The following is a 107,632-nucleotide window of genomic DNA, read 5'->3' on the forward strand; positions in this document are numbered from 1 at the left end:
CTTGTTTGTTTGCAAAACTATTTCTTTTTTGTAATTAAGAATGTAACCTAATGATGCGAAAAAATGGCGAAAACGTTCCTTTTAATATAAATCACTATATGTCAATAAAACAGGAAGTTTTTTTTGTATACTCTATTAGATAAGTCATTAAGATAGCGAATTTCCCAACAAAATTACTGATCAATTATCACAAGACTTATCGGACTCTTAAACTTCATATGGATTGTAAAATAAGTCTTTAACAATTGAGTGAGTTGGCTCAGACAGTAAGGTGTGAGACTCGCATTCAGAAGGTCCCAGGTTCAAACCCCATAGCCGGCCAATCTGACTGGGGTTTAAAGGTTCAGATTTTCACCTTTTCCGCTCTCTATCGAACAACCTTCAAGGAACTTCCTTTCCGGATGAAAATGCACTCAGAACATGGTTTGACGACTTCTTTAACTCAAAATCACGAGATTTCTACAGATGTGGAATAGAAAAACTACTCCAACGTTGGATGCTAAAGTGTGTATAAATAAGCCTAATAATACTAATAATAATAATAATAATAATAATAATAATAATAATAATAATAATAATAATAATAGTATTAGAAACGCCAAGTACTATAAGGAGTAAACCATTTTTAATAAATAAAATTTGTCTGGTATAATTATTTTACAATATAATTTAATTAATCTGAATTCTATTTGAAAATATGTCAATACCCTTAAATTATATTCACTCTGCATGAGAAAAAATATGAAGTAAATTCAATTTGGGAGAATTACTGATATTACACCAAATGTATTACACAGAAAAATTTAAATTTTGAGCCAGGCACCAATTTATGTTAGTTTTCATATTCATATTTTAAAAGGAGGACAAAATGTTATGTATAACTTACTATAAAATAAATTAGTAAAGACTACACCATAAAGTATAAACACTAGTTCAATATTGTTACCCCAAAATCAGGTACACCTCTTGTATTTTCATATACTTTATTAAGGAAAAGATAATAAATTAAATGTCTTAAAAACCATAATGTTGCCAGTTATAACTATTAAACATTTTTTTTCAAATAAAATTAAATAAATCTTCTGTTGATTCTTGCTGTATATGTCTCTTCATTTCAAGCTTCCATGATTGTCCATTCAATCACACATACTTCACTTCAACTAGAATAATAACTTATTGGATCTGTAAAGCACAGACGTAGGGTTTCCAATTGTCTAAAGACATAAAAAAAGAAATAATCTCTTATCATTACGTCTTCATTAGTTATTGGAACTCAGAACATTTCTAACATCATTCTGAATAGTTCTTCGATTCTCGCTTTTATTTTAATTACCATTATTAAAAAAACTAGCATATTTTTACATTAACCTTACTTTCAACAGTCAGTCATTGTTTCTAATTAAACCACAAAAAAGTCACAGACTGTTTACATTTATAATTTGCCAAATGTCCCTGCCTTGCAAGAAATATCCCAAGTTCTTACCTCTGCAAATTGGTAACCCTATTTAATACATGACAAAAGAAAGTGTACCATTCAACTGTCTCTTACATTTTAAAGTGTAGAACTGTATTTAGATTGAAACAAGAATATATCTAAATTCTGGTACAGGAAAATAGTCGAACAACTATTTAGCTTTCATCCACACAGTAACAAATCCCCTTTTCTAGACAAAATGACTCCATCTGGAACTCTTATTTTGCACTAACAAGAGATCTGTATGTACACTAAATGACTGCTAACAGAGGTTTTTGGGGATATTTCAGCATTATCACAAACAATTGAGAATAGAGCAGCAGCTACCATAAAAAAGATGGCAACAACTGCAACGAGTTTTTATTTAAGATTTCACGGCAATACTGGTTTAAATACCATACTTCAGTATTCTGTACATTATCTCATTTGAAAAATGTTATTTACATTATATTGATCTACATTCGCACACACACACACACATACACATGAGTGAGATCAGCTGCAAAAAAAAAAAGCGAGTCTATGCAGACATGATCCAACAGCAGAATAACGCACAAACACTCACAACATGGACAGAAGCACGCTGAAGTGCTGCCAACATCCACACCACACACAGTCCACCGTATCATCAGGCACAGAGACACCAATATTTGGTTGAAACTTAATCAACTACATTACCTATATATAACTTTCTGTAATTGAGAAGTCACTACTCAAAGAGTGATTTCAGAGTCACAATTTAACCCAAAAAGCACCTATTTCTTATTTAAGGCCGTGAAGGGCCATTATTAAGGACACATATTATTTTTTTCTTAGAACATGTTTTTTAATATATCAGTATAGATTTCTATGAAGGGACCTCTCTGTAATCTAAATATTTAACCATACTTTCACTTCACGTGATGACATTGAAAATATCAATATATTACAACTTTCAAGCCCAGAGTATCTATCTGGATTTCCTCTCACCATTTATTACTATCATATGGCACTGTGACATAACTTCTCAGTAATCAAAATTATGGATCTTGTCATCTTGAGAAGGTTAACAACGAACCTCTTCAGATGCATGTGTTCATCGTGATGGAAGTAAATGTTTTTCCTATAGTGGATATCACCCTTTTCATTAGATCAGATGCCAGGAATATAACATTAAACTGAAGTAGCCGACAGAATTAGTAAGCGAAGGTAAAAAATTAAGAATAAACAGGAAATCATGAGTTTTAACAACCTATGGGAGCTGAAGAAGGAAGAGACAACTCAAATAAAGAATTCAGTGTCTGGCTGTCTTGAAGATTTATTATGGAAAAACAAATTCATGCACAGGAACTAAAATTCTGTACTTAGAAAGCAGCGATCAGACCTTGTAATAGCCTACATTTAGTGGAGGGAAAGTCAGATCCACAGGGACACAGCAAATCCTACATACAAACAAGTGTATAAAAAGTAGGGAAGACAATACACAGAAGAATACGAACTGAAGACACCAGAGAGAGAGTCCAAAACTTACGACAAAGGATGTGACAGACAAAGAGAAGATGAAGAAGCTGGATTCTAGAATGAAAGAGTTAATGTACCTACGGAAGAGAAAAAAAAATTACATCCGAAGTTCGCAGGTTCAAAACTAGTGGAGGGAAATAGGCTTCTAAGAGACAATAAAATGCTCAGTACTAGATTCCTCTGGAATGTAAATAGAGCTGAGAGAGAGACACTGGCAGAGTTCACAACCCATAAAATAACCCTGACATGTAAGATTTATCGAAAAGATATTATTTTCATTATGAAATAACCTGCTTTGCAGATAGATGTCTCCACTGGTAGTCTCGACTGAGACTTCACATCTGCAAGATATGGTTTTGTGAAACTACAGACAAGGAAGTAGAAAATATGTGGGCGTATGTAACAAAAACCAATAGGCTGCAGTATATCCTGGAAGAAACAGCACATGAGCATAACATTACTTATAAAAGAGAAACAACGAAGGTAAAATGAGAATAAGTAACCAAAAATAAGCAAGGAAATTCGTCATTAAGTAAATAATAGAATATCGCAACAAATGAACAGAACAATTGCTGAGAATGAAAAATAGTAGGTTAAGTAAAACGATTTAGTGTTACAACACAAAAGAGATAAGTGACATGAGGACATGTCTGGGTAATTTATTAAATCACCTGTGAACCCAGAAAGATCAAATGTGCAACCTTGAAGTGCAGCAGCAGTAGTGGAAAAAGAAGAAGAAGAAGAAGAAGAAGAAGAAGAAGAAGAAGAAGAAGAAGAAGAAGGAGAAAGAGGGAATTCTTAGTCAGTGTTAAATGGATCTACGTAGCTTCAAAACAAACATTTACTTATTTCAAGCTATAGCAAAGAGAAATTTAACATTCAGGGCAACTTTTATGATACAACACAAAGACACATTCTCTCCTTCCCTATAATTTCTATAAGCACACGACCAAATTTAAATTTCCATCGTTACGTAAAAGTCCATCTTGAACAATTGATTTCCCTTCCTGCATAATAGAGCATATTTTCTAGAGGTTCAAATTATGACAATCATTGTGAATAAGTTTCTGCTTTGATGATGATTATTGTGCCTTGTAAAAGCAAAGAAAGCTTTCCCTCATTTCTTAATGTTGGAATAAGTACACAGATTCATAATTTCTTAATGATCCAGCCAAAGCTCTACCAGCTCTGCGACTGGAATTCTGAAAAACCAAACTAAAATGCCATTAACTTCAAAGATGAATTTTAAATATCCAAGAAGATTAGCAATTATGCTCGTCATATTTCCGTATATACAATGTAGAATGCCATGGTGCACCGAGTTCAAATCCTTGGAAGTAAAAGCAGAGTTCCTGGTCGACAAAGACAAGTTTAAGGCAGGTATTGTCGGGGTACTCCCATTTTCCCTATTCCACAATTGCCCCATAACTCTCAATCATGAGTAAGGACTGGAAATTTATGTACTGCACCATCTTCTATGAGGTCTGCAAGGCAAATAATTGCTACAGAGCAAGTAACCATGGGAACCCCGAGAGCTGATGCCAACAATGATTATCCAGGTGTGGCACCATGCAAGCACAAATAAATAATATCATATCAATGGAATTTAACAATACTGTACATAAGGAACAACATGGATTTCCATTTCTGCACAAATACCAACAGAGAATTGAGTTACCTATATACTGAAATTTGTTTCTGATAAGAAAGAAACATTTCATTACATACATATTCAGGTTTAGGGCCATGCTTTTACAAATGCAGTGACCACAAAGTTACTACAGAGCTTTTGTATGGTGTAGTTCTTAGACATGTGCGCCTTTTTTTGACTTATAGTAAAATGCTCGAAGCTTTTACTTCTCTTACACTAGGGCTAGTCAGAACAGACTACAATCACATCAGGAAACGAAACTAAACATCACCACAAGCTGTAACAGTAAGCTTAGCTGAAGTTATAGTGAACATTTTCTAGCCAAGACCTTTAATTGTTTAATTTTAAATTATTCATTCTACAGATATATTTGGCTTGAAAGGGACTTTTACCATTGTCATTAAATTATTTATTTATTTATTTTTTTTTTGGGTATTAGGACTTATTTATTTTTGTTGTTGGATTAGTGTATTAATTTAAGTAAAGTTAATAGAAGATTTTAACTTCTTTCTTATGCTTTCAAAACATATACTTTTCTCTAAAGCTTTTTAACTTAATTATTTAAGTTATTTCAAAGTTTTATTATTATTGGGTGTGCAATGTAATATAAGAAGTATGTTGCAATGTTAAAGTTTTTAATATATTTGATTTTTCTAATCCCTTTATGTTTATTAAGTAATTCTTGGTGAATAATTCAGTCGTTAATATTCCTTTTATGTTTTATGTTTATAATTTCTAAAAAAAAGCCTTGCCTGATAAGGAAAAGATACATTTCGGGGACCCAAATTTTAATTAATATTTTGCTCCAATCGAGTGTAAGAATCTATTGAGTTTTAACCAGTCAAAGCCAACTAACAACTGCGTCTTGTCGCACCTGATGCGCATTTTTTTTAAATATCTTGTCGCACCTGATGTTCATATGTTAAATATTTTCATTGTTTCCTTAACAATACAGTGGGCCATGATATTACGTGATGACCATGCTAGCAAATGTAAGTATTAAATATCTTAATTTATAATATAATCTCTTAATTGAGGGAAGTTAGAAGAAATAAATCTCTCGGTATTATGATGTTACATGTTATTCGCTCAATAGTCTTATGCATATATAATGAGACTTCTGGATAATTCACTCACACTCGTGAAATACGTGTGTACTGACAAGATGGCAACTCTTGTGTTATTACCTATTATAATATTTCGGATAGAAGTTAATGATGTAAAATTACTGGTAAGTATACCAAAGCCAAGTTATACAATGCTCAAAGGTTGTAGAGTTGTGACTGCTGCCTTTTAAGTTATTTCAGCTACCTTCCTGTACTTCTGTGAGACAGCCGTGATAGTTCAGTAAGCGGATGTGAGGCTGCCAATGAAGAGACCCATTTATTTTTTTATATAATTCTAAGTTCAGAATTATAAATGTAATTTATTTATGGACATGATTCTCCCATGTTTAAAACAACAGAGAATAAAAGAAATTCTTTGTCTTCATGAATGAAGTGATTTACTGTGAGAGATAATTTTCCTCCCAGAGGAAGCCAATGGCCTTCAACAGGACATGAACCTATGAGCCTCGGATACTACAGTTAGTAATTAACTAGCGACTTACTCATGTTAATTATGTAAGTCTGTGCGGCTTACAGCTGTTTCGGTGCTTCATCACACCATCCTCAGAGCCTACTAGATCTCGGCGTCATCTCGAACTTCTCTGCCTGTTATGTGGGTGCGTTTGATTGTTGAAAAGTGTTGAAAAGTGGAGTCAAATAGTGTGTGTGTGTACTGAAATTGATCTGTGTGTTGAGAATTTGATCAGGGTGTGTTTTAGTGTGTCTGTATATTTCGTATTGTTCTAGTGTGTTGAGTTTTTGGTTCTTGGGTTGTATGTGTAGGATTTCCATATCTGCATATGTTATTGTATGTATGGTTAGCATTGGTTATGTGATCGGCGTATGTAGATGTATTGTGTCCTCTGGTTATTGCTTTAATGTGTTCTTTGTAGCGTGTTTCGAATGATCTGCCTGTCTGTCCAATGTAGAATTTGTCGCAACTATTACATGTGAGTTTGTATACACCTGTGAGGTCGTATTTATTTGTTTGTGTTGTTTGTGTGTTGAGATGTCTTTGTAGTGTGTTTTCTGTTCTGTACGCTATGTTGTATTTCTGCTTTCTGAATGAAGATGCGATCTTATGTGTGCTTTTGTTTTCATATGTTAGTGTGATGTATTTCTTGTGTTCTTGTGTTTGTGCTGTGTTTTGCGTGTTTTTGTGTTTGTTAAGTTTTTGTTTTGTCTTCCTTATGATGTTGTCTATTATGTTTGGGTTGTAACCGTTTTCTTGTGTTATGTATTTGATTGTGTTCACTTCTTCATTGTAGTGTTGTTGGCTCATGGGTATGTTGAGTAATCTGTGTACCATTGTCCTGAATGCAGCATATTCGAGATGACACCGAGATCTAGTAGGCTCTGAGGATGGTCTGATGAAGCACCGAAACAGCTGTAAGCCGCACAGACTTACATAATTAACACGAGTAAGTCCGCTAGTTAATCAGTTACTTATATTCAAGTGTTAAAAGTAGTGTACGCAAGATTCAAAATGGATTACTACAGTTAGCATGACGGTAATGGCATGTCCACATTTTTTTACAATGTCATTATTCGTCCCCACTCTAAGAGCATGCTTTTTCTTAGCTGTTGCTAATGCTGAAGCATAGAACACTTGATTCATTGAAGACTATCCAGAGTGCACTGCAGTGGTAAGTCTACATTTTACTCATAATGAATGCCGATGGAGAATGTTGGGATCTCACAGTGGAACTCTGTGTTGCCTGGACCAAGGGTTTGACAAGTTGTAAATCTTTATCAGGGTGGATCAACCAAGATTTGAATCCAGACTCTCAGGTTGGATCAACCGGGATTTGAACTCATGACTCCCCAGTGCGCAACCACTCAGCCATCACGCCAGTTTCTAGTTCTTTATATCAATGATTATTTTTAAAGAAGGTGTTAACAAACAAATTTCAAGTATTCAGAGAATCTGTTTTGATCAGGAAGTAATTTTTCCTCCTCCTTTAATATAATTACAAAATTGCAGAAGTGTAGAATAGAATAACATAAATATAAACACGGAAAATACTAAATTTAAAAAACGTAAACATTATTCCCAGCAGCAGAAACATGCCAGTGCCTTTATTTCATCTAATGGAAGCTGCACTTAGCAATTTCTCTGCCTCAAAATCCATAATCACCACTGAGACTGAATCTTCAATCTAGACCAGCGGTGACCAAAGCAGGTGTCGTGATTACATCGTGTAATCACAGACATTCAAACGGGTACGAGGAGTTTCCTGTACATTGCTGTGTGTTTCACTCACGTACTGAAGGCAAGCAGTGGTGGTATCATGTCGCTCTACAAACTCTGTCTCTACAAGCAGTAAGAGGCAGTTTCATAAAGAATGAGAAAGAGATCTTTGTTGTTGTTCTGTTGGACAAAATGTAATACGTTTACTTTGCTCAACAGTTCAATTAGGAGTATATAGAAACATTAATTGCCACGCTGAATAATGTATTATTATTATTATTATTATTATTATTACCGACCACTAAGTATGTGTTTCTATAATTCTTCTGCACGTGCATGAATATTGATATTTTTAGATCTTCTCCCTAGAAGGATAAAATTATTAGGTTTCATCTCAATTTTAATCTTCTTAATCTTTAGATAAGGGTAACTATTTAAGTTATTAATTTAATAATAATATTGTAAAAAAACTGATTCAATATTATGTGCCAACAAACTGTTAAACACCAGGAATTGACATGTCTTAAATCATAGCCAGGAAGAGAAAGAAGACATAAATAAATGTAAGGAAGTCAGCTACCTAATGGGGTTTGAAATATCTCGTGCTGTAAAGCCTTTTAATAGAACAGAATTTTTCAAAAGAGTAATGATTAAAATAGTTTAAATAACTTGTCCACAATAAGTTTTTAATTTTGAAAAACTACGAATTTCTCGACCAAATATCGAGAGAAGAATTTAGAAAATTCCTGATTATATTCAAGAGAAAGGTTAAAAAAGAAGCAAGAAAAATCGTATATTATTCACTGGCTCTTGATGACAGCAAGACATTACTGATACACCAAAGACTGAGATATTTATCCGCGGGATTGATCAAGATGTTAGTACAGGAACCACCACTGGTTGTAGTTTTCATGCCAAGTACCTTTCCTCCGTCTGCTTACTTCATAGGCTGTCTGTCGCATGTAATCACTGCAGCTCGAGTTTTGGTCACCACTGATCTAGACACAACCACAGCAACCTCCAAACATAGTCGACATAAGTTAAAAAAAAAAACTTTAGAGCTTACTGCAAGTCACAGAATGGCAAACATGTCTAGCCAAACACATTTAAGAAACATCTTAAAGAACTTTATGGATACACCGCATAAGTAAATACAATAGAAGCCCGATATAACATGGCTTTTGGGAGACATAATTCACCCCACCCTGTACCTTAAACGCGTTATATCAAAGGGTGACCTGTAGAGTGACAAAATTCTGAATTTAAGCTTTTATGTCGTCTGTCTTCTAATTGTTCCTTCTGGGACGCACTTCCCACTGCCTTTTACACTGTTCTTCACACAATTATTTTGTGTTTGTGACTCACTAAAAAACTTTCTTTTCTGAGACATCACACGTGCACTGAACTCAAGACTCAATACTATGTGAATGTAGGGTTGCTAGTGACGGGAGCCTAAAAACAAGAAATCTATGTGAAGGAGTCTCCTGAGAGAATTACCAACATCAGTTGCAGCAGAGTTAACTCTTTATTTTGTACTTAGCTGCTTTAAACAGCTAGGAATTCCCTGTACTTCACAAACTGTTCGGAATCAAAATATTGAGAAATGTGGAATTCCAATTTTAGGATGCTAGGAATGGCATGGGGCTCCCTCTCAACTCGAGATAGATTTAGTGACAAATTGTAGAATACAGAATCGTTCTATGCAACTCAGAACGTTGCTAATAAACTAATAATGGTATTGTTCTCTCAGGGGACATATTCTTCACTGCATTATACCAGAATCTGCAGTATTTCATACTGTGCTATATCTGGCTTCTATTGTACTAAAATATAAAAAAAATACTGAACATCAGAATAATCAAAGACACTTCAAGAAGATAAATTGTTGCACAGAATTTGTAACTGAACACACAAAAAACACGAAATGAATGCAATTTCCCACACCACGACATGAGCAAGAATGCATAATTTCATAATTGGCATGTATTCTTACTACCAGTATGTAAGATTTACAAAACAAATGTCCTTATTTTTTAGAAAAATCAATATATGTTCAATACTAAGAGACCTGCATAGGAATTATTCTCCAAGTGAAAATTTATACTATATGTAGGGTGCGAATTAAGACTTCTGATGAGAGGGGAATAAAATCCTACACAAGAACACCATACATAAAATTACTGTTATCCTCATTCGATACGGCTCAACGCTTGGTCGCACCGAGTTGCTTGTCTTGCATCTTGATCATAATAATAATTATATCCATGAGCAGGCTTAAGATAAGATGTGTAATTCCTAAGTTATTGATTGTTGTCAGCTTGCCGGTGATGATAATACATCAATATTATTTTCTTTGTTTTAAAGTAGGATCTATCATCATCATCATCATCCATAGTGCTACAGCCCAAATCGGGCCTCGGCTTCCTTAAGAATTCTTCTCCATCGGTCTCGAAAGTAGGGTCTATACTCATATTACATTAATTATATTTTGTGAGGGGGGATAAAAGTTATCCCTGGTAGGGATGTTAATATGAATTTCTGAGAAAGGGGTAACTTTTCAAGAGGGGAGGAAATCCCCCCCTATCCCTCCCATTAATTTCCACCCTGACTATATGTTTCGACAGCAAACTCAGTCACGATACAACATAAAACAAACTTCTTAGAAACCATTTCATCAATTAATCTGGCCCTACACTCCAGAAAAATGCGCTAAACTTTGTCGTGATCAAGACTCCTGTAATCTGTGATCATAACTTGGTCATCATTGCTCTACTTGTCTGTATGAACCTTCAAAGTACGCTCTCAATTACTGGAACGGATTCATTTGGCACATTCGGATTTTCATTCTTTGCACTATTCAAATGAAGCATCACCCAGTTGGCCATATCGCTTCTGCCTGCACAACTGGATTCCATCCACAATTCTGGCCAGACAATTCTAAACAGATTTCCGTACGAGCCATGATGAAAATAAAGAATGTCATGATTAAGGAGCGGATTCTTACGTAATTAAATAGTTTTTTTGCGTGTGATAAAACACAATTAACAAAGTTAAACATTCCGAACATGAAGTTTCAAGTTTAAAACCCGAATTTTATTTCACATAAAAACACGTATTTTCACAAAAAAATCCGTAAATACATATTTTCAGGAAATGTATTATAAATACATAAATCTAGGAGATTTTTTACTTAAATAATCTTTTTACAAGAACTTTTAAATATTTTAAAACTAAATCAATTATATCTCTCAGAAGTAAGTTATCTTTTTAAGAATTCTTGGTTGCTTCGTGTTTCTAAGCGCTGTGTGGTGTATCCGTGATCCATTTTTGTAATAGTATCGCCTCAAGTTCTGAGAACTGCTAGGCAGCATATCAGTGTTATTATTAGAGAATAAATTAACATGGACAAGGAGGAGAGATCTTGCAACACATAATTAGGAATGTTTATTGTTGCTGAAGATGATTTCATTCCACGCTTTGTTTGTGAAACACAACAGATAAGAGCTCGGGTATGAACATTATATAATTTAAACAAATCTCTCGCCTCTCGCTCATGCCCATCAAGTAAGGCAATATATCTTGTTGTGATTCCTTGTTATCAGGCTTCGTCAATCGATATCCTTCAAGATATACTGAAAGATGGTAGTTTAAAAAACGATTTGGCTTTCCTATTAGCAAATTTAAGCTTTTTGTGTGACACCATAAAAAAAACTTGAAACATCCAAAAAGCTGTTGTCTGAAATAGGGAGGTGCATGCCGTGGAAATTAAACTAGACTCACTACCAGGTTCAGAAGTACAAGTACTAAGGGACAAATTCCAGAATGTGTTTGGGAAAAAATGTCCAAGTTGCTCAAGTATTGGAGGGTGTGCCAGTAGGTGAAATTGACGGTGTTTGTGACATTCCTCTTTTTAAATATGCACGTCTGACGTCCTGTGATGTGGAAAGATCGTTTCCACAGTACAAGTCGTTGTTCATAGATAATCGGCATGCATTTGTGATGGAGAATTTGGAGATGACCTCTGTTGTTCACTGCAATTCTCGGCCAACTACTAGCACTCAAGTGTGGTTGGTGAGTACCTAGTAACATTTTTTTTTTTCAAGCTAAGTAAGGTATTTTTGTCATATTTAAAACAAAATATTTTTTTAATTTTTAGCAATATTTTCGTACTTTTTAGCACATAAAAAATAAATATATTTAAATTTTTTAGCACATAAAAATCCGCTCCCTAGTCATGATAATTATGTTGATTGCAAGGTCTCCAATTGCGGTAATATTGAAGGTATAAATGAAGCTTATTTTGTTAGTCCAACAGTATGAAGAGCTTTACAATTTATCAAATTAAGATTGAAGTAATGTAATACGAAAAAAGAACATATTGGATGAGATTGGGGAAATACTGAATCTACCAGATATGTTCTTCATAGTTTATTTAAGTTACAGAGCTATTCATTTAATTTCCAGGTTCAGTTTAGAACACTACAATGAAATAATGCACTCCAAGTGCAATAGGATTATCAATTCGGAAATGTTCACATGTGAGCGATATCCAAACACGCCCAACAAATTCCTTCCAGCAAGTGAGTAGTCTACAAATTTCTGAAGTGCAATAATTCATCTTTATTGCATTATTTTATTACAAATTATATAATTTAACTGAATGATATATTATTATTCAGAATTCAGAATCTATCGTTATAACATTTTTATTTGACTGAATAGAGCACAACATTGAAGATGTTGGTGACATTTAAGAAATCTTGCAGTATTATTTATAAAATACACCTTTATTTCTACAATGAAAATGTAGTGTTTTATATTTTAAACTAACAAATTAAAAATGTCAACAAACATTTGTACATGTGCAGCTGTAAAATAATAATAATAATAATAATAATAATAATAATAATGTGAATAAAGACAAAGAACAACAACCTAGAATCAACTAATAAATACAGAGCAGCGTAGTTTAGCATTTTATTTAAAGACATTTCCAACTGTAGAGGTTATTCAGCATCAAAAGTAGGCAAGAAATGGCTGATAAATTTTGCCCGTAGCCTTCTATCAGAGTCAGAGTTCCTTTATATACGTAAATGTATGACACACAGCTTTGCTTTCCTCCCAGAGTAAGCCTGCCTGGCTGGACAAGGGAAGGGTCCATACACTTCAACATGCTTTGATCAGTGGCGGCTCCTGCATATTTCTTAAGAGGAGGAAATGACACTTTCTTGAATGAAACATGCTACAAATTAGCCAACATGCACACATGTAAGACCAAGTAGTGTTGGGGTTGGCCTTCCCTTCTGTATAGCAATAATCTGTTCTTGTAAACTGAGTTTCCTAAATTTTCCAAAATATATTATGTTTTCACTTCCATTCATTGTTGAATAATTGCACAAATTAACAATTACAAAGAAATTCACAACCTCGCAGCATTTTTAGAGCATACTACAGCATCACACGTGTTGGAAGAGACTAGCTACTAACACGTAACCGGAACCGTTTTACGGAAATGGAAATGGGAAATAACCTGAGGAAAGCGAGAACACTGCACCCACCCACGTGGTCTGTGTTGCCACATGTACATTTTACAAGTTCAGTATCACATGCTTTTGAAGAATGTCAGTTCTTGTAAAGTCATACTATCATTATTATTCAAAGCTGCCAATGGCCGATTAATTTTTTATGTTAAAATAATATAGTTTGGAGTACCTACTTTCAATTTCAAATATATTTGTACAAAACTGACAACTTGGCTGTTGCCCTGTCTAATATACAATGAATAGAAGTGAATTTCAGGGGCCAACTACGTAGAACTACTTCCTCTTTGTTTTACATTAACCCGACTTTAACTTTCAAATAGCCACGAAAGTTTCAAACCATGAATAGTAGCCTATATAAAGTGCAATGAATAATATTTTTGATTTATAATTAAAAAAAAGTTTACATGGTGTCTTTCATAGCGTTGCGTTAAAACTGTTTTTGTTGTGTCTCCTCCTAGATGTGTTATGGCGTGGTTGAATGCAGCATCGTTAGATGGCAGCGGTAGCGAGCTTGCTGCACGACCAGTCGTTTCTATTTCCCGCCCATCCATGTGCTGATTCAGAGGAGGATCTCCTCCCTCTCCGTTCATTTACTTGCTTTAAAACTCTGCTTCTTTCTCTGGCCGCTAGTGCGCTGTTGTCTGTGTGTGTTAACTGCAGTAGAGGAGGAATGGAGTGCCTTTCCTCCACACAGACAATCTCGCATCTTTCTCACAGTTTTCTACAGCACATGAGCGCGCGTCGTTTAAAACTCGATCAACCGAGTTTCTCTTATAGCTGTGAACTTAAAAAGATCGAATCTTCATCATTTCAAGACATAAGTTATATTCCATTTGGTATTTATTTTCAAAAGAATAAAACGTGAGGAGGACGTTCCTCCCTTCCCTCCTCCGAGGAACCGCCACTGGCTTTGATCCACTGTGCAGCCTAAATATGCGATGGTGTCCAAGCCCAACAGGTGGCCTGCGTGGTATTCATGAAACTGACACTGACACTGACAGGTGGGCCATCCCATCTCAGTCCCTGTCCGCACACGAGCAGTCTGGTAAGCCCCAGAGGTCCGGAGCCCCAAGCCCTGCCTGATCAGTAGGGAGCGGATGCCTATATAATTAAATATTTTTTTTTGCGTGTGATAAAACACAATTAACAAAGTTAAAAATTCCGAACATGAAGTTTCAAGTTTAAAACCCGAATTTTATTTCACATAAAAACACATATTTTCACAAAAAAATTATGTATATACATATTTTCAGGAAATCTATTATAAACAAATAAATCTTGGAGTTTTTTTACTTAAATAATTTTTTACAAGAACTTTTAAATATTTTAAAACTAAATCAATTATATCACTCAGAAGTACGTTATCTTTTTAAGAATTCTTGGTTGCTTCGTGTTTCTAAGCGCTGTGTGGTGTATCCGTGATACATTTTTATAATAGTATCGCCTCAAGTTCTGAGAACTGCTAGGCAGCATATCAGTGTTATTATTAGAGAATAAATTAACATGGACAAGGAGGAGAGATCTTGCAACACATAACAGTAGGAATGTTTATTGTTGCTGAAGATGATTTCATTCCACGCTTTGTTTGTGAAACACAACAGATAAGTGCTCGGGTATGAACATTATTTAATTTAAACAAATCTCTCGCCTCTCGCTCATACCTATCAACTAAGACAATAGGCCTACATCTTGTTGTGATTCCCTGTTATCGGGCCATAAGCATAAGCTGCGTATTGTAGATGTAGTGACGTCACTATAGGAAGCTTTTCTCCGACATTGTCAGTCAGTAGCTATACTAGAAACATTTACGTGAAGATGTGTGTCTATTATCCCCTTAAGATGCCTAAAATCAAATCGAGTTTAAGATCGCGTCTTCAGCAATATGTAGATGAATTTAAAAACGTTTTTACTACCGACGGAAAAGTGTTATTTTGCCAACCGTGTGGTAAATCAGTAAGTGCAAATCAGCGCTCTCAGATAACCCAACATTTGTTTTCACAGTATAACTCGTTGTTCAGAGATAATCGGCATGCATTTGTGATGGAGAATTTGGAGATGACCTTTGTCGTTCACGCAATTCTCGGCCAACTACTAGCAACAGATACTGAAGTGTGGTTGGTGAGTACCTAGTAACTTTTTTATTTTCAAGCTAAGTAAGGTATTTTTGTCATATTTTTAGCAAATATTTTCGTACTTTTTAGCACATAAAAAATAAATATATTTAAATTTTTTAGCACATAAAAATCCGCTCCCTACTGATCAGCATTGAAAACCCGTACTACCACAGCCTATTTTTGCTAGTGCAGATGATAGACGAAATGTGGGGAAAGTGGATGTGTTGGTAGAATGATACAGAAACGAGAGTACCCCGAGAAAAACCGTCTGCAACATCTGCTATATTCACCACAAATTCCATCACGACCTGGCCAGGGATCGAACCCGGTCCACCTGGATGGAAGACCGGCGCACTAGTGCTTCAGCCACAGACAGGGCTCACAGGAAGTCACAGCTTCATCGGGTTCGAATCCGATGACCAGCATGCTAACCACAATATCGCTGGTCACGATAATATACAGATCAGTGTGATCCAATAGGCCTGACACACTAATGAGGAAAACAAGACAGTGTGCTTAAAAATGCTGAAATTGCATCAAACAAACACTAAAAGAAAAGAAGCTGCAAAGATCTTGCAAAACAAGCACATAATGATTAAAATGCAAAGCATGTGTCACACCAGAAGTCACTGCGAAACTTTATGCCACAAAAAATTAGCAAAAAACATTGACGGTAGCTTGCTTCACGAAGGCAAGCATATATTTGAATTTAGAATACGTCTTGGGGCTAGGAGTTGATAAATGAAACAATGGTTAAATTCAGTGACTGCATTTATTTTTTGCCGAAGTTGAGTGCTCAGCATGCCATTTCGTTTAGTTTTGATCATATGTGCTGCCATTTTGATGGAGTGGATAAACAAATTATGATTGCTAAGCAACGTTTATTATTGTTGCCTAGCCATAGATATAGCTCTGATACATAGTTCGTGAATTTTGGATGCCCAAAATTCGCACACTGACGTAATTCTGGTTTATCTCACACCTGAGCACTTTGCACTTCTTGCGCATGTGCACTGCAGCCTGTTTATAACTTTGGACATCACCTATTACTATCGACTGATTAGTTACTGACTCATAGCTGTTATAAATTATCACTAATTTTGTAACACCCGACTCTGGAATGAGACAGATTTCAAAGACGTATTCTATGTAAAAAAAAAAAAGTATTTCTTATTAATGTGTATAACCGAACAAATTCCAAATGTGAAATAATATTAATCTGTATTAGTTAAGTTATATATTACATCATAAGCTATAGGATCCATAAAGATCATGATACGCTATACTTTTATGGAAGTAATGTTCCATCTAATAGATAAATAACAAAATTAATAATAATTTGCAAGAAAAAAATTTTCTATAATTATTACTGCTAAACTCTGACGCATTTTGCTGCCAAGAATGACAACTGAGACATAAATAATATTTAAAATTACAGAAATAACTGAAAAATAATTCCACAACTAATTCTATCATACACTCAGAGAGACCGTAGAAGACTGAAACGGCATCCAAAGAAATGACTCAGACCACAGCAGATGACTGGCATTTATAAGTTGAAGGGAGAGGGATGTTGATGATGATGATGATGATGATGATGATGATGACGACGACGATGACATTTGAATTGCAACCTGTCATTTTCATTTGGTCTCAGCAAAGCTAAAAATGACTGGCAAGTAGCAACTTACAGTCCTTCAAAATTCCATAGGTTCATTCCAACAACAGTCAGGAACCGTCCGTAACCATCGTGAGCATGCGCAGTACAAAATAAGCATTCCAACACAATCCGAACCAGAAACATGTACTGCAGTCGGGCGTTCCAACAAGCTTTTGACACGGGTTCGGAACGGTAAAAAATAGTCCGTGGATTGAGGCATGTACGGAAGAGTACGCAAGACGCGCATGAGCTCACCAACGTCTCCTGGATACTGAAGAAAGACATGATCGACTGTTCACATCAATGAGGTTAAAGATGAAAAGTGACAGTGCAGACGAATAATAAAACTAGAGATTTAATTTAAGTTTTCGCCAAAAAGAAAGGGAATGGGAATTATTTGGGTATTGAAACAGTTAATTACAATTTCAAAATGCAGCTTTGATTAAAAATATAATAAATAACGTACATACATTAATAATTAAAAAAAGAACTATTTTTAGATGAAAGTCCCCCAATACACGACGTTGAATTATTGGAATTCTTGCCTTCCACATTTTTTTTCATCTTTTTATAGAAAATGATCGAAATTCTATTTTCAGCAATTAGAATTAGCTGCGAAACGATAATAATTAAGCATCCCGTTCTTAGCAAAGATGATCACAGTTATAGCATCTCTGGATTTGGTACATAACGATCCGCGAAAGCGTTCCAACAGCGTCCAGTCCAGTTTCAATCCCATAGCAGCTGCTGAACTAGCGCAAGTGCATAAGATGGTACAGGAACCGTACATGAACTGATCCATGAACCGCTTGTTGCAACGAACCTCATATCAACATACAATAAGGGTCATTTCATAAATAATGCACACGCTGGCAGAACAGAAGTGGATGACGCAACACCAATGAAAATTACAATTACGTCAGTTGTAGTTGAAGAATTGAAGAAGAAGCATGTGTGTTCATTTCGTCCATAGCATACTCTTTGTTCAGGTAAGGAGAGCTAGAAATGAAGCCTACACGTGTCCCTGGTACTGTGACAATTGAGATCGAAGATCGAATCTTTATGTGGCAAAATCTCACAGAAATACACAGTGGAGCAGAGTTTGTGGTGAGCTTATACAGTTTCTCGTTGGCTACTCGTTTTCGTGTCAGCTTAGACGATGATGCAAGACCAGGAAGGCCGAAAACATCAACAAAGTGCGAAACTTGTGGAGGATGCTCTTCAAGAAGATCATCGAGTGACATGTGAGGAACTTTTAGAAGCTACGGGGATTTCACCGAATTCAGTATTCCGCATTTTGACAAAGAATTTGAAGAAGAGAAAAATTTCTGCATGATGAGTCCCTCACTGTCTGTCTGCTGAACAGAAGCAAAATGGTCGGACATTGCAAACTTGCTGACAGGACCATCACGAAAACGAGTAAGTCAACGAGAAACTGTATTACGGTCCACTGTAAGTTCACCACAAACTCCACTCAAAGCTCTGTGGAAATGTGGATTTCTGTGAAGTTTTAATCTTTGGTCTTCAATCGTCACAGTACCCGAGACACGTGTAGGCTCTATTTCCAGCTCTCTTTACTTAAACACAGAGTATGTCATGGACAAAACGAACATGTGTGCTTCTTCCTCAATCCTTCAACTGCAACTGACGTAATTTTCATTGGTGCAGGATTGCCAGATAAAGGAAACATAACCGTCATATCAATTTATGGAAAATGTCGTACTTCAACATAAAATTGTCGTACATTTCTCGTCTTACTATTTTTATAGATAGAATGTACAAACATATTTCAATACACTAAAAAAAGTGATTCATAGGCCTATTTATAATTACAGCAGCAAATTTTTGTTCAAATGAAGAAAATTACTAATTATTTTTCACATCCATAATGACATTTAACATTCAAACAAATCACCATTTCATTATCAACACTGTCAACTCCGTAAAGCATGCACGATGACGCTTGGTCAGAAACATCATTATACTGAAAGTCAGCAGAAACTTGTGTTTGGCCAGCGCGACGGAGATATTTAAACTAATATTAATCAATGCTTCAGCTGATAATTACATCAAATTAATCCACCTGCAGTTTACTCAAATCCAACACCGCTATAATATTCTTAGACTCCTTAATCCTACTGCGGTACTGTTTCATTGATAAAAGACTTCCATTGCAGAATATGTAAGGAAGATAGCAGATCTCTGAACTTGTATTACTTTGACATACCCGCGCAGTACAATGAAACCTAGAGCTGCAGATGACCAATTATGACTTGCATGGCAAGCGTAGCCACATGTGGATTTTCAAAACATCTTTTATACCTTTAAAGCATTTTTTTTTTCATATTAGTCAACAACATACTGAATGAAGAAAACTTCTCTAGAAAGGGACGAATTAACCTTTGATTTTATTTTAAATATAGATCAGTATTTCCAAAATAATTTTGTTCCTTCATTAAAATAGTCTTACAAAATAGCGTACGACATAGAGTTTGGTCGTACCTAGTAGCCTACAATTAGTCAAAATAGTCGTATGCGTACGACTATAGTCGTATGTATGGCAACCCTGCATTGGTGTTGTGTCATCTACTTTACAGGTCTACCAACCTGTACATTATTTATGAAATGACCCTCGTATGTGCTCAAGTAGTTTTACTCTTTCCTTACTCACGTATTTTCTTTGTTTACTTACGTCTCTCGAGACAACAGTGCATACTGCACTTAGTGTTACAATTCAAATACACTCTCAGATCAAATTCTGAGGAGAGTGCATTGTTCACTTAGATACGAATTTTGTTCTGCTCCTAACATCACGGTTGGATTACTAACAATAAGTGAAGCTGCAGTCATACTGGGAAAGAAGAAACGAAAGTGCAAAACAAAAGAGTATCAGTCAAATATTATGAGCTTACGAAAGCTCAATGTTTATTTCGTTTATATATTAAAATAAATTTATAAACTTGTCCACAACATGAATGTAGCATTGGTAAGACACCATGTTGCTGCCTTACTGAAGCCTCCCTATTTGAAATAGCAGAGGATGTAAACTTTACAAAAAAGATGAAGAAACATTCACTTAGTGTAAAACAGTAAAGTTTCAACTGTCCCACATAATAACTGAAGCTTGAGGTCGTGCCAACTTAAATGAACCCGAAATGTAACTATTAATTTTTATCCTCTGATAATTTCAAATTTTGGTATACATCTTCGTTCTTTTCCATTACCCACACCTTAAATACTGATTTAAATTTAATAGCAGTATTAGCAGTTATCAATTACTATTCCTTCTCATTTTTGCTTCCCTCCAATAATTCGAGAAGTCTACACCAGGCTGAAAATTTGATAATGCTAACGAAAAGAAAGTACACAATCAAACAGTAATTATTTAGGTAATAACGAAAAGTTTATGTTGCACAAAATGAAATTCACATTTCAGCAATTATGGCAACAGGAAATCTCGATCTTTCTCCCAGCTGCTTTTATCAATTTTCAAAACAATAAGCAGTAAGCAAACGTGTCTGAAAATAATGGTCTTTCACCACTATTTCAGCATCACGTGCAATAAGCAACACCAAGTTAAAAAAATTCGCTAGTATCTTAAATGGCTTGACATTCATACCCTTACAAGTGTGACCTTTGGGCCAGATTATGTACCAGTATGCATTCTCGCTTGACTAGGGTCATCTCAATATAAAAAAGTCATGATCACTCCAACAAGCAAATAAAGAATTATACCGTGCGTTTTTCTGAGCATAGAACACACAAATTTAAGACATTGCTATAAGAAACTTATGTACAAAAACAATGAAGAAATAACTCAATCAGTGGGACAAGTTTCGCATCAGACTTTGAAAATTTGTAAAACAAAAGAACATCAGGCTTTGACTTAGTAACCATAAATGATGTTCTCTTGTTTTACAAATTGTCAAAGCCTGCTAATTTCTAAACTTGACCCATTGAAGTTACTTTTTATACATAGGATTCTTGTGCTAATATTAAATCTCTATGTCATATACTCGCAAAAACACACGGTATATTATAGAATGTGATTCACACATTACATTACATACACTACAATCTAAATAAACAATTTTATCATAATCCTGAACAACAGCTCTTGTGTGGGTTATTGCCTTCAAATGAGGAGTACTGTAGATATTGATAAAATAAACATTTCAAAACTAATATATCTGTAATTTAACACATTCAATAATGGTTCACCGACTTTCGGAGAATTGAAAGAAATGTCCGTATTTACAATTTAATAAATAATAATATTAAACGCTTTAAATTATACTATTCTTCGAAAATGCCATATCAACTAGGCAAATATTCTTGCCATACATTTTTAAACTGTATTTTACAGCAAAATGTGAACAAATTATTAACCCAGATAGAACAAAATAGAACAAAACAGTTCATAAAAACAAATTAAAAACGTATTAATTTTTGTTACATCTCTACTGTTGATAAACATAGCATTTCATTATCGTACCATCACCAGGTCAAATTTTTAGGGCTATTTATAGTGTATTTACTAATCTCAAAATGGTTTTCTGCCGATATTAATATAGCAGCCATGTAAGAACCAATACACTGATGTAGGCTACCTTGTGGACAACGATGTACTTATTTTGTCAATGACTTAAAAAAGAAAACGATATGAAGTTTGAAAATTAAATTTGAACACAGTTGCTTCTTTCAATTCTGAAAAGTTGACTAAACAAATATAATCAGTGGTTCACTCAAAGTTTCGAGTCTTACATTTTCCATGTGTCAAAACACGAAGACATAATTTGTAGATACTTTAAAACTCGAAAGGGTATTCAATAAGTTACATTATGATCCTTCAAACAAGGGTCAATTACTGTTTAAATCAAAGAGATACAGATTTCTAGTTGTACACACAAATTTTTTCAAAGTGAAATTATAAATAGAAAAAAATACGCCTGTGACAATTTCCTGAACCATGTACTTCTAAAATAGTAATGACGTTGTATAGAGATATAACACCAATACTACAGTTTCAATGCTTCTAATATACTGTACCACTTATTTACTGTAATATAACGGTATACTCCAATCTTTTATTGAGTTACAAGATTCTGCTAAGTAATAATTTATATTATCCAGCCAACTTACTTTTGACGTGAAATTCAGGGATTGAGTTTCATGTTGTTGCAAATAATTAATTCTGTGCTTTCTTAAATATTTCTGAAGTGCGTGAGCCAGAAAATTGAAAGTAACATTGTATTATTAAAACTATCTTTCTCTCTATTTACGTCACCTGAAAAGCTAGCTTTTTGGTCAAAAAAAATTCTTTGGTTATTTTAAGGTAGTCATTTTCCACATCTCTTCAAGTATGTAAAGTTCACAAAAACGTCTGTTAATACATTGATGCATATGGGAAATGTAAGAGCAATCAACGTTCAGCTAGCCACTCAAAAGAAAATACTGTAAAACAAAAACAATATTCATTTAAATAAAATTGTAACTTTTAAAGCACTATGAAGAAATAAAATCTGTTTCACTCTATTTCATACTATTTTGAAACTAAAGTACAGGAAGTGAAGAAATGGAGAAGAATAAATTAACCAGATAATGATGCCTAGAAAACATAAATACATAATGTATCCAACTACATTATGAAAACTGTATACATCAACACAATAAAAGACTGTGCATAGATGAAGAAAATAAGACATACCGTAGCCTATATAAGTGATAAAAAAGAAATAATTTCAGAAAATGTGACGAACGAAATGTATTTGATACATGAAACAAATGAATACTGATTTAGACATTAGTTTGTGGGTATATTCAAAATTAAATCAAACTTCAGAAGAGATTAACATGAAATCTGACAAACCAATGCGTTTGGTACACGAAACAAATGAATACTGATTCAGACATTAGAACACTAATCGTTTGTGGGTATTTCATAACGAAGACAGACTTCAAAAGAGATTAATAATAGGATTATTAAGTATTTCACCGTGAGTATTAGGACCTACCTTCACCACACTGATTCAATAATATTGTTCTCAAGGCTCAATATTGCTCAAAATAGTCAAACCAGTTTGAATTATTTTCATCTTTTCAATCTACTGAGAATCATTATCATGAAGGAAGTTTCAAAAGTAAGGCACATCAGTATTGCCATATACAACAGTCATCTTGCAGATCTTCATTACAAATTGGCACGCATGTTTTGACGTTATGTGAAGCACTTTGCAAATTGAGCTTTGATTTGTCGGTCCATCCAACGTAGAAATGTACCGGTACGAATTAATCTTGTACTTAAATGCACAGCAAATGTCAGCAACAGAAATATGTGAAACCCCCCTGATACTGCCCGAAGAAACAAGGTAATTGCTGAAAACATATTTAAACATTTTCTCAGTACAGTAGAATCCCGATTATCCGTCATCCTATTAACTGATTGGTGGATTATCCGTCTGTCTTTCTCTCGCTTTTTTCTGCAGAAATATATGAAGTAGGCCTACTATACATTGTATTACCACGTTATTTTTTTAGAGAGTGTTATTACAAGCCTTTTCTCTACGGTAAATCCTGTTCGAATTGTGTCGTACTGTATAACTTCTATATAAAATGTCTTCTATGGGTGTCAAAAGAAATCTTCTTGTGCTAAGTAAGTTATCGAAAAAAGCGTAAATAATTCAGTGGTTTGGGGAAAGAAAAACAATGGCTCATCGTGCAAACAGAATATGAGTTTGAAGTGTATAAAGTATTTAAATATAAACACGAGACCTCCACTATTTATATATTTCCACAGCCAGCCATTACAGGGAGTTTTCTTGCTCCTTAAAAACTGGCCGTCCACTACGATACTTAAATTAGTGAACTTGTGATTCACTATCTAGCATGTTAAATACAAGACTATGGAGGAAATTATGTAATCTTTTATGGTACGGATTATCCAATTTTTTCGATTAACTGTTCGGCCCACCCCCTTCATTACCATGGATAATAGAGGTTCTACTGTATATTACAAATTTTCATATCTATGCTGCTATCCATGCTGCTGGCAAGTCCTCAAAACCCCATTAAATTAAAAGAATATGTCGGAAAAACGGTTTCTGCCTGCTGGAATACAGGATGCGTATTTGTCAAGCAAGTCAATTGTGGCTATACGGCACGAGTTTCGGCGGATATTTGACGATACTGGGCTCCTCAAAATCCATGCAAAATCCACAAACATCCACTTCACAGCCCTAAGGTTGTTGTGTGGTGTGCCATTGTAGTGCAAGGAATTATCGGCCTGTACTTTGAGGACAATAATGGTACTGCGGTGACAGACAACTCCGAACGTTACAACCACATGCTGACAACATTCTTCCTGCACGTCATAACTGGAACACTGAGACTCTATGGGTTCAACACAACGGAACCACAGCACGCACGGCACATCTTTCAATGAACACGCTGCGTGCTGCTTTCCCTGGAGACTTCTCTCCAGGTTCAGTGACAGTCAATGGCCCTCCATATCCCCGGACCTCACTGCACCACACTTCTTTTTGTGGCGGTACCTGAAGGCTAAGGTGTACACTCGTAGACTCCGATATCAACAGCCTCAAGAATGCAATTCTTGAGGAAATTGCTGGTGTTAGGCAGGGAGTAATGACCAGTGTACAAAGAAGATTACAACAATGGAACTTATTCACGCTAATATTGGGCATCTTAAGGATGTAATTAAAAAAAAAAAAGGTAATAATCTGTAAATCCAAGACTATAATGTGTCTAACAGTGTCCATGTTTTGTAATTTCTTTAAACAATAAATCAGTTATCGTATTTTGAAAATGGGAAATATTAATTGTCGGACCCTGTAGAAACAGGAACTATCAACTTGATAAGTATTATTATGACGAAATTTTCGAAGTGTTGAAGATAAATGAAAAAGAAAAATTTAACTATCAATCTGAATACAAATTTTTCACAGACAGGATTTTCAAACTGGTGTTCTATGAGGCAAATACTTGAATCTATTTGAATACCATGTTGAGGAATAAAGTGCAATAAGCTTCATTTGATATATTAAGTCCATTAAATAAGAGTTGCCTACTTATTTCGGGTTAAGTGCGCCTTACTTTTCAAACTTCCATCATAAGCACACAAAATGCAATATATTAATTTCCATTCTTCAATAATAAAACAAGAGGTGGACAAACTTACACACTTAAAGTCTGAATTAATTGTGACATAGGGGTTGTTAAAATAATACTTATAATACAGTTTGAAAACTTACACGAGAATTAGTAGTATTTACTGCAAAGTGGTCATTTAACAGTTCTTCAAAATTCTATACGAGATTTAACTATCTGGAAGTATCATCACGTACCTCTTATCATCAACATTCTTCTTGGAACAGTAGACATGCTGTATAGATCTCAAGAATAACTTAAAAATATTATAATCAAGGCTGCAAAGTGATGTACTGAGTCTATCAGAGTAAACATGGAATGATTTAAGAAAAAAATATGGAATGGAAGAATTTTTATATAAAAAAAAAGACTAAAACTGTTTTCATTCAACAAGTTTGTTAAATAATATCCCCCCCCCCGCTTTTTTTTAACACACTGAAGCACTGTATGTTTGAAAAACATCATTCACACACATCCGCACACATGCCTGACGCATGTGTACACATCTCCATATACACATAATGTGATTAACATTAATTAGTGCACAGTAACAAATAAATCCAACTCACAGAAGCTACTCAGAATCATGGATACTTTATAGGCTTCCCACGGAGAGAATTTTGGCAAAATCTCACTGTCCTGTATGTAGGCCTCAGGGAATAAGGTCTGGACATCCAAACTACTTCAAATCTATCTCGGGGCTATCTATACGGAAGGGTCTGATGAGCTGCCCGTGCTCCACAACGGGTGTCTGCTCCTCTTGAGTGTCGATACGGATGCGAATCTTGTTGTGATCTGGGAGAGAACGTGGCAAGGATCTAGGAACGTCGCCGTTCTGTGGCGAAGGTGTCGGAGTAGGAGAGGATGACGTGTAAGGTACATAAATCCTTACAACATCTGGACTGGGGGCATGAGGGGTTGCACGGGGGGTGGAATGGGCCGATGGGCCCCGCTGTATGCTGCCAGGATGGCCGACCCCCGAACCCCCCGAACTGGCGCCACCTGCACTTCCATCAGACGCATTGCTGTGGGTGTCCAAGCTGTTGTCCAGGGCCTGCGAACGCGTCGCAGTTGAGAACACGGACAGATCCGCGGTGGAGGTGACGCTGGTGTCCGCAAGCGATCGTCGTGAGCCACTGTGATGGCAGTCCAGCAGGGAGCTGGCGTCGTCTATGCTGGGGTCAAATGAGAATTTTGATCCTACAACAAATTGAATGAGGCACACGGTCATCAGCAGGATGTGGAGATGGAGTCAGATTTGATAAAAATGTACGACTGTAAAGGTCCATTCACAATGAAAACGCAAACGTTACCGCAATGTTAGCGCAAGACATAAAGATGTGGTACCATTCACAATGAAAACATAAGCGTTAACGCTAGAACTTAGCACGGCCTCCTAGAAAACGTGGAAAGGTTATGTGTAGACACTGCCTACTGGATTATCTGATGAAAAATCGTCTATATATTACGAAACTATAGAAATTGCAACAAATTACGTGAGCATTCATCTGTACAATTTATGTTCACGCAAGTTGCATTGCCTTTATAATACGTCTCTTGTCATAAAGACAACGCTGTTCTTGATACAAAGCAATTAATGTTTCATCAAATCATTCAGTAACAAATGAAAATTATTTACTTGGAACGTTCTGAAGCAGGATTTGATGAAAAATGCGGTTTGTAGAAACAGCCAACAGATGGTGTTAGTAAAAAGAGCGCTCTGCGATCGTGTTTTGTTTCAAAATAACATAAATGCAAGCGCAAAAGTTTGGAGTTTGCAAACTTTTCTTGCGTTTATGTTGCGCTTGCGTTTAATTTTCATTGTGAATGGGCCTTTACATTTTCACTACCGTCAGCAGCCACAGCGGGCAGGAAGTTTATGAGAAAACCCTCATTTTAATGCTTATAAACAGGGCCAGTATTCATATGCAGAAAGTCTGAAATATGCATAATAAAACAAGAAATATATAAAAACATTCAAAACCCAATTTTTTGGTAGGGTTTTATTTTTCTACAATACAAAATGTGAATGATACTTGTCTGGAGGTACATATTATTATGTTATTTTATTTTATATTAAGGCTACGAATCAGTGAAAATAACGAAAAAACCATTACTTACTTACTGGCTTTTAAGGAACCCGGAGGTTCATTGCCACCCTCACATAAGCCCGCCATTGGTCCCTATCCTGAGCAAGATTAATCCAGTCTCTATCATCATATCCCACCTCCCTCAAATCCATTTTAATATTATCCTCCCATTTACGTCTCGGCCTCTCCAAAGATCTTTTTCCCTCCGACCTTCCAATTAACACTCTATACGCATTTCTGGATTCGCCCATACGTGCTACATGCCCTGCCCATCTCAAACGTCTGGATTTAATGTTCCTAATTATGTCAGGTGAAGAATACAATGTGTGCAGCTCTGCGTTGTGTAACTTTCTCCATTCTCCTGTAACTTCATCCCACTTAGCCCCAAATATTTTCCTAAGCACCTTATTCTCAAACACCCTTAACCTATGTTTCTCTCTCAGAGTGAGAGTCCAAGTTTCACAACCATAAAGAACAACCAGTAATATAACTGTTTTATAAATTCTAACTTTTACATTTTTGACAGCAGACTGGATGATAAAAGCTTCTCAACCGAAAAATAACAGGCATTTCCCATATTTATTTTATGTTTAATTTCCTCCTGTAACTGATCAAAAGTCTGTTCCAATTCCTCATAGAAGCTATCCTTTATATGGTCGTCCTTCTCTTCTGTAGGGGAGTGAGCATTTATAACTACGATGTCGCACCATCTACCCTTAAGTACTAAATACGATAACCTATCACTGATAAATTCGACCTTTTTTACTGCTGATTTTATTCTTTTATGAATAAAGAATCCTGTTCCTAATTGGTAATTATAGTTTTCTTCTCCAAAATACAACAAGTAATCTCCTATTTGTGAAAAAACCATTAAAAAATGGAAATTTTGTTTTTAACTCTAAAAAATTAAATAATGTTTCAGTTTTCTAAATCTGTGTTTATTTGGCCCTATGACAATTTAAAGCCCTCAGGACGAATTTAAAGGGACCAGCGCGTGCGTGGAGCTGCAGCCCTTTAAACTGACACTCAGCTGTCCTTCTGACAGACTTTGTTCTTCATTCTAACTAATTTTACTTTTCATTCAGTTCATATTTCACGCTGTTATGCAGGAGAAAAATGTGTGTGGTAGACCTGTGTAGGAAGGAAGGATATCTATAGTATATATCATATAAATGCTGTACTTCGATACTTGTTTTCTCGATTTTCCAATTTTCAACATTTTGTAACATTCAAAATGCTCTAACGAATGCAGTTTTCTCCAATCTCAGTGAAATTTTACACAGAAGTCCACAAAAGCATGTGAAGTAAACTGACACATGTGTTTTCTTCTGCTATTGAAAGTATTCAAATCACCATATGTTGAGGATGTGATAAGTTTAAAAAAATTTAAAGATTAATAACTAAAAGGGTAAATATTTTTTTCTCAAAAAGTAATTGGAAAAATATGAAAGCATGTGTCATATTTTACATACATCTATCAGGAATAAACTAATATAAAATTTAAAGAAAAATTGTGTAAACTTTGAAAACTGGGGCAATTATGATTCAGTATTAAAAAAATTAATTATAAGCGAACTAACTGGAATATTAAAATGAAAATCTGTGTATTGCATGTTCACATTGTAAGAAATATAATGTAAAAGTTTCAGATTAATTGGTGTAAAAATGTAGAAGTTAGAAATTTCACAGATCCATGTATTACTGGTGTTGTGGAAGAGAAGGCCTGATGGCCTTAACTATACCAGAATAAATAAATAAATAAACAAATAAATAAATAGCCTTAAGGTTCAATATGTACACTTTACTGCTATGTTTACCTTTTTTTTTTGGTTTCGAACACACACCCAACAACTAGTTAACAGCTTCTCCTTATTTCTCAGTGACGAACTAGTTGTAATAATAATATTTTATATTTCAGATATAATAAATTGTATTATAAAATAATATAATACTGTGACAGCTGCAACGAGGTTCGAACACGCGTCCGACAGGGCGCGCGGCAGACAAAACGCTGGTACGGGGAGCATCTGCATGCTGAAGGGCAGAGGGGGTGTATTACGTCAACACGGCGAGGGGAGATTGCGCGCGCAGCTGCTACTTGAAGGGGGGACAGACCCTCCCGAATCTTCTAGAGGAGTCCGTCGAAGCAGCAGCGTGCGAGCTGATTCGAGAACGGACACACGCGTGGAACTTTCCAGGCTACGTCGCTGTGGTTATAAAAGAAGAAACGCGAGTGAAATCAGACAGAGTGTGATTCATGATTAGTTCAGTGAGTAAGCCAGTGAACAGAGCAAGCCAGTCTTGTGTACCGGAGTTCGACTGGAGTGTGCGTCCGCAACTGTGTCAGCGTCCGAAGGCCTGAGTTCGAGTGCAGTGGACCGCAGTTGGAGGGACCTGAGTTCGAGTACAGTGGACTGTCTCTGAAGGTCTGTGGTTCGAGATACTGTGAACTCTAGTGACTGAGCTAGAAGAACTGTGAATTGAGAACTGACAGTTCTGATTTGTAAATAGTGCTTTGTAAATATTAGTTAAGATTAACAGTTCATTGTTGTTCGTAATAGTCCAAGTAAATTGTCATTGTCATCAGTGGAGTGCACTAACGAATAGTGTGTTACTGTGTGGAGAGTAAATCCTATTGTTGGGATAATAAAGTTACATTATTGTTGAGTTGAAATAAATTTACAATACATTATAAAATTATGTATAAAATTCGTTTAATGTTTGTATATAATATAATATACGTATATGGTTTTACTTCTCATAAGTGTTTTGTTTTTCCATTTTCAGTGCTATCAAATCATTACATATTTTAATTGTTGTTGGGGTCAACGTCTCAGCTCTCATTATAAAGGAACTCTAGAGTCTAGACATTGCAGTTAATGATGGATTTATTATTTTATGGATCCAATTTATTTTATTTGAGTACATAATGTACCTAGATGTATTAATTGTATGTGTTATATTTCCGCTGTGTCGACTGCTAGCTGGTGTGATGTCAGCGCCAACTCTAGGGAGAAAGCAGAATCTCACGCTCTAGCTGGCTTGAAGGTCATTGAAATCAGTCTGGCTACATCAAAGGTACCGACGCGAAGTGTCCATTCTTTATAATCCCTATTCGCTGGCCTCACCAGTGGGATCTTGTGCGTGGGAAATGTGTTGTTAGGGATTCGACTACCAATAATATTGCAGAAGGCATCACGAACGAATGCATCACACAGATTGCACACAAAATACAACAAAATCACACACTTGACACTCTGGCATGCCAATTGAAAATAATTGAAACAGAGGGCAGGGAGTGTTAGAGTCACGTAGGTAGGGGTGTTTGTGAATGCTTCCTCTTGTACAGTAGTTCAATGGAACAAAAACAGGTTGTGGTTATTTTGGTTTTTCCACAGTTGCCCTTCATATGTAATGAATAGGGGGTGGATGTTGATCACTTAAAAATCTACTTAAAATGACCATTAAAATATCCTTAAACTAATAGAAAAACAACATAAAATTAAAAGAAAATGACATTTAAATATTATTCACCGCACTCGCACCACAACTTCTTAAAAATCAGTCACCTTGTTTCAATGACTGCCCGCAAATCTCGGACAGAGGAGGCAACTTCCTGGAATTTGGCTAAGGTAAAGGAAAAGAGCATGCAACAAAATGAAGGTTTTAAGGGAAAACTATAGATTTTAATGAGGGTTTACAATGTGTTTTAATCAGGGGTTGTCCATGTCAGTGCCTTCATTCTCCGTCTCCTTCTCCTTCCGCTCTTCACTTTTGTTACCAGATCTTCCAGATGAGGGAGTGTGAATGACAAAACAAAATTGTGGGCACAGTGTGCATTCTTGCAATCTTTGTGTTAAAAATACTGTCTACTACAGTAGACATCCCTTCCAACCATGTTGAGGACACAACATCCTGTCCAGGACACGGTGAAAGTTTCCCCCTTCCAAACATAAATTCTAAAGACACCCTGTTAGCAACAAAAGAACAGTACCGATCAAAGCCCTCACTTAAACTAAGCTGCTGTCAAGCATTTATTACTTCCGTTGTGTGAAGTGAAGCCTTCAGTGGAATGAGGGATGGACTTTAGAGTCTGTTCCAAACTATAAAACTCAAACTTCGCTGTTATTCACTTATTCAGTAAGTAATTACTACTGACCTATTTGGTTAACAGACCTATCGGTAAAAATGATCTAAAAGTTCTTCAAAGTATTAAAAATGACCAAAAATGCCGAGAAAAAAATATAAAAATGACCTATTAGTTCAAAAACGTCAAAAAATGCAATATAAGAAATTAATTTTTTACATTGATATTAATATAGAAAGGATTTCTATAATAATAGACATCGTCCTAATGTGAAAAATAAGAAGATGACTTTTCACCAACATCCACCCCCTAGTAATGAATTTCTAGCCATCAAGTACAGTCAACCAAAAAATATTATGTGCTGACAACCAACAATCCGGAATTTCAATTTGGGGGTTTATGCAATAAAAATTCTGAAAATATGCTACAATATTTGCAATACAGGGTGATTCAGACCATAGGAATATGGGTCAAATAAGGTACCATTGATAGAGCTCTTCAAAACAAACAACTTTCATAGGAAACGTTTTTATTAATTCCTACTCTTTCAATGAGAAAACGTACGAAAAGCAATAGGTGATTCGGACCACCCGTAAGTAATTTATTTCGGAAACTAGAGCATGAAAATTTTCGAGACAAAAATATTTATAACTAAACCACGTGTGAACTTTGACTTGAGTTTGATTTCATCAATCAGCTCTAACAGGAAGTAGGGTCAGTGGCGTAACACTTTAAAATTTCAAATGAGAGTCGAGTCAAATAGGGTACCATTTGATAGAGCTTTTCAAAACAAACGTTTTTATTAATTCCTACTCTGCCAGGCACTTGACCACGCTGAAGTATTAGGAGTCACTGACAGTGTTAGAAGAAGAGTACAGGTGTGCGCTGCTCAGAACGGCAGATAGTTTGAAAATTTATAAAAAATTAATGGAATTGTCCAGTCTTTCAGTAAAATGTCAACATTAATTGTCTTGTTTACATTTTCGTCTTGTAACATTTCTCAGTATTGATGACATTGTCTTGATGACATTGTCTTTTTGTACGTTTTCTCATTGAAAGAGTAGGAATTGATAAAAACGTTTCCTATGAAAGTTGTTTGTTTTGAAGAGCTCTTATCAAATGGTACCTTATTTGACCCCGACTTCCATTTGAAATTTTAAAGTGATACGCCACTGACCCTACTTCCTGTTAGAGCTGATTGATGAAATCAAGCTCAAGTGAAAGTTCACATGTGGTTTAGTTATAAATATTTTTGTCTCGAAAATTTTCTTGCTGTAGTTTCCGAAATAAATTACTGTTACGGGTGGTCTGAATCACCCTGTATAATCTATTATATGCAGAAACACCTGAAATACGCACGATTAACTTTGCATATCCATTATCACAGATGTTCAAAGCATGTATAAAAATGTTTTTTCCATGACTTTCAAGTAGCCAGTAAAAATATACATTCGCATACGAATCCAGCCCTACTTATAAACCATAAGAGAAACTAAAAGGTTTTACACAACACTTCAGTTAGCCTAATGGTAGAAATCCGTGTAACATTAATTTACACATATACAAGTAGATAAGAAAAGACTTTCACTAGAATCGAAGGCATGAGCTAACATGACAATAGTAATTTCAGTACAAGTTCCATCTTTTACCCACATATCACACAAACTATAGACAGCAGGGTTGTCAAACTTATGTAGGCATTAAGTACTAAAATAAATAATGTCTTCTGTAGCCAATCTGGGGTAATAGTTACCACATCCAGAAGATATTTTTAGTTCAAAAAAGGGCAATAACAACCATAACTGGACTATTTATATCCTTGAAGAAATATGTATGGTTATGAAATGAGAAATTCTAACGAGGTTACAAGTTGTTCACACTCTTAAGATCTTGGGAAGAAGGCTTACTTTCACATTCCTAAATGGAGACTGTCAGACACAATAAAAATTACACAATCAGTGCCCTTAGTATATGCAATAAGCTGCCTAGAGAAATTTTTTACTTGAAAAGAATGTCTTAAAACAACTTGTTGGCTGACACAGAAGGAATTTTACAATATTAATGAATCTTTAGGTCTAAGCAATTTGTCTTTTAAACCATTATTTTTTTACCAGTTACTGTTGACTATGTCGAAAATCTTTATGACTCTATGGCATGTAACAATAAATATGAAATACCAAATATATCATTGATTAAAGTTCACGTTAACACTTTGTTAAAAACATAAAATTACTTAGTCAAACGTTAAAAAGTGTTAAAATTTTAAAAAAGATATATACCTTCGACAGACGGCACGTTTCGACATTATGTCTTGTCTTCTTCAGTGTCTCCTGAACTACTGGTGATCTTGATTCTGCGATGTGCATTTGTCGATGGTAGGGGTGGGGGTGTGTTGCTCTTATGGTGAGGCTGGTTGTTTGTGTGTTATGACGTATCATGACGTCGAATAACGTGTGTGTATTGAACTGTAATTGTGTGTTAAGTATATGTTGTGGGTATGTTATTGTATGTTTATATATTTCGTATTGTTCTAGGATGTTTAACTGTGAACTTTTTGACTACAATAATATAGAAACAGATATGGAAATTTTACACATCACACCAAAAAGTTCACAGTTAAACATCTTAGAACAGTACGAAATAAAGAGTGCGGCAAAACATCCTCCCTAATTTAAAGTTTAAATAAAAAAGAGATGGATCAAAATAAGGAAACTTTATTAATATGAATGGTATCTTAACAGTGGGAATTTTTCATTTTTTGAATAACGTGTCTCTCAAATGGTGTCCTTCACTATCAATGCATTGTCGAATGCGACTTCGGAAATTCTGCATCACTCTAACTAGCATTTCTTGACGAATAAGACCAGTTTCTTCCTGTATTGCATTTCTTAGGTCTGGCAAAGTCCTCGGTCGATGTTTGAACACCTCAACTTCAAGTTGCCCCCATAGAAAAAAATCGCAGGGTGCAAGGTCCGGTGATCGTGCTGGCCAGGAGACGTCGCCACGTGAAGAAATTAAGCGTCCGGGAAACATCTGTCTCAGGACTTGGAGAGAAATCTGAGCTATGTGAGAGGTGGCTCCGTCCTGCTGAAACCAAACCTGGTCAATCTGCAGGGCATTGAGTCTTGGTGCCAAAAATTGTTGATCATAAAAGTGTACCATGTATTCAATGTCCTATTCAATTCTTGTTGTTTTACGCATGTCTTTTGATATCGCTATGGAAACGTATGTAAACCTAAATTTCCACTGTTAAGATACCATTCATATTAATAAAGTTTCCTTTTTTGATCCATTTGCTTCTTATTTAAACTTCAAATTAGGGAGGATGTTTTGCCGCACCCTTTATATAAACATACAATAGCATACCCACAACATATACTTAACACACAATTACAGTTCAATACCCACACATTATTTGACGTCATGATACGTCATAACACACAAACAACCAGCCCCCACCATAAGAGCAACACACCCCCACCCCTACTATCGACAAATGCACATCGCAGAATTCAAGATCACTGGTAGTTCAGGAGACACTGAAGAAGACGTGACATAACTTCGAAACGGGTCGTCTGCCGAAGGTATATATCTTTTTTAAAATTTTAACACTTTTTAACGTATGACTAAGTAATTTTATGTTTTTACCAAATATATTTCTCTGAAGACAGAACCAGTAAGAATTTCGTCACAATTTTCTTACCTGTATTAAAGATAATAAGTATTTTGAAAACATGCAGTTCTATTACAAGTACCATAGTACATTTCAGTAACTATACAAAGACGCAATCACTTGGTAAACATCCAAGAACATCACAGGCTTTGAAGATTTTGTTGGTGAAGTATCTAAGAAAGCACATTATACAACAAGCAACAGCAATTAATGTTTTAAGTAATTACATGTATGTTCGAAATGCAGTTTACATCATTCCAATTCTAGAACACAAACAAGCCATACTATCGCAAAAAAAAAAAAAAAAAAAAAAGCACCAGGACACGAAACTATACTTCCATCTTCATATTGTTGAGAAAACACTCAAGCTGACGGGTGCGCGTTCAAGCCATTGTGCATATGTCTCATGCTGATGCACAGCCTCCTAGCAGAAATGTATGTTTTACTAATATCCAGCAAGCAAATGCTGAAGGTATAATCCGAACTAATCAGGGCCAGGTTATCAATTCGTTTGGATTATTAATGCAATTACTCTACATAAAAAAACACTACTATAAATATAAAAAGGTGGTAGAAATCATTGTCCTTTCTTATTATATGATGAAAGATGAATGGAACGGAGAAAAATTCTGTCTGGCACCGGGATTTGAACCCAGGTTTTCAGCTCTACTTGCTGACGCTCTATCCACTAAGCCACACCGGATTCCCATCCTGATGTCGGATCGAATCCTCTCAATTTAAGTTCCACCTCTTGGGTTCCCTCTGCATGGAAATATCATATGTACTTCGGTACATCATAATAATATCGTCGGTTTCTTGGTAAAAGTGACCAAGTCACATTCCAAGGCATCCAACCTTTATGAAAATTTAAGACATAATTATATATTAAAAACTAATAATATAGCACATTTACCTTCAAAATAACTTGTTACTAACATCTAAAGAAGAACAGTTATCTTTGGATGGATCATTAAACCTTTAAATGCCTTTTCCCAACAATTTTCCATTTTGGACTTGGTCACTTTTACCAAGAAACCGACGATATATGATATGCGTGACGGCGCTTATTCCGTCGGATCCCGGCCACTTAGTCACTCAGAACGAGTGCACCTCTGCACGTGTATGGACATTGTGCCATTATCATACATATATATGACGCAGTGCATGAGGGTAGGCCACTAGGGGGAACCCAAGAGGTGGAACAAACTGAGAGGATTCGATCCAACATCGGGATGGGAATCCGGTGTGGCTTAGTGGATAGAGCATCAGCACATAGAGCTGAAAACCCGGTGCCGGAGAGAATTTTTCTCTGTTCCATTCATCTTTCCTCATATGATGACGCAGAATATCTGCACAGAAATAGCATATGTACTTCGGTACATCATAATAATATACTTTCTTATTATACTTAACATACCCTTTTATCCGATTTACATACACTGCTTCATTCGATCTTCTTTTCCAGTATTCTCACATTTTCTATGCTTTACGGTACATTCGGTAGTGCGTTCGAATATCGAGGTTCTACTGTACTAGTAACACTGGATAATTTTCTGATACATTTTTTTTGCCAAAAATCACAAAATGATGATGATGATGATGATGATAAATTCATAAACTAAAACATAGTAAAGAATACCATTAAAGTTTGGTGTGGCAGAATACTGAATCCCATAGGATAGTACTTGTAATATTCTTCAGGAATGTTAGGACTTCTTAATAGGTTTATATTAAATAATAATAATTATAATTTATTTAAGAAATACACACAATAAAATACAGTGGCTCCCGAAAGACCATTGTTCATGTTCGGAACTGACAAGCAAACATTCTTATGGGAGCAGATAAAAAAGTTTTTTTTTCTTCCACCATGTTAATAATGTCGAAACATGTGCTTATACAAATTTTGGCCATTCCAGTGCAATTACGAGAACCGAAAAAAAAATTTCCTGGGGCCGTTTACTTACTTACTTACTTACTTACAAATGGCTTTTAAGGAACCCGAAGGTTCATTGCCGCCCTCACATAAGCCCGCCAGCGGTCCCTATCCTGAGCAAGATTAATCCAGTCTCTATCATCATACCCCACCTCCCTCAAATCCATTTTAATATTATCCTCCCATCTACGTCTCGGCCTCCCTAAAGGTCTTTTTCCCTCCGGTCTCCCAACTAACACTTTATATGCATTTCTGGATTCGCCCATACGTGCTACATGCCCTGCCCATCTCAAACGTCTGGATTTAATGTTCCTAATTATGTCAGGTGAAGAATACAATGCGTGCAGTTCTGTGTTGTGTAACTTTCTCCATTCTCCTGTAACTTCATCCTGATTAGCCCCAAATATTTTCCTTAGCACCTTATTCTCAAACACCCTGAACCTATGTTCCTCTTTCAGAGTGAGAGTCCAAGTTTCACAACCATACAGAAGAACCGGTAATATAACTGTTTTATAAATTCTAACTTTCAGATTTTTCGACAGCAGACTGGATGATAAGAGCTTCTCAACCGAATAATAACACACATTTCCCATATTTATTCTGCGTTTAATTTCCTCCCGAGTGTCATTTATATTTGTTACTGTTGCTCCAAGATATTTGAATTTTTCCACCTCTTCGAAGGATAAATCTCCAATTTTTATATTTCCATTTCGTACAATATTCTGGTCACGAGACATAATCATATACTTTGTCTTTTCGGCATTTACTTCCAAACCGATCGCTCTACTTGCTTCAAGTAAAATTTCCGTGTTTTCCCTAATCGTTTGTGTATTTTCTCCTAACATATTCACGTCATCCGCACAGACAAGAAGCTGGTGTAACCCGTTCAATTCCAAACCCTGCCTGTTATCCTGAACTTTCCTAATGGCATATTCTAGAGCGAAGTTAAAAAGCAAAGGTGATAGTGCATCTCCCTGCTTTAGCCCGCAGTGAATTGGAAAAGCATCAGATAGAAACTGACCTATACGGACTCTGCTGTATGTTTCACTGAGACACATTTTAATTAATCGAACTAGTTTCTTGGGAATACCAAATTCAATAAGAATATCATATAATACTTCCCTCTTAACCGAGTCATAAGCCTTTTTGAAATCTATGAATAACTGATGTACTGTACCCTTATACTCCCATTTTTTCTCCATTATCTGTCGAATACAAAAAATCTGATCAATAGTCGATCTATTACGCCGAAAACCACACTGATGATCCCCAATAATTTCATCTACGTACGAAGTCAATCTTCTCAAAAGAATATTGGACAAATTTTGTACGACGTCAACAAAAGTGATATTCCTCGAAAGTTACCACAGTTGGTTTTGTCCCCCTTTTTAAAAATAGGTACAATTACGGACTCCTTCCATTGTTCTGGTACAATTTCCTTTTCCCAAATAGCAAGTACAAGTTTATAAATTTCGCTATATAATGCACTCCCACCCTCTTGTATTAATTCTGCTGGAATTTGATCGATACCTGGAGACTTGTACTTTTTCAGATTTTCTATCGCAATTTCGACTTCTGAAAGCGTTGGTTCGGGTATAAATGGCTCAGCAGTTTGTATTTCAATTTCGTCCCGATCATTTCTATTTGGCCTATGTACATTTAGTAGTTGCGCAAAATAGTTTTTCCATCTGTTTAGGATTGATGAAGAGTCAGCAAGCAAGTCACCATTCTCATCCTTGATCACGTTTACCCTTGGCTGATATCCGTTCTTAAATTCCTTTATACCCTTATATAAATCTCGAATATTTTTATTCTTACTATTTGTTTCTACCTCATTCAGTTTTTCCTTCAAGTAACCTCTCTTTTTATTCCTAAGTGTACGACTTGCTTCCCGTCTTTCATTGAAATAATTATCTCTCTTCTCCTCAACTGGATCCTGTAAGAATTTCAATTTTGCCTGTTTCCTTCTTTCTACTACCATGCAACAATCTTCATCAAACCACGGTTTCTTTTTCTTAGTTTCATAATAACCTATGCTCTGCTCAGCTGCAATTTTGATACTATCTCTGATATTTTCCCACACACTATTAACATCTAATTCTTTCTCAACTTCGTCGGAACTTTCTAAAGTGGTAAACCTATTCGAAATTTCGACCTGATAATTTTGCTTAGCTTCCTCGTCCTTTAATTTCAAAATATTGAATTTAATAATATTAACTTGTTGCTCTACTCGCTTGGCTACTGATAATCTTTCTCTTAATTCTCCAATCACCAAATAATGGTCAGAATTACAGTCTGCACCCCTGAAAGTTCGAATATCTACTATACTAGTATGTCTCCGTTTATCTATCAAGATGTGATCTATTTGGTTGTGTGTCAATCCATCTGGAGAAGTCCAAGTATATTTATGTATATCCTTATGGGGGAATGTTGTACTTTTGACAATTAAATTTTTCGATGTGGCAAAGTTGACTAATCTAACTCCATTGTCACTACTAATTGCGTGTAGGCTCTCTTTTCCAATAGTTGGTCTAAAAATATCCTCTCGTCCTACTTTAGCATTGAAATCCCCCAATAAAATTTTCATGTGATATCTAGGGAACTGATCAAAAGTATGTTCCAATTCCTCATAGAAGCTATTCTTTATATGGTCGTCTTTCTCTTCTGTAGGGGCGTGAGCATTTATGACTATGATGTCGCACCATCTACCCTTAAGTACTAAATATGATAACCTGTCACTGATAAATTCGACCTTTTTTACTGCTGATTTTATTCTTTTATGAACAAAGAATCCTGTTCCTAATTGGTGATTATTGTTTCCTTCCCCATAATACAACAAGTAATCTCCTATTTGTGATATGCCATTCCCATCTAACCTAACCTCTTGTACTCCCACGAAGTCTATTCTATATCTAGCTAGTTCTTTTGCTACTAATGTTACCCCTCCTGTTCTATAAAGACTAGTTACGTTCCAAGTGCCAAATCTCAAATCCTTATTCCTTTGCTGTGGTCGTGCCAGAGAATCAGTCCTATTCCGAGGCTTATTATAGGGATACGTAACAAGCTGTTTTTTACGGTGATGGGTTGTTAGCCCTTCGCCCAACCCCCAAGCTGGAGGACCACCCCTTATCGGCTGTCCACGACTGCTTATTCAATATATTCGCAGCTACCCTCCATATCTGGAGGCCGTCTCCTCTATCCGCAACCTGAGGACACGCCATGCCGCGGTGATAGGGCCTGGGGCCGTTTACAGAAAGAAAACACAATTTCGTTGGAAAAATTTATTGGAACAGAGACAGCAATTGTTGAGCTATTTTTCAACATATTCCCCATCGGAATTCAGACATTTGTCATATCATGGGATCGACAGAGAGGTGCAGAAAGCTGTCACATGCTGGTTCCGATCCGTGACAGCAGACTTTTATGACACAAGGATATAAAATCTTTCCATGAAATTGTGTTTTCTTTCTGTAAACGGCCCCAGGGAAACTTATTTTTTACGGCCCTCGTAATTGCGCTCAAGTTTCCAAAATTTGTATAGGCACTTGTTTTGACATTTTTAACATGGCAGAAGAAAAAAGATTAACTTTTTTATCTGACCCCATGAGAACATTTGCTTCTCGGTTCAGTGGATGCAAAAATATACAAAGGCTACAAAAAAACAATGATTTTTTACTTTAAAAACAAAAAGTGAAGTAGAGACAAAATGTAGAACCATTTATTAATTATGATTAGTAAGGAATGAAAACAATAAATAAAATGTGGAATCATTTAGTAATTGTTAACTTTAATTAGCACAGAATAAGAATTAGAAAACTATTCTATAAAAATCTATTATTTCTTTCTTAAAGCTACGTATATCCAGTTTACAAATATCAGGGAATCTTTGTAAAAAAAACTATTACACATTAGTTATAGGCATTAGTTTTTTTTTAAGGTTACATTAGACCAGACGTCGAACGGAGTCGAACGCAAGGACGTGATCTCCCTCCCTCCACACCCCTAGCTGGGGTACCTGTCCGACCGGTTGAAGTACTGGTAGTCAGCGGTGGATTTCACTAAAAAAAAATGTCGCTCTCTAAGGAAGCTCCTGAAGTTAAAAATTCCAAAAATATTATTTCCACAAAGAATGGGAAAATGAATTCTTTTGTTGCGAAGAAGGGGAAAGTGTTAGGTGCTTATTATGCTACAAAATGTTACTATCACGTTGAGCGACATTATGAAAAGACTCGTTTTAATGGAACAATTTTTTTATTTTATTTTTATAATAATAGTAGTCCACACCTGTGGAGTAACGGTTAGCGCGTCTGGCCGCGAAACCCCAAGTGCAAGTGCACAAATATGGCTGGTTTAGATGTATATAAGCTTAAACAACTTTGCAAAGTAAAATATTCACATCTTCGGAGTTTTGTTATGAAAATTGCTTCTATGTTTGGCTCAACCTTTATTTGTGAACAGTTTTTTTTTTCTCAGTTGGCCATTGTAAAATCCAAATCAAGATTACGCATTTCAGACGAAAATTTATTCTATCAGCTCACAATTGCAATGTCTGACATAACTCCGAATTTTGAAACACTTGCTGATTTACGTGACGAAGAAGAATAAACGAATCTTTTCTTTTAAGGGCATGAGTCAATTGACGTAAATTGACAAAACCAACAAAGAACTACAGTAAGAAGTTTAAAAAATAACCTAATTGTTGTTTTTCTGTTTCTTAGTAATCTGCTTGATATTTTGTTAAGAATCTATTTTTCCTTAGTTTCTTAATTATATTTTGAAAGGATGCAAATTAGTGACTGATGTCCTTTCAAAACAAATAGGTTCAGATTATGGTATTACTTTTCAACTGTTGTGGAATTGTACGTTTTATATCATTGTATAAGGTTTTTACAGTAGGCTAATTGTTTAAATTATAAATACAGTTATGTTTCAGCTTTTTGTAAAATAGTTTGTATTTGTTTTGGAAAATTTGTTTTCTTTCATTATCATTATTCATAAAAATAACATTTGTAGAAAACTGTGTATTGTCCTGCATAATTACTTAACGTTCCGTGTTTCAATACTTCACGTGATCCACTGCTGAGTATTACGTTAACAGGTGATGCGTGTTGCAGCAATCAGAGTAGTATGGCGCATCTCTTTAAATGCCCACGTCTGCATTAGACATTCGTAAAAGTTAATCATATTTTGGGGAGAATTATAATCATTCATAAATGGTAACTTTTTAAAGAATTTTGTGTTTTGAAATTTTCCTTTTATTACACAGCATCATTATAAACAAAATGTAAAATAACCCGAGAAGAAAATGTCAAGGCTTCACAAATGAATTACAGAAGTAATTCTATGCCAAAAAGGGTGAATGCAATCACAATAGATATTATTTATTATTTATTATTATTATTATTATTATTATTATTATTATCATTATTATTATTATTATTATTATTTATTATTTATTTATTATTATTAGTATTTTGAGAAGTTTACTCTATTTACAACTACCACAAAATTGTACACAGTAATTTTAATTTTAGTGGTTAAAAATGAAAGAATGGACACCTAAAGAATTTAGAAACAGAGAGCAGAACTGTCAAAGAAAACCCGTTAAGTCCATCTCCAATTGTAACTCGATTTTTGAATGGTTTCAAATTCTCAAAAGACCCCTATTTCAGATTGAATAGTCCAATTGCTTGTAATTAAATTATTTTTCTTCGAGTGGAGTCTGTAGCTCTAAGAAGCTTCCACTCAAAGAATATGAATCTGTTCCAAAATCACTTATATTTGGAAACAGATTTCGTTTCTGAGCTTCTCATTCATTTTCTGTCATTTACTGAAGAGAAAAGCCTTTTACTGCAACAATCAAGTAGACAATTTTCCTTCCCCAAGGCTTTAAAAGTATTTTGATTTAATAAAGCGGGTTGCCACTGAAAATATCTACAAATAAACAATCATGCAATGTCTTTAAAAAAAAAATTAAATAACTACAGTAATTTTATTACTATACAAATTTATTCAAGTAATAATGAATGTCATGTATGAACGCCCTAAAGCAATGAATGCATGATGAGATGAATATCGAAGAATTTTTCATTGCTTTACAGAAATGAGTGCTTTGAAGATTTGACGCAACAGCACAATGCATTAAACCTAACGGTATGCAGCAGACTTCCCACTCTAAGAAAATTACAAAATCCTAAATCGTATTTTTGAACTCAAAAGATCCTAAAACACACTTTCAAAAAATATAATAAAAATAATAGTCATGCTGTGTGCAACAGCCTATTGTGGCCAAGACCTACCAGCTGACCACTGGCTCATGTCCACATGCCTCTAACCAATATGGGGTATCATGTGGTTAGCATGATGATCTCCCCAATTGTCACAGCTGGTTCATTGGAATGGATTTCGCTACCTATTGTAGCTCCCCAAATTCGTTAGAATGCTGGTACGCTGGCCGAAATTCCGTAAGAAAATTTCTTTCTTCATGAAGACCCAAACCACAGTGTATTCCATAATGTGAGCTCAGACATGATATCCTCGAGCAGGCATGCTACAGCACAAGATCCAAAAAATAAATTTATCCAAAAATCAGGGCTTACTGATAGCTCTTGCCCTGCATTTCACAGTCAATGCCAACCTCAGCTTATTGTAATCTGTTTCTGTAGAATCTTCACAGAGTAATTCTATAGGGGACACATAGTATATATTAAATTACATCTGCATCATAATCCACAGTTGATTCCCGATTTACCACGCAAATCGTCTGTAGCTGCATTTAGATTGGCAACAGGCCATGATTGTTTGGCCAAACACCTGCATAGAATTGGAATATATCAGTCCCCTAACTGCCCATTGTGCAACTCAGATCAAGAAATGGATTCGGAACACCTCAAAATCTGTGCGTCAGTGGCTAACCATGACAATATCTTTGAAAAATATTGGAATGCAAGACGTCAAATGACTTTATTGTCAAATGCCTGGCATTAGAAAACAACAACAACATATTAAATTACAAAACTGTATCTGCAGCACATTGCTATTCACAATAATTAACCCGTGTGTCCACTACAGCCAAAGCCAAAAGCCCAGTGCTTGGACTATTCATGAATTCAAATATTCAAATAAAACAACAGTGATGTTGTTTATGTATGCAGCATATATTCCAAGAGCTTTATAAATTACACAGCAACATTGTAATAAAAAATAAATGGCAGCAAACTGAAGTGCCTGGAATAAGTCTGACCCACAAAGTCTCTCTAATTCACATTCTCTTACTGTTTACTTTAAATTGGAACATCAAATCGAAAGGGGAAAAAAAAGGAAAATTGTGTCAGTAGAGATACGTTTATTACATTTGGTGACAGAGTACACAATTTTAGATTAAAAAGAAAAGGCATTACGAAATGATAAATTAAACTTTTTAATGAGAAAAGAAAAAAAAAAAAAAGGACAAGATTAGTTCATATGCGACACAGTTTAAGAATGGCAAATGAGAGACTCCATAAAACAACAATAAATTACTAATCCAGAGGACAATGAGATGTCAGTTGACCTCTAATTAAATGAGAATTAAAACTTTCCTGAAGTTTGTAACAGGCAAAGAAGTATAAACTCAAAAAGTGGACGATTATTATTGTTTATTCAATTTATATATTTGTGCATTTATTTAATATAATTTTGGGTGACAGCTAAGCCTCTGAATTTGTTGTCGTGATTTGTATTTATTTTTTGTCAGTTTTCTGCGACCTTTCTACTAACCCCAACTTTTTTTTTTCCAACACCCATGGGTAAAGACAACTAGATACCCTCCTCACGTTTTTTTCCCTTTCCCTCCAAATAAGTGAACTTTGTTATTTTAAACGAAACTTTATGAATTACGATGGAATTAAAGCAATAACCGACTTGTGACATTTGAAGGCATCCAAACATTCCCATGGCTGACCAATAAAATATTATCACTCCTGCTTTCTTTCTATAGATTGTAGGTGAAGGGAAGAAAGAGGGTGGCATCTTACTGGCCATGAAGACAGAGGAAGGAATGTTGCCATGAAACCCTTGATTCCTTCAAATGTCACAAGGCGGTCGTTGTTTTAAGGGTAGATGAGGCTGAAATTTTGCAATTGTCATTGATTTTTTTAAATTTTATTTTACATCTATAAATAATTTTCAAAAATACTGTTCAAAGCCCCTGGCGGACATTTTTAAAAGAAAGCAGCATTTAAATGGCTAAAATACGACTTTGATCTTATTTTTATTGCTTTCCAATTTTCAACATTTTCCATATGATATAAATGCTCTTATAATTGCTCTATATTAAAAAAAAATATTTATAATTCACCCCCACCCCTTAAAGATAGGCTTGTGTAGTGGCTGCTTCATGATATATGGATGAATATTCTGAAATGGGTAAATGTATGTCCCGGCTGATTTAAGGAGTTTATTGAAAATGTTAACTGATTATTTTTGCGTCTAATTAACTAACTCTCACATGTTTTAGTTGGAAACAAAGCATAGAAGGATTAATTTTAAAATTCATAATTAAAAAATAACGTCCAAACGTCAAAATGTAACTACGGTCCCTATGTCCCCAACTACATTTTACTCTGTTTTACTAAGTTTTTCTGGAATGTTTCGATTTGATTTTATTTCCTCGGCCAAGATTATAAAAATAAATAGTTAAAATACTTATGAAAGACAGGAATTGTTGTTTGTTTAATTCTGAAAGGGCACAACTTCAACGTAAAGTTTATCCCCAAAAATTTCGTAACGCCAGTCCCTCGAAATAAAAGAGCTACACAAAAGACAATTTTGCTTCATGTGGTAAATTTTAACGGTTGGTAGTGATGAGAGGTCAACATGGCGCCAGTTAAAAAACTTTTCGTCCATTGTCGTAATTTATTTCATTGAAAAATACAAAAATCATCACTGATGACTGAATGTTATGTTTTCTATTGGTAACACTGGTCCCCAGTGGCATTGAATATAGTTTGTACACATTAAACTTTCGTAGTATATGCAAAACATTACAATGTTTGTCGACTAAAAAATCTAACCTCCATGATATTTTTAACGATTTATTTTGTCAGAACTATTGCGGAAATTATACTAATTTGTAACAACGGTCCCTGTAACATTGGTCCCTTTATTGTGGGACCGAGGTTTCATTTAACATACAATTATTAAATACTGGTGGATAAAGTAACTTCGAATATTATTTCATGTGATTGTTTATAGGAAAGAAAAAAGTCTGATGATAAAGTAGGAAATATGAAAGGGAGAAGATACGCAGGCAGAGGGCAAATATGACTGAAGAGGAGTTGCAGAAAAAAAGGGACTATGGCAAAGAATATAAAACCACCGGGTGTACCACTGCCACCGGGTGCTTGCCCACTTGCAGTGTAAATAAATACATACATACAAAAAAAATAAAGAAAATAGCAGACATGACTTATCATGAAAAAAGAAATGTTCAAAGACAAGTGAAATCTGAAGTACAGAAGTTTAGAAGATATCTTAAACAATGGGCTGTAAGGGAAAGATAACAACAATCCCTTGGTTTTTTTTTAAATCAGAAAATCTCACATAAAAATTTTTTTTTAAGCTCAACTGATACCAGAATCTTCAATAATAGGAGCAAATATAACCAATGTGAGAAAAAAGTACACAATTTAATATAATAAATTTTTTCCAGTTTTGTTATCCATATTTGCCCATTTCAGAATATTCACCCATATATAATTTGAAATCTGCAATTTGAGTACCGGTAACAGCAGTAATGTATATGCAAATGGCCTGTATACATGTAGTTATTAATATGACACAACTTATACATATTTATCAATAAAGTCAGTGTTTTCTCCTGGCGGAATGTGCCTAAAAGACATTCCGGCATCTTTTTGATATATTTTTCATCATGGAACCGAAAAATGTATTAATAATTATGTTTTAACATAATTTTTCTTTTAACTCAATTTACGCCTTTAAAGTTTTGAAGTTGGATGAATAGGCGGTTAAAAACAACAAAATTCCCGTGGAATGGCCAGTAATCATATTCCCATCTGCTATAATATATTCTATACTGAGTTCCACCACCTTTTTCTCGAGAAGAAAAGCTGCCAATAGTGTATGGCGACATAATTTTGTAGAACAGGAAGATACAACTCCATACTTTACAATCACTTTCAGCTGTAATTTATAATGTATTACAGCATACTTTCATGGAATAGGGGTCCGGCACACGTCAATTTGCACACTTCACATCATGCTCTTTATACAAAGTACAGAGAGATGTGGCAATCCCAAACATACTTTACGTCTGCGCAGACACTTCACAATATTAACAGGTTTCGAACCCACAGTCTGTTTAGAGAGGAGCCACTGCATACTTAAATATTCGAATCATAAATATCCAAGACTGGAGTGCTGATAATGAAAGACATTTGTGATACGACGATTCAATCTGAAAGTATGAAAACGTCACTAAATAAATACCTTACAAGCTGAAAGAAGTCCCGTGACTGCAGGCAGCAATGCACAAGAAAAATTCAATTACTATGCAGTAAGTAACTGCCAGCAGAGATCTCTGTCTAGCTGCGGCACTCAGATCAAAGGGAAGTCCCAGTACTGCCTAGCATACAATTCTCTGTCTAATGAATGGTTCTCATTTCCTTTCTCAAGAAGTCCGTGTTAAGGGTTTTATAACTCTTAAAAATTCATTAGTCTCTGCTGGCTTTGAACCCAGGAACTTTAGAATCAATGGAAAGTAGATAACCAGTGACAGCCTCCAAACCATCAAGTATGTCATACGATATGTTTAAAAGACTTAGAGATAGTGACACTTTTTAAAATGACTTCAAAATTTACAAACTAGCAGTACCTAGCTCTTATTGCCGAAGTAAATAGCAGAACAGTTCTGATAGTTGATATGCGGGCTTACTATCATTTGCAAATGTTTCCACACTGTTTACACCTATTGTGATCAGCTGTTTATGAAATATCGGTAAGTGCGTGCTTATTATTCAATCTCTATATAAAAGTATTTTAATTCGTTTATTATCAGTGTAAATTACTATTCAATGCATCAAACATGATCTTGAAGTAAATTTTTTAAATGCACGCTTGAAATGAAATATTCTTAAGATTAAACATTTCTTTCCTTTAACACATTACGAATTATTTTCCAGGACAAGAATGCTATCAACTATTGGATACTTGTTTACCAAATTCATATTTAGTTGACTTGCGTAAAATATTAGGTATAAAAAAATTTAAAGCCAAAAGAATATTGTTCAACTATCCACACTTGTCTACGTCTTTTCTTAAGCAACTGAAGCCTTGGCACTACAAGACTGACGAATAATGAAGAATCATTACTTTCACATTCGTTTCCTTATTCTCTGATATTAACAACAAATTCTGTGCCTTGTGGGATGATAGCTTCAAAGCCATAACCTTAATTCCTCTTATTGTAATACAACACAAGCTATGATGCGAACCGGCAACCCTGTTAACATCCAATAATGTATACACTGGCAGGCTAGATTAAAAAATATGGCAATATACAGGGTGATTCAGAAGGAATAATAAATATTTCAGGGAGTAGTAGTATGGACAATTCTAAGTAAAAAACTTCATATAAACATGTGTCCAAATTTCAATGGGTGTGGAGATATGGCTGCTTAAATGTTACGCATACAAGCATGACAAGTGGCAAGTAGGAAAGACAAATGACTAAAGGCCCATTCACAATGAAAATTAAACATAACCGTAACATAAACACAGAAGTTTGCGCCTAGGTTACCAAATGGGATCATTCACAATGATTCACATAAACACTGACAAACTCCAAACTTTCATGCTTATGCTTACGTGATTTGCAAACAGAACACAATCATGGAGCGCTGAAGTATACGACAGAATATGAGGAAATGGCGTCGTTGTTATGTTTCCATGGTTACCAAGTATGTTTGCTGTTATGTTTATGTTCCCATCGTGAATGTTCTTGATTTACATTTTTAAGTTAACACTTACGTTATATTTAATTTTCATTGTGAATGACCCTTGATGATTACATGTATTGCTTATTTATATGGTATCAATATATTTTCACAGTTTAATGCACTTTTCTGCTCTGTTGACAACTGTAAGTTGGATTGTCTTGTTATTTTACAAGGGAACACTAGTCATAATGCAAGCAACCAATAGGTTTACCTTGTAAGGTATGGGGACCTTGCTGGCCAATACATGTGACCATTGCGACTGATCCATTGTTTGAGGAATGCGAGATTTAAACTGGAAGAACATGCCCAACCTTATAGTGAAGGGAACTACAAACAGCTGTTTCTCTACATCCATTATGAACAGTGTTGCTCTCAGGCGACATGTATGTACAACAGTAAGTAGTCATTTGTCGTTCCTTCTTGCCATTTGTAACACTTCTTATGCATAAGATTCAAATAGCTGTACCTCCACAACAATTGAAAATTGGACACATGTTTATAATACCTTTTTCACTCAGAACAGTCCATACTACCACCCCTAAAATTGTTATTATATCTCTCTCCTGAATGACCCTGTATAATTGCGTGGTGGGGAGCCATGCCAAAACTTTCGAGTGTGGTAAGCAAGACCATGCCGGAAATAAAAAATGGTACTACAATAGCAGTAGTAATAACAGGGTTTTCTACTGTACTGGATCCTCAATAATAATAATAATAATAATAATAATAATAATAATAATAATAATAATAATAATAATAATAGTAATAATAATAATAATAATAATGATAATGATATAATAATAATAAATCAAATGAATTTGTGCTGACTAGCATATTCAATGTTATTGTCATCATTATTATCCCTATTATTGGAATTGATGTGCTCAAATTGTATTAAGAAAAAATGTAAGTTAATTACAATGTACAGTTAAGTTTGAATTCACGACAATAAAATAAACGTGACTACAAGCTCAGCTGACAACAGCACACACGGTGACTGATACAATTGTATGAGAGGTACTGCACACACAACAATAAATCATACACTGTTATCCACAAGGTCCCACTCAAAAGTTTGGGGAATTTGATTTGCACGAGCAAGCAGGATGAGATCCAGCCTTTCAAGGAGTGAGCATCATCTTTGCGAATGAGTGTGGCAACTGCCAGCAAGCACAGAAACTGCAGTGAAGGATTAATTATTTAGCAATAATTTTCTCCAACTGAAGTGGCGATATTTTAAGAAGCAGTGAATCTGCACCAAAATTTGTTTCAAGCTCATAAAAAAAAATTGCTGCAGAATTCACCCAATGCTTAACAACATCTGTCAATGATTATGAATGTTGAGGATGATGACCAAGGCTTTGAGACTTCGGACCCAATAGAGCAGTTCAGTGGGAAATCCGCATAACGGCATACTGAGTATAGTGGTATAGCGTACAGTGGGTGGGGGTACTGTAGAATGAATGCCAACAAATACGCAAAGGAAAACGCTCTGGATTTGAAGGTTCTGACGAATAATTTGGTTTTCATACAAACCTATTTTCAAACTGTGTCTGAAACTATTACACGGTTAGAGAAGTCAGAGCAAGAGATGCTGGAAGCCCTCGAATTAGTTGAGAAAATGACAAAGAGATTTAATGATACATCAAGTACACCGGTTACTGAACGTGTAAAACAGAAGTAGAAATCAATTTTATGTAAAAATAATGGATATGGAACATTGTGTAACATAAACAGAAAATTAGTGGACAAGAGTCACCAGAGAATAAAGGACTGTCTCTTAGAGACTGCAATGATGTTGGGTTTCTTCGTTTTGCTCCTATCACGTCATGTGACACAGAGCGCAGCTTTTCACAGTACAAATTGTGTTTGGCAGATAATCGAAAAAGATTTACGTTTGAGACACTGAGAATGTATCTTGTAGTACAATGCAATTCGGTACTGTAACTGCACTTCCTAAAGACGACCAATAGGATTTACTTACTTACTTACAAATGGCTTTTAAGGAACCCGAAGGTTCATTGCCGCCCTCACCTAAGCCCGCCAGCGGTCCCTATCCTGTGCAAGATTAATCCAGTCTCTATCATCATACCCCACCTCCCTCAAATCCATTTTAATATTATCCTCCCATAGGATAAATGAAGAAATTAAAATTGCTACATCTTTACTTCCACCATTAACACTGTATATAATTAAACACAAATGCTTATAAAAGACAGGAGAATAAATGCTTTTCACATTCTTTTGACAGTGTCATTATAAAATGTATACTTACTTTCAGAATGTACATATGTGTGTGTTTCCCCATACTACCATACTCTACTCTAAATAGCAATGTTATTACCTCAACACATCTCTACCTTTCACTACCTGCAGCGAGTCAACAACCTATAGTACATGCACAGTAAACTTATTGTATCGGGTCCCAAGTCTCGAAGCCTGATGATGACCAGAAAGCCAACACTGATAAAGTTCGAAGAAATGCGCGAGGTTATTCTTCCAGAACACTGGCAAACTATCGACGATATTTTTGACGCCTTAGACTATTATGTGACTTTTCAACCCATTTTACAGGACATTTTGAACCTAAAACACATTGCTGCAAAATTTGTACCGAGGCTGCTGAGTAATAACCAGAATGAACACTGCTCTGCCGTCTGCAGGGAGCTCAAAGATCAAACCAGAAGTGGCCCCAATTTAATGACCAAAATCAGAACTAGTGATGGGGTTATCATTATTAATCTGTGACAAAGCAGCAGCAGTAGGAGTGGAAGTCCCAGAAGTTCACCAAGGCCAAAAATAAATCGTTCCAAGTTCACAGAAATGTCAAGTCAAGAGGTTTGAAAATGACTATGGGAGGGCATTCAGCACAAACATCTAAACAAGTGGAAGAACAAGAGCTCGATTCTCCGCCATGACAATTTTCCCACTCACGTTCACTTGCTGTCCAGCAGTTTGACTTTAAAAAATATGAGTCATTCCCCAACTACTCCAATCACTGAGAGAATTTTTCCATATTTCCCAAAATGAAATTCTGGCTGAAAGGCGTCATTTTGACATAAGTGAGGAGATCCAGATACAATCACAGGAGGCGCTCAACGTAGTCACTCTTGAAGAATACCAGGGATGCATGTAACTGTACTGATGTCGAAGGGTACTACTTCAAAGGAGACTGTGGAAATTACGAATTAGGATAACTAATTTATTATTAAATTCCCTGAACTCTTTCGTATGTTTTATCTATGTATAACATTTTATTATTTTCGACAGTAACTTATGACTTAATTTTATTTTCAAAACTCAAAGCAACCTACAAATCTCCATTTCCAGCCCTGCCTTCAGGATTTTTCCTATCAAATAAAACTTCAATATGCTTCACTATACGCTCCCTACCTGCTCTCAGTGATTAATGGTGAACTGACATACTTATATCGGTTTTGCTTTATATAATATACCGGTAGAAAATTCTGTTGATTTTTGTTAGTTGGTCAGGACACAAATTTAAGAAATAATATATCTTCACTGCATTTAAATAAATTTCCCTGGACCAAAAACGTTAAAATCACATTTGGTTTTCGATTATTGACCCAAATGCAAGTTGAGAATCAGTCGACAATTTGCAGCACAAATTCAAGAAATGACTTATCTTCATTGCATTCAAATTCGAAAGAACAAAAATCAACAGAATTTTCCGTATTTTTTAAACTAAAACCCAAATAAGTACATGGAAACATCTCTTGCCTAATTACCTAATTGTCTGCAATTTCAAGAAAATCACTTAAACATCTAAATAGAACATCTAGGCCTACACATGTAAACTAAGAAACAATAGGTTTTACTTCGTTTACATAAACTGTCATGCACTTCATGCATAGGACTGATGGATTACCATTTACTTCAATGAGGACAAAGACAAAACATCTAATATACTCAAACTAACAACTGCGTCCGTTTAATCAATGGCTAGTTAACATTTTATAATCGTCTCACCCTTTTGTGTGTTACAAGTAGCATTATCCTTCTCAGCATGAATATTAGCTGTATCTGTGAAAACACAAACACATAACACTAAGAAAGAGCCGTGTTGTAGTGGAATGCAATTCCAGTATTTCAGAATTCCTAACACACAGAACAACAAATGCTGGGAAAGCGTGCAAGCCATTATGCATATATGTAAATACTCAACAATGACAGTATTCGACTGTTTTACAGCAGCCCTGTGAAGAATCACTGCCTATTAGATACTCAGCACTAGTACCAACAGTGCCATTTCCTAGCAAACAATGGAAAAGACAAAAAAAAAAATAACTGAATAAGCGAGGAATGAATTGATGAAATGATTCAATATCATGGATTATTCTGGATCTAAAAAGTGGAATACGAAGAAGTTACACAAAGACACTGTCAAACAATAACATATGTTTCTATCTTCTGTTGTATTTATTAGTTATGCTTATTTATAATAGATTATTTAGGTTCTGAAATAATGCAACTTCATTCCACTGTGACACTGTCCACAATCCCAAGACTTTCATAGACATCATGATAAAGCACTATAAAGCGAAGTGGGGTAAACGTGTACTTGGGGTAACTGTGTAACTTAGACAAGACGGTAACATATATATTTTCCCTATTTATTAGCAGTATTAAGCATTAAATATCCCATAATGTGCTATAAACTGCATTTCGTGAACAGATATTTTCCAAGGAATAAGAATGTTGTCACAACACTTTAATTTAATATGCATGTAATAATATTCCAATACTGGCCTCTAAGCTTAAATTAAAAATTAAAACTTGTTTTATTATTACTGGTATGTATTTATCTACAGTAATCTCACTAAAGATTTCGATTTATCTAGAAAAAATCAAAACTCGAGTGGAATTTAATTGGCTATTACACGATTAGAAGAAATAAAGTACTCTAATACAGTAAGATATTAATCGACTTACTAAATTGTCTTGAAAATGTATTATTGTACCATCTCATCATTACAAATATTCCGCTAGATTGCAATAGTGTATTACGACGAGCTGTTCTCTTGTTACCAGTTGTGCCAACTATATGATCTTCATTGAACTCTACAGACAATTACTAGTCAAGAAGGCTTTGTTGATTTAGTTTCATTTTTATTAAAACAGTTGCATTCCACTTCAATTATCAATATATATTAAACAATCTCTGATAGTGACTATCCATTAGCTCATACAGCAGAAGCTGTAACACAACCTAAAAATAATATAAACAAGACAAATAATAGAAAAATTTTAATTAAGGATGTTGAAATAAACATGAATCATTTTAAAAGGTACAATTATTGAAAGTACAATGTTAGCAAATAAAAAAATGCTAGGGAGGTGATAAAAACAAACAAATGCTAGGGAGGTGATCAAAAATGTAGGATAAACACGTCGTTCAAGATTTTTATGTTATTGCGAATTTGGCTGTGTTATTTTAAACTATATATATGCAAAGTTGTATAATCGTAGCTTAATATGATATGAGTGGTATGTGTAACATTTTCAGCATCAATTTTCAGTTTAATTCATATAGATTTTAATGCAGCAGTTCAGGGAATTCATTTATTGACAAAATGGCGGCGGAACAAAATGTGCCAAAGAAAAAAAAGAAAGATTGAAATTATGAACAAAATTAAGTACTTAAAAGTGCAGTATTGTTAAGATTTCGCGAACAAAACAATAAGTATTGCTGGAATTTCGTTTAAAAACCGAATTATGTTTTTTTTCTTTATGTTGTTATAAGAATACATGTTATTTCACGATTCAAAACTGCGTTTTTGGAATTACGGGAAGAAGTGAACAGAAATGGTGCAAAGAACTGGCAAAATGTGGACAATCTGTGTTATCACGTCTTGCAAACTTTATGAATCTCTTGCTATAGCTAATAATTTAGTGAATTAATCAACACGGATTCGGAAGAAGGTGTTGAAGGTCGACTTCTAGGGCCAAGCAGGAAGGCAAGTTCGATGCAACAGAAAAGGATAGAAAGGCTCACATGGAAAACTAATACTCGTGATATGCAAAAATTGTCACTCTCATCATCATCATCATCATCTAACAAATTTTTTTTAGTGGGTTATTTCTCGGTTAAGAGAGAAGTTTTATATGATATTCTTATTGAATTTGGTATTCCCAAGAAACTACTTTGATTAATTAAAATGTGTCTCAGTGAAACATACAGCAGAGTTCATATAGGTCAGTTTCGGTCAGATGCGTTTCCAATTCACTGCGGGCTAAAGCAGGGAGATGCACTATCACCTTTACTTTTTAACTTTGCTCTAGAATATGCCATTAGGAAAGTCCAGGATAACAGAGAGGGTTTGGAATTGAACGGGTTACATCAGCTGCTTGTCTATGCGGATGGCGTCAATATGTTAGGAGAAAATCCACAAACGATTAGCGAAAACACGGGAATTTTACTGGAAGCAAGTAAAGAGATAGGTTTGGAAGTAAATCCCGAAAAGACAAAGTATATGATTATGTCTCGTGACCAGAATATTGTAAGAAATGGAAATATAAAAATTGGAAATTTATCTTTTGAAGAGGTGGAGAAGTTCAAATATCTTGGAGCAACAGTAACAAATATAAATGATACTCGGGAGGAAATTAAACACAGAATAAATATGGGAAATGCCTGTTATTATTCGGTTGAGAAGCTTTTATCATCCAGTCTGCTGTCAAAAAATCTGAAAGTTAGAATTTATATTATCGGTTGTTCTTTATGGTTGTGAAACTTGGACTCTCACTTTGAGAGAGGAACATAGGTTAAGGGTGTTTGAGAATAAGGTGCTTAGGAAAATATTTGGGGCTAAGAGGGACGAAGTTACAGGAGAATGGAGAAAGTTACACAACACAGAACTGCACGCATTGTATTCTTCACCTGACATAATTAGGAACATTAAATCCAGACGTTTGAGATGGGCAGGGCATGTAGCACGTATGGGTGAATCCAGAAATGCATATAGAGTGTCAGTTGAGAGGCCGGAGGGAAAAAGACCTTTAGGGAGGCCGAGACGTAGATGGGAAGATAATATTAAAATGGATTTGAGGGAGGTGGGATATGATGATAGAGACTGGATTAATCTTGCTCAGGATAGGGACCAATGGCGGGCTTATGTGAGGGCGGCAATGAACGTCCAGGTTCCTTAAAAGCCAATAAGTAAGTTATTTTACTTCGCTGTATCAACATCTCAGGTTATTTAGAGTCTGAATGAAATAAAGATGGTAATGCTGGTGAAATGAGTCCGGGGTCCAGCATTGATAGACACCCAACATTTGCTAATATGGGTTGAGGGAAAACCCCGAAAAAAATCTCAACCAGGTAACTTTCCTCAACCGGGATTCGAACCCAGCCCATCTGGTTCGTGGTCAGATGCACTAACTGTTACTCCACAGGTGTGTACTAACAAATATTGGCCTGTTGGGTTTCACACCAATTGTCTCGCTTTTATTGTGATATTGTGAAACTTGAATGTAGTATATGTCCCAATAAAGCATACAAAGCTTTCATTGTAAGTCCAGATGGTGGGGCTGCCACCTAACTAACCCTCGTGAGTTTTTATTTGTCAAAAATATTTAACCATTTTCTTATCTCACATTCTATTTACGATCAACCTTTTTATGACCAGTTATTATGTAAAAATTTCATTTTGTTGGCTTGTAATTGACTTTCTCATTCATACAATAAAATGAAATTCACAGCACTGAAAATACAGTTTCTTTATGTGCTATTTTTCCAAAGTTTTTTTCTATTGTTCCATTAATATAACTGAATATTTATATTTTATTTCCAATATCACTGATATTTCACAAGCTAGGTTCTTAACCTATGGCTCATGACTCAAGCATGTGCCACTATGGCTTTTGGGATGGGTTGCCATAGCTTTCCAAAGAAATTCAATTTATAAAGTTAATGAAAGTACTTCATTAAAAAATATAAAGCTTTTCAGATGATTTTATGAATCATGTAAACACGATGCCTGTCTCCATATAACAATAACAATAATGATAAAATATATTATTATTATTATTATTATTATTATTATTATTATTATTATTATTATTATTATTATTATTATTATTATTAGCACTGTTTAATGACTTTGGGTCTCGGCCAAAAATGGTTAAGAACTCTGTGTTAGATATTAGGAATTGACTTACTTATTCAAGAACATTATTGTTAGCATTATATTTTATTTTAATGTTATGTTTCCACTGAGATACCATTACTTAATTTTCTCGCGTGAAATTTTAATATTACATTCTTTACAAAAAATGTGAATTTCCAATGTCACTTTTTAAGGATTGTCCTCACTATTTGCTAAAAATTACTTCTCTCCAAGATCAGTAAATACATAAAGAAAGTCTTCATTGTTATAAAATTTCTACAAAAACATTTGTAATTAAATATATACTGTGAATTAACTTAATAAGGTACTGCAGGTATCGTTGAATTTGCATAATTTTGTTCTATTAGCTCTGTGAAATGCTTTCTCGAAACGTGTGACAGCTACGCAAAAGTATTTCCTTTCTTCAATGATCTCTTTCAATGTAAACATGTTACCTAGCCACGGTCTTCCTGCTCTTCGCACGTAATAGGTTTTATTATTATTTATTGTTATCAATATTTTACTTCCAGTTACACTTATTACCCCACTTCGCCCCACATTTAAGTCACATGCTACATCTACAACATTACCTCACCAATGATGCAAGACCATGCTTCTTAGAAGAGGAAAGGTGTGATGGACTGTGGTTCAGGGTTTGGACGTGCTACACTCATTTCCATGCAAGCACGTCATCGCAAGCTGGTGGACACTTAGAAAATGAAGAACAGTGCGAAAAGCGTGCAGGAGGACCATGCTGGTAGGACTGGCGGGGGAGAGTGTGGCTCTTCTGTGCACGCAACTTCCTGGCCCCTTGTTCAACACAGAGTGGCTGCAGTAAGTTTATTTTTATAAATATAAATGACAGTGTAAAAATTAAAATATATTTGGTCTTCCAACCATGTGTTCAAATTAGATTTGTCCGATGGTCTGGAACTATTTCACATTATGCGACATTTTTGGATCTTTGCACCATGTCACAGTTGTAAAAAGATCTAACAATTTCAGAGTTACATATCAGGGAGGATAGGAAAAGTGGAATTTATTTGACGAATGTTACCAAAACTGTACCAGTGAAGAACAAAGAGAGATTAATTAAATATGTTATTCAGTTTTTAAAGTTAAAAAAGTTTGGACCCATATGAAACTCCAGAGGGGAAGTACTGAGTTGTGAGTGAAACTTTTTCCACTCCTCCTCCCTGGAATGACCTCTGAATTCATCACAGATAAAGATGCGTAACAGAAAAGTAGATTAGATATTACATGATAAACACAGGAACGCCATATTGTAGCACTTTGTGAAATCACTCGGATAACAGAGAAAAGGAAACAAAGCATCTCCAGTGAGGTCCGTGGAAAAATGCTAATTTTTACACCAATTTTTTATTTAACTTTTTGGTCGAGGGAAAATACCAGTAAAAAAGTGTTTTTGTGAAAGATTACTATTTTCCTTGGACCAAAACTGCAGTATAACTTACTTACTGGCTTTTAAGGAAACCGGAGGTTCATTGCCGCCCTCACATAAGCCCGCCATTGGTCCCTATCCTGAGCAAGATTAATCCAGTCTCTATCATCATATCCCACCTCCCTCAAATCCATTTTAACATTATCTTCCCATCTACGCCTCGGCCTCCCTAAAGGTCTTTTTCCCCTCCGGTCTCCCAACTAACACTCTATATGCATTTCTGGATTCGCCCATACGTGCTACATGCCCTGCCCATCTCAAACGTCTGGATTTAATGTTCCTAATTATGTCAGGTGAAGAATACAATGCGTGCAGTTCTGTGTTGTGTAACTTTCTCCATTCTCCTGTAACTTCATCCCTCTTAGCCCCAAATATTTTCCTAAGAACCTTATTCTCGAACACCCTTAATCTCTGTTCCTCTCTCAAATTGAGAGTCCAAGTTTCACAACCATAAAGAACAACCGGTAATATAACTGTTTTATAAATTCTAAGTTTCAGATTCTTTGACAGCAGATAGGATGATAAAAGCTTCTCAACCGAATAATAATAGGCATTTCCCATATTTATTCTATGTTTAATTTCCTCCCGAGTATCATTTATATTTGTTACTGTTGCTCCAAGATATTTGAACTTCTCCACCCCTTCAAAAGATAAATTTCCAATGTTTATATTTCCATTTCGTACAATATTCTGGTCACGAGACATAATCATATACTTTGTCTTTTCGGGATTTACTTCCAAACCTATCTCTTTACTTGCGTCCAGTAAAATCCCCGTGTTTTCCCTAATCGTTTGTGGATTTTCTCCTAACATATTGACGCCATCCGCATAGACAAGCAGCTGATGTAACCCGTTCAATTCCAAACCCTGTCTGTTATCCTGAACTTTCCTAATGGCATATTCTAGAGCAAAGTTAAAAAGTAAAGGTGATAGTGCATCTCCTTGCTTTAGCCCGCAGTGAATTGGAAACGCATAAACTGCAGTATAAATGGAGTAAAATTAGTATTTTAAGTGGACCATAATAAATTTGTGGTAACACAGTTAAGTAGACCTACACATTACCATTGCTCACTGGAGATTTCATTTTCTACATTATCAGAGTGATTTTGCAAAGTACTACGACATGACATTCCCATGCGTGTCGCTTACCAAATACAAGAATTACACAAAAAGGAGATATGTAAATTTGCAAGAAAGTAAGGCTTCATTATATCCTGTATTCCATGTTGTATGGGAACTTTCGGCACTTGTTTTTATGTTCATGACGTCATAGGTTTCTTTGCTAGGCCTAACCGAAGAGAAATTAATTTAGTGACTCAGTAATATGTGGTACTTTCGAATGTCTGAGTTTCGCACTTAGTATTTTATTTTTTTTATTATACCTGTTTCTAAAAACGTGTATTATTTTGTCACGTGAACAAGACAATATTGAATTTATCTGTTAAAAATTCTAAGAAGGTTTCGTCGAGAAAGTTGCCAGAATTTGGCCACAAATTCATTCACTCAATGATCAACATAAGAGAGAGAAAGATTTGAAAAAATCGTCTGCCCCCCACTGAGGGTGACTGTCCTAAACAAATTAAGCAACTTTTGTTTAAAACATTTTTTTCTATACTGAAATTCTGAAATCATACAGGATGTTTGAAACGAGGACATATCCGATACAGATAAATAATAATATACCACGCTATAACTTTACATTATTTTATTAATCGCTCAAAATAACCTCAATTAACATCTAAACACATAATAAATCTTTTCTAAAAACATTTCAGTTCCATTTATTTCAGTATGGTGATTTCAAAGCCACCTCAACTCTCAAAATACGTGGCTGGCCATGTTGATTGTTTGGTGTGGCTCTTCTAGATTCAGAAATATGGCAGTTTATGATGTGGAAGCAAATATGATGTTTGTGCTAGGTGAATGCAGGAGAAACTATTAAATGACAAATTAAATTTGGTGACAGGTGGATTGGAACGATTAGGGAAAACACGGAAATTTTACTGGAAGCAAGTAAAGCGATCAGTTTGGAAGTAAATCCCGAAAAGACAAAGTATATGATTATGTCTCGTGACCAGAATATTGTACGAAATGGAAATATAAAAATTGGAGATTTATCCTTCGAACAGGTGGAAAAATTCAAATATCTTGGAGCAACAGTAACAAATATAAATGACACTCGGGAGGAAATTAAACACAAAATAAATATGGGAAATGCGTGTTATTATTCGGTTGAGAAGCTTTTATCATCCAGTCTGCTGTCAAAAAATCTGAAAGTTAGAATTTATAAAACAGTTATATTACCGGTTCTTCTGTATGGTTGTGAAACTTGGACTCTCACTCTGAGAGAGGAACATAGGTTAAGGGTGTTTGAGAATAAGGTGCTTAGGAAAATATTTGGGGCTAAGAGGGATGAAGTTACAGGAGAATGGAGAAAGTTACACAACACAGAACTGCACGCATTGTATTCTTCACTTGACATAATTAGGAACATTAAATCCAGACGTTTGAGATGGGCAGGGCATGTAGCACGTATGGGCGAATCCAGAAATGCATATAGAGTGTTAGTTGGGAGATCGGAGGGAAAAAGACCTTTAGGGAGGCCGAGACGTAGATGAGAAGATAATATTAAACTGGATTTGAGGGAGGTGGGATATGATGGTAGAGACTGGATTAATCTTGCTCAGGATAGGGACCGATGGCAGGCTTATGTGAGAGTGGCAATGAACCTTCGGTTTCCTTAAAAGCCATTTGTAAGTAAGTAAGACAGGTGGATTGGACGTGCTGGACCTGTTGCATGGCCACCTCGCTCACCCGATATAACACCATTAGATTATTTTTTTGGGGGTACATAAAACAAAAAGTCATGTTTACACCACTTACAACAAAAGAGGATATGAAACATCGTCGAATAAGTGAAGCTTGTACTATTAGCCACTGTCTGTTGTTAAAAGTTACAGAAAATCTTTCCACAAAAATCACAAAGTGCTTAGATGTTAAGGGAGGAGTACTTAATGACATAATATAAAGTGAATACCTAGGTATTTATTGATTTCCTTATTCATTTTGTAATCTTTTCTACTACTATATACTTCAATAAAAATATCCTGTAACTGCTCAACAATTTATTTAAAAAAATATATTCCAATAAAAGGTGCTTAGTTCATGAAGAGGAACAAACATATTTAAAAAAAATCCATGGTTTCATTAAAAAATCTGAAGATGCACCTTAGGGGACCATGGGAAAATATTGCCCATATCACAATTTGGAAGACCCTTCCCCCAATAAAGTTTAGAGAGAAAAAAAACGCACGCGCACACACATACACACATGCGCGCGCCCCCGCAACTATAGTCCGGATCAGCTTACTTCATACCCTAAGGGTGAAACCTAACCATTTTCCCCACATTACTACATATGCCAGTGGATTGTGGTGATTTTCTAGTTTGCAGGTAGAATTTTCTTTTGCCAACTTCGTTTCGAATTTCGATACTGACAAATACTACAAATTGTAGTGATTTTGTAACTGTTATGTTGGCAGCTGAGACAAATGTTTACAGTACTGAAGTTCCATGCAATTAAAATTGTACTATATTTCTGAGACGGTTACTGGAAGCTAGTGAAATTTGAACATACTAATAATTAATTAATATCAGTATTAATATTAATACATAATAGTTATATGTTGTGTTGTGGTTACAATTATTCAATACTGTAGTCAGGTAAGAGTATATAAATATAACATACTTGAGTGTGATAATGCAGGTGGGTAATCAATAGAAATAACATTTTACATTTTAATGAATTTCTTTCGTGTTTAGATTTTTATTGCAATAATATCAAACAGAGGAAAAAGCATGGCAATGACTCCACCAAGAAAGCGTAAAGCGTCCTGCGAGAGAGGGGATAACTTCCCCTACTGGCGTTCTGTTTTTTCAGATTTAACCGAAAGAAGAAGGAATTATGCTCACGGAGGCAGCAATTATAACTAGAATAGCAATATTATTATGAGTAATTATTCCCTAAGCATACATTTTTAGATTAGGTCTCGTGAATCAATTGTTTAGTCAAACCAATGAATTTCATATTGCCAGACAAAATACATAACATGTTGATCCCTTTCTCTTATAGTTTGCCTACGAAAATATGTTACAAATTATTAAACTATTTAGAATAACCTTCTAACGTAAACATAAAATACGGTAAGTAAATAAGTCATTCAGTATGTAGGATCGTGATTTTACTTCATATGGTGATATCTGGTAACAGTTGGCAACACTGACAAGACGCAATATTTGCTGTTTAGGAACTGTTCTTACGTGACCCTCACTATATACAAGGTATAAACGATATAAAGTGCCAAAATTAAACATGATTGTAGTGAAATTTTTTTGTCTTCTATTTTTGTTCTTAATTCCTAAAATATCATGTTTTTAGGATTGATAGTAATCTAGTATTTACTGTCCAAGTAAATGTGAACGTCATTGCCAATTACTTTCTGTCCAACACAGACTAACACCACCACAACAGGGAGACAAAGCATCCTAATTTGTATACAACGATATCATCATAGTTGCAATGTACGTGGTGGTCCGAAGTAAATATTGATTAGCTATTATTATTTCCAACAACGTTAGACTTACAGGTAATATTTTTTCTATAGAAATCATAAAAGTTACAGAAAAATTGTATGAGACTTTTTTTGTTCAGTAATTTATGTTCTATCACCAGTACTTTTTTTTGGAAATTTATATTGTTTACACCCTGTATATATATCCAGGTTGCCCCGGATTTAGGGTTGCCAACTCTCCCGTATTTCCTGGGATCTCCCATATTTGCCCCTAATTTTTAACAGGCTCCTGTATTATTCTTCTCTTCGAGCATTTTTCTCTCTTGTTTTTGCATAATGTAAAAATTGTTATTCCAAACATTTGATTTTGTCATAAATGATGATTGATTATTATATGATGAATTCTGTTGTTCAAGAAATGCATTAAAATGTACAGTCTTTATAGAAAGTAATGCTTACAGGTCAATTCAGCGTTAATGGCCCCTGTCCTTGGTTGTTTGGCTAATGAGCGAGCTGTGTGCTGCGTCATAAGAAAGAAATTTAATCACAAATGTGCATAGGAGGGGAAGAGGGAAGAGGAAGAATGACAATAATATCTATGCTCGTAGCTGAGGGACACTCATGTCAAGAAAATATAAGTCATCATGACATTGTTTAGTCAACAGACATGGTGGTTAATAACGGGATGTGTGGAAGAATATTGTGTTTTAAGACGGAGTGTACTGGGACATGATAAGAAGAAAGTGTTAGGTTATGACTGCGCCACCAGCAGTGATGAGCAGTAACTCGCTCTTAGTCTATCTACTTATTTTTTGCAGGGGCCAAAATTCCTTAATCAAGCTGTACCAGAAATGGATTTTAGTGTTCACCTGTCTAAAATGAAACCGTGTTAATGTTATAAATCTGGAAAAACTGGCTAGTTTTCTTCTAAGCATAAAGTTGTTTTCAGTAACTGAACCGAATAATTTATCTATTTTCTATGTGAAATTTTATCGATTCCTTAGTCTCCTGTATTTTCTTCAAAAAAAGTTGGCAACCCTACCCGGGTTCGAATCCCGGTCGGGGAAAGTTACCTGGTTGAGGTTTTTTCCGGGGTTTTCCCTCAACCCAATATGAGCAAATGCTGGGTAACTTTCGGTGCTGGACCCCGGACTCATTTCACCGGCATTATCACCTTCATCTCATTCAGACACTAAATAACCTAAGATGTTGATACAGCGTCGTAAAATAACCTACTTAAAATATATCTCTATATAATGAATTTAAGTTTAATTATTTTGGAATTCTAATAAGTGCTCAAAACATGGCATTGTGATTTTACAAGATTTGGGGATACCCGGCAACATTGAAAAGATGGCCATATTAGTTTCTAAGGAAATAATCTTGTGTAAACCCCACTATAATATATGTAGACTGTATAGAACAGAGACAAAGTTCATCTTAAGAATACGTGTGAAATAGGTTAAAAACGATCATAACTATGACCTACCAAAATACCAGTTATTCGTATCTCTCCTGTCACCTGTCCTAAATTTATTTACTTTAATAATCTACATATATTCCGGTTATATTGGGTTTAATAATAATAATTAATTTATACACAAAGACAATGATGGATTGTTAGTCACATGACAAAAAATCCACACGGCTTTCAGTCAGTAAGTCAGGTTCATATAATTTCATACAGCAAGATACTTGAGAAGCTATTTATAGCAAAGGATTTGTAGAAATTTAAATTTTTCTTGGATATAACTGTTGATTATTTTAAGCTTTTCTGCCTAAGTAAATAACAAAACAGCTCCTCTATTCACGAATGAGCTAATGAACTTCGATTTATGTTGCTAATAAAGGAAATAAAACACATTTTTTCACATTTTCCTAAAATTATCGTTCCAGAAATAATATGGCTGGAAATAATTTTTATTTTTTATTGTTATTTTTTTTTAGGTTTACACTCCTTTACCTATGTTTGTACAAAAGAAAATTACGGGTGAATGCAGAGGTTCTTTCTGCACTCCCAAATTTATATGCACAAATACAGATTCTTGGAAAGTTTGACTCACGAACTTAAAGGTTATGTTTATCTGAAAAAAATCTTAGTAGAAAATACAGAAGAAAACAGTGTCCTACGTCTCTCTTTATTCTAATATCAAAACTGAAAACTGCGCAGACTTGTGACGTCACATTCGTCATTATGAAAATGATTAAAGTTTACACATCATCCTGCAATTTTGCACTCTTTATCTCGAGAGCAGTGCGACATTAAGATACTGCTTTTTTTTTTTTCGACCTATTGTTCTTCTGGGAAACTCACCCTGGAAGTTTTTGCATTGTGTAGCAAAAACGATTTCTTAATGAAACGAGACAAAATTATTTTATAATACATTATGCAACGAGCCTATTATGGTAGTAATTAAGACGCGAGTATGTTTATGAAACGAACGAGAGTTTCATAATTTTCATACGAGCATCTTAATTACCATTATAGTCAAGTTTAATACGACTTTTTATGCTCGACCATATTTATAATTTGAAATTATTCATAAGTATTCATGTTATTCTTATCTGACTGAGGAGCGGAACTGACCTTGTGCAATACCTCGTAAATTGTGAGATGTGCGCAGACGCGAAAGTATTGATTTTTTCCGAGAAACAAATGTCGACATTGACCTTGATATAATCTAGAGAGTAAAATAAACATTAATCTTGATATAACCTTGAAATTGAATTAGACATTGAAAAACGAGATGACAAATTGAATTTATTTGAATATTATTTACAATTAACGCTAATTATTATAGTCACAGAACTGACTGCTTTGTGAAAGGCTGGAAGGTGACAGTGAATTGATGTTAATTTGTGTGTTGTTTTTTTCGACTGAGTTTAATATTGTATTTGAGATTTCAATTTTATTTTGGATCGATTCTTCAACATAACCTTCTGCGACAGTATTGGATTTCCAGCCTCCGTGGCATATCCGACAATAATTGATACTTGCACTTTCATATTGCTACAATGATATTTTCTGATTGGTGGAACACCTGAACTTTAATGAGGTCCATTAAAGGGCTGCTACCAGGTGTATAATTACTACATTTCGGCATGGTCGAGCATAAAAATATTTTCAGTCTCTCAAACTGTAATCATATACCAATATTAGTGAGCGTTATCTAAGAAATAGAAATTAATTTACACACGGAAACAATGATGGATTGTTAGACAGGTGAGGGAATTTCCACAGAACTCATCACAGTTTTCATTCAGAAATTCAGATCTACTGTTATTAGATAAAGCAGGATAATTGACAAGTTAATAATGGTAAAAGCTGTGTAAAACTCTCATTTTTCTTGGACATAACTGTTCATTGTACAGTCCCAGAAACAAAATTTGGGCCACCTGAATTTTCCAAGTTCCAGTTATAACATATTACGCATGCTCAGTAAGCACTGGGTCTGTACAATATTAATTATCAGCATCATCAGGAGGCTCTTCAAGTTAAAAGACAAAAGAGTAACTAAATGCATGCATGTTTAAAAACACAAAATAAAACAATAATGCTGAGACAAAATGTAATTATGTCATATTTTTCCGTTTCAATCAGCCATTCATTCACTTATTATTCATATGACTTCATTGTCAGTACACGATAAATACAGTAACAAGAGCATGTCAAAGTTCTCTGCATTTAATTGTCACAGTCATTAACCCTCGACACTTACCTGGGGTCTTTTTTGACCCAACATCATATTTTATTGTTAATATCTACATCAATATCAGTGGCGGTTCCTCGGGGGAGGGAAGGGAGGAACGTCCTCCTCACATTTTTGTTCTTTTGAAAGTAAATGCCAAATAAAATATGTGCCTTGAAATTCGAGGAAGATTCGATCATTTTTAAGTTCACAGCTATAAGAAAAACTCGGTTGATCGAGTTTTAAACGACACGCGCTCATGTGCTGTAGAAAACTGTGAGAAAGATGCGAGATTGTCTGTGTGGAGGAAAGGCAATCCATTCCTCCTCTACTGCAGTTAACACACATAGACAACAGCGCACTAGCGGCCAGAGAAAGAAGCAGAGTTTTAAAGCAAGTAAATGAACGGAGAGGGAGGAGATCCTCCTCTGAATCAGTCATGGGCGGGAAATAGAAACCGACTGGTCGTGCAGCAAGCTTGCTACAGCTGCTATCTAACGATGCTGCATTCAACCAGACTATAACACATCTAGGAGGAGGCACAACAAAAACAGTTTTAATGCAACGCTAAGAAAAACACCATATAAACTTTGTTTTAATTATAAATCAAAAATATTATTCATTGCACTTTATATGGGCTACTATTCATGGTTTGAAACTTTCAAGGATATTTGAAAGTTAAAGTTGGGTTTACATAAAACAAAGAGGAAGTAGTTCTACATTAGTATCGCAGATTTTTTTGGCCCCCCCCGAAATTCACTTCCATTCATTGTGTACTAGACAGGGCAATAGCCAAGTTGTCAGTTTTGTACAAATATATTTGAAATTGAAAGTAGGTACTCCAAACTACATTATTTTTAACATAAAAAATTAATTGTCCACCGGCAGCTTTGAACTGACATTCTTCAAAAGCATGTGATACTGAACTTGTAAAATGTACATGTGGCAACACAGACCACGTGGGTGGGTGCAGCGTTCTCGCTTTCCTCAGGTTATTTCCCATTTCCATTTCCATAAAACGGTTCCGGTTACGTATTAGTAGCTAGTCTCTTCCAACATGTGTGATGCTGTAGTGTGCTCGAAAAATGCTGCGAGGTTGTGAATTTCCTTGTAATTGTTATTGTGCAATTATTCAACAATGAATGGAAGTGAAAACATAATATATTTTGGAAAATTTAGGAAACTCAGTTTACAAGAATAGAAGGGAAGGCCAACCCCAACACAACCTTGTCTTACATGTATGCATGTAGGCTAATTTGCAGCATGTTTCATTCAAGAAGGTGTCATTTCGTGCTGTTAACTTCTTTCCTCCTCTTAAGAAATACGCAGGAGCCGCCACTGATCCATATACTTCAAAAAGTTCCAATAAGATAGATATGCTAACCTTGGTTATTTTAGCTTCATTTAGAATTAAAATTATTATTTCATAATTATATATTGATTATTCTTTTCATATTTATCCCTTGGGGTCGTGGATGTCCCCAGCTATAGAACACGTCTTTATTTTATAATTAGATTTATTTTGCATTTAAACTGATAACAATTACTAACAGAAATAAACTCAAATACAGCATAAAAGGCTAGAGTAAAAGTTTGTAGGTTCAAGAATAATTGCTTGTATTTGTAAAATAAGGTTCTTGTACTTTCTACTGCAGCATTTGATGAAAATAAATGAATAAATAAATAAATTGTCTAAATATAAAAATATTGAAACCTGATACAGTAATAATTTCCTTTTTGTGTTTTGTTTCAAGATAAGTGAAAGTGTTTTCTGATAATTGAAAAAAATAGAATAAAAATAAATAGTCTGCTATTATAATAATTAAAATCATTCATTCATTGTTTAAACATAATGAGTTAATCTAGGTGCAAAAAAAAAACTTCGAATTTCTTTATACATATAAGAAATGCATAAACCTGTAAAATGTCGTAATAATTATGTACAACAAATATGTTTGGGGTCAAAAAGACCCCAGAAAAGTAGCATGAAATTCTTCAGCAGCTAAGTTGCGAGGGTTAATTGAGGTGTACTCTGGAACTACAAAATCTGGAATTTGAGCTAGACTGCAACAAGCATTTTAGAGCTGGCATAACAGCATTGCACAGAACAACATTCAAATGTTTCTGGAGAGTATTGGGCTTGTTGGAGAGAAATAATATTTTGTCAGAAGGGAAATGCGTTATTAAAGATTCTATAATATAATATTGAAAGAGTAAAAACAACTTAACATAATGTTAAGAGAGAACATCTCAATTCATTGTGTTTCTTTGTTTAATATTATCCATTTATTTATTGCTTCGTTTATATGTCCATTAGTTTTAAGTCTCATTAACTTTTTTCGTTTGTTTTTTTTTTCATAATTTATTCATTCATTTGTTTCCTCATATATATTTATTTATTCACTTATCCATTCTTTTAAATACTTTAATTATTAATCTTTTCTTTCGTTTGTTCATTACTTTTAAATTTTTTTGTTTGTCCATCAATAATTATTTACCTTTTATCTTACTATTCTCCTCAATTGATTCATTCTTCAGTTTTTATTCACTCATTTGTTCATATAATTTTATTCATTATTTCGGTAATTCGTTCATTTGTGCATTAATTAATTTACCTATACAGTGAAACTTCGCCTATCATAACTAATTTCTTCCACAAAAATAGTAACAGTTCTCGAGACAATGTAAATTCAATAATTTAAACCTGTGTTACTGTAATAATTCATTAAAAAAAACTATTCACATATAAATATCTTTCTTTAAGATAGTAAATTGCGGAAAATTATTTATGTATTACAGGAAATACTATCTCTTAATTAAAATTATAAAACTCATTTAATTTGATAAAAAATTATTAAATCCAATAGATTTCTTATACAACTTGAATAAAAAAAACTTAAAAATGCTGAATAATTCAATTAACACTAGTGTGTTTCCAAAAGATCCCATGTTTGTTTCCCAATTGGTAGAATAATCAAAATCCAACAGTATTAAATAGCAAATTTTTACAAATCAAACAGAACCAGAACAGGTCACATTGTCCTACACCGATTTCACATTTCTGATAATCCTACTTGTCTGTGGTGTAATAATCATGATGAAGATCTGGAACACATTCTTCTGTACTGTCCATCCATAAACCACAAAAAAGTAAATTAAAATCATCAGTACAGTTGCAGAAGACACAGCCCTGCAGTATATATTGACTACACCCCACCTCTGGCTGCTAGCAACAGGCATCTATAATGAACACCGATCAATATATCCCTCTTTTCTCATAAAAAACAAGAACTGAAAAGACTACAGTGGACTATAGTGGACCTTATGTTGTCAGCAAACAGCTGGATACATTAAGAAGATTGATTGATTGAAATAGCAAATGACGGATAGCAGGAATGACAGCTGAAGACAATAAATTAAGCTCCATTACAAATTAATTTATTCAGTTTTTTCCTTCAATTTTTTATTCCTTTAATTGTTATAATATGGAGAATAAAGTAGATCACCTCCAAGCAATGCTTCCTGGATAATGCTAAATGATCTACAATAACAGGCTAAGACCAAGCAATGCAGACATGTGCAAGAAGATCTAGAAACAGAAACATCATTGCACTCTACTGGGATGATAGGCGAGAAATGGAATCATCCTCCAATGAAAGAAGAAGAATTGTTATAACAAGTTTGCTTTAATGTTTATGTCGACATTCTCCCATTCATATCCATTATTTTTTTCATTTATTTAATTTGTTTCTCACTGTCTATTTCATCGCCAATTCATTGGTTCCTTTGTTTATTTGTTCATTTCATTCATACACAGTTGATCCATCACTTACCCATCCACTCAGTCATTTCCGGTCTTTCATGCGTTTGTTATTTTTCTTATTGTATCATTTATTTTTTATGGTTAATTTCTGATGATTGTGTTTAGTGTCAAGAACTTAAAGTGCCTCCTAGTGACTCGATTAAATAAATAAATTTTCACAGGCTTTATAGCTTTCTCACCACTAAATGCTGTCTTAGTACGAGGCGCGTCCATAAAGTAACTTTCCCACTCATCCTACAGCTAGCAAACCATATGTTGCATGAAGCGACTGCGTGTACGTCATAGAGTAATGTCCTGGCATGTCGCATGCGCTAGCGGAACTTGCCGAGTGCTCTCAGTAGCTTCATTGCATTGGTTGGAGATGGACGTTCCTATTCCAACTCCCGCCGCGTGAAGTACGATTAGTGATAAAGTTTTTGAATGCACAGGGCATAGCGCCGATTGAAATTGATCGTCAGCTGTGCCAGGTCTATGGGCCTAACGTCATGAGCAAGCAGATGCTGCGTTGCTGCACAAGGTCGTCTGCGCTCCTCGTCGTGCACATTTTGGCGTCCTGCTGAAAATTGTCTACAGCAACAACGCAGCATCTGCTTGCCCATAGACCTGGCACAGCTGACGATCAATTTCAATCGGCGCTATGCCCTGTGCATTCAAAAACTTTATCACTGACCGCACTCCACACTCGGCGGGAGCTGGAATAGGAACATCCATCTTCACCAATGCAATGAAGCTACTGAGAGCACTCGGGAAGTTCCGCTAGCGCATGCGACATGCCAGGACATTACTCTATCACGTACACGCAGTCGCTTCGCGCAACATATGGTTTGCTAACTGTGGGACGAGTGGGAAAGTTACTTTATGGACGCGCCTCGTATCTTTTACTCCCCCAGACATACGTGAGCATATGGGTGGGTATCTTGATCTCATCAAACCCTTGGCATCCACAGGCAATAATGCATTATGCTGCTCATTCAGTCTTACACTTAAATAATAAAAAAACTGAACCCTGCAAACAAGTGCACAAAATTAAAATGGAAGAGAGGGGAAAACAAAATGGCAGGCGTTTGTGGTCATGGTGCCAAACCAAAACACAAACCACAGCATCACCTCATGACTGGTGCACAAACCCATACCTGATGAAGGAAGCTCCAATTTTTTGAAAATTATAGAGTTGGAATAAAGGTAACCGATATGATGTAATACCCACAGAAATAAATATCTATTAAAAACTGTCAGGAATGTATCCTGTCTCAATCTTGCTAAAGACACCACTGCACCTGGTGGCAGAAAATTAAAATACCCACTTCAAAATAATAATAATAAAGTAAATTAAAATTATACAACAACACAAATATAGTGTGACGACATTTCTGGATGTTCCAACAGCATTTCTTTAAATGTAATCTGTCCAACGTTTTGAAACTATTTACAGGTTCTGCAATATGTAATGGCTTAGAAAATCAGACTGCTGAGTTGGCTCTGTTACAGCTAGGCAACGTAAGAGCTGGACAAGAGAGGGACATCATGTATATAGCTTCAGACAAGGTCACATGATCGGTGAAAATCATAGATCAATATAAAAAGTAATTTATACACACCTAGAAAAAAAAACAGTAATTGATTAATATTTTTCTTCAATCATATTATTAATATTGGACTCGCTACCTCTGCTGCCACCATCCCCCTACTCCCACCACCAGCAGTGTTTATCGTTGGGACAGTTTGGATGACAATACAGGATGTCCCATTTATCTTCCTCTCCAAAATAAATAATTTCTTACGAGCCATGTGAAAAATTGTTTCAATCGAAAGTTGTTTAAGTACAAGAGGAATTAAGGGGAATCTATACACCGAATTTTGACAAAAAGAAAATAATAATTTTGGTTTTTATGTTTTTCGCTAGTTTAATATGTGCAAAATGATAAGATTTTATTTCTTCTAATTTTCAGTTTTTAGCCCTATCTTCAGCAAAAATAATGTAGTAATTCTTAATACAAAATACGTTATCAACTAATTTTTTTTTTTTTTTTTTGCCAAATGCTCAGTGGAATTTTAAATTTATTTAGCCAGTTGTAGGCATAAAGATATGCTACATATGCCCTATTTTTTTTATACATTTGTATCTTTCATAACTTCTGAGAAAACTGTACCCAATTATAGAGGAATTTAACATTGTAAGATACGGAAATGCAGTCGCCCCCTAACACTATGGGTATATCTTTCTTGTAGCCTTGTTCATTAAGGAGATATGAGTAATGACTTCATTTCCTTAAATGACGCCAAGTATATTTTATCATCATTTAACCTCTTCAAGGCCTGTTCAAAAATGTATAACATTGTAAAAGGTAACCCCGGAACATGCCATGAAGGCACTTGGGGGGCATGGAGGTAGAGTCCCATGCTTTCCATGACCTCGGCACTAGAATGAGATGGTGTGGTCGGCACCACGCTCTGACTGCCTTTTACCCCTGGGAAGGACCCGGTACTCAATTTTATAGGAGGCTGAGTGAACCTCGGGGCCGTTCTGAAAGTTTGGCAACGAGAAAAAATCCTGTCACCACCTGGGATTGAACCCCGGACCTTCCAGTCCGTATTCAGCTGCTCTACCCGGCCGCCTGTATAACATTGTACTGTTCTAAAAAACAAAACAACTCTAGTGTATGTACTAAGTGCAAGTCTAAGTAAAATCGCACTTTGTAGCATTGCAATAACTTTGTTCAACCTTATTTTATAAATGGTATCATTAATGGTAGAAAATATGTCTGATCTTGTGGATGCCATGCCTTTAAGGAACAGAACAGTTATGTGGTATTAGCGTAATGGATGCCCAGCACACAACGCCATAAGAGTCTGTCATCTTCTGAACCGAAAATAACCTGGTAGGTGGATTGGACGTGGTAGACAGTTGGCCAGCTCGTTCTCCTGACCTTATGCCACTAGACTTTTTTCTTTGGGGAGTAGTCAACGATTTATAGCATCATTCATTCAAAGATTATAATTACGCAGTAATTCCAATGGTCAAACTTCGAGCAGGGCATGTAAATCTTCTTTAGTAGGAGTGTCAAACTGTGTTTCCTTCCTTTTGATTGTTCTTTTATTTCTGGATCATTTCTGGGGATATCATCCCTACCTCGTTTCATATATTAGACAGCAGGGGGTTCAGAGAATCTCTATTAATTGAGTAAAGCGGTTTAGTGGTGCTGGTGGCTGTGTGATGTCAAACAATCTTAGGTCACAGCTTGATGAGAATCATCTTAGCAAAACATAAAACAAAAAATTTGTACTTCTAATGAATATCGTAACCAGTGCAAGAAAATAAAGTAATATCTTCAATGTAATATAAACACAATGATACTGACTTCATTTATTTTCATTTTTCGGTTGCTAAGCAGCAAGATGCATTTAGAATATTACAGAAATGGTTAACAGACATTTTTTCCCAAATAGGTGCCCACTTAAACATTCTATGTTAAAAGACCAGGGAAGGAATAAAAAGAAGGGAGAAGAAAAAGAGAAAATGGGGAAGGAAAACGAAAGAAAGAAATTAAAGCAAAAAAGAAGAAAGTGCTTTCTTATATTTTGCTGTTATTTTTCATGGTTCCAAGTGATCATGTGACTACATTTGACCTCATATTAGGTACAATACCCTCTTAGTCCAAATGTCAGGAATATTCTAGCATAACAGACACAACTGAGTATGTGAACCTTCTGCAATACAGCATATAACTGAACCTGTAAATATGTTGAAAAGCTGGATGTATCACATTCAAAAACAAGGTTTCAAACACCCAAAAATCACATAAAAACTCAGCCTCCGAGAAAGACCAAGACCTCATAACACAAAATTTAAATTCCTTGCAACTTTATAATTTTGATTTGATATTTGTTTTGAATATGTCCAACAAGCAAACAACTATCAGAAAACAGAGAAGAGAGCAGTTATTTCAAAGAAGCGCACTTACCACCTAAGCCGCCTCCCCCTTCGACAGATATCCTGGAGTCCCTCTGATGGCCGTTGCCCGCGATGGGCTCGGTGATGGCCGCGTCCCTCCTCAGCACCACGCTCTCCCTCGTTGCCCGCTCGGCAGCGCTGAACTCGCTGCTCCGTCTCCCCACTTTACGTTCGAATGTTGGCTCGGTAAACAGACCAAACGGTCTTCGTGGCAACTCGTGTTGCGGTGGTGGGCCTGGGTAATCCAGTTTGGCACGCTTCAATTCGTCCAGTGCTCTCTCCAAATTTGTCATTGCTGTATCGTCATCGAAGCCAAAATCCCGTTCTAAGCGTACCTGCAAAATGATATGCTAGAATCAAAATCATCACCGTCTTTAGCTCTATAGCAGCAAGGATGAACTTGCCCTATCTGCATTTACAGGTAAGGACACCATTTCATGTGTGCTAAGACTGGATAAGGTAATGAATTTCAAACCAGGGGCCTATTCCACAAAGGTATGGTGTTGTACATTACAGGTTACTGGTGAAAGTTGTTGTAAAGTATGGATTGTATCTTTCTGTCCAACGAAAGAATGAAAGTGTCTTGTACATTACCAGAGAATTGCTACAAGTGACATCATATCAATAAACACACTATGTCAGCGTTTCTCAAACTTTTTTGAAGTGGGGACCACTTTTTTAAGTCAAAACAGTTCCGCGGACCACCTTACTCTTGTTCCCTTCGAAAACAAATTTATCACTTTTGTAGCATATTTTAATACCAGTATACTTATATTTTAAAATAGAATTAATGAATACAATACTTTTCTAATTATATTTTTTGTAACCAATCACAAGTAACTTATAACAAATTCTGTGCATTGTTGATTCATCGCTTGGCTGTTAGCAATCAGTTGTTTGAAATCCTTCTTATGTGGTACACGCTAGTACTTGTCCATGTCTCTGTTAAATAGTGCCCATTATAAATAATGGAAAACTCGCTTCGATCCAGATCTTTGAAAAGAAAGGAACTTGATGATACGCTTCATTTAGGCAGTGCTAATAGTTCAGAAGCTGTGTGTGAAGAAATATATTAATTATAGTGTCATTAAAGAAATATCTAGTCCTACTAGTAGCTATTCAAAGAAAAAATACTTTCGTAAATATGACAAGAGTTACTAGGAACTTGGATTTACTTGGTGTGGCAATGAGAGCGAACCAAAACCTCGGTGCGTTGTTTGTTACGAAGTGCTTTCAAACGAGTGTATGAAACCCGCGAAATTGAAACGGCACTTAGAGACGAAACACGCAAGTGTAAAAAGTAAACCTGCCGGATTTTGAAATAGACGGAGTCTAAGATTTCTTATATCGCCATTTGGAAAAGCTAATTAAAAAATTAATGCAGAAACGTGCCCGATTTTCAACAAGTAAAGATGCAATTTGGCACGTCATATTATTGGTGTACGACATACAGTACGTGCCCACTTCAATGTGCAGACAGGGTGTTGGCAAAACTATTAAGTCATAAATACATGAAAAGTTTCGGTATGTCGGTCCTCTGTTATGAATTCGTGTGGTCCCTGGCTGGGTTAGAGGCTCGGCACCAGATATGCAGGGAAACGCCATGTTCATAGTACTTTAAATCCCTCTTTTGTTGCTGAGAGTAGAGTGGGATGTGGGTAGACAAGTAGGGTAAGAAATTTCATAAAATATTAGTATTGGGAGAAAAAGTGAAAGGTGACTGCCATATGTCATTTACAAACTCTGAGATTTTCAGCTATAGTTTGATGCGCAATTTGTTTGAATTTTATTTTTTCTTCTGTCTTTTTTGAAGGACCACAAGGGCAGAACTTGTGGACCATAGTTTGAGAAACGCTGCACTACATCCTTGAGGGTCAATTTCTAAAACGGGATCTAGACCACAGCCATGGTTTTAAACAGTGTTTGGGTTTATAAAACGAGGTCTTTTTCATTTTTCTGAGCCATGGCTCGAAACCATGGTCTGAAGCAGAGACCACGGCTGGGGCAGGTTTACAACCACGGCTCCGTGTATACAAGATGGAGGCAGTAGATCAGCGGGATGATTAGCAAAGGAAAATTTGTGTTCTACGAGCATTAAATCCCTGGATTAGAGTAATGAGAGATAGGAATAATCCTTTGTAACTATATAACGACGACGACGATAATTTCAGGCAAATATTTCGATTTCCGAAGGAATCAACGCAAAATTTAATAAGATTGCTAAATAATAATCTGTAATAAAATGCAAGATGTGGCGGGCTGACAATATTATTACACTCATTGCTTCGAGGGAAGTAAGATATCTTAATATTTTATATTAAATAAATTTCTAAATTATAGACATCAGCTCAAAGAATTTTGAGTGACCACAAGGGTCCTGAATACAATAAACATGTATAATAATGTGATGTGATACATTAAAGAAAAAAGAAAGTTAATTGTTGAAGGCAAATATAAGTTGATTAACTGAAATAGAGATGATGATGTAACTGAATTCTTAGTCTTTATAATAACTTTAGGCATTTTATTTAATACTCGAAATTAATGTTGGCCTACAAGAATACGAAGCAAACTTGATTTTGTCTTCTTATTTTAGGTTTTATGCTACTGGGGTTTCCATGTACTACTACATGTGAAAATAGAACCATGCTACATTTTAGTTTCAATCGAAATTTTAATCCAGTTAATATTTAGGTTATTAATTACTTAGAACCGGGTTTTCAGGTAGTTAATGTTGTTAGCAGTAGTTATGAACAAAGGATAAACTACAACTACATAAACGCTCGACTTGTGCTAATTATTTGGTCAATATTATTTTATTTCATTCTGGCACCTAAAAATTCGTTCCCGATTAAATACTAAATAATCCTAATATTTTAAACGCACATATACTCTGTAAATTAGTAAATATAACAATAATTAACTGAGAACAAAATAATGTAGCCTACTGCAAGTCAATAAAAATATTCATCCCGATATTCATTTCTTTCTAATATCGACTGTTTATCAGGAATAAAAATCGATTCTTAACTGCGTTGCCATATAAAATAAAACTCACAAAACTCAGTTTCTTCTGAAGCCGTGTTTTGACTTCGTTTTAGAAATCGCACAAGGATTCAGAAGCAGTTTAGAAGCCAGGGTTTGTAACCATGATTTCATCCGTGTTTTAGGAATCGACCCTGAGAGTTCCCATTCTGGTTAAAGAAGGTTCGAGTGTAGAAAACAAATGAATTACCTGCAAATACTGAAGAATTTCATCCATCCCGAGGCGTGAGAGAGCACGTCTGTGCATCTTGAGCAAATTGTAAGCCATTCCTGTGAGTACACGCTCCCCTTCCAGAAGGTAGACATCCCACACCCTCAGTGTGAGCGTGAAGGGAATCTGAAACACGAAGTGCTTTGAATTATGACACACTATCAGTTTCAATACACAGAAAAAGAAGTGTTGCCAATTTTGAGGAAAAATTACTAAATCTAGGGGATTCGAAAGTCATAATGAGGCAGGGATTTCGTATTTCCGATTTATGAATTATATAGTGTTATTTATTGGACTTGTTGGACTTTGGGGGGGGACAATCTATTATATTTTAAAATAAAATTAATTCATTTTATTACCATATCTAGCAAGAAAATTACTTGGACAACACTATTTTGTAAGTCTCTGGAAAAACTATTCCCCAGGCACTCCCACACCCAGTTCTCTATCTAACAGCACACTTGTACTTAATTTCGAAGTGCAGTAATCGAGAACTGGGTCCTTTAATATGAACAGTATTATAGAAACATTTTGAAACACATAGTCCAATTTAAATTTGGATGCATCAGCAGAAAAAATTTCAACAAGAATTTATAATGCATATTGTAAAGGGGATATTTTGATAGAATTAATTACCTTAATATTGCCCCCAGTAGTCTAGGGGTAAACACTTCCTCTAAACCCAAGGATTGTAGGTTCAAACCCCACTGGAGTCGATGGATTTTTCAGGACTCAAAAATCTGGAGCACAAGTCTTCTGAGAGGAACTTTAAGCCATGTGTCCAGTATCGGACTTTTCCAGCATGTTAAAGATCTCCAAGCCCAAATTAGAGACTCTGGACTAAATTTATTCTCTCTTACTTCCTAGTAATACCTTACTTGCATATTAGATGGCATTTGAGGTGATGAACTTACTTGCCCCTCAGCCTCTGTCCGCAAATAAATGTAACTAAATTTCTAATAGGTATTAAAACTCCACTAGGGGATACCTATGTTCCAATTCCGGAACTATGGGTTAAATGATGATGAATTAACTTAAAGTATGAAATTGGTGACATTTCTATTTCATACATTTTTTTTTAAGCTAGAGACTTATTTCATTACTATCACTTTAATAGTTTTTTAAATATAAAATTAAAAAAAAAAATTGACTTTTTGAAAATATATCTACTGCCATAAAATATAAGTTACAGGCCTAAAAAAATTTAATCGAGTCAGTTAAAAAATTTTTATTTTTTTTTAGTGTCCAGATAGTACATTTTATTTTTTTTTATTTTGGAAATATCTACTTTCCCCTTCTCCCTTCCTCATCTTCATCATCATCCTCACCCATTCCCTACACTTACACTTACCCTACTACATGACATAACTCTCTCCACAGAAACACATCATGCACAGCATGGCTTGCCAAAGTGGTGTGCAACTTGAAAATAGGTCAGAGACTGTCACCTATTCGCAATATGTGGAAACCGAATCACAAAAGTGAAGTGGGTAGGCATTGAATACACTCATATACACACACTTTATCAAAAAAGGGCCCCATAGTTCTATTAACCATACTTTTCAGAACATGCATGAAATTTGTTACAACATACTATAGTATCTGAGCATCATAATCCACAGTTGATTCCCGATTTACCACGCAAATCGTCTGTAGCTGCATTTAAATTGGCAACAGGCCATGATTGTTTGGCCAAGCATCTGCATAGAATTGAAATATATCAGTCTCCTAACTGCCCATTGTGCAACTCAAACCAAGAAATGGATTCGGAACACCTCAAAATCTGTGCTTCAGTGGCTGGTCATGATAATATCTTTGAAAAATATTGGAGTGCAAGAGGTCAAATGACTTTATTGTCAAACGCCTGGCATTAGAAAACAACAACATATCGGCATTTCAAACAACGTCAACTTCCATTCTAAAACAAAATGCAGTTAATTGCTTGTATACCAGCAGAAGCGATGACAGAAATGTTCATTACTGAACACTGTCCTTTTGTGTTGTATGACATTACAATAATTTTGAGATCACTTTGTGTCACATTTTTCATGGTTTGTGCAATTTTTAATTTGTATATAGTACTGCTTATTCAAGATTACAGACATTCACAGCCACATTCACCTTCGTTGTCCCAATGATTACAGACACATGGTCAATTGTATTTTATTATATTGTCAAAATTACTAAAATTAGAATTATTTGAAAAATTAATCATAAACTATCAAATATGACCGAACATTGATAACTTACAAAACTTAGGGAATTTTATATTCAAAACAGAACTATTGAAGGAGCTTTTTGCGACGTTTTGTATGACTGAATCGGTAATCATAAGTAAAACCCTGGTTCATTCTTTTAATAAATGGACCTGGATCATATGCAAAGCTCACAGTACGCATGTGCAGACGAGCTGTTAGTGGGGAGCAACTGCTTTATTTATGAGGTTAGAGTAAAGACTTACTCTATCCAAGAAGCACTGGAAGAACCACTTGAGCGTGTAGATGCCGGTGTCTACACCATTGCGGTCCAAATGCTTCTTCAGCTTGGGCAGGAACTTGTTCATAATCTTATCATGATGCTCCTGGTAGCGCAGCAGCTTGGGAAAACCTGGGATGAAGAACCCTGAAACAGATTCAACGTTATGTTTAATGAATTGGAAACAGCAGCACTTCTAAAACTGAAACTAAGTATGATGTGTAAGTGGTTGGAGCCCACCCACAAGAGGTAACTGATACTCCAATTAGTGAAATGCATGGGGCGGGATCTTTGCACTTCTGTACCATGTCACAGATGCAGATGTTTTGGAGCCACATATCAGCTCTTCACAAGGGAAAACAAGGACAGGTGAACATAATATCTGCTGCTCTGTATAAAAAATTCTTGAACCATGCTGAACATTATGGAAATCTTATATAATAATATTATACGTTGTTTAATGCATTTTTTCCTTCCTTTAATTAATTCATTATAACTACAAACAATTTTGATATACATTAAAGTATGATAACATCCTTAAAACATATTTTTTTGCTTGATTATTTAACGAAGCTGTATCAACTACGAGGTTATTATTTAGTGTTAATAGAATTGGTGGTAGCGAGATGGTATTTGGCAAGATGAGGCAAGGATTCACCATAGATTATCTGGCATTTGTCTCGGAAAAAGCCCACACCTGAGCGCAACTCTGGATCGGCAGGCAAGCACCTCAGCCGACTGAGCTATGCCAGTGGCTATAAAATATTATTTCGAAATACTTCAAGGGAATAAGACACATTGTCTCTTAGTACAGACTGAGATTGTGAAGACAAAGAGAACAAAGGGAATGCAAGGAGAACAAAATGGAAATACAAGGAGAACAAAATGGAAATACAAGGAGAACAAAATGGAAATACAAGGAGAACAAAATGGAACTACAAGAACAACAATAGCAATACCAGGAGAACAAGAGGAAAACAAAGAGAAAAATGGGAATACTCGAGAACAAGGGGCATATAAGGAAAATCAAAGTGAAAGCAAGGTGAAGAGGAAGATAAGGAGAACAAGGGGAAGACAAGGAGAACAAGGTGAATAACAGAGAATAAGGGAAATACAAGGAAAATCAAAGGGAAATCAAAGAGAACAAGAGGAAGACAAGGAGAACAAGGGGAATACTAGGAGAACAAGGGGAAAACATGGAGACCAAGGGGAATACTATGGGAACAAGGAAAATCAAGGGGAAAACAAGGAGAACAAGGGAATACTAGAAGAACAAGGGGAATAGAAGGAGAACAAGGGGAAAACATGGAGACCAAGGGGAATAGAAGGAGAACAAGGGGAAAACATGGAGAACAAGGGGAATACTAGATGAACAAGGGGAATAGGAGGAGAACAAGGGGAAAACATGGAGACCAAGGGGAATACTAGATGAACAAGGGGAATAGAAGGAGAACAAGGGGAAAAAATGGAGAACAAGGGGAATACTAGATGAACAAGGGGAATAGGAGGAGAACAAGGGGAAAACAAGGAGAACAAGAAAAAAGGCAAGGAGAACAAGGGAAAGACATGAAGAACAAGGAAAGACGAGGAAAATCAAGGGGACGGCGCGGAGAACAAAAGAAAGACAAGGAGAAGAAGGAAAGATAATGGAAAACAAGGGGAAGACATGGAGAACAAGTGGAATACTAGGAGAAGGGAAATACAAAGAGAATAAGAAGAATATAAGGAGAACAAGGGGAATACAAGGAGAACAAGGGGACTAACAGAACAAAGAGAACAGAAATACTATGAGAACAAAGGGAATATAGGAAGAGCAAGGGAAAGACACAAGGAGAGTAAGGAAAACAACAGGAATACTAGGCGAACAAGAGAATGCAAGGAGAATAGGAACACTAGGAGAGCAAAATGAATATAAGGAGAGCAAGGGGAAGACACAAGGAGAGCAAGGAGAATACAAGGAGAACAAGGGAAAGGGCTGCATTTTTATATGATGGTCAATTATCAAGTTACTCCCCTTACCTCATAAGGAATAGAACGTGGTTCACGTTAAAAAACGAGCGAAAACAGGCATGAGGAAAAGGGCAACAAGAAGAAATGAAAAGAACTTGCTAAAAGTAAAGGACAACAAAAGACGAACCAAAGGAAAAAGATGATAATGGAAACAGAAAACGAGAAGGAAATAGGGAATTGAAGAGATAAAGGAAAACTGGTAAAAAAGAATTAACAAGAAGAGGTTTAAAACGAAAGGGAAAGAAAAAGGTGAAAGAAAAGACAAAGATAAGAAATTGAAAAATAAAAAGAACCAAAACTACTGACCATGCATGCTGTACTTCTTATCGGAGACGAGCACGGACAGGGCCCAGAAGGCGTCCTCCTCGTTGAGGTACATGAGCAGCAGGGCCGCGATCTGGGACATGCCCTGGCAGTAGCCGATGTCCAGGTTGTACACGCTGTAGGCGCCCAGCACGTTGAAGAGCGCCTGCTGCTTGAGGCCGTAGCGCTCACGGAACATGATGTGGTCGCGGTAGGTGCGGTTCACATCCAGGTCGATCTGGCGGATGTCGGGGGACCAGCGCCAGGCCAGCTGGCGCATCTCCTGCAACGTGGGAGAGACGAATGGAGCATAAAGGTAACACTTACTTTATCATAGGAAAGCTCTTTTATGGTTTGTCAATTATTCAGTCCCAGTAAATTCCTTTTACATTTACAGAAATCATCCATTTGTCTAAAAAATACCGTTATGTTTCATTTTAATTACAGTACAAATTTCGATGTCTTTAAAATAAATTTTTTTGTTATACACCAATTGGCTTCGTCACTGGCTGAGAATAAACTGTCTCCTGAAGGATGCACTAGAAAGAATGTTGAATGGGAGAAGAGTTCGGGGCAGAAGAAGATATCAGGTGACAGACAACATTCAAATATATAGATTATACCGTATTTGCTCGCGTAATTTGCGCAAATTTTAATCTAGTCTGGCTGTTTGAAAAATAGGGTGCATAAAATATGCGAATTTTTTAAATCAGACTTCTTGACCTGGGTTTTATTGAAGTATATAGTAATTAAGAATATAGTACTTTTTTCACCTAACACCATTGGTAATCTTGAATTATAAATAATAATTAAACTGGGTGTATGACAATCATAATGAATTCAAAGTACATAGTAGACGTAGCATTCTGAATAGATAGTTGTAATTGAGCACATTGTACGAGTTTATAGGCCTATAAGTGGTTGATCGATGCATTCTTCATGTTAAGGTGACAACTGCACGATACCTGTTAAACAGGTTACTAGGATTACTGGTATTGGAACTCGAATGGTATTTACTGTTCTCGAACTTGTCACACTTGTCACAATTACTGTCCTTAGGGGTAATTTACAAGGACAAGCATCAGTATTGAAGTAACGTATTTAGGGTTTTTTTGTGAAGCAGGTAGTTGAGTTGGATACTGATCAATGAACAATGCCGTGAAATGCAAGTATTGACAATTGAATTTAGGGAAGGAAAATTTATACTACATGAAAAAAAATCAGTACGTGAAATGTGTGCGGAAAATTCACGAAGCCAAATTAATGTTCAAAATAATCCTTCAAAAATTAGGTTGCGTAAAATACGCGGTGGTGCAAAGTACGCAAACATATACGGTATACAGAGACTAAGAGAAAACAGGAAAGACTGGAGAATGCTGGGATTGCAGTGAAAGACCTGCTCTTGTTGCACACCTCTCACACTTTGGTACGTTTTCCTTTGAGGTCTATCAATTTGAACTAAACTCCTAAAATTTTTTTTAAGTACCAGATTAATCTTCAATGAAGTACAAAACCTGGCAGAAACAAACAAACGATTCCCTTTCTTTATGTGCCCTCACCTCATATTTGCCCTTCCTTTATGTCCCCTCACCTCATATTTGCCCTTCCTTTATGTCCCCTCACCTCATATTTGCCCTTCCTTTATGTGCCCTCACCTCATATTTGCCCTTCCTTTATGTCCCCTCACCTCATATTCGCCCTTCCTTTATGTCCCCTCATCTCATATTTGCCCTTCCTTTATGTCCCCTCACCTCATATTTGCCCTTCCTTTATGTGCCCTCACCTCATATTTGCCCTTCCTTTATGTCCCCTCACCTCATATTTGCCCTTCCTTTATGTCCCTTCACCTCATATTTGCCCTTCCTTTATGTCCCCTCATCTCATATTTGCTCTTCCTTTATGTGCCCTCACCTCATATTTGCCCTTCCCTCATATTTGCCCTTCCTTTATGTCCCCTCACCTCATTTGCCCTTCCTTTATGTCCCCTCACCTCATATTTACGCTTCCTTTATGTGCCCTCACCTCATATTTGCCCTTCCTTTATGTCCCCTCATCTCATATTTGCCCTTCCTTTATATCCCCTCATCTCATATTTGCCCTTCCTTTATGTCCCCTCACCTCATTTGCCCTTCCTTTATGTCCCCTCACCTCATATTTACCCTTCCTTTATGTGCCCTCACCTCATATTTGCCCTTCCTTTATGTCCCCTCATCTCATATTTGCTCTTCCTTTATGTGCCCTCACCTCATATTTGCCCTTCCTTTATGTGCCCTCACCTCATATTTGCCCTTCCTTTATGTCCCCTCATCTCATCTTTTCCCTTCCTTTATGTCCCCTCACCTCATATTTGCCCTTCCTTTATGTGCCCTCACCTCATATTTGCCCTTCCTTTATGTGCCCTCACCTCATATTTGCCCTTCCTTTATGTGCCCTCACCTCATATTTGCCCTTCCTTTATGTCCCCTCACCTCATATTTGCCCTTCCTTTATGTGCCCTCACCTCATATTTGCCCTTTCTTTATGTCCCCTCACCTCATATTTGCCCTTCCTTTATGTGCCCTCACCTCATATTTGCTCTTCCTTTATGTGCCCTCACCTCATATTTGCCCTTCCTTTATGTCCCCTCACCTCATATTTGCCCTTCCTTTATGTCCCCTCACCTCATATTTGCCCTTCCTTTATGTCCCCTCACCTCATATTTGCCCTTCCTTTATGTGCCCTCACCTCATATTTGCTCTTCCTTTATGTCCCCTCACCTCATATTTGCCCTTCCTTTATGTGCCCTCACCTCATATTTGCCCTTCCTTTATATGCCCTCACCTCATATTTGCTCTTCCTTTGTGCCCTCACCTCATATTTGCCCTTCCTTTATGTGCCCTCACCTCATATTTGCTCTTCCTTTGTGCCCTCACCTCGTATTTGCCCTGCTGCTCCACTCTGACAGTCTCCAGGTTCAGCAGCTGACTCCACACCTGCCCCCGCAGTGAGTTTGGAATCCCCTTGTAGATGCGTCGCCGCAGCTTCTCCGAGGTGGACATGGTCTCCCAGTTCTTGAGCATCTTGAGCCACTTCTTGACCCTCTCCATCTCCACTTGACGCAGCCGCAGCTCATGTGGGTCCGCCTTCTGTGGAAGCCTCTTATCGCTGTAAGGCAAATTATATGACTGATTAACATTAACAAACCCTTCGAAGCAGTGACATTGTGTCTGTGGCTTGATGTTAACAAGCTTGCCTGTAGATATACAAAGTACAGCTACCTATGTTGTTATAGGATCGTGGCATATTCAAATTCAAATTCAAATTTATTCACAATTTACATTTGAATTGAATACATATGAATAGATACCCGAAATGAGCATATGCTCGTGCTCGGGTACAGTCCAGTAGTCTACATAAATTTTACAGACATCAATAATAATGTTGATGTTAGAAATAATAGTAACAATAATAATAATAATAATAATAATAATAATAATAATAATAATAATAATAATAATAATAATAATAATAATAATAATAGAATATCCGTGATGGAGATGATACAAAGATAGTAATACAAATTAATTCATTATTAATAATAATAATAATAATAATAATAATAGTAATAAAACAAATATTTACAATAATACAATAAATACTAACACAGGTAAAATAAAATATAAAACCACTAGCGAGAGTTAACACAACTTAAATATGCATATAATAACCAGAAAAAAAAATTGACGAACTCGAAAATCAACAGAAAAGTTCGATGTATCGCAGACGACAGCAACCGCCGTATTGACATTGTATTGTGCATTATTGGTAATAGGGGGGAGCCGAAGGTCTACGTAACTGCCGTTCTCTTCGAATCTTTTCATACAATCATGGGAAGTTAAAGACAATTCAAGTGGTTACTCAAAGAAGGGCCCAGTTCGCCAAGAGGAACAAAAATCTGAAAATCTCAGTATCAAATACCACCATAAAATTAATTAACTTCATATCAATGGTTTGAACAGCAACCTCGTATGTCGAAATGTTCAATTTTACAGGAGAATGAAAAAAACATTTTAATATCTTGGTAACGGACAAATATCTGACATATGAGGGAATTTAAATTTCTTCTTGTGAAGTTTATAGCCATGCCTTGACTTAAGATGTATTTGCAGAAGATTGGGGAAGACTTTTTTTGATAGGGATCAAGTGAAATCTCATTTTGTTTCTTTTTCTGACATATTGATGGGCCAATTCTAAACTTTTGAGAATATTGCAGTTTAAAGTATCAAGTTGCTATGAAAAATCCAAGAAATACTGAAATGACTCCAAATTCTATTAATGTTGTTTTATATATATTTCAAATTTCAATTAGAGTGATGTTAATTGGATTTTTCACAGCAACGTGAAACTTTGAAATGCAGTATTGTCAAAACTTTTATATTTCGAGTTGTTTCCCTTTTGAACTGGCCCACTGATACAAGGCAGCTGTTCAACATCATCCAAATTTTTAAACTGCTTCCAAGAAGATATGATATAATTTTATTCTTACTGCGACTGCTTGAAAAGGGTTAAATTATAATAATTTTAAAATAACAGAATTAGACCTTTCTTCTACAATATAGGTACTACTATTTTAGAAATAAAATTCCTCTTAAATCCTTATTATGAATATAATTTGAACACAAATCAAATTCTAAGTTATTACATTAAGTAAATTCAAACAGATGAGATGTTAAGAAAACTGAAACTCCAAACCAGAAAATAAAATAACAGTTTTATCAATCGGAGCTGCAGAAGAAGGGCCTGTAAATGATTGGGCCATTCTTCCACAAACCTTATTACAATAATGTCCCAAAAGCAATAACTAGACCATTCTTCTACCAACACAAATATTCATTACGCGTTTTCTGCTGGAATTATAATTATGACTAGGCCCTTTTTCTACTGACCAGATGCACCTTCTAAAGAAGTACAATAAAATGTAATTTTTTTAATTGATAGTTGGGCCCTTTTTTCACTAGCTTCAATTATTATATTCGAATGAATAATGATATGTGCAAAATTTTCAAATTGGTCATCATATCATCTACATGGTGCTGCATGTTGGGAGCCTTACAGATTAGAACATATAAAGACACTAGAAAACATTCAAAAACGGGCTCTCAAGTGTTGTAATAATTCACCATTAAAATGGGACCGGAGAACGCGAATTCGATTATGCGCAATGTTCAAAACATACAGAGGTGAGCCTGCCTGGAGAGGAATAAAAAATAGGTTGCAGCCGCCAAATTACTCTTCAAGGAACGACCACTCATATAAATTGAGGGAAAGAAGACAGAGGACGGACACTGGAAAGTTTTCTTTTTTCAATCGTACTATCAGGGACTGGAATGCTTTACCTGCAGACTTACTAAAGGCTTTACCAATAACCAAAAATGTATTTAAAAATAGGCTTAAGGACTTTACTAATAGACGGTAATTATACACACTACTTAAAGGGTGTAATTTATATCTTGTTATTTGAAGTGTTCTATCAGTGAGGAAGTGTGTTGTGTCAGTGAAGTGTGTAGTGTCAGTGAAGTCTATTGTGTAAGTGAAGTGTGTTGGTCTCAGTGAAGTGGCTGTGCAATATATTTGAACAGTGAAATATTTAGAAGTGTTAGTGAAATCAGGTAGAATCAGTGCAGTGAGTGAGTTGACAGCGAAATAAGTGTAGTGCCGAAAGATACTTGTGCAGGTATGAACCTGTCACACTCGTGGGTCTTAGTTCGAACTTAGGGTTAAGATACAAATTAGATTTACTTTAAATGTTATTTTAAGTGACCATGCTTCATTTAATTTAGGATGCTGCTTTTATTAGTTGTGTTTATTATTGTCTTTATTGAGTGTAATTAGTTACCACTGCCACCGGGTACATACCCATTTGCAGTGTGAATAAATACATACATACAATTCTCTCACGAAATTTCGGTCAGTGTACGGACCAGTGCTCACCTGGTATCATGATGAATTTGGAGAGCTACAATAGGCAGAGAAATCCAGTTACGAAAAACCTGTGAGACCAGTACCTTGTTATAGTACTGAAGTATGGACATTAAGGAAGAAAGACGAAATTTATCAAATTTATGAGATGCACAGCAGGATATACCAAATAGAATTATAAATGTAATGAGGATATAATGAAGAATTACAATTAGAACCTGCAATGCATCACATACTGGTATAACATTATGAGAACAAAATGGATAAATCATCTGCATCACATGGGTACAAATAGAATCTTAAAAAACCATGTTCGACTAACATCGAAATGAGAAGCGATCTCTAGGTCATCCAATCAAACATTGGGTTGAAAATTCAACTATGAGATCATAACAGGCCATAGAGTCAATACTTGAAGGGACGAAGAAGAAAACCAGCTATAACAGGTGGAGGCATCGTATGACCACATGTTACTCCCCTATTGGCTGGATTATCGTTCACCTCATGTGAACATGAGGCCTGCAGCCAATTGGTCGGCCCTGGCCCTCCATGGGCCATCATGGCACGGAATCATCCACATATTATTCCTACTTTCAACTGCAGATAATACTACAGAAATAATCTCTTAGCGTCCTCTTCTAACTAAAAGAAGAAAGATAAAATTCACTACACCCATTATGTTGGTGGTGTGGTCAAAATCACTTTCATCCAATAACACACTAAGCAGAGAAAAGGAATATTGGCAGAATTTTTGCAGCATCAAAATACTTCCTCTAATAAGAAGAAAGAAATAGCGTCCTTTCAAAATGATAAGGGACACTGCACCTAAGATTATTTTATTCACAAAATGAAATGAGTGAAAAACTGCTTCTAAATATGCTACGTAATTAGGACAAGGCACATATACTCCAATCATTAGAATTCTCCAGAGATATGGAAATATATTTAAAATATTATCGTTTTACAAAGACTTTGGAACAGAAACAAAAGACAAACTGTTGAAGAGAGATGGTAAAACAGGCTTTTGAACGTCAATGAAATTTGGGAAAGTTGGGTTGACACCAAACTTTGGCGATCATTAGTTGAGTCTATGAACAAATGATTAAATGCTATGATCGATCAATATGGCTTGTGGAATGATTACAAATATTTCAGGCTGTTAAATACGTTCCATAAGAGTGTAATACTTTTGTCTGTGTTAATGTTTGCTTTCCAAATTAAGTTCATATGTTGGTAATAGCTAAACAATCGAAAGTCATAAAAATCACATTTCATTTGTTATTTTACTGTTGTATTATTTTTAGATAACAATGTAGCAATGATTTAGTTCATGTTTCAAGTTTATTGTGCATGAATCCTTCAATCCACGCAAATAATTACGAATATATTTTTTAAATTGGTGTTATAAAATAAAAGTCTATTATAAGACGACTTATATAGGCCTACCTATTAAGTACATAAACGGAGAATAATCATTACAGATAGTAGCTAAATGTCGATCTTATTTCGGCTGATTTTTCTGAATTGATCTCTACCCGCCTTATTCTCTGGAGACCTCGAAAACGATCTATCATTCTCCAGAGAATTCTAGTGAGCAGCAGTGTACTTGACATGATGATGCATGCATATGGCATGTTTGTGTGCTCAACAATAACAACAGTAATGGCAATATCAGATAAAACGAAGTGAGATGTATTGTACAACCAGCCAAAATATCCATATCAGCAGAGATCCCTCCTGTTATCAATACATATTCGTTTCACAGCCACAAGATAAGCCAGCTGTCGACCACAGCAGTGGATCAGGATTAACTCCAAGCTTGCCATTAGCTCAGAGGTTGACAGAAAAGTTTACTTACGGTCATTTCCTCACCTATGAATTTCCATTTTTGTGCGAACAGATGTATCTGTATGCATGTGATGTACTGACTCCCTACATATTGTATATCATTATTAGAAAGAGCTGAGACATGTAGAGAAAGAAATCTGGAACTTAACCTGCAGTAATTTTTTTTTTAAACAATAGCTTTCATTTTCATAGTCACCACAGCTTATTATGGTATTAATGTCACGATGAGAGTCAAGATCTGTACATAACAAAAAATTTCGTTGTTTTATTATTGAGATGACAGCAACAGATTATAATGTGTGTTTAAGGTAGGTAATGGTTTCTAATTACAACGTGTCTAGACTCTCACTAATAATAAATTAGAGCCCCCACATATGGCTAATCAATTATATTTGTTGAACCGAAAGTCATTTTCTACTTTAACTATATCATAATTAATAAGGAAATTAATCTACAGAAAATTGCTCTGCTTTTATTACAAAACAAAAGAACAACAACACAACGTTACGTTTTTTCGTTCTATAATATTGCTATAATAAAAAAAAAACAAAGAGCCATCTGTGAACTATTCTTTTGATTAAATGTGTGTGTATTTATTCACACTGCAAATGGGTAAATACCCGGTGGCAGTGGTAACTAATTACACTCAATAATGACAATTAATAATAAATTACAATTAATAATAATAATAATATAATATTAACAAGGAGAATCCTAAATTAAATGAAGTACGATCACTGAAAATAACTTACTTACTGGCCTTTAAGGAACCCGGAGGTTCATTGCCGTCCTCACATAAGCCCGCCATTGCTCCCTATCCTGAGCAAGATTAATCCAGTCTCTATCATCATACCCCCACCTCCCTCAAATCCATTTAATATTATCTTCCCATCTACGTCTCGGCCTCCCTAAAGGTCTTTTTCCCTCCAGCCTCCCAACTAACACTCTACATACATTTCTGGATTCGCCCATACGTGCTACATGCCCTGCCCATCTCAAACGTCTGGATTTAATGTTCCTAATTATGTCAGGTGAAGAATCCAATGTGTGCAGTTCTGTGTTGTGTAACTTTCTCCATTCTTCTGTAACTTCATCCCCCTTAGCCCCAAATATTTTCCTAAGTACCTTATTCTCAAGCACCCTTAATCTATGTTCCTCTCTCAAAGTGAGAGTCCAAGTTTCACAACCATACAGAACAACCGGTAATATAACTGTTTTATAAATTCTAACTTTCAGATTTCATGACAGCAGACTGGATGATAAAAGCTTCTCAACCGAATAATAACAGGCATTTCCCATATTTAGTGTGAGTTTAATTTCCTCCTGAGTATCATTTATATTTGTTACTGTTGCTCCCAGGTATTTTAATTTTTCCACTACTTCAAAAGATAAATTTCCAATTAAAATAACATTTAAAGTAAATCTAATTTGTATCTTAACCCCAAATTCGAACCCACGAATAGCCTATATGTGATTTATGTTCATACATACACAAGTATCTTTCAGCACTACACTCATTTCACTCTGAACTCACTCACTGCACTGGAACTACGACACATTTCACTGACACTATCCCGATTTCACTAACACTTCAAAAACATTTCACTATTCAAATACTTTGCACTGCCACTATAAACTATAAAACTTCACTGATACAACACTTCAAATAACAAAACATCAATTACACCCTTATTATTCAGTAGAATCATACTTACTATATTAACCTCAAAATCGCTAGCCTAGACCCTATTGCAAGCTATTTTGGCACGTTCACTATAACACACACCCTTTCGCCGTAAATCTATCTCATTTCTCTGCCATTACAACTATCAGAATTTACTTATAAGCCCACTGCACTTTCACTACAACACACTGCACACCTAATATAAATTACTGGAGATTCACAATGTTGCTTTGCTTACTCACTATACAAAATAGTGTGCATAATGTATTACCGTCTATTAGTCAAGTCCTTAAGCTTATTTTTAAATACATTTTTGGTTATTGGTAAAATCTTTATTAGTCTGCAGGTAGAGCATTCCAGTCCCTGACAGTGCAATTGATTATGGTGTGATTAAAGTAAATGATGATTTTTTCAGTGGAACCAATCAGAACTAATCATCCTTATGACACTGTTTACCTGATTGCCAAGCAAAATAATGCAGGCTATACTTCTTGGTCTGCATAATATCTCAACCTACGTATGTTAGTATTCTACTAATGAAATACATATTGGACTCTAGTAAAACACGAGTCCTTGTATACCAAGCACTGAGACATGTTTATACCAAAAAATGTGACAGACATTCATAGGAACCCTGTAATTGAGTGAAACGTTCATGTCCTCAATTGGGGATTACTTCATAGGCCTATTTGGATTTTTGGTTCTTATTTATAAGGATTGGGAATTTGACTAAGAGTAAAATATTATTTTATTACAAAAACTGCCTCCCATTGAGGGTAGCCCTTACGGACTCAGTATATCCTCAAAAAAATTAACATACATATGTAAACGTAGTTACTGCAATTTATGTGTATTATTATTATTATTATTATTATTATTATTATTATTATAAAAGGAGTATCTTCTGCGGACCTCTGGAAAAATAACTAAGGAAGAGACTAGTGAAGTGCTTTGTGTGCAATGTGACATTGTTATGGGGCAGAAATATGGACATCACGATAAATTCTTATCACCACCCAGGATCAAAGTCCGAACTTTCCAATCCCTAACCAGTTATTCTATCAACTGAGCTACCTGACTGCCTTAAAAAAATAAAAATCATCATCATCATCATCCTTCACGAATTAGGCCTCTGTAGACCTGTTTCGGCCCCATCTAGCAGTCTTCTAAAAGGTCTTCCTGGTCAATGATGTCCTCTAGGTTTATACTGCATCATAATTTTTGGGATTCTTGAATTTTCCATTCTTCTTACATGATCTAGCCAATTGAATTTGTATCTCCTGATTTTTTCTTCTACTGACTCTACTTCTATTTGTTCTAAAATTTCTTCATTCCATTTTCGGTCTAAAAGAATATATCCTGCTGTCCTCCTGAAAAGTTTCATTCCTGTTGCTTTGATTCTGTTCATGTCTTTTTTTTCTTTACTGTCCAAATCTCGCTTCCATATAAAAGGGAGGGTAATGCTAGTGTATTATATAGTTTTATTCTTGTAGATTTTTTACTAATTTAGCTTTTAATGTATTGTTTATTATTCCTAGAATTTGTGTAAATTTGGTAATTTTCTTGTTCACATCTTTTTCATTTTGATAAGATATTTCACAACCCAGATAATTGAAATTCTGTACTTGTTCGAGGCATTGGTTATTGTGTATTATCTTACTTCTGACTGGGTCTTGTCCTAAAAATGCCATTACTTTGATTTTTGTGCTGAAATTTCCATCCCAAAATCTTTTAAATAAATGAAAATAAAAATAAAAATACTAGTACTAAAAAATCCAAAAATGCCCAAGAAAACTAAAAAAATGCTATTTGAAATTAAAAAGAAAATTACTGTAATTCATTCTTCCTACACACGGTTATATGCAACATTGTCAGCAAATTCTAACAGATTAATCAACCAGATTTCTCGGAACCTGCCCCCTGCACAACCTGATTGTTGCCTCAAGAGGAAAAAACACACTGATTTGTTGATGCTTTGAGGAACATTAATGGACGTCATCCTCTCCACAAGTCTCATATTATTGCGATGTTAATTATTTAAGCAAAATTGAAGTACAAATGTACAAAAATTGTCAACTAACAAAAATAGAATTAAATTAAATTAAAATTAAAAAAAAAATTATCTAACAAACACTGGTCTACAAGTCCGTTCCATATTACTCTTGGACTGGGAGGGAAAAAAAAATGTTACCATATCTAATTTGCTGGAACTGAAGTGCGTTTGGAAATGCCCATCCTAGCACAAAAGAGGTGGTAGGTTATACTGGTAACATGAGCTTAAAACTTACTTTCGCATTAATGCACCCCTGTTATGCGAAATGAAACTGACCTATCAGCAATCAGTCTCTTTTACTGATTGCATTTGAATATCGATTCAGTGGCACACATGTCGGCACCAGTTCTTTGTACATAAATTCCATCTAAACGGAATAATTGGATGAAAACATAACAGCTCATAATGTGCATTGAAAAAAAAAAATGGAATATTTACTAAAACTAAAATTTAATTTTATATACACTTCTAAAAATCCTAAATTGGATTTTATAAAGTCCTAAATCTCTCTTTTTCAGCACCTAGAAATCTGTTCCCTGTTCTTGATACTCAAAAGGGTGCAGAGAGATTAATTACTACGTCCAAAATTTGGTTGAACTTACAAACCTCGGCAAATACAGTGCAAGAAGCAATCTATGAGAACAGCTGAATTTTTCTAATGGATTTTGGCATAGTTATGGATGGGCATCTGCTGTTTAATGTACACTATTTGAAAAGATGATTTGAAATTTCAACCTACAAAATCAGAGCCACAATCTTTTATAAACCTCTGCACAGTGGCAGCTCGTGATAAGATATTATGTGTGTTCACAATTTTGTGTTCCAAAATCAAAGAGAATTTGAAATCGTACGTTTTTAGGCTAATATGAAATGTCATGATTCCAATGTTTCACTGTCGAAAAAACCGTATATAAATTCAAAACAACATATAATAATAATAATAATAATAATAATAATAATAATAATAATAATAATAATAATAATAATAATAACAATAATAATAATAATAATAATAATAATAATGATGATGATGATGATGATGATGATGAAACCTAGTCTTTTTATTTCCAATTTTTCCTGGAAAGCAAGTTTACCCAGTACTTTACTCTTCAAAATTACTTGAACAGAGTTCATTGTTTACGTCTGTTAGAAATTTACAATTTACAAAAGCGTGTGTTCAGTAATATACTGTATTTTGATTTACAGCACATTGATACACTATAGCCTATACCAGTACTGTAATCCCATTCGCATAGATTGATTACTATAAATACATGTCATTAAATATTATTCTTAAATAATATACACCACCATACAGATATTTAAATTCATACCACCATCACATTCAGCCTTTGAAAGCCAAACTATGCTATATGCCGACACTGAAGTATAGTAATTCACAAACTACACTCTCGTAGCAGCACTGTACACACATTCACATAAAGTAAACGTTCTGACAGTGAGATGCTGACACCTGCAGGCTAAAATACAGACTTATTAAATTTTCTCCTCGAGATATAGCACGTAAACGATAGGCATCGATGCACGTGACATCAGTAGGATAGATTCACTGTTCACTTAACGCTTTGTGCTCTTGACGAGTCATAAGCGGCCAGCGAAAGACAATTTTCTCCCGCGCATGCGTGAAATTCCTGTAACCTTCTTGAAAAGAGCACGGCTTGTACGTGAACAGATGTTGCCAAGTTTACATAAAAGTTTATGCAAGATGTGGGAAGTTTAAAATACTCGATCCTGATATTGTACATCCCCACTACGCCAATACGGTATTAAATAATAAAACTAGTCGTGCATTAATGGAAACAAGGTGTTCACGTGCTCTTATTGACGCACCGCCACTGCCTCTACAAATCTTAGACTAGACAATAAAGCTAGTGGGAGGAAAAATTGCAGTTCTTCATTGGGTAAACAGCAACATGTGTCTAACAGTGAATGTCAATAAAACAAAATGCCCAACCTTCAGTAAGATTTATCACTATAAAGCTGCATCTACATGGTTCAATTTGCATGTGTTTACACATGCAATCTCGGAAAATATTGAAAGAATATAGCTGAAAACTCATGTTCAAATAAGACACACGCAGATTTTGTGTCTACACAGTGCTCTGTGTTGAACATATATACACGTGGGCCAAAAGAAAAAAGGCACAAAATTTAAATGCTTATATTCCAGCAGCTAATGATTTCACTTGAAAGTTTATTTCACAGGCAAATTTCACAGTCCTTGTACACCAGGAAAGTACTGGAATATTTAATTTTTTATCATTTATTAAACATGACTTTTTATTTTTTGTAAGGCAGTGTAAAATCGATCGTTTATGCCGAACTAAGCATTATGGTCTTATGAGTTCAGCAGACCAGCTGTTTGCTGTGCTATCATCATTTGTTTTCTTCCGTTTTGAGTTCTCATTCAGTGAATAATGGATCGCTTAACGAACAAAGACAAGATTTTCATTAAATATTGGCACCAATATGATAATTTATCTGCCCGTCAAATTGTAAGGAACTATGCTCAACGAGAATGGTCTGTTTCAAGTGTACAACGATTGTACGAACATGATATCCCTCCTGAGAGATTATTGCGTGAAAGATCGCATTTCTCACATTCTCTGATGGTTTCCGTTGGAGTTTCAAACGAGATCCTATGAACTATTTTGCATGGAGTAAACTACAAAAAGCAGTTTATTACAAAACAAGAATTCGTAATATTGACATTTAATCCCCCAGAGACCAAGGAAAACAGCAGTTGCAGCCTTCAGACTATTGACAAATCACGACTGTCTAGCAAGTCATCTCTACAGAATAGGTATCTCAGCTTCACCCATATGTGTCCTGTGTAACGATCCAGCAGAAATGAATGAAGACCACTTGAAGACCTGTGAAGCATTAAGATCAGAAGAAACTACAGTTCAAAAGTATTGGAAAGCACGACTGCCAATGGCTTCATTGCCAGATGCAAGGCACTAGACAACAACAACATTTAAGACAACGCCTTCTTGAATGTTGGGCCCGGCTTATCACAGACAGATATCCAGTGCTGCTGGACAATGGAGAAGACGCCTACAAATGGTTATGTGGGCAAATGGTGGTCACACAGAGCATCATTTTTAATTTTGATTATTTGAATGATCATTAATTAGCGATTTTTTAGCCATTAATATTCAATTTATTTACATAAAACATTACATTAAAATACCCCGAAAGAGCCAAGCCCGTGTTCAGGGACAGTTCCGTTACATAGATACACATACTTTGTAGACAAAATACTTAAGAAAAAAGGTCACATAAAGATTGTAATAAAATTAGTAAATAATAATACTAGTAATAACTGAGTGAAAAAAGAGACGATGTTGAGATTGGTGGATTAATATTAAATTATTATTAGTAGTATAATTAGTGCAGATCATGTTGATATAGCAAACAAGATAAGATAGAAAAATACACTTAGGATAGAAATAAACTTGTTTTACAATACATGGTACATAATATAATACAGGGAAGTCTGTCACATAAATTTTTTAATTCTGGATCTGAAAATTTCATTGCTTAAAGTAGTGAACTCTGGATGAAATTTTATTATCGAATTATATAGCCGTGGACCATAATTTGTACTGTGTAGTAAAGCAGCAGATGTGAAACATTTAGGTTCAACTAATTTAAGAATTTCATTTCGTCTTGTATTATGAGCATGTGGCTGAGCTACAAATTTCATTCTATTTTTATGACAGAATTTCATTAAAGAGTATTTATAAATTTGGTCAATTCTAAAAACATTCAATTCGGAATGGATCAAATTTGTTGGATAATCCAGTCGCCTTTTCAAACAAATTTTGATTATACGTTTTTGCAACATAATTAGAGGAAGAAGAGCAGTTTTTGTAATGCCTCCCCATCCAGTTATACCATATTGGATAACAGATTCAACTATAGCCAAATAAACCAAACGTAATACATGAGTAGGCAAGTAATGGCGTAGGTTTACGAATTTGTAAATTGTTTTACGTATCCTGTTACATAAAAAGGTGATTTGTCTATCCCATTTCAAGTGCTGATCAACAATAATTCCCAGGTATTTCACATCTACAGATTCTTTCAGGCAAGGGCATTTACAGGTTGTAGAGAGTTTACAAAATGAGTTGTGGATTATTAATTTTAAATGAGAAAGTGATTTCAATTTGTTCAATCCAGAGACTGTTAAAGAAAATGGCACCAAAGTAGTTTTAGTTATATTTAGAGATAGCAAATTTGCATCAAGCCAGTTTTTGATCAAATTTATACCTACATTGGCATGTTAATTATTATTATTAACTTTACCAACATTCAGTTTCTGCATTTTGAAGTAACAAATTATCTTCAGAAACAACATTTTTCGCATCATTGCGTATTGACCTCCATAAGATTTTAATTGAGCCTCAAAAAAACATAATAAAAAGTCCTGCTCATCTTCAAAGTCTACACTTCCAACAGTGTATTCATTATAAATTAATGTTATGTATTTCCGAAAATAGAGTATTTCTAATTTTGTGCCTTTTTTTTTTTTTTTGCCCACTGTGTATATTATTGATAAATATTAAATAGGCCTATCAATCCAAAACTTAGCCCACTTGATTCGCAAATTTGTGCGAACACTCTTTAGGCACTTGTATTTGCAACAATCTTCAAATAAAGTTGATCATACTTGCCACTATTTTCAGCTTAAAGCTACGGTTTGTTTATGGCAATCATCACAGGACGCACATCACCGGCGATTATAAACTGCCGGCATACAGCGCTGTCAATTCTCATTTGTTTTGCTGCCAGAACTCGATTCATTATTTCTACATGGCCTTCTCTAAATATCGATTATTGAACATGTATGCGGCAATGTGCATTCTGAATTTGCTTCAGAAGCAACCTCTAACGATCTGCGTCGCGTCCAACGATCTACGTTGGCGATCATCGCTGTAAAGAAACCGTGTGCATTCATTTTAACTGCTAGCAACTCCAGGCGACAATCGCTAGCGATGTACACCCGGCGATGATCGCCGTAAACAAACCGCAGTTTTAAAGGTCCACCATCAACAAACAAAAGAATTTTCAGTTTATTCACGGCCACCTAAAACAATCAGCTGCTCCCTACATGCTGTTGTTGAACGAAATAACGCACAAGATACCCACCGGTGTTGGGTAGCTTTCAATTGCCACATGCACTATCATTATTAGCGAAAAAGAGCACACACAATTGAATGCATTTCATTCACTCCTGCATGGATTGTTTGGATACTGAAAGTTGAAGAAAAGTTGAACCACGTAGATGTATCTTAATAAGCAGACCAAATCAAACTAGATGGAATGAATTAAGTACACTCTTTTAAACATCTTGGTCCCGAAGTGACACAGGACTGAAGAAAATATAATGTAAACAAATCATATTTTGCTCCGCTGTAACTCGTTTCAAACAGTCTATACAGTAAATTTACAATCTGCAATATTCTTGCACAACTAGTTTTCACTTATTTTGAAAAGACTGTGTTAATGCTTTTGTTTACCGGGATTTTTATGTTATATTGTTTGTTATTTATTTAAATTTGTTGACTAGTATTGGAAAATTATAACTGATTTGAGATACGGAAGCGAACAGTACCTCAATCTGTAACTTAAAGACAACATATCAGTAGCGGCCAGTGATCAAAATCCTCAGTGAGGCCAGATGCAATTAGTTTAAGTGCCTCCGATAGAAAATGTTTATGATATTAATTATTATTGTTATTATATTATTAACATCATTATTACTGTATTATTATTATTAATATTAGTCTATTATTATTATTATTATTATTACTATTAATGAAAAATAATAACTTCACTCACCAAATAAGCTGTTATGCTCTGAGTTTCAGTGTGATGAAGCAACCCATATTATGTGTTGAAATTCCCCTTTCTTTTCTTTTTCTTTTTTTCCTTTGACAGCAACAAACAAGCCCAACAGAGAAGTTTATTTTGCACCACATTACCACTTAACCATTTATGTTGCCCATAGCAGGATGCAATAGAAACTCGCGTTTTAAGATTATCTATCAGAAAAATTGTCAGCGATGTCGTAGGCATCTCGGTAGGCTCTCTGTTTAATACTTCCTTTCTTTCAAAATTATTTCTTCTCGAAAAAGGACACTCAAACAATGAATTAACTACACCAGCATTATTTCTCGCATTTGTTTCTGTTTATATTTTCCCGAAATACATAACAACATTGACCCAGATTCACTACTGTACTACGAAGTACAATAGTACAACACCCTCGTTTAAGTCATAAACTAATACATAAGGGGAGAGAATAGTGTGGGTCTCTGCCTGCCAAAGAGCTGGAATTTTTGTTATTTATGACCTATTTAGGAAGACAAGTCACCCTATTCCCATCTCACTCTACCCTTGAGGCCGGCCCATGGATGGGAGGAGTGAAACCTGACCAGGCCAGCCGAATTGTGCCTCAGCTACAACGTTTTAAGCGCAAACTCAAAAGCAGCGAAGACACACGAAATGCAGAAGCAGACCCGACACGAGCGATCCTGGCCTCAGGAACAAATTTTACTGCAAAACAGGTCTATCTACTTCACAAAGTTTTCAAATGCTTCTACAGCGATATATGCTTCATTCAAATAACTAGGTAATACATTACATAAAAACATAAAATTTGATTTCAGTTAAGCCAAGTGACTGAGGCCCGGCCTCACTTGACTCAGTCAATCAGCCTCCACTGCAACATATCACAGTATGTTCCGGAAATTATGAACTTATTTTTATTAGCTTTTTATTTGTGTTGGTTAGTTTACTGTCTACTGTCAGAGCCTATAACCGTACTTTAACATCCGGTATAATGCTCCATGAGGGACGAAGTAGAGAGTCGTTGCCATTTCCCCTTCTGAGAAAATAATATACTGTAGGACTATAGCATATTGCATATGGTAAGTCTCATAACAATTTTCGAATTTGCGATTTACATATGAGATGTCATAACTGTGGCATCAGTTATATCATTCATTCTGTGTACATCTAATATGTACAATTGTTTCGTCCAAGACAGACTCAGAATCAATCGACACAAAAGAATGGTAGGCCTAAGGCAAAACATAGATTGCCACTTACTGTATGAAGCCATAGCGATCTGTGGCATGGTATATCTCAAATCCTGGGTCCTCCCAGGGGTCGATCTGTGCCCCTTCTTCTCTACCACGACTGTAGCGGCTAACAATTAGTGCCCTCTCTTCTGCCGCCCTGCGCAGCAGCTCCTCTTCGTTCATCCCGCGTGACTGGATTGTCTCGCTCCACACACCATCCCGCTCCTATACAGATCAGGCTGCAGCTTTACACAACAAATCGACTCCTGAAATTTTAAATTAGCAATATCATTGCTTAGTGAATCTCGAATGATTATATCTGTGTCATAAATTTTAACGATTCTTAGCAAGAAATGTAGGTCACAAATTACTCTTACTTTTAATACTGATTTTCAGACTTTCTTCATTAATTTCAGTTTACTTCAACACATTATTAGCAGTCTGAGTTTCGGTATATATTCTGATATGATTGCCAACAAATATAATATTCAAAATTCCTCGTATAACATACTTACAATTATCGTGAAAATTCGGTTGTTTCCAGCTATAAATATAAAGGAAGTATGACTCATCTCCAGAAATACAACAGGTAAAAGTTTAGAATGCATGAGGTATGAAGTAATGAACACAAACGTCACTAACACATAATAAAGACCAAGTTTTAATAACATTTTATCATCAAAATAAGAGTCTTATTAGTTTAACCTATAATACCTGAGAACAGTTGTCAAAAGGTTTGCAAGCATACACATCGTAAGCCGAAGATGACATACATCAATCTTAGCGTTCTTCAGTGAAATAAAACGAGTGTGGAATCATTTCAAGTAGAGCTGTAATAAAAAATGAATTAAGTATTCTACAGTAACATACATTACAAGTCGTAGCAACTTTCTATACCACTTGCTTTTCTGGCAAGCAGAACCCGATTGATAGAGTGTCATTTACTAACAACAGAGAGCACCACATAATATGATTTCCGTTTCCCGGCTTTGGGTTATGTGTTTTCTGGACATATGAGGGGTGTGTGGCCACGTATTTCAAGAGGTTGTTGATAATAAGATAAATATCTTTTGTCGGCGTCCGTGAATTTTGTCGTCAAAATGGTGTGTATTAATAGCTATTGGTTATTACATTATTATTAATAATATATATTGAATATTACGTTCTCTGTAGCAACGAAATCGATACCCTTATTTCACTCGTGCACTAAAGTTTATTTGCGGCATGAACTCTAATGTTTATTATGGTCAAATAAAATTTACAGTTCAATATTATATTGCAGGTTGAGATCGAATCTATGACACGATACGTTTCTCCAGTCAATCCAGCCGTATTCCCTCATCTGACGGTGGTTCTTTTGGGAATTGGAATCTTCTTCACAGCATGGTTTTTCGTGTATGAAGTGACAAGCACGAAGTTTACAAGGGATATATTCAAAGAACTATTGGTGGCCCTTGTTGCTGCAATCTTTTCCGGATTTGGAGTTTTATTTCTGCTACTCTGGGTTGGAATTTATGTATGATCCAATATTTGCAAAGCTTGTGACATTTTGTGATACATTAAATTCAAGTTTAAATTACAGAGCTGTTATTTCATTATATCTTCCAATATGTTAGAAATTTTATTATTGCACTAATGCAGCCATAACCTGCCAACATTATAAATAATAAACTCGTTTTGTTTCAAGGGACATCTGAGGGATCTTTGTTTTTGAAGTGTTATTGTTTGCATATTTTTGTTTCCTATGTAATGTATAATATATTAGTCATATTTTCGGCTAAATTGAAATAGACGTCTGAACGTTGCAAAATGTTTTCTGAATTTTTACCACAGGAAGTTCAGCTAATCTCTTAGACATTCCAATGACGGTACTGTCTCAAATATTGGGTGAAACTTCGATCTTCTCACATACCACACACAGGAGAGAGAGAGAGAGAGAGAGAGAAAGTACTTAAATAATTTCAAATAACTTCGAAATAGCTCTATAGGGACACTGTGTAATCATTGCGAAAGTATAGTAGTTTCAATATTGTTTATGAATGTCAGTCCTGATATTAACGTCGGTGTTAAGTCCAAATCGATCTATCTACCAAAAAATATATTATGTAAAACATACCAAAAGACTGAACAAACCTAACCTGTCACTGATTCTCGACCTTCCGAAAATTCGCTAATCTTTTCACATATTGGCAGCTCTACGATGTGCATTTCAAGAGGACTCTGCTGGATATAGTCAAAACTGTTTACGTAATGTGACTGACAATTTTACGCGGAATGTTTCATGAGTAGAATTGTGAGGAGGGAAGTCATCGGTATGTCTCCGTGAAGTGCAGACGTGTTCGTTATCCTCTCTTATTCATTTAAGTTTTTTTTTTTTTTTTATAGTTCTACAGAATATAGTTTTATATTAGAGAATTGAGTTGATTACATGGGATCAGTAAATTGAATCAGAGGCCAAGAAAGAGGACGAAGAAGAATGTGGAAATATAGCCTATATGCAACGTTATATACTTAATTTGTAAAGTTACTTCATCAGTTTAATTTGGTCATGAAATAACGCGCAACACAAATCAGATGTCAGTCCTGTGTGTGGTGTGAGAGCAAAGTTTCAATAATTATATTGCTGCTTCGTTTATAGCAATGTATGTTCATCTTCATGCACACTAAAGTGACTGCAATAATTGTACAGTCTTGTCTCGTTTTTACAATAAACTTATGAAGATAGAATATTTTCTGTTGTCTGAACTTCTTAGTATGCTGATTTGTTCCTCTGCTTGTCCTGTAATTAGGCAGTAATAATTCCCTGCCCATTTTCAGTTCCACTATACAGAGTAATGAAACTGAAGCTTTCCAAGTCATTCCTTTCCACTCTCCAGACGCCCAATATTCCTTATCAACACATAGAATGATATACTTACTGTGGTCGAAAGGAAAGAAGCAGCTTTTTGACAGCACCATAATGTAGGCCTATATTTTTTAATTACCATCCACTTCCCATTCAGCCAATGGGAACTGGACACGTCATTCACCTTTCTGGCACCACACATGAAATGGACATGTCACATAGATACAGCATATTCCTTAAAATCATCATCATCATGGATTAAGCCTTATAAGGCTCGTTCCGGTCTGAGCCCATCTTGTTTTCGGTCTACCAACATTTCTTCTACCTATTGGGTTATAGTTCATCATCAGTTTTGGTATGCGGTCTACTTCCATTCTTTGTATATGTTGTTTCCAATCGTTTCTATATTGTTTTATTCTGTCTATTAATTTAAAAATGCTTAGTTCCCTCCTTATATCTTCACTTCTTTTCCTATCCAATAAGGTGTAACCTGCTACAGATCTTAGAAATTTCATCTCTGCTGCTTCTATTCTTCTTTTTTAGTCAGGATCCAAAATTCAGACCCATAAAGCAACAATGCCACAGCCATTACCTTATAAAATTTAATTTTTGTTTCTTTTCTAGTACTTTTTAGGGATCTATTAATGACACCGCATACATAGCTGAATTTATTAATCTTGTTTTGAATATCTTCATTCTTCATATAAGAAATGTTGCACCCAAGATAATTGAAACAATTTATCTGTTCAATAATTTTTCCTTCCAAGACAATTTTGGCTCTTAATGTAATCTGCTCCTCTAAATGCTAAAAACTTTTGTTTTGTTAATTGAAATATTTAAGCTAAAACTTTTACTTCTATTATTTAATTGGAATAGAGCCCTCTGTGCCCCATTTTCAGAACTGGATATTAAAACTTGGTCGTCCGCAAAGAGCAATGTGTCTACGAATAACTTTCCTTCCACATTTATCTGTCTGCCCACCCTCCAGTTGAGGTGAGGAATGCTGTTGGCTCTGTACATTCCATGTTCTTTGCTAGAGATGTCTGAAATTGCATCTTTCTTTGCGACCACATAGATATCAATGTTTGGAAAAAAAAAAAAAAAAAAACTATAGTATGTCAATACAGAATTTGGGCTTACCTTACCTTTCTGTTGATTGGTCTTGATTTCGTTCACCAACTCAATACTTCTATTTCATAATTCTGTAAAACACAAATTTTATGTAAGGATTATTAATTTTTTGGTTGTACAGAACATCTGTTATCCGTCATCTACAAATAATAACCATACTTACTGGCGTTTAAGGAACCCGGAGGTTCATTGCCGCCCTCACATAAGCCCGCCATCGGTCCCTATCCTGAGCAAGATTAATCCAATCTCTATCATCATATTCCACCTCCATCAAATCCATTTTAATACTATCCTCCCATCTACGTCTCGGCCTCCCCAAAGGTCTTTTTCCCTCCGGCCTCCCAACTAACACTCTATATGCATTTCTCGATTCGCCCATATGTGCTACATGCCCTGCCCATCTCAAACGTCTGGATTTAATGTTCCTAATCTAGGTAACTGATCAAAAGTCTGTTCCAATTCCTCATAGAAGCTATTCTTTATATGGTCGTCTTTCTCTTCTGTAGGGGCGTGAGCATTAATAACTACGATATCGCACCATCTACCCTTAAGTACTAAATACGATAACTGATAAATTCGACCTTTGTTACTGCTGATTTTATTCTTTTATGAATAAAGAATCCTGTTTCTAATTGGTGATTATTGTTTCCTTCCCCATAATACAACAAATAATCTTCTATTTGTGTTATGCTGTTCCCATCTAACCTAACCTCTTGTACTCCCACGAAGTCTATTCTATATCTAGCTAGTTCTTTTGCTACTATTGTTACCCCTCCTGTTCTATATAGACTTGTAACATTCCAAGTACCAAATCTCAAAACCTTATTCCTTTGCTGTGGTCGTGCCAGAGAATCAGTCCCATTCCGAGGCTTATTTGAAGGATTCGTAACAAGCTGTTTTTTACGGTGAAGGGTTGTTAGCCCTTCGCCCAACCCCCAAGCTGGAGGACCACCCCTCATCGGCTGTCCGCGACTGCTTATGCAGTATATTCACAGCTACCCTCCATATCTGGAGGCCGTCTCCTCGATCCGGAACCTGAGGACGCGCCATGCTGTGGTGATAGGGACCCACAATACATGGACAAATAATAACCATAACAGAGAATTCTGTAGGACCAAAAAAATTAATCATCTTTACATAGATTATTCGTCTAACAGTGCAAGCTGTGGAGTCCCGAGTGCGCTCCTTGTATGATGACATAATATATGTCGAACATGGGGTAAGACCACAAAGGAAAAAACCAAAGGCGAAAGATTCGATCCAGTGCCTTGGTGTAGCTCAGTGGTAGAGCACCCAGTGTGTAGATGTGGGGATCCGGATTCGATCTTCGACACTGGAGCAAATTTTTCTGCATTAAACATAAATTTTGCAAATACGGTACTAATGCTATACCAAAATGCTTACAGTTAGAACCAATAGAAGCTTCCATCGTAAAGATTCTATCCAGAGAGAGAATACTTTCACATGAAGGGATTCAAATTCTTCCCAGTCTTGACCCATTGGGAAACTTGATTGGATGTTGTTAATTATTATGCAGAACATTACGGCAAAATAAAGGAGGTAATTGATGCATTGGATAGCACAGATAGTTCCGCTGTTGCAGCTGTAAAATCATTGCCTTGTGAACAGCTATTGGTAGATATTCTGTTCATTGATTCTAATTTTAAAATCGTGTCCAAAAGCATCATCCTGTTAGAATCGTCTAAACTACAACTCTCGGAAGTCCTTAATATAGTGGATAAATTATCACAAACCATTACCCAAAATAACAATTCACTAATTTTAGAAAAAATGAAATGTAAGTTGAGAAACGTTATTGCTAAAAATTCTGGCTATTCACCGTACTATAAATGATATACCATAAGGTCACGACAAGACATCTGAAGTTGGTGTACTAAAAAGTAGCACGTATTACATCGTGTGATGTTGAACGTACATTATTCCAAAATAAAAACGGTTTAAGTGACCATCGGAGAAGGTTCATTTTGCAGTTGCTCAAAATGTACGTAACTCTTCACTGCAATGCACATATTCAAGGATGATGTATCTTACATTAAATTTTAAGAGTTAATATATCTCGCTATAAAATAATTGTGTATTTACATGTTTAGATATTTCCTACTTCAATGATCATTCATTATATT

At 35.5% G+C, this 107,632-nt stretch overlaps 1 protein-coding gene and 1 long non-coding RNA gene across 6 annotated transcripts; both read right to left on the bottom strand.

Annotated features, from left to right (window-relative positions):
• Positions 1-966: 966 nt before the first annotated feature.
• LOC138704396 (uncharacterized) lies at positions 967-24,869 on the bottom strand. The gene is made up of 2 exons (XR_011333340.1): positions 5,534-24,869; positions 967-5,499 (listed from the first exon to the last, which is right to left on the bottom strand). It is a non-coding gene; the product is annotated as an uncharacterized lncRNA (long non-coding RNA).
• A 6-nt stretch (positions 24,870-24,875) lies between these two features.
• Positions 24,876-102,485, bottom strand: LOC138704394 (USP6 N-terminal-like protein). 5 transcript variants are annotated; one of them, XM_069832227.1, is made up of 10 exons: positions 102,227-102,485; positions 101,541-101,737; positions 85,770-86,001; positions 82,861-83,140; positions 80,531-80,691; positions 78,049-78,195; positions 74,824-75,148; positions 71,995-72,138; positions 53,178-53,231; positions 24,876-26,602 (listed from the first exon to the last, which is right to left on the bottom strand). In XM_069832227.1, exons 1-10 carry the CDS (start codon positions 102,281-102,283, stop codon positions 26,082-26,084), a joined length of 2,118 nt encoding a protein of 705 aa, XP_069688328.1. In that variant the 5' UTR covers positions 102,284-102,485; the 3' UTR covers positions 24,876-26,081. The 5 variants fall into 5 exon arrangements, with proteins under 5 accessions (XP_069688328.1, XP_069688330.1, XP_069688329.1 ...); XM_069832229.1 differs by having other exon boundaries at positions 101,541-101,778; XM_069832228.1 differs by lacking the exon at positions 53,178-53,231.
• Between the last annotated feature and the right edge of the window lie 5,147 nt (positions 102,486-107,632).

The sequence above is a fragment of the Periplaneta americana genome, chromosome 8, assembly GCF_040183065.1.
Source record: "Periplaneta americana isolate PAMFEO1 chromosome 8, P.americana_PAMFEO1_priV1, whole genome shotgun sequence".
In the NCBI taxonomy this organism is placed as follows: Eukaryota; Metazoa; Arthropoda; class Insecta; order Blattodea; family Blattidae; genus Periplaneta; species Periplaneta americana.

Bases quoted from the DNA above. Each gene is read 5' to 3' on its own strand.
- LOC138704394 (XM_069832227.1), bottom strand. From the start codon at position 102,283: ATGTCATCTTCGGCTTACGATGTGTATGCTTGCAAACCTTTTGACAAC. The intron at 86,002-101,540 runs GTAAGTGGCAAT...TTTGCCTTACAG, and splicing joins GATCGCTATGGCTTCATACA to CGATAAGAGGCTTCCACAGA. The intron at 78,196-80,530 runs GTAAGTCTTTAC...TTCGTGTTTCAG, and splicing joins TCCAGTGCTTCTTGGATAGA to ATTCCCTTCACGCTCACACT.